At 40.0% G+C, this 106,558-nt stretch overlaps 1 protein-coding gene across 1 annotated transcript; it reads left to right on the forward strand.

Moving 5' to 3' along the window:
- The first annotated feature begins 4,249 nt into the window (after positions 1 to 4,249).
- On the forward strand, positions 4,250 to 89,816 carry LHCGR (luteinizing hormone/choriogonadotropin receptor). The gene is made up of 11 exons (XM_043988152.1): positions 4,250 to 4,416; positions 36,647 to 36,718; positions 39,100 to 39,174; positions 43,866 to 43,940; positions 48,623 to 48,697; positions 48,786 to 48,863; positions 68,482 to 68,550; positions 75,605 to 75,679; positions 79,165 to 79,350; positions 86,368 to 86,448; positions 88,664 to 89,816. Exons 1-11 carry the CDS (start codon positions 4,250 to 4,252, stop codon positions 89,814 to 89,816), a joined length of 2,106 nt encoding a protein of 701 aa, XP_043844087.1.
- Positions 89,817 to 106,558: the final 16,742 nt, after the last annotated feature.

Raw genomic sequence — 106,558 nt, forward strand, 5'->3', positions numbered from 1 at the left:
GGGTGCACTCTGATTCTCATAGTTTATATCCCAAAGACATCCCTAAAAAGAGAAAAAGACCTACTTTTACAAAAATATTTCTAGCAGCTCTTTTTGTGGTGGCTAAGAATTGGAAACCAGAGGAATGCCCATCAAATGGGGAATGACTAAATAAGCTGTGGTATATGATGGTGATGGAGTACCATTGTCCTATAAGAAATGATGAGCAGGGTGACTTCAGAAAGGCCTGGAAAGACATGTATGAATTGATGTATAGTGGAGTGAGCAGAACCAAGAGAACATTGTGCACAGAGACAGCAATATTGTTTGATGAAGAACTGTGAATGACTTAACTATTCTCAACAATACAATGATACAAAATAATCCCAGAGGATTATTGATGAAACACATTATCCACCTCCAAAGAAAGAACTGATATTGATGGAACACAGACTGAAACATACTATTTTTCACTTTCTTTCATTTGGGGAGGGGGACAGGGCAATGAGGGTTAAGTGACTTGCCCAAGGTCACATAGCTAGTAAGTGTCAAGTGTCTGAGGCTGGATTTGAATTGAGGTCCTCCTGAATCCAGTGCTAGTGCTTTATCCACTGTGCCACCTAGCTGCCTCCCATTTTTTTCTTTTAATTAAGTTTTCTTTTACAAAATGACAAATACCGTAATACTTTGCATAATCATATATGTATAACCCATATCTTATTGCTTGCTTTCTCAGGGAGAGGAGAGGGGAGGGAGGGGAGGAGAGATAAAAATTGGAACCCAAAACTATAAATAAAAATGTTTACTACAGGGGCAGCTAGGTGGCGCAGTGGATAGAGCACCGGCCCTGGAGTCAGGAGTACCTGAGTTCAAATCCAGCCTCAGACACTTAACACTTTACTAGCTGTGTGACCCTGGGCAAGTCACTTAACCCCAATTGCCTCACTAAAAAAAAAAAAAAAAAAAAAAAAAAAATGTTTATTACCTAAAAAAAAAAAATAACAAGGATATGGCCATGGTGCTGGCAGAATCAGAAATGAGGGGCTTCAGTCTGATGTGAAGAAGCAAAGGACCTGCTCTTTAAGCTCCACAATGAAAATGGGTCATTCAAACTGTGAGTCGGGTATGAAAATAGTATTATCTATATAGCAGCCAATGGGCTCACAAAGAGAGCCTAATTCCTTGGAAAGCTTTTGTGTAATTGAAGAGAAGATTCACTAGAATACGGGCATGTTACCTGTCTTGAAGACCTAAGTTCAATTTCTTACCACGAAAACACAGAACACAGGGTGTCACTAAGCATGGAGGACTTTAGGACTTTGTAGGCCTCAGCAAAGGAAAAGTAAAATGATGTTGCCTGTTTTGTAGGGGACAGACTTACATATGAGCTATATGCTGATTATCCAGAGCAAACTCTGGTAGGGACATTACAAATGAAAGAGAGAATAAAATTTGTGGGTGGCCCCTCAGATTAAACCTCATCCATAAAAACCCACAGCCTGGGGGGGGGGGGCGGGGCAGCTAGATGGCGCAGTGGTTAAAGCACCAGCCCTAAATTCAGGAGTACCTGAATTCAAATCCGGCCTCAGACACTTGACACTTACTAGCTGTGTGACCCTGGGCAAGTCGCTTAACCCCCATTGCCTGCAAAAAAAACCAAAAAACCCACAGCCTGGAGGCCCTAGGTCATGGTCATACTATTCTTTAACCAATCAATCAACTAGCATTTATTAAGCACTTATCATGTGTCAGGAACCTTGTTCAGCAAAAAACTTCCCTCAAAGAGCTTACTTAATGAGAAAGACAAAAATGTAAATAATAGATATCTTCAACATATACACATAGAAGGCAAAAAGTAGTCTTTTGGGGGGGGGGGGTTGGTGGGATAATTGGGGTTAAGTGACTTGCCCAGGGTCACACAGCTAGTAAGTTTCAAATGTCTGAGGCTGGATTTGAACTCAGGTCCTCCTGAATCCAGGGCCGGTGCCTTATCCACTGCGCCATCTAGCTGCCCCAAAAAGTAGTCTTAAAAGGTTCTTATTAGAAGCTAAGGGAACCAAGAAATGCCTACTGAAGATAGTAGTGTCTGAGTTGAGTCTTAAGAACAGGATGAAGAAATGTGGATCCATTAATATTCCATAAAGGGTATTGAGAACTTTTAAGTGTTCTAATCCGAAGAGTAGTCACTTAAAGGTTCCATGTCAGCTTGAAAAAAGGTCTCTAGTAGGGTTCACCAGGTACCTGTGGTTGACTTTATACCATTATCATTTTTATCAATGACTCAGATCAAGGCTCCGGAGTCATGCTTGTCAAATTTGCAGATGACACAAAACTAATTCTTTAGATGACAGTAAGAATTCAAAAATGTCTTGGTAGAGTAGAACCTCAGGTCAAATGTAACAAGATGAAATTTTATAGAGATTAATGTCAAGTCTTACACTTGGGTTCAAAAAAGTTAATTTCACAAATACAAAATGAGAGAGATAGGGTCATTGGCTAGAAATAAATTCCTCTGAAAAGGATCTTGGGACTTTAGCTTCATATGAATTCAAAGTAATATCACAGACCAAAAAGCTAAGGCAATTTTATGCAGCATTAAGAGAATCATAGAACTTTATCTAAGAGATTGATAACGATGTAAAATAGCACAACCCCAAGCATAGATCCCTGATGCACTGCATTGTAGACCTCCTTTGAAGCTAACATTAAACCATTTGTTTCTATTCTTGGGTCTGGCCATTATCACAATTCCAAATCCATTGGCTTATACTTTTATCTATTGTGCTTTTATCAAATGCTTTGCAAAAATCTTGGTAGACAACTGCAGAATTCCTCTCATCTCCAGTAACATGATCAACAATCAATGAATAAAAAAAAAAAAAGATTATTCCAAGAAACCAGGCACAGAATGGCAGGGGAGAGGAGCATAGTCACATGGATAAAACCACAGTCAGATCCATGTATAAGCATGTATATACTTACATACTAAAGGACTACGTGGTCCAGCATACACAGTACAAATGAACTAAAGTCAAAATCCCTTTGCATTGGAGAAAGAGGTCTGCTGTGGCATAATGTCCAAAGTACTGGGGTAGGAATTAAGAGTTTTGTGATTCAGGGGGCAGCTAGGTGTCGCAGTGGATAAAGCACCGGCCCTGGATTCAGGAGTACCTGAGTTCAAATCCGGCCTCAGACACTTGACACTTACTAGCTGTGTGACCCTGAGCAAGTCACTTAACCCCCATTGCCCCACCCCCCCCAAAAAAAAGTTTTGTGGTTCTCTCATTTACTAGATCCATAACCATGGGATTCAAATATCCAAGTCTCAGTTTCTGCATCTATAAAATGGGGGCACCTATCTCGACTACCATTTATCGTGAGAATCAAGTGAAAACTATAAAGTGTCAAAGAAATAGAAAACATTGTTATCTCCCTCCTAAAGTTTCTTACACCAAGATACCTGACTCTCCACCCTTCACCAGTAGACTGTGCCTTGCACATCATAAAACATATTAAAATGCCTCTCTAGTCCCCTGGCCTCCAAGGCTGCCTCTTTTTCCCAACCTTCCGGGATTCCCAGGGGTCCCTTCACTTGCAAGCCTGGAAAGCAACTCTTTTCTTTGAGAAAAGGAAGGGGAAGAGCAGCTATATTCAAGATAAGAGAGAGGGCTATCTCTTAGTCCCTGGGAGATCTTGCTCCCATTCAAGGTTCCCGGGGCATTTTTAAAGTGCTTTCAAATTCATAACCGTCCTTACTCTTCACAATAATCCTCAGGGCTGGAGGGTGTTACTACCCCTATTCCCCTGATAAGGAAACAGAGGTTCAGAGGAGGGTAGCGGAACTTTCTACTGTTTCTCAAGAACATAAAAACAGCAAGTGCCAGGGCAGGAACAAGAAAGCGGGGTTCCAGACTTACTGCAGTTCTCATTCCATGACCCTGGGCTGCTTCCCATGATTGGGACCACCCGGGGCTGCCCAGGAACCTGCTCCGAGGAGAGGTGGAGCGAAGTGGGGCGGGGCTGAGAAGAATGAAGCTGGGACAGCGGCAAGGTCCCAGTCCGGGGCAGAATCTAGTAATCCCTCGGATTGGAGGGTGGAGGGAGGCCGGCCTGCGGATTGACACACCGGGACAAGAGAAGCTCGGAGCTCAGGAAGCAAGAGAGGAGTTGCCTCCCCTCCCCCGACCCACCAAAGGAGTGCGGGAAGGTCCCAGGCTGGAGGCGCTGTTCACTTAGCCCAGGCCATGGGTGAGAGGCGCTGAGTCAGACAATGGGGCGGCCGCTGACCGTGCCAGGGCTGCGGGAGCTGCTCTCCGTGCTCCTGCTGCTACTGCTGCTGTGGCCTTCTCCTACGAGAACCCGCTGTCCCGACTTCTGCAGCTGCAGCCCCGACGGCGCCCTGCGCTGCCCAGACGTGAGCCCGGGCTTCACCCGGCTGTGAGTAATGTCAGCCCTAAGGCAGCCCTAGCTAGGGAGGGGAGGTAAAGGAAAGGGGTGAGGGGAGATGAGGACGCGCCATGAGGATCTGACTTCTGAGGACTTGGGTCTGCCGCTTGCCCCCTGGGTGACTTTGGGCAAGAAAGTCACTTAGCCTCCGTGGGCCTCCATTTCCTCCTCTGTAAAATGAGGACTACATGAAGACCAGATGACCTCCTAAATCTAATCCCTGATTCACTCTAGACCACAACTTTCAACTCTTTGGGAGAGACCAACCCCAATCTAAGTCATGTGATATCCTCCCAATTCATCCCATCCCCTTTACTTGCTCAGCCTCTATCTTTTGAGGAGAGAATCTAGCTTCACCACAACCTCCTCCAATTTTGTATGCCAGGATATCAGTTAGTGGGGGGTGGTTGTTGTGAGTACTAACTCTGCTGCACAGGACACCAGGTTCAATCTTTCCTCTTAGTTGGAAAAGAAATAGCGGGGCTAGGGGGTTGAAGGGGGAGATAGACTGGGGAGGATATTATTGATTGAAAAAAATCAGAGAAAGCTGAATACATTCACCATCTACTTTCTCCAAGGCCAGATGTTACCATAATCTGTCCTGAACTCCCTCCTGCTTCAATCCAAGTTCCCCTTAATTCACCCTTTCCCTATGGGACCCCTTTCTTCAGTGTCTTCGTGATTTCTTTTCCATCTCCCTATTCAAGGCTACTCTCTGAAAACTATTTTTATAGCATTCATTCACCCTTTTAGAGTGGATTTAAGTCACTAGAAGGTAACTTTTCCCAGAGATTTCTTATGGCTTAGTCTAAACTATCAGCACAGAAAGACTTTGTCCCTATTGAGGGACTGTTGGACATATGTGTAGAGGCATTTTTAGAGGAGTGGAGGCACAATTGTATTAAATGCAACACCAGATCTCTGTTCCATTTCCTCCCCCCAAAAATGGAGGGGGAAAAGGAGAGTGTGTGTGTGTTTTAAGTTTAATTTTTAAATAAATGGCATTCTCCTCAGATAGGGTAAGGGAGAAATACAGTCAGTACCCAGCAAATGCCCTTTGGAAGACCTCATCTCATCTCTTCTAGTTCATATATCATAAATATAGTCTAAGGCTCAAAGGGGCCTCAGGATTCACCTTGGTCAAGACAAACCTGAAAAAAGAAATGTCTTCTTCAACATAGCTAACAAGCACCTACCCCCTCCACAGGCAATCCATCCTACTCTGAGTTAACTAATTGTCTCAAAGATGTTTTTTCCCCTAATCTCACACCTAAGTCTGCCCGTCTGCAATTTTCAAACTTTGCAAGTAATTGTGCCCTCTAGGGCCAAACAGAACAAGTCTAATCCATTTTTCCAGGTGACAACCCTTCAAATCCTCCAGGACTGCTAACATCTCTTCCCCTAAGACTTCTCCAGGCTAAACATCTCTTGTTCTTTCAACTGATTCTCTTTCACATGGCATTAACTCAAGGACCTTAGACCTACAATTTATGCCCACTCTGGACAATTTCCCAGTTATCAATCAATTTGATTGATAGGAGCATTTATAAAGTGACTACTATGTGTGTATCAGGAATTGTGTCAGGAGCTGGCAACATAAAAGACAAAAAATAAAATGAGTAGTAGCCTAGAGGAATTTACATTGAATTTACATTAAATGAGGCAATAGGATATGGGGGGAGAGAGAGAGAGAGAGAGAGAGAGAGAGAGAGAGAGAGAGAGAGAGAGAGAGAGAGAGAGAATAAATACACATATATAGGGGTGGGAGCTATATATATAGATATATGGGGATAGGACCTAGACCTGTGATTTCATCAGAATAGGGAACTCCCTAAAAGAAAAAACTTCCTTGCCCAGTGTACCTGTTCTGATGGATCATCTTAGAGATCATTGCCTAGAGCCTAGCTTCTTAAACTGTGTGTTGAGACTCCATGTGGGGTCCAATAATTGAATGTGGGAGTTATAAAAAAAATGGCAACAGTAAAAAGTTATATATACCTATTTTATATACCTATATACTTGGGGTCACATAAAAATTTCTTGGGCAAAGAGTGGTCACAAGTAGAAAAAGTTTAAGAAGTGCCTAGAGCACTGAGAAGTTAAGTGACTTGCTCAGGGTCACACATCTATTCTATGTCTGAGGGGAGACTTGAAATAAGGTTTTCCTGGTTATCAGGCCAGTTTTCTATCCACTAGACTACACTGCCATTTATATAATTGATACATACTGTAAAGACTAAAATTCTAGCTAGTCTGTCTAAAATATCTAATGAGTGGTCACCAATAAGTTAAAAGCTTTAGCAAGAGTTAGCTTTTAAGCATTTATTAAGGAGAATAAGAATTTGGTGAAGAGAAAAAGAAAGGCCTAGATTCATCTATCTATTAAAGTGAGAGCACATTTCTCGCTCCCTTCTCCACCGGAGTCCTGAGGAAAGAGAGAGTCAGAGCACCAGGCTCCCCCTTCTTCCTCCCACCAGCAAACCACTTCCTGATGCCAAAGAAAAGACGCATGGTCTTGCCCTCAGAGACCTTCACCTCATGGCAGAGCTTTTCTACAGTAAGTCTCCAGCAGGTGGCGTCATTCCAATCATTACAATACTATGCTGCCATTTATATACATTTATATATACAAGGTAATTGATGGGGAGTAGGGAGGACAGTGGATAGAACCCTGGAGTCAGGAGGACTTGAGTTCAAATGTGACCTCAGACACTTAGTAGCTGTGTGACCCTGGGCAAGTCACTTAACCCCAATTGCCTTAAACATCCAGGGTCATCTCCAGTTGTCCTGATTTATATCTTGCAACTAGATCCATATACCTCTGGAGGAGAGAAAGCAGTTTGTGACTGCACACAGCCCTACCTCACTTAAATCCAATTCACTGTAAGTTATGACATCACCTCGCTGTCATGGTGCTCTTTGAGAAAAAAGGACAAACAACTACAACAATTGATGGGGGAGAGAGGTGGCAAGGAAATACTTGATGTAAGAGGTGGCATTTGAGCTGCTTTATCAGTTTCCTTTGAATCTCTGCTTACTAGCTATGGGAGTGAGCAGCTTCCTCAAAACCTTTAAACTTCCTTTTTCCCACTTGCAAAATGAAGGTAATAACACTTGGCACAGTTGTGAACAAAGCCCTTTATAAACTTTAAAGTGATATAGGTATAGATACCTAGATAAATCTATCAATAGAGATAGGCATCTATATCAACTAATCTATCTACAGGCAGATTTCATCTGTATAGGAATTTGAGAGGCCCTAGGGCTGCCCCTGGGAAAACTAAATCCAGTGGGCAAAAAAAGCAGGAATGCCACATTGTGGGCAGGGATGGAAGTGTATACAAAGGCTGCAGAAGATTTGGGGGCAGCTGGATGAAGTGGAACCAATCAGTCCTTTCTCCTTTGAGCCTATATCTGGCTTTGCCCTTGGGAAGGACTTCTGGATGGTGATAGTTCCCATTCAGACTGTCAATCCTCTATTCCATCCCACTCCTCCATGCTCTCAGTGGGTCATTCATTCTCATTCTGTTACCAGTTCAGGAATTCTGCTTTTTAATGTCCTGTGGACTTCGTTTTCTCTGTGGCATCACTGGGGCTGCTGAATTTCTCACAGTGACAAAATGTACTTCAAAGTTTACAATGTGACTAGATGAACCACTTTTATTGTTATCCAAGTTCATAAAATAAGCAGCATGGCCCAGGTCTCCTGATTCCCAAACCAAGGTTCTTTGTATTATACTCATTATTTGGACAGAACAATTATTGGGTTGAAGGATATTGGGAGGGAGGGGGAAGTCCCCTTAGATGGTTTATGTAGTAGAGAAAATAGTCAAATAACAATTTCTCAAGAAAATTCTAAGTGTCTTAATCACTTCAGACCTTACTAGAATCAAAGGACCCCAAAAGTTAACAACAATGGGGTGCTAAAATGTATTCAGATCAGAATTGCGTATCATCGCTGAGATAAGCTTACTGCTTACAAATATTTTAAATGGTAGCTTTCAAATCTTTGCTTCCCTTTTCATATTTTATTTAAGTTCTAGGTATTTGAAATACAAAAATAGAGTTTAGAGATTCCTCCAGTGTGATACCAAGTAATGGCCTCCCACATTCTAGTTCATTTTAATTAGGGGGGGAAAATGAACTTGTAGCTCATAAGAGGTTTGATTTAAAATTTTTTCCTTCTTTTCTCATTAGTTCCAGGCAACTAGAGGGAAAGAAAAAAAAAACTCTCACCTTACCCATAGTTATATAAAGATCTTTGTCTCTATGACAACAGAAAGGTTGATCTACTTGATATGGAAACAGCTTCTAAAATCTGTTAGTAGGAAAATGCTAATAATGATGATGCACTTTATTCTTTGCATGTTGTGCCTATTGAAAGGAGATTAAACTCTTGACTTTATTGGAAGACAATATGATGAATTTTTAGAAGGGTAAAAGGTTCCCTGCATGCACTGCTCCATAGTAATAGAATGATGTCAGCCTCCTGACATTGTTACTGAATTCTCTTCCCTTCTTTTACCTTCGTTTCATTAACTGAGCACCTTCTCTGTACCTAGTCGTGTGCTGGGTACTATTGGTAAGGCCCAACGGAGCTTATTTTGGACATCATGAATACAAAAAAGGGAAACTCATTTTTCTTTTGGGGGACTTGTGAAACATTTAAAGAAGAGTTACATAGACAATGAGGTTGGTGTATTAGAGCCAGCCTGTGTCAGGAAGAACTTGCTTCCATTTTGGCCTCTGATATATATTGGCTATGTGACACTGAGCAAATCAAAAACTTCAGTGCCCCCAGGAGGCTTGCTAGGACAATAAGCTGCAAAACAGTTGCTAACCTGGCAGCTAGTTGGCACAGGCCACTGGGCTTGGAGTCAGGAAGTTTGGGTTCAAATTCAGGCTGAGACACTTGCTACCTGTGTGACTTTGAGTTAGTCACGTAACTTCTGTTTGACTCAGTTTCTTCAACCATAAAATTGGGATAATAATAGCAACTACCTCCCAGCGATGTTGTGAGGATCAAGTGAGATCGCTGTAAAGCACTTAGCACAGTGCCTGGCACAGAGTAGCTGCTATAGCTGTGATAGCTATTGTTATTCATCTGAATCAGTGGAAGGAGTATCCCCTCCAGGAGTCTCCTGCACCAATGAAAGCACAAGTCTGGACCCCCCCCCCAAAAAAAAAAAAGTAGTACAGAACCAAGGTAGATAGTGCTAACCCTAAGCAACAAATGAATCTGGAGAAAGGAAAGATCATCTTGGCCTAGAGGAATGGGGAAGGCTTCAGAGTAGGAAGTTAACTTGAAAAGATGAGCAGGCTCCTGACAAGCTGAGAGGATGGAAGGGGGCGTTTCAAGAGGTGGAACTGCAGGACTTGTGGAGATGGGAATGAGAATGCTACATTCAGACAGACCATCACAGCTGCCTCAGAGGGTCTCTGTAACACAAGCACCTTGTGTACACATAGTAGGTGCTCAATTATTGTTGGGAAGAAAGAGGGAAAAGGGAAGAAAGTAGATTAAATGTTATTCTAGCCCCCCAAAAGTTATTTCCTCAAGCTCATGATCAAAAAGCATTAAGTACTTAATAACCCAGAGGAGTATACTAAAGAATGTCATGGCTATAGTCTCTACCTAACAGAGGTTTTTGAAAAAAGATAGAAATACAGGTACTAGAGAATTGTGGGAAGATGAAAGAATGTTAAGACCTAGAGAAGCCCAGATCGCTGCCCAAAACACCCTAATAAAGCTCTAAAGGTGGGCAACTAGGTGGCACAGTGGGATAGAGCACTAAATCTGGAGTCAGGAAGACTCATCTTCCTGAATTAAAATCCAGCCCCAGATACTAGCTGTGTGACCCTGGGCAAGTCCCTTAACCCTGCTTGCCTCAGTTTCCTCATCTGTTAAATGAGTTAAAGAAGGAAATGGCAAACCATTGCTGTATCTTTGCCAAGAAAACCCCAAAAAATGGGGTCACAAAGAGTCAGTCACAACTGAACAACAAAGCTCTAAAAATACACCAAAATGAACAATGAAAGAAAACCAAAGAGAAATAGCTAAAAGTTTCTCCAGCCAATCAGTCAGTCCATCAATAAGAATTTATTAAGTGCTTAGGATGTGCCAAGACACCTGGGTTCAAGTCCTGCATCTAGTCTAGCACATATTAGCTGTGTGATCATGGGCAAGTCGCATAAATTCTCAGTTCCCTCAGGTAACTTCCTAAGAAAAGGAGTTAAGGAGGAATTGACATCTGTAATCTGTGAAATAAGTTTCTATGCTGGGAGTTCACATACACAGATGCAAACACAAGATGAAAAAAAATATTAACATGTATATGCTTAATCAAAGTGCTAAAAGACCTCCCTCTTCTTTATCTCCCACATCACACCAATCCTATTCAATCTTAGCATCTGTACCTCCCTTTCAACCCATAATGCCACCACCACTCTAAGACTTCAATATATTTAGCATATCACAAAAAACTCCTACCTAATCACTCTTCCTACTTTCCTTACTCTTCTAATTAGATCCTATTTTCTACTGCCATATTAATCTTTCCATAATATAGATCTGATCATTTTACACCATTGATCAAAAACTTTCAATGGCTCCCCATTATCTTCTGGGTAAAATCCAAACTCCTTAGCTTGGCACTCAAAGCTCTCAAGGCTTGGCACCAATTTTCCAGCCCTATCTCCCAACACTCTTCTTTACATTTCTTAGTTACATATGCTCCAGGCAAACTGACAATGGGGTTATCTATCAAAGGGTCCTGGGGTAAAGAAGGGAGGAGGAGGAAAGAAACCAAATAGAGTCACTTTTTGGATAGAAAGCTGGTCTGGGAGTCAGGAAGACTTAAGTTAAGGCCTTCCTCTACTAGCAAGAAAAAAAAATTACAGTTGTCCAAAAGGTGACTGCCTCAGGAGGTAGTGGGAATCTCTCTCCCACCACCACCACCCCCCACCCCAACCACAGAAAGACACACAAAGACACACACACAGAAGATGCTGTAGAAGGGATGTCCAAGGACAGGCTGTACTTGATGAACTCTTGCTTCTCTAAGATTCTGAGATTCCATACTGTGGCCCATTAAGGGGATACTTTAAAACACTAGGCAGACTTCCTAAAAAATCTCACAGAAAATGCAATCACTATAAAGCCACATGATTACTTTCCAGCTTTAGACACTGTCAACCCAGAGGGATGTCAGTGATGGCTGTGCACAGAGTCAGAAGACCAAGGCTGTAGAGTCACCTCTGACCCTTTTGGGGCAGTGTGACCTTGAAACAAGTCACTAAACAATTCTGGGCCTCAGATACCCAAGTAGAGTGAGGCTTCAACTGTAAAATAAGGGAGTCGTATTATCTATCATCTCTAAGGTCCTTCCTGGATCTAACATTCTGGCGATCATGTGTCTCCTCTTTTCTTTCCTGGTTTTTCCTGAATCCCAAAGAAGAAAAGCCAGATTTGTTAAGTCCGTGTCCCTACCCACACTTTTATCTCTTTAGACTCCATCCCCTCCTTGAAAAGAGACAAATGATAACCTTCAAAAACTAATCTACCAGGGTAACTGCACAAGGATTCTTGTTCCATTGTATTTCATACTTATCTCAAAATTAGGATTTCTTCCACGAGGATCCAAAAACAAACCAACACAGCCACCTTGACATCTGGGGAGTGGTTGACTCTTAGACCTGCAAGGCGTAACCATATTGGGGCATAGCATTGTTGTTTTGAGTAGGCTTTGGTCATACATGACTCACTTTTAATAGAGCCTTTTCAGAAATAATAACTGACATTTTTATAGCAGTTAAAGCTTTACCAAGTCCTTTCCTCACAACAGGCCTGTGAATTGAGTGCAGCTATTGCTATGTACAAACACATTGTTAAGGATGATAGAGAAAGAAACCAGTTCAGTGACTTGTCCAAAACCATCATGGAGCCAGCCCCACCTAGGGTCTCTTGACTCCATGTCCAGCTATACCATGCTGCCTCTCAAAGTAATTTGTGTTAAGCATCATATGAATGGGACAAGTAATAATAACTCTTGATATTTGTATGGTACTTAGGGCATTACAAAATGCTTTACATAGGGGGCAGCTAAGTGGTAGCTAGGTGACACAGTGGATAAAGCACCAGCCCTGGATTCAGAAGGACCTGAGTTCAAATCCAGCCTCAAACACTTGACACTTACTAGCTGTGTGACCCTGGGCAAGTCACTTAACCCTCATTGCCCTGCCCCCCAAAAAATGCTTTACATATAAAGTACTATAGATGTTCACAAAAAAGAGAGGTTAGCAGCTGGACAGAAGCAAAAGAGCTGGGCTTTCAAGGATGAAGTCACAAAGTGACATCCTGATAACACAGTTATCTGATAAGATTAGTATTAGTCTTGATTCTAAAAACCTGTTTTCTAAGACTGTAAGCTCCCTAAGGGTGAGGACCATGTCTTATTCATCATTATAGGTTCATCACTGCCTACCCCACTGTCTTGCATATTATAGGAGCTCAGCAAATATTTCTGGATGAATTAAAATATAATTTTATATAAAATATAACACTTATTTTATATAAAATGTAAAATGAAATATATAGCAGGAGTATTGAATGACACTCCCTGAAAAGTTCAAAAGTAAACCAGCTTCTGACTCCATTATCTCCATTTTTTTTCATTAGCCAGTGATATATTGGATAACATTGACCCAGAAAACATAGAAAACATAGAGATATTCTGCTAACGATTCAATTTTAAAAAGGTAATCATCTTCAAGTACCGGATGCGTGATCGTAATTTCTCTCCAAATTCGTCTTCAAACTCATTAATAACTTGTGATGCACTAAGTTGGAGCTAACTTTCATAAAATACAACTCTCCAAAAGTTTAAAGTGCCTGGAAACAGAGGCATGTAATGAAAGAGAGTCCTGAAGCATATCTGCAGTGTCACTGACGTGACAACATAATGATATTCTCTGCTCCTGAAAAATACTTTTGAGAAATCATTACAGTTGATGCAGATGTTCCCCAGGGAGAATTCAACATATAGTTCTATTTACCAGAGTTATTCTTGTCATGTCATATTATTGCAGGAAGAGTTCTGGTTTGCAGAAGAGAAGGGTTGGAATGGTTGTTTTGTTTCTTTAAAAATTAGACTTTAAATGGCTCCTTTGGAATGTGCTTGGATGTATCTACCATTTTTCTCTCAGACTTTTTTTTTAATTTAGATATTGCATAAATGACTTGGAAAAGCTGTTATGCAAGAGATCTTGATAGAATGTCTTTGTTCACATTATAATAGGAGAATTATCTATACTTTCTTAGGTACTCTAGAAAGACTTTCATGATTGACAGTCAACCCAATCAACCAAAAACAAAAGCCAATGAAAGGATTCTGATTGGCTGTGTTCTTTTTAAACAGGGGGCTTACATGAGTCCCTGCTGCCTCATTGCCTCCCCAGAGGTGAAGCATCAGCTCTGCTGACTATCCTCTTTTGAAAGTGCCAAGGGGGGTATTTAAGGAGTTGTTCTTTGGTGAACTGTGAGGAAGTGGGCAGGAGTGGGGTGGACTGTTCTAGATCTGACATTGAAATTTCTAGGTAATGTGTGATTAGCCCAATTTTACAACTGAGGAAACAGTCTTAGAGAGGTCCCACTAGTGAATTGCTCAAGGTTACACAGGCAGAGAGCTTAGACTCAAAACCGGGGTTCTTTCCCACTCTACCAAGGTGACTTCCCAGTTACTTTCAGGAAAGACTAAGAGTAGAAAGTTTTTTCTTGACTTTATATTTCTTCCTGTTTCACAGGGATTAGTGAGAGATTGTTACTTAGCTACCCAGGGAAGGCTCAGGAAGGAAGAGGAAAAAGAAGGTCTTCTTCCAACTCTTGACAGCTTTACTAACGACTAAGAGTTTGTGCCTGTCACAGAGAATAGAGTTAATGGTTAATTATGTGGCCACAACAGCTGTTAGTAGTGCTGTGCCTTATGTATAGAAACAGGGAACATGCCCAGAGGGGACATTCATCCCCAAGCAATGGGGTTTGTACTCCAGAAGTAACCCTGCTAAGGTTGCCCTTTCTTGGGAAGAGGGAGAGGCAGGAGAGAGGAAGGAAGGCTGTGGATATAGGTAGGCTGGACAGCCTGAGAGTAAACTGACCCATCTCTAATTCAATTCCCTACAATTCAACAAGTTTTCATTTGAACACCTTCTCTATGTGCCAGTCCCATTGACTGGGTGCTGAGGGGAGAAGGAAAGGTGCAAAAGAAATAAAACCTGTCATTAATTTAATTCGATTTAACAAGCATTTATTCAACTCCTACTATGTGCTGATAACTGTGTTAAGTGCTAAAGATACAATGAGGTAATTTCCTACAGGCAGAGCACAGGCAGGCATACTAAGAAGGCCAGGGTTTTTTTATAAAGTCTTTCTAAAAACCTGAAAATACTCATCCCAACTCACACACTGACATGGCATGTCACTGAGCATGGCTCTCTCCCCTTCAAAGTTCTTGGAAAACTGAGAGATTGCAGGTGTTCTCTTCTCTGATGCCATTGGCTCCAGCCCCCATTCCCGGGTGTTCTCATCAATGTTTTTTTTGTTTGTTTGTTTGTTTGTTTGTTTGTTTTGGATTTTTGGGTGTGTTGTTTTGGCTGGGCAATGAGTGACTAGCCCATGGTCACACAGCTAGTACATATCAAGTGTCTGAGGCTGGATTTGAACTCAGGTCTTCCTGAATCCAGGGCCGGAGCTTTGTCCACTGCACCAGCTAACTGCCCCCATTCTCATCAATGTTTAATGCCAGTGATTAGTTTTCCAGTTTCATTTTAACCAACTCATTTCAATTATCTTTTATAATGGATATTCACTGCAAATATATAGCAAGAACAGAAATCCCCCCAATACCTTGGGGCACATTTACCCTTATACCATCTCTATCCATGGGAATAGTGGGTTTCAACTCAAAGTGGTTGCCACAAGACATCAGTCCCATCAGTTCACTTCTAAATGCAGCATGGCCAATGGATGAATAGCTATTGCGCTCTCGGGACTGCCTTCAATCTACGCTACATCAAACAAGTCCCTCAAGACATTTTTCCTCACTGTCTCAGCTAGCCATGAAATCTGGCACAGACTCTGGCTCCCAGACCTCTTGTGGCTCACTATTCTGATCTTTGAAATTTCTCTAGGCCATAGCATCTCCAATACTCTTTCATCTGAAATTAAGAAAGAGCAAATACAAAGAGGCAAAGAAAAGAGGCCTATATTCATGGGCAATATCTTAGTCCCCAGAGGGCCCAAAGCCTCTCCTCATTTAGAGGTAAAGTCTGTCTCTCTGTCTCTCTCACTCTCTCTCTGTCTCTCTCCTCTCCTCCTCCTCCTCCTCTTCCTCCCCCTCCTTCTTTCTCCTTCTCTTCCTCCTCCTCCCTCCTCCTCCTCTTCTTCTTCTTTTCTCTCTCTGTGTCTCTCTGTCTCTGTCTCTGTCTCTTTCACTATCTCTGCCTCTCTCCTTTCCTCCTCCTCTTCTTCTTTTCTCTCTCTCTCTCTGTGTTTCTCTCTGTATCTCTCTGTGTCTCTCCATCTCTCTCTCTCTCCCTGTCTGTGTGTGTGTCTGTCTGTCTGTCTATCTCTTCACTATCTAGTTAGTGCCTTTGGGGTGCATCCCACTTCAGGCTTGGTAGCCAATCAAAAGTCTGAATCTTCACCACATGGTGAGAAAACTGAAACCACTTATAGAATGTCTACACATGCTACAAATTGGAAAGCAGGGCACTTCTGTTACATGCCATTATGCCTTTCTGAAAGCAGGCTCCCCAGTGACCTAGCCAGGTAAGTTGATCACACTGCCCATGCTCTGCAGGTGGAGCTCTCATTGGTTAGTCCCCTGCTACATTAACAAAAGGACAGGAGTTCAAGGAAGCATGATAGAAAGAATGAGATATCAATACAAGAAGGAAGGGTCTACTATGGAGGGGTAGAAGGGAACAGAGAGTGGTGATCAGAGAAAGGAGCAGCCCATGACTCAGAATCACAGGGATTCTGAAATGAATCATAGGGCATGTGAAGGTCATGCCCTTCACTGTGGCAAAGGTAATGTTAATTAGAGTATCAATTCCTGAGAAAGAGGTAGAAGAAGGAGGAAGTTGGTTGGGAGGCAGCCAGGTGGCACAATAGATAGAATGCTGGACTCAAGTGAGAAGGATCTGAGTTCAAATTTGACCTCAGACACTTACTAGCTGTGTGACCCTGATCAAGTAATTTAAATTCCGTCTGCCTCAGTTTCCTCATGTGTAAAATGGGGATAATATTAGTTCCTACTTCCCAGAGTTATGAAGATAAAATGATGACATTTGTAAATCCTTTGCAAATCCTAAAATACTATATAAATTATCATTCCTAATGTTATAACTTATTAAGTTATTAATCAACACATATATGCTGAGTGCCTACCACAGGTAACAGTGCTATGGTGGGAGGACATAAAGCAATCATTGTAGGGGCTTAACAAATGCTTGTTGATTAATTGATTGATCAATCTGTGCCTCATGAATTTTACAATTTAGTTAAGGAGATGGAATATGAATATGTGAAATGTTATGTAATTACACAAGTGATAAATAAGAGGTCAATACAGAAATGGAAGAAGTGTCTCCAGACAGTACATGATTAATCACCCAATGAATATGCTTGAAGAATGAATTTATTGACACCCAATTCCCTAAGTTATCATCATAACTTCTCACTCTCGATATTTATAAAGCACTACAAGATTCACCAAATACTTTCCCTCATAATAACCTATAAAGTACACGGCACATATCTTATTGCCCCCCTTTTGCAGACAAAGAAACAGGCTCAGAAAGGTTAAGTAACTTCCTTAAAATTTAAATTGAGGGCTCTGACACAGAGAAAAAGTCAAGACCATAGATATTTACAATGTTAAATAAGAGAAGAGATCGCCAAGGGGTAGAGTAAGCAGAAAAAGTTCCTTGGAGGAGGAGTAATACAAGATCTCTTGAAAAATAGAACAGTCTCTGCCCTCTGGAAGGGCCAAGATGTACACATGTGAAACAACTGGAGAATGTTCCATGACAACATGCAAACAGTTGATAAATTGGATGGTCCAGACTGACTCAATCTTGATGAAGCCATGTTGCCCCTTGATGGTCATCATATCTTCTTTTAGGTTTTCCCTAACTATCCCTTTAAGTGATAGGTTCTCAAGTTTTACCAGGAATTAAAATTAAGCAAAGAGCCTAGAGTTTGCAGATTCTATTCTTTTCCCATTAGTCCCACTCAAATCATCAATAAGTTTCTATTAAGCACTTACTATGTGTCAGACATGATGCTGACAGCTAGGGCTATAAAGAAAGGTAAAAAAGAGTTCTTGCCTTCAGAGTTCAAAATCAAATAAAGGAGACAACAAGTGATATATACAGGAAAAATTGGAGGTCATCTCAGTGGAAGCCATTAACCTTGAGGGGACCAGGAAAGGATTCTTGCAGAATGTGCATTTTGACCTTGAAAGAAGTCAGGGAAACTAGGAGGCAGAGATGAGGGGGGAGAGCATTTCAGGCATGGGGGGCAGCCAATGAAAAGCCTGCAGAAAAAGGTGGGGAGTCAGGGGATGAAGTGTTGTATTCAAGAAACTGCAAATTCTTTCATCTTGGGATGTGGTGCCAGGAGATTTGAACTTACCAGCAGAAGTTAACTTCTCTCTTACAGTCTTATTGTTATCTTAGGTTTCAGCTCTCTATTAGCCATTTTTGTTCTGTCTTTTCCAGTGCAAAGAGAATATGTTGGCAGAAAAAAAAATCCAGAACCAAAATGAAAGTTGAGTTGTTCAGGCTTCTCATGATCAAAAGTAATTGTTGTCCCATTAACCCTGAATAAAAAGCAACGTTATTGGCATTTTGATTCTCTTCTTTTCTATAATATAGGAAGAAAAAATCTTTTTGTTGTCCTTAGCATTCTTTCCCAGCCTCAGTTCATTCCGAGCTTAAGTGATCCTGACACTATTCTTAGAGGACCATGTGACTGTTATGTATTCATCCCATTCCCTACTCTTCAATATACCTTCCACATGTCTTCAAAATCTAAATTCTCTGTGCATGTACACGAGACAATCCTCTAGACAGTCCTCTTTTTTCTCTTCATTGGAATTGTTTTTCTGTGTCTTTGAGATCTTATTCTTTGTTAAATTTATTTTTAATTTATATATTTTTAAAAGTTTGAGTTCCAAATTCTCTCTTGCTCTCCCACCCCTCCCCTACCCATTGAGAAGGCAAGCAACATGATAACAATTATACATGTGAAGTCATGCAAAACATATTTCCATATTATCTGTGTTTCAAAAAATCAAAAACAAGAAAAATAAAATGGTAAAAGTATGTTTCCATCTGTACTCAGAGTTCATCATTAGATCTATCTCTAGAAGTATACAGTATTTTTCATCACAGGTCCTTTGGAATTAACTTGGATCATTGTTTTGATCAGAGTAACTAAGTTTTATACAATCAGTCATTATCACAACATTGCTGTTATTGTGTATAGTGTTCTCATGGTTCTACTTATTTCACTTTGCATCAGTTCATATGAACATTTCTAGGTTTTTCTTAAATCATTCTGTTTGTCATTTATTTTCCCTCAAATCTTAATGATTCTTATGAAGCCAAATTTGTCTCTTATATTAGTAGTTGTATTTCATATCTCTTATTTCCCATATTTTATGTATTTATCAGGGCAGCTATGTGAGGCAGTGAATAAAGGGCTATACTTATAGTCAGGAAGACCTGTGTCATCTTGGGCAAATCATTTAACCTCTATCTGACTCAATTTCTGTTTATATAAAATGGAAATAACACCCACCTCCCAGGGCTATTGTGAAGATCAAAGGAGATAATATTTTTAAAGTACTTTGAAAAGGTGGGTTTATATAACTGACCCCTAGGCAAACTGACACCTAAGCAGCCAGATGGTATAGTGGATAGAGGACTAGGCCTGGAGTCAGGAAGACCTGAGTTCAAATCTAGCCTCCAAAACTTAGTAGCTATATGATCCTGGGCAAGTCATTTAACCCTCTTTGCCTCAGTTTCCTCATCTGTAAAATGAGCTGAAGAAGGGAATAGAAAATTAGTACCTTTGCCAAGAACACCCCAAATGGGGTCACAAAGAGTCAGACATGAATGAACAACAAGGCAAACTGTAGCCTGAGAGACAAATCTGGCTCACTGCCTGTTTCTGTATGGTCTATGAGCTAATAATGGTTTTTATATTTTTAAATAAAACAAAATTTTATTTTATGTATACCTGCAGTATAGGCATTCATTGAGTGAGAGGGTGACCTGTACTTTAAGAAAATCATTTTGGATGCTGTGTGAAGGGTAGATTGCAATGGGGAGAGACTTGAAGCAAGGCAAGAGGCTACTGCAGTTGTCTAAGTGATAAGAGCCTGAACTAGGGTAGTGGCTATGTGAATAGAGAGATGTGGTAAAGGTAGAAATGACAGGATTTGACAGCAGATTTGATAAGTGAGAACAGCATGAAGAATTGAAGATGACAAAGATAAACCTAGGTGATTGGGAAGAAGATGGTGCTCTCAATAGTAATAGAGAAATCTGGAAGAGGGGAGGGGAGAATAATGAATTTTATTTTGGACATGTTGAGTTTGAGATGCCTACGGGGCATTCAACTTGAAATGTCCAATGGACAGTTAGAGATACCAGATTGGAGCTCCAGAGAGAGAGGTGAGAATTTATAGATCTGTGAGTCATCTCCATAGAGATAATAATTGAACTCATAAGAGCTGATGATATCACCAAGTGAGAGAATATGGAGGAAAAAAAGAGGGCCTAGGACAGAATCTTGAACCTAAAGTTAGTTGGTGTGGGGAGGGGTGTAATATGGATTTAGATCCAGATTGAGGAAAATGTAATCTGGTAACCAGGAGGAGAACCAGGAGAGAGAAGTACAATGAAAACACCAAATGGGGGGAGTTTCCAGGAGAAGAGGGTGATTAATAGTGTCATATGCTACAGAGACATTAAGAATGATGAGGCCTTAGGAAAGGCCATTAGATTCATCAATTAGATCATTGGTAACTCTGGAGAGAGCAGTTTCAAATACTCCAAGTATCAAATTTTTTTATTTTATTTTTACCACTTCCTTTGAATTAAAACCACAATCTGAAAGCCTTCCTAGACAGTTTTTTAACTTCTTTCTGAGAAAGGGGAACAGAGACTCTCTAAAAAAGGGGTTACCCACCTTGCTTACTCTCTAAGGAAGAAGGATATGGATCTATAGATGCTATCAGGTGAAATATCATCTCAACATAGGAAGAAGGAGGAGAAGGAGAAGGAGAAGGAGGAGAAGGAGAAGGAGGAGGAGAAGGAGAAGGAGAAGGAGAAGGAGAAGGAGAAGGAGAAGGAGAAGGAGAAGGAGAAGGAGAAGGAGAAGGAGAAGGAGAAGGAGAAGGAGAAGGAGAAGGAGAAGGAGAAGGAGAAGGAGAAGAAGAAGGAAGAAGGAAGAAGGAAGAAGGAAGAAGGAAGAAGAAGAGGTTTCCATGTGTTACATGGACCCTTTTGTCAATCTGGTAAAGCCTGTGCACTCTTTTTTTTGTTTGTTTTTGTTTCTTTGTTTGTTTTTGCAGGGCAATGGGGGTTAAGTGACTTGCCCACGGTCACATCGCTAGTAAGTGTCAAGGGTCTGAGGCCGGATTTGAACTCAGGTACTCCTGAATCCAGGGTCAGTGCTTTATCCACTGCACCACCTGGCTGTCCCCTGTGCACTCTTTAGAGTAATGTTTTTCAATAATTTCAGGAATGTCAAGAGGCTTGTGAACCTCAGATTAAAAATCTCTTTCCTAAAATATGCATCTAGGACAAAGATAGATTCTCCAGAGACTTGTCAAACATGACAATTAACATGACAACTACTACTCACTTCTGGTGATTAACTTGGGCACAAATGATGGTGCTAAAAGGAAACTATTGAATATCCCTGAGGATTATAAAGCCTTGGGCAAGAAACTCAAGTCCTTAGGGTCATGAGTGCTATTTTCACCACTGCTGCTGATGAATGGCAAGGACTTTAGGACATTTGGGAATTGAACAGCTGGTTGGGAAATTCACAGGATCAATGGATTGCAGAGGGAATAGAGACCATAAAGATCTTTTAGTTCAACTCTTTAATTTTACAGAAGATAAAACTGAGGCCTTGAAAGGTCAAGTCATCTATTAATAAATAGCAACACTGTGATTTGAACCCATGTACTTTGATTCCAACCAAGATGGTAACTGAGAGCTTGACTTTGACATCTGGAATAACATGCGAAAAACAGGAATGATAGGCTCTTGGACAAGGATGGAGTCCACATAATAATGACCAGTAAAAATATACTTTTATAGAGTCATAAAAATCTAATCAAGAACATTTATTAATAATAAACATTTTTATTTAAAGTTTTGAGTTCCAAATTTTATCCCTCCTTCCTTCCCTCCCTTCCCCCCTCCCTGAGGTGGTAAGCAAATATAGGTTGTACATGTGCAATCATGTAAAACATTACCATATTAGTCATTTTGTACCAAAAAAAAAACTTAGATAAAAGAAAAAATGAAAGAAAATTTAAAATAGTATGCTTCAGTCTGTGTTCAATCAACATCAGTTCTTTCTTTGGAGGTGGATAATATGCTTTATCATTAATCTCTTGGGATTGTCTTGGATCATTGTACTGCTGAGAATAGCTAAGTCCTTCATGTTCATCAAATAATATTGCTGTCACTGTTCACAACATTCTCTTGGTTCTGCTCACTTCATTATACATCAGTTCATATAAGTCTTTCCAGGCCTTTCTGAAATCATCCTGCTTGTCATTTCTTATAGCACAATAATATTCTATTACCCTCATATACCACAGCCATTGTTTAGCCATTCCCCAATTGATGGGCATTCCTTTGATTTCCAATTATCAAGAACACTTTAAATTGAAAAGGAAGGGTTTGGTGAATCAAAGTTGGTTACACATATCCACCAAGAGAGATACTATAGAAAATAATAGTTACATTTTAGGAAAAAGGATTGCAAAAATTTCTATCAAACAAAATCTGAGGTGAGAATTAGCAATAAAACCCAAGACTTCCTATAGATGTCTATTTACCTATTCATAAATAACAATAGATAGCAATTTTTGTTGTTCAGTCATTTCAGTCATGTCTGACTCTTCATGATTGCATTTGAGGTTTTCTTGGCAATGATACTGGAGTGGTTTGCCATTTCCTTCTCTGGATCATTTTACAAATGAGGAAACTGAGGCAAACAGGGTTAAATTGCTTGTCCAGGATCACACAGCTAGTAAGTATCTGAGGCCAAATTTGAACTCAGGTATTCCTGACTCCAGGCCTAGTACTCTATCCACTGCACCACCTGGCTACCTAGGTTTCCATTTGCCCAGATTATTGGATCAGATATAAACTTGTCTGTCATTTAAAGCTCTTCACAATCAAGTCCTTTCCTTTCCCATATTTTTACATATTATACCCCTCCACATTATCTACCCAAACTGGCCTACTTGCTAATTCTCATACCTAATGCTCCATCTCCTTTCTCCAGGTCTTTACCCCATGCCTGAAATGCTCCCTCTTCTCATCTCTCCTCCTTAGAATCCCTGGTTTCCTTCAAGATTCAGCTCAAACACCATTTTTGACAGAAGGTCTTTATATCTTGTACATGCCTATCAAATATTCTTTTTTCCCCATCAGATCATCTCCTTGAGGACTGGTTCTTTTGGGGTTTTTGCTTTTTCTCTATATCCTCCATGCTTTTTACAGTGTCTGGCACCTAGTGAATGCTTTATTAACACTGACTAATTGATTAGCACTAATGCCTCAACTCTACTATAGGTAGCTAAAGGCCAGCAAGTGAGGACATTCATCTTGATAGCAGTTGGCATGTGCTTAATGGGTCTCTCCTATTTGAAAGCATGGAGATTTCACATAATTGGGAAAGTGGGAAGTCATTTTCTGGCTAAGTTCTAAGATATGAGCAGTATTGAAAAAAAGAGCACAGAAATTCTTGAGTAACGATAAATATAGAACAAGGTCTTAAACAATAAACAAGACAATCTTATTCTTGTGAATTAAAAGAAGGGAGGGTTGCCTCCCTCCCATATCACCATGTTCATTAAACAAAAATGCTTTGCCCATACCTGATCCTTTCTCTGCTTCTTCTTTTTTCTCATTTTAGGAGTACTTTTTAAAATGCAGGGTTTGTAACTATAGCAATAAACTAATTGCCTGTGAAAGATGGATGAATCTTTTTTAGCTTCCTTAAATCGATAATATAGATGGCTTTTTAAAACAATTACAATATGGTGAATAAAAATACTTCACTGTTGCTGTGTGCTGGACAGGTCTTACGTGTGAGGTGGGGGTGGGTGAATGCTTGTTGAGATTCTTCTTCAAGGAGCATGTTGTTCAGGCTCAGGTCATACTGGATGGATTTTAAGTTCCCCTCCAAACTGAGGCTTGGTGATTCTTTGCTTCTGGAGTAGAAATCAAGACCACAACTGGAGTTTAAAAGGTGGCAGTTGGGACTTGACCATCTCTGCCACTGACAAACAATGATTTTATAACTGCTGAATCCAATAGCTTTTTCTCAGCTCCTCATGCTTCTTGACTTCCCTGCGGTATCCAGTACCATTGACTGTCTTATCTGACTGGATACTGTCCTGTCTGGGTTCTCATGGCATTGTTTTCTCTTGCTTCTTTTCCTTACTATTTGATTGCTCCTTTCCTGGATTAGCATTCATACCACAGTCCCTAAGTGTATAAGAACACTACAATTCTGTCCTGGGTCTTCTCTCTGTATGCTCTTTTGGCAATCATATCTGCTCCCTAGGTGCAATGATTACTTGTATGCAAATGACCATGCAGATTCATATATCATGCCCTAAATCTCTCTCCTGAGCAGGTAGGTGGCACAATAGATAGAGTGAGGAGCCTGGAGTCAGGAAGACTCATCTTTCTGAGTTCAAATATGGTCTCAGATACTTACTAGCTTTGTGACCCTGGGCAAGTCACTTAACCTTGTTGCCTCAGTTTCCTCATCTATAAAATGAGCTAGAGAAAGAAATATCAAACCATTCCAGTATCTTTGCTAAGAAAACCCCAAATGGGGTCACAAAGAGTTATAAAATGACTGAACAGTAACAAGTCTCTCTTCTGAGTCCTATATCATCAATGACCAAATGAACATTTCATACTGTCTAACCCAGAGACATCTCAAGTTCAGCATATCCAAAACAGAACTCATCTTTCCCCCAAAACCCACCTTCTTCTGAATTTCCCTATTTCTTTCATGGGTATCACCATCCTTTCAGTCACCTGAGTTTCCAACCTCATTACCCTAGACTCCCCCCTTGCCCACAAACCACACATACACTCAGTTCCCAAATTTTCTCATTCCCATTATCTTCAAGATTTCTTACATCAGTCCTCTATTAACATGGCTACCACACTACATCAGCTTGTTTTCCCCTTTCTTGTCTGAACTATAGCAGTCTCCTCTTAATTGGTCCCCTGGCTTAAATATCTCTCATCTCTACTCCATTGTCCACACAGCTGTCAAAGTGATTTTCCTAAAGTATAGATCTGACCATGTCCCTCTTCTATGCAATAAACTCCAGCTGTTCACTATTATGTCTAGGATAAAATTAAAACTCTTCGGTTTAGTATTTAAAGTCCTTCACAACTTAGTTCCAACTTACCTTTCCAGCTTTGTATATCACATCCCTTCCATCACTATAAGGACCAACCAAACAGCCCTCTGGTTCTTTCGCATGTATGATATTCCAAATTCCATCTCTAGGCTTTTTGCACCGACTATTTTCTATGTTTGTACCATTCTCCTTCCTCACCATTGCTTCTTGAAATCTCTAGTTTCATTCAAGGTTCATCTAAAGAGACACCTTCTATATGGAGGCTTTATCAATCCCCCCAAGCCCTAATGCTTTTCTCCCAAAAATTACATCACATTCATTTAGCGTATACTTTTACATAAATTGTTGTGTATAGAGGCAGCTAGGTGGTGCAGTGGATATAGCACCAGCCCTGGATTCAGGAGGACCTGAGTTCAAATCCGGCCTCAAACACTTGACACTTACTACCTGTGTGACCCTGGTCAAGTCACTTAACCCCAATTGCCTCACCAAAAAAAAGAATTGCTGTATACCCCAATTAAATGTACATTTCTTGATGTCAGGGACTTTTATTTTTGTCTTCATGTCCCCAACACTTTGCACAAAGCCTGTTGGCTCTTAAAAATCCATGTTGATTGATTGATTGACTAGCTGTGTGACCTTGAGCAAATTGCCTCAAACCTGTAAGCATTTGTTTCCTCATATGTAATAATAATGATAGCTAACACTTATGTAGCACATACTATGTGTCAAGCACTGTGCCAAGTGCTTTACAATTATTATATCATCTGGTCCTCAAAACAACCTTGGAGGTAGGTGGTTTTATTGTCCTCATTTTACATATGAGGAAATTGAGGCAAAGAGAGGTGAAGTGACCGGCCTAAGGTCATACAGCTAGTGAGCATCTCAGCCCAAATCTGAGCCCAGGTCTTCCTGATTCCAGACCCAGCATTCTATCTGCCATGCTACCTAGCTGCTCCCAAAATAGGAGAGAAATCTTAGATGATCTCCCAGTACCTCCCAGCACCTCAGATCTACATTTCTATTCTTTTTTCCCCAGTTATTTACAGCACTTTTATTTTTCCTTATACAATGATAAGTTGGGCATGACAATTCTCAACGTTTAGAATGACTTACAGTTTTGGTATTTTACTGTCATATGAGAACATGAAGACAATATTAAATAATAATAAATTAACTAGATGCACAAATTTATAGGCATGTAAAAGCAACCTTCTTTGCAATTCAACATTGAGTAACTGAGCCTCTTGACAATGGAGAAAACCAGTGGATTCAGGAAAAAAATGGCTCCTAAGGCTTGGATTCATTGTGATTCCTACTAGAATAGCAGCAAGATGTAACATTCATTTAATAAACTCCTTCTTGCCAGCCTTAGGAGAGGAATTCTGGAAGTCATATCTTTTATATGCTGGAAATCTGACCTTTAAATACCCTATACAGATCTGATGCTTTAATAGAACTAAACTGCACAGCTGATGAGTATCAACCAGCCAGACATTATATTGCCAAATTATCAGGTCATTTCTCTATAGAAGTAAACTCTTAGCCTTGTCTTTCACATGAAGTGACCCATATCAGGATTTAGATCAAATATATATAGAAGATGTGCTAAGATATACACTGAAGGGATAACATTTATCTTGAAAATGAGGTCAGGGGGCAGCTAGGTGGTGCAGTGGATAAAGCATCAGCCTTTGATTCAGGAGGACCTGAGTTCAAATCTGACCTCAGACACTTAACACTTACTAGGTGTGTGACCTGGGCAAGTCATTTAACCCTCATTGCCCTGCAAAAAAAAAAATGAGGTCAAATAAATCACAGTTCGACAACTTTAAAAGTGCTAATATTTATCCAATATCAAATGCAAATTGACCCTTGAACAAGTTTCTTTTCCTTTCTTTCTTTCTTTTTTTTTGCAGGGCAATGAGGGTTAAGTGACTTGCCTAGGGTCACACAGCTAGTAAGTGTCAAGTGTCTGAATCAGGATTTGAACTCAGGGCCTCCTGAATCCAGGGCTGGTGCTTTATCCACTGTGCCACCTAGCTGCCCTGAACAAATTTCTTTTCAAAGAAGGCTTACTCTATCATTAGGCTAACATGAGTAAATAAGTTAATAAACATTTATTAAGCACCTACTATGTGCCAGGCACCACAATAAGCACTAGGAATACAAATACAAAGAAAAATAAAAATAGTCCCTATCCTCAAGGAGCTTACAATCTAACGTGGGAAGACAACACAGAAAAGGAAGCTGAAAAGTGGAAGGTTGCAGGGAGGGCTAGAGAGACAACACTAAGAAAGGTACCCAGAATAGGCCATAATGAAGATGTCCAAAGAAGTCCCAAAGCAGTATAGCTGGTGGAAAATGGGGGGAAGACTATATTAGGTACCCTCCTTAAATGAAGACCCTGGGGACCCCATTTCCACCTTCCACCTTCAAGTCAGAGGATTGAGTCAGAGGGTCAGAGGGTGCTGATGAGATGTCAGTACTAAGGCTGATTCAATCTTTCAGGATACTGAGAATTCCCAGGGATGAGTAAATATCCCAATGATATAAAGATGAAGGGGATATTTGTCAGGATAGAATTAGACTTTGTAAACATTCAGCAAATCTACACATCTGCTTGCAGTCCATTTAGAAGCATTTGCAGTGGACAATGAGTAGGCCAGATTCATCATATTCCTGCTTGCTCAGCCACATCTGCCAAGTCTAGACAAAGGATGGCCTTGAAGACAATATAACCCTCATAGATGGGCATAGTGTGGGTGGCACCATCACCACTTTCCATAACAGTGCCAGTGGTACTCTCAGAGACATACAGAGATAATCCAACCTGAAAAGAAACATATATGAATGGGGTATTGACAGTATCAAACATGATCTGTGTCATCTTCTCCGTTAGCCTTGGGGTTTAAGAGAATTTCTGTAAGCAGAACAAGGTCTTCCTCAGGGGCTACCAGCAGCTCTTTGTAGAAGAGATGATGTCAGATTTTCTTCATTCCATTCAAGTTAGTAACAATGCCATGTTTAATGGGCTACTTCTGTCAGAATACTCTCTCTTGCCCTAGGCTTCATCACCAACAAAACTGTCCTCCCAGCCCATCCTCACCATGGCATCCTGGTGTTTTGAGCATCCAACAATGGAGAGGGGAACTCTGCTCAAGAAGTCAGCTTTGCACATGCCAGATCTCTTGTTGATGATAAGAGGAGCCATTTTGTATAATTCTTCTACCATTTTCATATAGTCTGAAGTTGGTCATCATCCTCATCTAAGAAGCTAGAACTGGGAGGGAAAGGAGAGGAACAAAAAAAGAAAAAATATCCAAAGTAGTTGATAAGTTCTGCCATCTCCCAGTAAGTGGGCCAGTTCTATCCTTCCCCTTCATTCCTCTCTGCATGACCCTTCTCCTTTTCTCTCATTCTGGATTTATGGTACACAGGCTATTTCACAATGTGGTAGACAACAAAGAATACCAAATATGGAAGCCCAGAGATCTGGGTTTGAACCCCAACTTTGCCCCTCACTACTTGGGTTAATAAAACTTCCCTCTCTGAGCTTCCCTTTCCTTGTCTACAAAATCAAAGGGTTTGAACTAAATGAAGCACTCTTCTGGTTGTCTTCTCATTTCTGATGTCATATGCAGAGAGCCTACCTGAAAGGTAGATTTCTCCAACAAGGAAGATTCCATATATAGGAAATTTCAAAGTGGGCAGAGGGGGAATGTCCCCAAAGAGACAGCCCGTCCAAGTCCAGAGAGGTTTTCTGGACTGCTAGAGAGAGAATTGTTGGCAAACTTCAGTGAAAGCAAGTAGGGATGTTTACTCTGGAGGAAAAAAAGAACTTGGAGGAGATACATTAATTCTCTCCAAGCATTTAAGGACTGTTACATATAAGAGGAATCATACTTGTTCTCTTTACTCCTGGTGGCATTCCTAATACAATGAATGGGTGGATATCTCTGAGAGATATATTTAGGCTTGCTGTAGATAACAACTCAGCAATTAAAACTGTCTTAAGGTAGAAAGGGCTGCCTTTGTTAATGACAGGCTCTTCCTCATCATAAGGAGCATCATGATATTGAACAGACAGAGCCAGCTAAGAGACAGGAAGAGCTGGGTTCAAGTTCTGGCTAACACATACTACTTGAGTATAAATGGAAAGGCTACTTGATTCTCAGTACCCACAGAAAACCCCATAAGTACAGAATTGGCAAGTTCCCCCTACCATGACCACCAGCAGCAATGGAACTAAAAATTCAGAATCCCACTATTTATTTAGGTACTATTTTATGGCTTGCAAAGCACTTTCCTCACAAGAGTCTGAGGAAGAAGTATGTTACATTGAAAAGAGCACTGAATTTAGAGGCAGAGGCCATGTATTTGAATGTAGGTACTACTACCTACTACTGTTGTTGTTGGTCCTTCATTCTCAAAAAGGACCATGATATGGGGGTGATGTCATGACTTGTACTAAATTGGATTTAAATGAGGGAGGGCTATGCAAGGTCACCAACCTCATTCTCTCCTCCAGAGCCATCTGGGTCCAGTGGCAAGATATATATCAGGACGACTGAAGATGGCCCCAGATGTTTAAGGAGATTGGGGTTAAGTGACTTGCCCAGGGTCACATAGCTAGTAAGTGTCTGAGGTGAGATTTGAACTCAGATCCTCCCAACTTCAGGGCCAGTGCTCTGTCTACTGAGCCACCCACCTGCCCACTACTACTACCTAGTGACCTGAGGAAAGATACTTCTGACCACTAGGTGGGGCATTGGATAAGATCTGAGTTCAAATTTGACCTCAGACATTTACTATTTGTGTGACCTTAGGTTTATCATTTAACATCTGCCTGCCCCAATTTCCTCAAATATAAAATGGCACATATATAAATATAAAATACCTACCAGTATTGTTGTGAGAATCAAATGAAATAATATTTGTATTTAGCATAATGCATGGAACAGAGTAGATGCTTAATAAATGCTTGTCTCCTTTTTTCCTCCTCTGGGCTTGTGAAAAGCAAGGAGGCTGGACTAAGGTCCTTTCTAAGTTCTGAGTCTATGATCCTATCTCTGAGATTCCTTCCAGCTATAAATTCTAGGAAACCTATTTTCTTGACAGTCTATTTGTGTGGTATGTCTTTGAGCAGCAGGGAGCAAGCACAAGAGAGGAAGCATGCTATATTGCCAAAAGAACGGAGAACTGGGGTTTAAATTTCCGGCTTTAATAGGACATGCACAACATGAACAATTTTCTTTACCTCTATGGGCCTTATTTTCCTCACCTGTAAAAAAGAAGGTATCAGACTCATTGAGGAGAATACTAAGATCCCTCCTAGCTCCCAACCCACAGTTATAACTTGCATTATTTAATGGCCACCTTCCTAAAAAAGTTAGTGTGAGACAGATTTTGGAAGTTGAGCCATATCTTCAAGTGAAGAGCTTCCTATTTTTAAAAAAGTCTGTAATAAATCTTTGTTTTACAAAAGATTACTTTCTAAATACAGATGAACTCTCCTTAATTTATTGAGTTGATCTGTAAGTATTTTTCATAGCTCAGGTTTTCTTGGAGAGGCTCGTGGAAGCTTTATCTGTTCTGAAGATGTATCACTGTGAGTCTAGCATGAAACAGTATTTTTTTTAAAAGTCAGTGAATAGATGCTCAAAGAATGTGTGTCTGTATGGGCAGGAAGTGTGTGTGTGTGTGTGTGTGTGTGTGTGTGTGTTTGTGTGTGGAGAGAGAAAGAGAGAGAGAGAGAGAGAGAGAGAGAGAGAGAGAGAGAGAGAGAGAGAAAGGAAAATGCAAATATGACAGACCTTTGGGAAAATTCTAATTTCCCAACTTTCATTAACATTGGCAGGCTGGGTCCCCAGAAAGTAGAAAACTGCTTTTCTCCTCAGGGTTCTTCCTAAGAGTTAGTTTTACACAGCGGTGAGGGGGGGGGGCGGGGGCGGGGTTCTAGTACTGTATCCACAAACCCCCATTCGTTGTATTTCTCATTAATTATTGAGTCAGTATCTTCAAAAAGCTTTTAGGAAAAGAATATTTACTGACATGATATTCTAAGAAAAAATATATAAAAGGCAATCTCCCAAAGTTTGGGGCAAACTCTCCTACAAATAAATACTCAGAGTTCGTTAGGAAAGTGGGCACAAGCTTAAAGTACAAAGGTGGTCAAACACACATGTGATACCAAAGAACTATTGGTGCAGTTGTGAACAGATCCAACCTTTGTGGAGAACAATTTGGAACTATGCCCAAAGGGCTATGAAACTGTGCATACCCAGAAATACCACTACTAGGTCTGTATCCCAGATAGACTTAAAAAAAGTACCATGAGGGAAATTGGTTGGTGGGGGTCCTTAGGTATTCCTCTTTAAAAAATTAAACCCTCTCGCACAGAAATCCAATTAGAATAAAATAATCTTTTATTTAAGTGCTATAGAAAGGGGACCTCAAGAGGAGTCTCAAGGGGAGATAACACAGAGATGATTCTCCTCAAACAGGAGAAAGACCATAGCTTTTATAGATGGTCTATGGGGTGACCACCTGAGCCCTTACTAGGGGTGGACTGGGAGAAGTTGGCCCTCCCTTTTCACTTTTCACTTTATTTTTCTTGTTTGTTGCTTTTTGGTCTGTGTTTTCTTTCATAACACGGGTGATATGAAAATGTGTTTTGCACGACTGCACATGGATAACCTATATCAAACTGTTTGCCTTCTCAAGGAAGGGAAAAGGGAGGAAAGGAGAAGGAGAATTTGGAACTCGAATTTTTTTTTAAATAAATGTTTAAAATTATTTTTACATATAATGGGGGAAAATTTTTAAATTTTTTTTAAAGAGAAGACATGTGGTAAAGGGATACTGGTTACTGGAAGTCCTTCTCTGCCATTGTGGAGTCTTCATAGAGTTCCCCTTAGGTAAATATAGCGTTCTGCTGGGCTCTGAGGACTGGTAACCATGTAGAGTCTTAAAGGTGCCTTTCTTCAATGTCCCTAGTCTAGCATCTGTCTTAATTGGGTGTCTCTTAGCAGCCAGTATAGAAGCTTCTATCAACCACTGCCCTCCAAGGACACTGCCCAGCAAAAGTCACTCAATTAGCTGGGGATAGGGAAAGAAGGACATAGAAATCCTTTCCTCCTCTTCCCCCAAATAATTCTTTCTTGGAGGCTTGGCTGAAGCTGCTCCATCACTAGACAGGAATGCCATGTGCCAAACTAGCTTGCTAGGTTATATAAGAACCCAGTGGAGGGACTTCCTATATGATATCATCCATCTTCATCTAGTGATCAACAGTTCTTCCAAGTTGAGTAAGGCCTTCTTTGCATTTGTTTCCACTTTTCATTGATTGGTTCATTCAAGAAATTTTGACCTTCTGTATTTACATTAATTGAGATGAACCCCACCACTACCACCATTACACACACACACACACACACACACACACACACACGCATGCACATGCACATGCACACACACGTAGCCAAAAGGAAAAAGAGAGGAAGGGAAAGAATAGGGGAATAAGGGAATTACAGAGCATTTGAGCTAGAAGAATTAGAGAAATGTTAGTAATCATCAAGTTCAAACAAATCATTTTACAGTTAAGGAAATTGAGAACCATTTTCCCAAGGTCACACAGCTAGCATGAGGCAAAACTGAAGCTCAAACCCTTATCTACTGCCTCCCACAACAGTATCCTCTCCCCTACATTTCTGTTTCCTAAACCACATCCAATTAAGCAATAGAAATAGGTTAAGCAATAGAAATTTTGAAACAATTAGAGGAAACTGTACTGTGATAAGATAAATGATTTTTAAATAATCTAAATTATTAAAATTATTTCATCTGAACTAATCAGGTTTATCTAAAGATTATACTTTTGATCTGCAATGTCCAACCTTGGAATTTTATGCATAAACACTTTTTTGAGGGGCAACTCATCCCTAAAATATACAATCTAAGAGGATCAGGTTTGAAAAAAACATCAGGTTTGAAAGTCCCCTTGGACTTTCTTTGAAAAAGAGGTGTTTATGGGGCAGCTGGGTGGTGCAGTGGACAGAAACTGGCCCTGGAGTCAAGGGGACCTGGGTTAAAATGTGACCTCAGATGCTTGCTAGCTGTGTGCCCCTGAGCAAGTCACTTAACCCTGATTGCCTGCAAATCCCCCTCCCCCCAAAAAAGAAAAATAGTTGTTTAAAAATGTAAAGGGGGACATATGATTCTCTAACTGACAATACTAGGTCCTACATTCCTACTCTTATCAATTTTCACATCCATCTCAATCTTTTTGTGTCAGAGATTGAGAACTTTTTGCTCTGTATGGCCATCACACTATCTGGGCACCAGGCCTGGTTCTTTACTCTGGGTACTAGATGGCATAGAATTGGGAATATCTCCATTTCTGGCCCCAAAACAACCCCTCCAAATTGTTTCTCTCTATTATAAAACTCCTTCATTGTCTTTCTGACCTTTTCCTTACCTTTGTCTTCTTTTCTTTATGCTTTCTTTGATTTCAGTCAGTCAACAAGTATTTACTAAGCACTACATGTCAGGCATTGTGCTAAGATACAAAGAAAGGCAAAAGATAGTGCCTGTCTTCAAGAAGCTTACAATCTAATGATTTTTGTTCTGTACTGAATCTTCTTAAACAGAAGAGCTTTGGTCCAGCCATTCATTTAATTCACAGAAATTTCAAGAACACAATGTAAGCATAGGATTCATTTTGCAAAAATTCACTTTGCACACAGCCTCCTAAGAAACACATGTGCAGAGTCAAGTGGGTGCAGGTGTATCATTATAGCCCTGCTCAAGGATTCTGATACTCAGCTTTCCACTCCTATGGCCCCCAACTCCTTTCAATCACAGTCACCTGCCCAGCTTCATCTGCTGTTAGCTCAGCATCTCTTCCCCTCAGTCTCTTCATCTTTACCTCCATTCCTGCTGCTTTTTCTGCCCCTTGGCATCAACATTACCTGAGGCCAATTTCATTTTGGCACAAGGAAAGCTCTGCAACACAGTTCCTAGTGATCTAGCATTTCTGCCACTTTTTCTGACCTGTGTCCTGCCTCCCAACCCCCTCAGCTTCTATCTATCAACACCTTCCAGAAACCTCCCTGTTCAAACCTGAGCTCTGAAGCCCTCCTGGGAATCACACCCTACACCCACTGCCATCCTTCTCCTGGGCTGCCTGCAGAGAAGCTGGGACTGCTTTGCTCCCGTTTGCATGAATAAACAGCTCTGAAGAGTTTGGCTGAAGCTTTTATGTAAACTCTCTCCAAAATATGTTCTGTTCTGCATTATCCCTTAGTAATAAAGATTCTGGGATCAGAACTTGGCTGTCAATTTTATTGATGTTGCAGGGGGTACAGTAGAATACAGCTTTCTCTTCTGGAAATTTATTGGCTTGGCAGTGCAGAGAGCAATAAAACCATGTTTTTAATCAGTAAGCCAAGCGGACATGATTCAGAAGAAATATAGGAAGCAAACATGCCATAACAAGAGGACTTTTCTTTCCCGTCGTCCGTGTTCTTACTATAATCCATGTTAAATATTTCCAAGTGTTAAAAGACATATTTAATGGGACCATTTTCGGGAATGAAATTAGAGTACAAAGTCTTGCTTGCCTCTTGTTGGGGGGTCCTGTTACCTGCAAAGCTATTCAATGAAACTACCCACCTGGTACACGCTCACAGGTTTTGTGTTCAGACAGAAGCATCCGATGGGGTGACCTCTAACTGCAAGTAATGGGATGTATTAGGAAGCGCACTGGACAGGAGAATCAGGAGATACAGATTTTTAGTCATGGTTCTTCTGTGAGCAAGACACAATAGATGTATTACCTTGAAAAAGGTACTTAGCCTCTCTGAGACTCCCATTCATGGGATAGGAAAGCATTAAGTGTTTATAATGTGCTCAAAATGGTGCTAAGCACTGGGGATCCAAAAAAAAAAAAAAAGAAAAGCAAGATACTCCCAGCTCTCAAGGAGCTGACATTCTAATTTGAGGATGGGGGGACCAACACATAAAGGAGGGTTCGTGCGTGGGTGACAGAAAATTTTGATATTCTCTCCTTTCAAGAAGCTGACATCTAATGGGGCAAACAACACATTGGAGAGTTTGTGTTTATGTTCACTTCATGGCAAATGGAAAGGTCAAGAAGTATCCAAGCAAGGAAAGTAAAAAAGAAAATAAGACTGGGGGATCTTGGGGAGTAATGGCACAGCAGATGGTCTACCAAGGGGACAGTGGGTTCAACAGTTAGAATGGAGTGGGTAAAAAAATAAAAATAAATAAATAAATAATTTTAAAAAAATTTTTTTTAAAAAGAATGGAGTGGGGATCTCCCAGGGATCTGTGGTGCTGCACTTGATTGTAATTGATCATTGGAGTAATGAGGGTCAATTGTGGAAGGGATAAATAAGTCTGTGGTCCCCCTCACTGGCAGTAGATGTTGCTGGTCTATTTTCTGATAAATGAAGGAGCAGGACTAAATGATATCTAAGGACCCTTTCCACCTGAAATTCTCTGGTTCCTCTGATATGGTCTGAATAGAAAGTTGTGAATGTTACGCTTGACCAAGAGTAAGGGTATAAAATATAACCCTTGCCTCCTCCTTGTGTTAATCTTTTTTTGCATGAGAATCCTGATTTGGAGGATGGGAAAGGTCTGTTCTTTATTAAAGTATAAAGTGATCCTTTTACCATTTCTGTAAGATAGGTGCTTCAGGTATGCTTATTCATGTTTGCAAAGGAAGCAACAGCATCAGAGAAGTTAAATTACTTGCCCAGAGTCACAAAGCTAGTTAACTATCAAATGCAGATTACAAATCTAGTCTCTGCCCCCTGCAAGACTAGCATACTTGTCCCTACAACATGCTGCCTCTTGTCTCTTCTGTCATTCTAGTCCCCTCCCCCACCCCAGAGCAACCACTACAAGACTCTGTATAGACTAGTCAATCTATAAATGTTTATCCAATGAACAATTAGATAGATGAATGAAGTAAATGCATGTGTAAGTTTATCTCTCCATGAAGGTGTTCCAGGGTAAAAATGACCTGAGGGAAGCATCCCTAGTTGAAGATGTGGGTTCCTGGAGATATACAGGAAGTCCCAAAGGTTGGAGAGATTTTGTCAAAAACCCCTGGTTCTTCTGCCATATTACTCCTGTCTACCTTTCTCCAACCTTCCATCTAAGAAATCAAACACCACTACCCCTCTCCCAGTCTCTCTTCCCTACCTGAAGTAACCTGATGTCAGCAACCAATTGTGCTCTTCAAAAGAGACCAATCTAGGCCCGTGACCCTTGCCTTTGATAGAGAGGAATGTCTAAAAAGCAGCCAAGTCCAACAGCTGCACTGCTGGGGGAAGATCAGATTTGTCATGGGGAACTTGAGAACAAGGTGGTCTGATAGGGGGCAATGGGGAGAGGAAGGAAGGTGCACAAGGCCACACATTTATGTAAAAATCTAAAAGCACCCAATCTTGAAATTCCTACTTTTTTTTTTCCTTTTTCAGATCACTTACCTATCTCCCTGTCAAAGTCATCCCATCACAAGCTTTCAGAGGACTTAGTGATGTCTTAATAATGTAAGTTGGTTCCCTTATGCAAAATGACACTCAAAACTGCAATGATTGTTTCTTTTCTTTTAAAGCAATAAGAGAAAGCATGGCTGAAAGGGGATAATTTTTTTTGGGGGGGGGAATGTGTTTAGGAAAGTAAACCCTATTATTTCTGTCTATATCCATACAGCTAGCATCCAGGGACCTTTGAAGGAAAGGTATGATTTTCAGGAGTCATTAAAATCCAGATAATTAACCTCGCTTCAGAGAACTGAATGCATTTTGATAAGTGATGATAAACTTCCCAAGCGGAAAAGGAGATAGATTCCAATCATAAAAACTCTTCTTCTGCAATAGAACAGCTATTCCCCCATGACACATTTTTAGATAACACCCACATCAGAGAAAATGTGTCTGGTATTTTATTGTGCATCTGAGGATAATCTTTGTATCTAAAATATAATAAGTTTATGACAAAAACACAATATTTATAGCCATATTGATGAAAGGAATTTATCAAAAGTGTAATACAGCCTGATAATGCTGTGTTATCTTGTGTCCTCTCAGATCTGACCTTTCTTCCTTTATCCCCAGTGCCTCATCTTTCCAGGCCCAAGCCTCCATCCACACACATAGGCCTTCTAGGATCAAAGTCTCTTCTGGTCGCAATGGCACAGCCAATGGTTTAGAATTCTGAAGAGAGTCAAACTCCATATTTTGGCTTTTTTAGGAAGAAACATTGCAAAAACCAGAAAGGTGCAAACTGACTAGGATAAGTCAAAAGACAAAGACCACAGTTGCTGGGTCTAGGCAGGCACCTTGTTGTACTTTAATATTCACAATAATAATAAACTACATTATGGTGAGTGATTCGAGTAGCCATTGTAGACAGAGCCTTTGGGGGGTTTTTGTTTGTTTTTTTTGTTTTGCCGGCAATGAGGGTTAAGTGACTTGCCTAGGGTCACACAACTAGTAAGTGTCAAGCGGACTCAGGTCCTCCTGAATCCAGGGCCGGTGCTTTATTCACTGTGCCACCCAGCTGCCCCCAACAGAGCCTTCTTGAGGAGTAAGCTTTTCTACCTCCCCTCTTAATGACAGTTTTGGCAGCAGCCCAGAATTCATCTCCAAAAGGCAGGATATAGGATTAGTGCAGTAGAAATGGGGGAGGCACAGTCATAGAACATGATAAGCCCCCATTGGCAGCCCAGGTGGGAGTTTCCAGCTTCCTTTGAGGAGTAGTTTTAAAATATGGAGATCATTAGTAACAATACAAATGGATATAGCTCTTGAAGTTTTACAGTACACTTTCCACTCTGTCTTCTAGAGAACACAAGTATAATTGCTGCCATTTGAAACTGAGTCTTAGAGATTAAGTGACTTGTCTATGATCATACTTAAAAAGTGTTTATGATAGATTCAAACACAGGTCTCCCAACTCTAAATGTTAAGTCTTTATACTTATTATACTAAATGTTAAGTCTTTATACTTATTCCAATGCCACTTAGTTGTTGTTTTTAAATTTCTCCAGAACAAATGCAAACTATTGACAATTTAGCACAAATGAAAAGGAGTCAGAATAGTTATTGACGGTTTATCTCGAAGCAGTCAGAGTGATGTTTGCCCCCAAAGCTTTATCACCCTTTTGGTCAATTAATCAACAAGCATTTATTCAGTGTCTACTATGTGATCTAGGGGCTGAGGATCCAAAGACAAAACTCTTCATTAGGAGAACAGCCATCAGCTCAATAAATAAACCATCAAGCTGACAATAGGTTCAGTGCAGACTCTTGCTCACAACGGACCTTATCTGAGTTCTGTCAAAGCACACACCCTTCTCTGAGCCATTGGCCTTAGGAATACAAAGGTATACAAAAGTACAATTGCATCAATTTGCTATTTTCCCTCTGGCTGTAGATATGATCCTGCATTTGGTCTTTAGTCATAAGACATAGCTAGACACATGCTTTGAGGCACTTTGCCAGTTTGCAGCAATCTCAGTATCTGAGGAGCAACCATCTTAGGTCATCATCTAAATGCATATCAGAACTCCATTTTAGGAGACTCAGTCCTGAGTTGTATCATCATTAATTTGGACAAAATGTTAACGTTCACTCATTTATAGCAAAGCGAGAAACACAGCCGTCTCTAAATCCAGGCCGTCAACAGCTGCAATGGGAGCTGAAAAATGTGCATTTCCACTATACCTGTACTACAGGCGCTCACTCAGCCAGGCTCCTAAAGGGAAGACATTAGCACTTTATGATGCTGCGAATTTTCTGTTCTTTTTTCAAAGAAAACACACAGCGTTTTTGCTTCTTTTAACCCAATTGTTACATGTCACGCACAGCTCATTCTCATGTAGACATGATCATCTGTTTCAAGTTGTATTCTTTGTTTCTCCCCCAAGTGAAATCTCTCAGAGTGACTCGCTGGAAAGGATGGAAGCTAATGCCTTTGACAGCCTCCTCAATTTGTCTGAAATGTAAGTGGTGGCTAACAGATAGTTTATTGCTGTATACGGGTACCCTCGCTAGCCAGAGCCCACTCCATATTTGTATTCAAGCACCTGCTGCAAGGATCCAAGAGGGAAAAAAAAAAACCCAGACTACCACAATTACTGGATTTGGGCAGGCACTAATTTCTCTCACCACAGTGGCCTAGAGGTTGCTATGGTGACAACTGCTTCTCCCTAGGTGCTGTATAAACTCTGAAACATCACGACACAAAGTTGGAAATTAAAATTGGCATGTCAGAGTCGAGCCTGCAGCTTCCATCTCTCTGTTAGGGGAGGTCAGAGGATCATAGATAACAGATTTCAAGCTGGAAGGAGTCTTAGAAACCATCAAGAATAACACCCTCATTTTATACATGAAGAAACAGAGGCATATATAGGTGTAAAATGACTCACTCAGGGTCCCAAAGCTAGTGTCCAAAACTGGATTTGAATCCAGGTCTTCCTAAGTTCAAATCTAGTGCCATATCTAACATACCATGCAGCCTTTCCTTCTAGGTCTGGAGTGCAACAGATAGTGTGGAAATTTTGGTTAAAAGGCACTTTCAGGTTTTCTCCCATCTTTATTGTAAATGTTGAACAAAATCTCTGTCTTCCAAGACTGGACATTCCTTTTGAAACTCAGAGCAAAAAATACCTTAGAGATAATCTCGTTGATATCTTGTGTTTTACAGTTTCAAAAATTAGGGCCCAGAAACCCTAGATCACACAGATAGTTAGTAGAAAAGCCAGGATAAGAATTCAAATCCTCTGACTGCAAGAACTGTGATCTCTCTACTATACTGGGTCAGAAGTTTCTGAGTCCAAACCGTAAACAGCATCTTAGCCCTACCACTTGGGGATATCACTAAAGTCCTTTCCAGCACTCAATCTATGATCCTCCTCTGCTAACACTTGCAAAAAATTAGACATTTATTTTCAAAAAACAATCATATCAGTCATCCAATAAGTGCTTATTAAGTGCCTGTATGTTTGTTGTAAGCACTATGAGAATGGGTCAGTCGGTAGACAGTGCCTGGCGCATAGCAGGTACTTAATAAATGCTTAGTTGACTGGCTGACTGTGAGGGACAGGGGAGAAGGATAAGTTATAATCACAAAATCATAGAATTTCAAGAGTTAGAAGGAAACTCAGTGGCCAACTAGTCCAAGTCATACTTGAAAGTGAATTCCTTCTACAAAACAAAACACACTAGACAAGACATCTTCTAGTACCTGGCTGTCATCATAAACAGAATGCTAGATTTGGAGTCAGAAAGACCTGAATTTGAATGATGCCTTCAAATATTGCCTAGTTATGACACTGGATACTTAACATCTCGGTCAGCCTCATCTGTAAAATGGGGTACGGATAGCAACCACATCCCAGGGTCAATGTGAACAGTAAATGAGACAATATATGTAAAGGACTTTGCAGACCCTAAAGCACTATATAAAGTTGTTTATTATTGTTGTGCTGGTGATAGTGGTTGTTATTTTTGTTGTTGTTAATTCTCCAACCTTTCCTTGAAGATTTCTGAAGAATAGAAAGTCACCATCCCCCCATCTGCTTTGAGATAGTTCTAATTGTAAGGAAGTTTTTCCCTGATATCTTTCCTAAATTAGTCCCTGGCAACTTCCACCCATTGTTCCTACTTCTGTCCGAACAAGTCTATCTTTCCCCTTTTCCATATGACAAGCCTTTCCCCACCCAGCTGCCTCAATTCATCTCTTTCCTGTGCTAAATACCCCGAGGGTTTCCAACCCACAGTCACTGTGGAGCTCACAGATTATGTATTTGGGGAGTTTCGACCTTAGCAGATAAGACTCCATAGATGCTGAACCGTACAGCATGTACAAATAGAGCTTTCTCTTATTTAGGGTCATTTGACTGAACAGAAATATTCTATTTACCCAGTCACCAATCTAACTCAGCCCTTTTTACAACTCAACTAAACTATTCCTCCTAATTGGTCTTCCTGCCTTAGCTCTCTACTAGCCAAACCATCTCCCCCCACCAAAAAAAAAGGACCAAAGTGCTTTTCCTAAAGCACATCTCTAACCATATCATTCTCCTACTCAGAAGACTCCAAGGGTTCCTTACTGACCCTAGGATCAAATATTATTTCATCTTTATTGCATCCTTTTAATATGCCCATTTTTGTGTCAATTGACCAATAAACATTTATTAAGTACCTACTATATGCCAGGGACTGTACTAAGTGGTGGGGATACAAATAGGAAAAAAACAGACAGTCCCAAGCCTCGAGGAGCTTACAATCTAATGGAGTAAGATAAACAGAAAAGGAAACTAAAAGGGAGTGAGGCAAAAATAAATGAAGAAAAAGAAAAAAAAGAAAAAGAAAAATAAAAGGGAGTGAGGAAAGAGGAAAACAAGGTATGGGGGAGGGGTGGTGATGGAGAAGTGATTTTTAAAAGTCCCAAAACAGTACAGTCAGGTAAGAAATATGCCTCATAATGGACCTATTTGTTAGTACAGTAGTATACATGTATATGTATACATACATATAATTTATAAATAAGCTAATATAAGCATAGTAGGGGAGCAGCTAGGTAGTACAGTGGGTAAAGTGCCAGCCCTGGATTCAGGAGGACCTGAGTTCAAATATGACCTCAGACACTTGACACTTACTAGCTGCCTGACCTTGGGCGAGTCACTTAACCCTCATTGCCCTACCAAAAAAAACATATTAGGGATGAACATGCCAATTTTCATATTTTTTACTGATGACCTGTATGATCAGAAAAGCTTGAAGACTAGCAGCCAGTCTAAACTCAGGTCCTCAAGAAAGAATAATGGGAGGTTCAGCAACAGTGAGATCACATGAATCCTGTAGAAGGCCAAGGGCAGAGTAGTTTGGTGGGTGTGGAAATGTAATGGATGTTAGAAAGCCTTCTGTCCAGGGTCACCACTCACACAACAGAGGCTCTATACTAGAGAGAAACCTTAGAGATGTAATGGTTGTAGGAAGACTTTTAGTAATGGCTCCAACCTCATTCAACATCAGAGGATTCACACTAATGAGAAGCCTTAGAAACGTAATTATTTATCTGAAAGATGGCAGAAAGAAATAGAAAGGCCTCATCTGGTGACTACAACTACTTTCCACAGGGAAGAACAACTAGGGAGCAACTGGCTCAGGGTAGGGAGAGTTATCCCAACATCCTACACAGGTGTAATTCTTTTATACTTTCCAAGGCACTTTTTTACAGACATTATAAAAATAGTTGACACTTATATAGTGCTTTAAGGTTCACAAAATGCTTTGTATATATTAGTGCTCCACAAATATAATCTCAGTTGATCCTCACAACAATGCTGTGTTTTGTCGTCTAGTTGTTTCAGTCATGGCGGACTCTTTGTGACCCCCTTTGGGGTTTTCCTGTCACAGACACTGGAGTGATTTGCCATTTCTTTCTCCAGCTCATTTTACAGATGAGGAAATTGAGGCAAGCAGGGCTAAGTGACTTTCCCAGTGTCACACAGCCTTCCTGACTCCAGGCCCCACACTATATATTATGCCACCTAGCTGTCCTTGTGAGACAGCTGCTATAATTACCCTCATCTTACCAATAAGAAAACTGAGACAAACAAAGGTTAAGTGATGTGTCGTACTCTCAGAGCTATTAAGTATCTAAGGCCAAATTTGAACTTCCTGACTCCAGGCCCATTGCCTCTGTGAGACACTCCAGTGGCTGAAGCAGAATGCAAAATCAGGTTTTTCTGACTCCAAGTCCATTATGTCACAGCTGCCTTTGGCTTTTACAACAATTTTTTGAGATAGGAACAACAGTTTGTATCATCTATAGAAAGAATGACTTTACCCTGAGTCACAAAGCTAGTTAATTGCAAAAACACCACTAAGAGCCCAGGCTTCTAGAATATCAAGACAGATTCCTTTCCTCTAACCCAGCCATTCTCAAACTTTTTGGTCTCAGGAACCCTTTATACCGTTAAAAATTACCAAGGAATCCCCTACTACCACCACCAAGAGTTCTTGTTTATGTGGGATATATCTGTGAATATTTACTGGATTCAAAATTAAAATGTCTTAGTATTATTATGACTTTATGGACCCCCTGAAAGGATCTTGGGGCTTCCCAGAGTTCCTTGACCACCAATCTTTGAGAACTGCTGCTGTCGTAGATACATCGTTCCACATAAACCGCTTAAAGTTTAAGTCATGGCACCACATTGGAAGCATCCTGCCTTGAAAAATACAATGGCTAATATATGGGTCTCTCTGGTGCTCACTGAATTTCCCATAACCCTCAGTGTGCAGACTCTACACAATATAAACAACACTCACTCTATTACAGAGCCCTGGAATTACCCCAATCTTAACTAATCCCTGTTGTCCTTTGGGCTGGAACTGCTTCCCACAAAACAAATTTCCTACTGAAATTTTGGGCAATAGTTCGCTCCGAGGCAGAGCAAAACACTAGAGATTCCACCTGCCTTGTAAAGAAAACGGGAGGAGAGTTTACTGGAAATGTGCTAATGAATGCCTTTTGTCATCCCCAGAACCTCCGCACTTCCTCCCAAACATGAAAAAATGCTATATTGGTCCCTGTCCTTTTCAGCCAGCTGCTTTGGGTGCTCTGGAGTCTCAGGTACATGTATCAATTAGATAACTGCTCATTTTCCCTCTCTCTTCACAGATTGATCCAGAATACCAAAAATCTGGTGTACATTGGGCCTGGAGCATTCACAAACCTTCCACGGTTAAAATATCTGTAAGTAATTCTCATTTTCTCAGAAATAGGATTTGGTTTGCTTATCAATAAATGCTAAATCAATTAAAAAGTTGAAAAGAAGCTATTTTACAATGAGAATAATGCACTTAGTATTGCTTGTAAGTTTGGCCTTATTCATAGGCCCTATAGTCATAATATTGTTGGCACAGGAAAAGATCTGAGATTATCAAGTCCCGCTCCCGTAATTAAAGTAAAGAAAACGAGGCCAAGAAATTTAAACGATTTACCAAATAGTCACACAGTTAGTTAGTGGCAGAGCCAAAGTGACCAGAAGCTAGGCCATCTGACTCCCAATTTAGTCCTTTTTCTACTACCCTATAACATTAGACAGGTGTACTGTGAGCCATTCATAGACCTGGTCCTGAAAAGCCGGGTGTCAATTCACAAGCGGAGGCAGCCAGGTAAAAAAAGAGGGGCAGCATTTATAGAGCACCTACTATGTACCAGGAGCTGCGCTAAACCATTTTACAAATAGGCTTTCATTTGATCCTCACAATGGATCCCCATTTACAGCTGAGGAAAAGGAGTAAAAACATCGTATGCTGAATCCTCCAGTTAAGGAGAATAATCTTTTTTGCTTTATGAAAAGTTGCTCCCTATCTTTTTTTGTTCAGTTCAGTTTTTTAATGTTAGGTTTTCTTCATTTCAATTTGAGGAGCATTTACTGAGTGTCTGTTGTGTGCCAGACACTGTACTAAGGCAAAAATGAAGTCCTCCTTGCCCTCAAGAAGCATACTCTCTACTGAAAGGAGACAATAGGCATACCAAGAATTGGGGGTTTAGGGAGCTGGTAAAAGCACTAATAAATAGGTGGGGGAAGCAGGAAAGGCCTCACATGGAGTATAGCACTGGATCTGTGCTTTAAAAGAAAGTAGAGGGGGTGGCTAGGTGGCGCAGTGGATAAAACGCTGGCCCTGGAGTCAGGAGTACCTGAGTTCAAATCCGGCCTCAGACACTTGACACTTACTAGCTGTGTGACCTTGGGCAAGTCACTTAACCCCCATTGCCCCACCAAAAAAAAAAAAGGAAAGTAGAGACTCTACAATGAAATATGCATGCCTGTAGCTCCTGGCACACACTGGGCACTCAACAAATGTTGAGGACCATTTGAGCAAAGGCATGGGAGCAGGAGAAGAAATAAAAAGTAGAGACCGCCTCTCCACTTAGACCCCTTTAGAGCATTGTTAAGTGGTGGTGTTCAGTCATGCCTGACTCTTCACAACCCCATTTAGGGTTTTCTTGGCAGAGATACCGGAGTGGTTTGCCATTTTCTTCTCCAGCTCATTTTAAAGATGAGGAAACTGAGGTGCTGTCTCAGACTGGGAAAGAAGGAGGGCCTGGCTTTCTCAGGGCTTGGTCCAGGCCTAGTTCCATCCTCGCCTCCGTTGTCAATGTCAATATCACAATGCCCTCCTCCATCCGACTGTCCCGCTGATCCTTAGGGCCCTGGGGTGGGGGTGTCTCTGGACCCCCTCTCCTTCCACGGGAGGTGAAGCCCCTGCCTGGAAACCAGGCTCACTCGGGATCCGGAGGCACCGCGACCCGCCTGCCTCGGCCCGGCCGGAGCTCCCGGCGTCGGTCCCGGAGGGCAGCACCGTGAGCTTGGGTCTGTTAAGGGGTAAAATTCTAGCTAAACTGTCTAAAATATCTAATGAGTGGTCGCCAATAAATTATAAGCTTTAGCAAGAGTTAGACTTTTAAGCATTTATTAAGGAGAATAAGAATTTGGTAAAGAGAGAGAAAGGCCTAGATTCCTATCTATTAAAGGGAGAGCACATTTCTAGCTCCGCTCTCCACCAGCGTCCTCAGGAAAGAGCACGAGACTGAGCGCCAGTCTCTTCCTTCCTCCTCCCACTAGCCCGCGTCACTTCCTGACTCCTGGTCTTGCCCTCAAAGACCTTCCCTTCATGGGCAGAACTCTTCTACAGTAAGTATCCAGCAGGTGGCGTTATTCCAATCGTTACAGAGGCAAACAGTGTTAAGTGTCTTGCCCAGGGTCATACACAGCTAGTAAGTATCTATGGCTGGATTTGAACTCGGGAAGATGAGTCTTCCTGACTCCAGGCTTGGCACTCTATGCACTATGGCATCACCTAGTGCACTTAAACTGTGTAAGAGTGTTTTCAATCATATTCAAGAATTCAGCAAACACTTATTAAGTACCTGTTCTAGGCAGCTAGGTGGCGCAGTGGAATAGAGCACTGGTCCTGGAGTCAGGAGGACCTGAGTTCAAATCCAGCCTCAGACACTTAACACTTAGTAGCTGTGTGACCCTAGGCAAGTCACTTAACCCCAATTGCCACACACACACACACACACACACACACACACACACACACACACACACACACAAAAGATTCAAGTACCTGCTCTATACTTGACACAGCCCTAGGTCCTAGGGATACAAATTCAAAAATAAAATCATCCTGGCTCAGAAGGAACTTATATTCTATTTGGGGGGAAGTAACATCTATGCAGAAAAGCTTATATTTATAAGATATACCCATGTATGTAAGGAAGGGAGTAGTAATAACTAGGGACATCAGGGAAGGTCTCATTTATGATATTGTATAAGCTTAGCCTTGAAGGAAGTTGGGATTTCAAGAATTGGAGATGAGGAGGGAATGAATTCTAGACATAGAGGACAGTCTTTGCAAAGGCATGGAATTGGGAAACAATATATGCCAGGAACAGCAACTATGTCTATCTGGCTGGCACAAAGACTGCAAAGGGTATTAAAGAGAAATTAGTCTAGAGAGCCAGGTTGAAGCCAGATTATAAAGTCCTTTAAATTCCAAACACAGAAGTTATCATTTTATCTCAGGGACAATAAGAAGTCACTGAAGCTTCTCAAGTTATGGAGTGACATGTTCAGACGATGTTTCAGAAATCTCTTGTACCTCTATGTGTGGCAGATTGGATAGTTTAAGAGGCTGAAGGCAGGGAAACCAATTAGAAGGCTATGCAATTATCTAGGTGAGAGATGATAATGACCTGAACTGGGATCGTGCTGGCATGAGTGGAGAGAAAGGAATGGATGCAAGAGGTGTTGCAAAGTTAGAATCAACAGGATTTGGCAACTGATTAGATGACAGCAATGGAGAATGAAGAGTCAACCACTATTCCAAGGCTGCAAATCTAGATACCTTTCTAGATAGTGGTTCACTCAACAAAAATAGGGAAGGTTGGAGAAGGGGTGGGTTTGAGGGGGAGATAATGAGTTTGGGATGTCTTTTCGACATCTGTTAGGTAATAGACAATATGGGAACAGAGCTCAGGGGAATGAAGAGGTTTAGAATATCTGGTTTGGAAATCATCTGAACAGGAATGATAATTGAACCTAGTGGAGAGGAAGATAAAATCCCTGAGACAGAGGGTAAAGAGGGAAGAGGGCTTGAGAAAATCTGTTCAAACCCCGACAAAGGGAATAGGATATGGATGACAATCCAGCAAAAGAGAATGAGAAGAACAGTTAAATTATGAGGAAGACAACCAGAAGAAAGAAGTATCATGAAACCACAAGTCAAAGAGAGTACCTAGGTGGAGATAGTGGTTAACGACATCCAATGCTACAATGGGGTCAAGAAGGATAAAGACTAAGAAAAGACCCTTGGAATTAGCAATGAAGAGAGCAAATAAGCAAAAAAGAAAAGAATGGGAATTTGCAGAAATAAGCACAAAAGGGGACAGCTAGGTGGCAAAGTGGATAAAGCACCAGCCCTGGATTCAGGAGGACCTGAGTTCAAATCCAGCCTCAGACACTTGACACTTATTAGCTGTGTGACCCCGGTCAAGTTACTTAACCCTCATTGCCCCACAAACAAAAAAACAAACAAAAAAGAAAGAAAGAAGCACAAAAACAGATTACTAATGGAACCAGAAATTCATCTTTCTTAGGGGAGATTTCTAGTGATTTCTGGAGCCCTCATTTTTCTCATAAATACTCATGAGCTCTATGGGATTATTGACACAGTCCCATGGTATCAGTGACACCTGCTTAATGACTATTGGCTCCAAGAGTGTCAGAGACAAACTAGTTATATAAGAAAACTGGAAATGAAGGAGGACGCTAATAAAGATAGGTGGGGAAAGCCTCGCTAGACATAAATGTATAAAATTATATCTGACCACAATCCCAGTGTGAGTTAAAACCAGCCATGGCACTCACCCTACTGGGTGGGCTAGGGATGAAAAAAGTAATCTCTTAGCTTTACTCCGTACTAAGCAAAGCCTTATTTGAATACTATGTATAGTCTGTGGTCATCACAACAATTATTGTTATCCATAGTAATAGTTCATATTTATATAACATTTGACACTACAATCTGCTTTCCTCTGAGGCAGGCAGGGTAGATATCACTAAACACCCATTTTAGAGATGAAGAAACTAAGGCTCAGACTGCCCAAGGTTCCATGGTTAATAAGTAGAAAATCTGGGATTAGATTCATTTCTGCAATGTCTGTCTGAACTTTACCTTCCCTCATTGCTCTGGTGCTTTTTAGGCTCAGAGAATCTGTGAAACTGAAAGTAGTGTCAAAGTCAAATTCCATAGTCTGGTTTCCCCTTTTACTTCATATGAAGGTGAGTCTTTTGTGGGTTTCCTTTTCATTTTCTCACATCAGTGCCTTAATCCCCCACCCCCTTCACCTTTCTCTTGCAGGAGCATCTGTAACACAGGCATACAAAAGCTCCCAGATGTTACAAAGATTTTCTCAGCTGAATTTAATTTTATTTTGTAAGTACTAGGCTAATTGCTATGCATAACAGTTTCACATTTGTCGTCAAAATTTGGAAAGTAAATATTTCTCATTTCTTTCCTCAAGGGAAATTTGTGATAACTTACACATAACCACCATCCCAGGAAATGCTTTTCAAGGGATGAATAATGAATCTGCAACACTGTAAGTAAACTCCAAGACCCAGGGCCTCATGGGCAACCATAAGTATTTTTCTCACCTCCAGCGCAAGGTTTTCCACTGGTTAGAAGGTTTCTCTTTCTTAACTAAAATTCACTCTCACCACTAACATTGTCCTGTACACGGAGTTAAGAGCAAAAAATAGGGATAATGATTTGTTCAAATTGTGCACAGATCCCAATATAATGAATTGGCTCACTGTGAACTTTGGTAAAGAAGTGATTTGGATAACAGATCTGGCTAAATAACTTTTTATTTCTGTTCAATCGGCAGTGCTTAGACATTAAATAGTCACAGCTTCCGCCTTTTGTATTCATATTCACACTTAACTAGGATGAGGAAACTAATACATGTAGAAGTTAAATGATTTACCCTGGTCACTTAGCTAATAAATGTCGAGGGCAGGATTTGAATTCAGATTTTCCTGACTCCAAGTTCAGCATTTTATGAACTATGCTAGATAATGTATTATTATTATTATTATTATTATTATAAATGATCTACTAAATCATAGATGGGTTGCTATCTCTATCAGTGAAAGGAAGTATGCCACCTAGAATTTCCCCACATGGAAGAAATCACCAATTATCCTTTTCTTTGAATACCATTTTTACCTGAATTCTGTCAGTCTTTTAAATTTTTTTGGCCGGGGGGGGGGGGGGGGGGGGGGGGAATGAGGGTTAAGTGACTTGCCCAGGGTCACACAGCTAGTAAATGTCAAGTGTCTGAGGCTGGATTTGAACCCAGGTCCTCCTGAATCCAGGGACAGTACTTTATCCACTAAACCACCTAGCTGCCCCCTAATTCTGTCAGTCTTAAGACCCATTTCTTCCATGGTTCTCTCAAATGGTTCTCCTACCTATCTGACCACGATTTCTCAGTCTCCTCTACTGGATCATCATCATTCACACACCTACTAAAAAAAAGCATCCCCAAACCTCTGTTCTGGGCCTTCTTACTGATCTCATATACCCAAGGGTTCAATAATGATCTCTTTGCAGATGAGTCACAGATCTATATATTTATTTCCTATCTCTACCCTGAATTCCAATATTCTATCACAAACTGCCTGTTGATCATCTCTACCTGGATGTTCTATAGTAAGCTCAAATGCAATATGCCCAAAACAGAACTCATATTTTCCCCCAAATCTATGATTCCTCCAAACTTCATTATTTCTTTTGCATTTAGTACCATCCTCAGAGTAACACAGCTTCCTAACTTTGTAGTCATCTTTGAAATTCCCTTTTCCCAAGCCCCCCAGCTCCAATCAATTGACAAATCTCTATGATTCGCCATCCTCTACATACCTGACTTTTATGCCCTTCTCTCCTCTCACACAGGACCCTTCTCACCTCTTATCTGGACTTTTGCAATCACCTCCCAATGATCATCCTGCTTTCAGTCTCTCTCTTCCAACTCATTTTCCACAGATTTGCCAAAATGATGTTCCCAAAACACACATCTGACCATCATGTTCCTATTCCCACTCCCCAATCAAATATCTGCAATAGCTCCTTATTACTCTAATCCTCAGCCTGGTATTCAAGCTTCCAACTTGGCTTTCAATCTTATTTCATATTACTTCCCAAAACATACTCTCCACTCCAAGTCAAAATGGGCTTAGAGCAGTTCCCAGTTCACAACATTCTACCTACCACCGCTGGGCCTTTGAATGAGTGGACCGCCATGTCTGGAATGTACTTCTTCCCCTCTACTTCTCAGAATTCTGAACTTCCTTCAAGACACAGCTCAGAGGCCCCCTCCTACAAAAGGCCTTTTCTGACTCCCCCAGCTGATGTTATTCTCTCCCCTTGAAATCACTTTGCATTAGGCAGCATGGTGTAAAGGTTACTAGCCATCTCAGGAATAAGCATGACCTAGGTTTTAGTCTCACTGCAGGAGCTTACTGGCGCACTGTGCCTGGGCAAGACTCAACCTCTAAGGCAACTGGCTAAGACCATAAGTTACAGAATAATTGCAGGTCTTCATTGGTGGAAGAGTTTCCTTCCTGTAAACTGTGCTGATGAAATCACAGATCCAAATTTTTTAATGTGTAGGTATCCATCCTGGCATAGTGGATAGAGCACCAGGAGTGGAGTCATGAAGAACCAAGTTCAAATCCAGCCTCAGACACTTAGCAGTTGTCTGACCCTGGGCAAGTCACTTAACCCAGTTTGCCTCAGTTTCCTCATCTGTAAAATGAACTAGAGAAATAAATGGCAAATCACGCCAGTATCTTTGCTAAGAAAACCAATCCCAGAAGGGATCACAAAGAGTCAGACATGATTGAAACAACAACAAAATATATTTTGTACATCTATGTGTATATATAGGTGTGTATTCTATATTCATGTACATATGAGCACACATATAGAATTCAAGCTTCTTGAGGGCAAGCATCGTTTTGTTTTTGTTTTTGTTGTTGTTGTTGGGTTTTGGGGTTTTTTTTTGCAGGGCAATGAGGGTTAAGTGACTTGCCCAGGGTCACACAGCTAGTAAGTGTTAAGTGTCTGAGGCTGGATTTGAACTCAGGTACTCCTGCATCCAGGGCCAGTGCTCTATCCACTGCACCACCTAGCTGCCCCCTTGTTTTTGTTTTTATGTCCCTAGCATCTAGCACAGTGCTTTCTATACAGAAGGTAGGATCAATGATAGAAAAACAGATAGATAATAGAGCACTTATTAAGCACTTACTATAGCCAGGTGCTATGCTAAAAACTAGGAAAGCAATTACAAGCAAGAAAGACAATATCTATCCTCAAAGGTCTTACATTCTGATGGGGTGGTGTGGGGGCGGGGGAGGAGGGCCCGGCAGGGAACAACACAGAAAGAAGAGCTGGGAGAGGCAGCTGGGTGACACAGTGGATAAAGCACCAGACCTGGATTCAGGAAGACCTGAGTTCAAATCTGGCCTCAGACACTTGACACTTACTAGCTGAGTGACCCTGGGCAAGTCACTTAACCCTCACTGTCCCAGAAAAAAATAGTATATTCATCACAAGCTGGTAAAATAGAGTATTTACTAAGAGATCTCTTAAAATAGGAGAGATAGACTTAGATGCATGCCCCTGGAATGATTTAGAACACACTTGGACTAGGACAAAATGGCCTATCAGTAGAAAAGATAAATATAAGACTTTATAAATAAGTTTATATTTGAAACTAGTGCTGTCTTTGAATATCATATATTTCTTGGCACAGAAATGAAATATTTGCTAACTGAGACAGTTTTGGGGTCCGTTTTGATCTCCTCAGTATGATGATGAGTCATCAATTAAAATTTTTTAGAAAATGATGATAGTATGATTTCATGTCTGTTTTTTTTCCCATCACCTCCCATTTTATGGTATCAAGAGCTTATTCAAATAGGCCAATTTATAGTTCTTTCATTTGTAACCCATATTTTCTTTTAATTTTTAATCATTCTAATTTGGTATTGATTTTTATCTTTTTGCTAATAAGTTGATATCTGATTGTATGCATATTGATTATTCAGAAAATATTCGTACACTGGTAACTAGTAATTTCCTGTCCATTAAGATATAATTAGTTTCATTTTTGTGATGTTATGCCTTTCAAGTCTAGAGACTTCTGACTCTCTTCTGGAAGAAAGCAATTGTGCCAAAATAGGTGTATGAGGCTTCTATATAAGCCTTTGATGTTTTTGTTACTTATTTTGAGCCATATTTTCCAATGTATTTTTCACTATTCTCCTCCATTGCCATTTTTGCATTGAAGTCATTAAATTTTAAAATATGTGGAATTAATTTAGAAGGCCTTATTCACTTGCTCATAGAATTTCTCTACCTCCTCATGATCTACATTAAATGTTGGCACATAAGCTACAATTATCTTCATGGTGGTCTTTTTATAAATGCTCATCATAAAATGATGCCTCTTGTTGTCTTTGGACATATGATATAACTCCTCCAGCTCCTTTATTTGCCTCTCCATGAGAGACCTATGAGTCATCTTTCCATTAAGCTGCATCTTTCCATTATGACTTCTGGTTTCATTTATAGCAAAAATATCAAGATTGATTTGAATAAACTCCTGTAGCAGTATGTCTACTTGTTGGTCTCTAGACAAGTATCTTGTATTTAGGGGACCAATAGTTAGGTTAGTGCCCATGGACAATTTCAAAACTATATCATTCTAAGCTACCTCTGTCTCCTTTTCCACTAAGGACTAGTTTGCATTTTTCTTTGTTTCCTGGATGGTCAGAGCCAAAGAATCCACCACCAAATGGCTGGTTCCCTAGTGATAAACCTTTCATACTTAGGTGAGCTAGTTATAGCTTGAATGGTTCAGTGGAAAGGGCACTGGGGGGCGGGGCCTAGGTTCAAATCCATGACCTTGGGCAACTCATTTAACTTCTATGCACCACAATTTTCTCATCTTTAAAGTAAGAGGATTCAAATATATTCCCTCTAATTCAAAATCTTCGATCGGTAGTTTTCACTGGACCAACATTCAAAGCTTTTCCAGCTCAAACCTCAAAAATGCCTCCTATCCACCTTTTAGCAGGTCCTATAATTTTTGACTGGGGATACCCTAGAGGAGAGGTATTAAACACATGCAAGTCACATGTGACACACAACGCTCCTAAGTGTAACTTGAACCAGATCAAAATGTAATTGGGAGGGGCAACTGGGTGGTGCAGTGGATAAAGCACCAGTCCTGGATTCAGGAGGACCTGAATTCAAATCTGGCCTCAGACACCTGACACTTGCTAGCTGTGTGACCCTGGGCAAGTCACTTAACCCCCATTGCCCCACAAAACAAAAAACAAAAAACAAAATGTAATTGGAAAATATTTAACAAAATAAAGAAAAAATATAATAAAACATAGATAATATGTGCAGAGTGCCAGGCCTAGAGTCAGGAAAATTCATCTTCCTAAGTTTAAATGTGGCATCAGACATTTACTAGCTGTGTGACCCCAGACAAGTCACTTAACCCTCTTTGCCTCAGTTTCTTCATCTGTAAAATAAGCAGCAGGAAATGGTAGGGCAGCTAGGTGGCACAGTGGATAAAGCACCAGCCCTGGATTCAGGAGGACCTGAGTTCAAATCCGACCTCAGATACTTGACACTTACTAGCTGTGTGACCCTAGGCAAGTCATTTAACCCTCATTGCCCTGCAAAAAAAAAAAAAGAAGAAGAAGAAGAAGAAGAAAATGGTAAACCACTCTAGTATCCTTGCCAGGAAAACCCCAAAAGGGTCACAAAGGGTCAAACACAACTGATATGACTGAACAACAAGAAAAATTGTTAATATGTACTCTTCTAAGTCAATATGCAGCCCACCGGGATCTTTATGTATAGTTTAGTGGTTCCTGTTTGTTTCTGTTTGAATTTAACACCACTGCCATAGAGAATAGAGAAAGTCTCAGGAAGTGTGGTCAAGGACTCCGCTGTGACTAAGTTTGTAAGACACTGTCATCATGCACAAAACCTCAGGCAGTTCATAGAACACCCCAGTACACACGTTGTCCCCAGGGACACATATTACTGGACATTAGAGGTTTAAATTGTCTCCCTTGTTCTCTGTCTTTTACCTTTCAAAACACCCAGCTCAATACTCAGAGGTTTTAAGTCAGTTTGGGGACCTTAGACCAAAAGTCTCACCTCTGCTTTTTTTTTAATTGTTTCCACACTAGCTTCCAAGCAGGAAAGAGGTTAATGCTCTCTTCAGTTCTACTGGAAACAACTGCTACCTTCCCGTTTCCCCAGCCAAACTGCCCAGCCCCCACTGATTATGTTAGCCCATCTGATTTTGAATAAAAACAGAAAAATGAAAAGGACATAAAGTATATACAAGGCAATATAGTTTGACCCACCTAAGGAAGTTACTGTTTGATGTAGGGGGTGGGAGAAGAGAGGGAGGAAAGGGAAGGAGAAAAAGGAAAAAACGGGAGAATGATAATAGATTGTCAAAGGATAATTCGATCGGTAAGCATTTGTTAAGTACCTACTATGCGATAGGCAGGTGCTGGGGCTAAAATACAAAAGTAAAATAGTCCCTGCCCTCAAGTAGGTTACAGTACAGATATAGGTATATAACCCAAGTTAATATAGCGAGAAAAGGCATTAGTACAAGTTCAAAAACCCCAGGGGAACTCAATCAGCTCCTCAGAATAGCCAATCGAACAGATCTAAGTGGTAACAGGAAATTCTTTTTACTATAGAATTCCACACCTCCACACAAACGCTGCACAAGATTCTCATTGTAGTGCCATTAATGTATTATTGTTATTATTTTAAGGTTATCTGTGCGCCCTGTAGGATATAATTGCCCTGCCTTAGCAATTAATGAGGATTCCGCCTTATCCATCATGGTCCACAGTGGTTTTGTGACTCCCATTCTCCTGACAGGTTAGCAAATCAATTGGAATGGGAGAGATTAGTCATTTACCCAGCTACTCCTCTTGTTCAAAGCTGAATGGGCCCTTCTGTGAGTGAAGGATCATGCAGTGTACCCCAGTGAAGTAATGGTATTATACTTAAGGAGAAAAGCATCGGTTTCTTAGCTCTAAAGTTCAACTCCATAATTAGAAAATAATAAGAGCAAACCTTCTCTTTTCATTATTAGTGGTATTTGAGATGGTGCACTCTGTGTGGCCCCTCTTCCCCTCTCCTCACCCAAATCCATACCAACTCCAAGCTCATTTGCTAAAAACAAAACATTTCACCAGATGCCTGAGTAGCTCAGTAGGATGAATGCCAGGCCTGTGCAAGTCAATGCTAACACTCCTAAATGGACAGGTTTGCTTTTCATGCAGCCATCTCAAGAGGATGACTTTAAATGATCTCCTAGACTAATTAGGAGTCATGGAACTGCTTCACAGATGAAGTCATCTGCCCTGATCCTGAGCTGCACTAGACTGAGGAGCCAAGAGAGGAAACTGAGTCCTGCCTCTGCACCTGATTGGCTGTGTAATGTTGGGACTCCGGAACTCAGTTTCTTCTTCTGTAAAATGCAGGGGAGGGGCAGCTGGGTGTCGCAGTGGATAGAGCACCGGCCCTGGAGTCAGGAGGACCTGAGTTCAGGTCCGGACTCAGACACTTAACACTTACTGGCTGTGTGACCCTGGGCAAGTCACTTAACCCCAGTTGCCTCTTAAAAAAAAAAAAAGTTAGTTCTTAAAATGCAGGGGAGGGACTAGATAATCTCCAGTCTTGTACAGATCTAACATTCTCTAAGGCTGGGTTACTTAGCGCAGAGTTTGCCACAGTTCATTCTGTACCCCCAGTCTTCTCTCTTGTAAGAAGAGGAGATCACAGCAATTATCTGAGTCTTCTCAGATCTCTTCTCCTTCTCCCTCCCTTTCCATAGTGCTGGGCACTCACCCCTTTTCCCATTCTGTGACACACAGTCCTCCAGGCTCTGTTCTATCTGACCTGGAGACCCTCATAGCTGTAGCCCTCTTTTCTGACCACACCCACCCCACTTAACTCAGCCAGGATCTGCATGAGATCAGTGAGGAAGGTGGCCATGGGAATTCCCTGTCCCAGTAAGCAATTGTAGCCCTACCTAACCCTCCCCAATCCCTGTTTTTCCACACCATCCCTCTCAACTGGCCCCTCGGGTGTCCACTCCAATAGTTTCCTCTTTTATGCTACACCATTTCCTCTCACATCTATTCCCTCCATCTCCTGGTGTTCACTGAAACCTAGCCCTCTCCTAAAATTACTGCAACTCATGGTATGCTCTGGGAAGCTGTATGCCCCTTTTTCCACACAAAGAACTAGAAAAAATAATAATACCTGGCATGTATATAATACCTAGTGAATACCAGTGCTAAACACTTTACAAATATTCTTACTTGATCTTCAGATCAATCTTTGGAGTAATGGGCTATTATTCTCCCCATTTAACATATGAGGAAACTGAGGCAAATAGCAGTTAAGTGGCTTTCCCAAGATGGCACAGCTAGTAAGTGTCTGAAGCCAGACTTGAACTCAGGTTTTCCTAAGTCAAAGTCCACCAACACTTCATTATCAACATACTTTTCATCCCCTACTGCCACTTTTAGATATGCTTTCTTGTGCCACCAGCACTTAGCAATTACTTCCTCTCCTTTTAGGCTCACTTCATCCTCTCCAAAACTTTATTATTGTCATCTATGGACTTCCGGATCATTCTCCCCAAACAAGTCCAGTGCCTGGCTCTATTTTCCTCAATCACTTACCCCTTCAAATACCTTACACTCTCACTTCCTCAGTCTCCCCAACTTCCAGAAGCTCTGTCCCCAGACTACTACTACCACAGAGAAGCCTCTTCACCCTTTCCCCTCAAGAATATCTTCCCCATGTGCAGGAATCCCTAGGTAGGGCTCTGGTTCCAAAAGACTTAACTTGGAGCATCTTAACTAAGAACTCCAGAATTCTGGGTAAAACCTATCATTTTGCAGCACTGTAAGGATCAAATGAGGCTAGGCACAGGGTCAGGAAACCTGGGCTTAATCCTGGATCACAGAATCTCAGAGCAGTAGACCTCGGCTGCCTTCCAGTCCAACCTAGCCCTCTGCTGCAGATCCTTCCAGGGGGAGGGAAACTGCTTTCCAAAGCAGCCCAAGCTTACCTTTGGATGACGAAAATTTTAGACAGTTTTCCCTTCCTTCAAGCCAAGGCTTGAAGTTGTCTCACTCTTTTGTCAGCTGTGTAACTTTGGGCAAGCCACAATAAGAATTTGCCCTTGATCCTCCCAGAGTCATGAAGACCATATGTAATGGCATGGATAAAAGGACTTTAAATGTACAGTCTTTACTACTCAAATATATGGCATTATTATCAATGGCCAGCTGTTCAGAATGGCTCATCTTCTGAATCTCCTTTTTGCTAGCAAGGACAGTCCAATAGCTGAGTTCAATGTGGCACGGGGTGAGAAAGAAAGCACTTACCAAGGGTCAAGAGCAAAGGAGTGGAGAGAAGGACCCTTTGGCATTAGGAGTTTCAAGCAAGCGTTATACCAGAATGCATAGGATATTTTAGTTTCACTTGGGTTAGTTTAACAAAATCCAGTTTTTTATCTCAATATCCCCTAAAAGTGAATGACTGTGAGTCACAGAATTGGTCTTTGCTTTGCTCAGAAGCCCTGTTTATCCCTCCCTTCAATACATATAGATATACTTCACTGGAAGCAACTTGGTATATGAAAAGCTGGATTTGCAAAGTTTAAATCAATTCAACAAACAAATATCAAGCACCTACTATGTGCAAAGCACTATACTAGCCACTGGGTCAGTTGAGCAATAATTGTTCACTTTGCAAGAGTCACAATGGGATTTCCTTAAATTAAGTACCCCTAGGGCATTTAAAATGATATAATAATAATACTGGATATTTCCATAGTCTTTTGTTGTTTGAAAAACTATTTACATTTGTTATTTCATTTGCTCCTCCCAACAACACTGAAATAAGTGCAACAGGTATTATTTTCCCCATTTTACAGATTAAGAAACTGAGACTAAGAAAGATTAAGTAACTTGCCAGGGCTCCCATGGTTAAGAAATTTCAGTGTCAGGATTCTAACTCAGGCCTTCCTAACTTGAAGACCTGTACTCTATCTAGTGTTCCAAACTTATGAAAATATGCTCTACCCACAACTTTTCATGCTCAGTTACTGTAAAAAGCAAGGTCCACTTACATAGACAATTTTTTAAAATTGTCTTTGTAGGGGCTTTCCAAAAGCCATTGGGGGAGAGAGATTAAATAAAACAGAGGTCCTGGAAGTGATTTTGTTATTAAAAGGAGAGGGAAAGGAATACATTCTTGAAGAAAGTGGGGAGCAATGGCGGGAGAACTTATCACAAGCCAGCAGGAAATAATCAGCTTATTTATTTAAGAAAGTGGGTCTCCTAACAGAACACTAATGTGTCGGGAAATTTAAGCAGTGCTTTACATAGGCAAGAAAAGAGTTAATTCCAGATCCTCTTTGTCTATGATGAATGTGCTATTTGTGTGCAAAGTATGAAAATATATTTACAAAAACATAATCTAGGGCCTTAATATCTAAATCAGTGTGTCATGTTACTCCAGCTATAAGGTCACTTTGGGCGGCCCTAGGGATTTGTAAACATGAATCACGGAAGTTTAGAGTTATAAAGAACGTCAGGGGCCATCTAATCCAACAGATATCCGAAAAGGAATCCCTGCTACAATATAGCTGACAAAAAATCATCCAGCCTGTCAATGAAGACTTCCAGGTTGGGGAGCCCACTACTACTTCCTGAGGTGGCCCATCCCCCTTTGGGACAGGACAGCTGTTATTGTTCAGAAGGGTCTTCTGGCATCAAGCCTAAACTCCCATCATTGTATCTTCCACCTATTGCTCCTGGTTCTATCCTCTGGGACTAAACAAGACAAATTTGAGCCTCTTCCACGTGAGATTCCTTCCAGTACTTTAACACAACTATCATGTGTCCCCATGAATCTTCTCCAAGCTAAACATGCCTCATTCCTTAAACTAATCCTCATAGGACATGGACTTGAGGCCCTTCCCCTGTTCGGAATGCTCTGTGGCTTCTCAATATTCCTCTTCAAGTGAGGTACCCAGAACCAAACAAACTATGGATTTGATCCAAAGCAGCCAAGCCTAGCAGCACTGCCACCTCTCTATTCCTGAAAGCTATCCCTCTAACTGCCAAAGAGTGGGCTGCTTTCTTTGGCCACCATATCACCATGCTCATTCCCTGTGATTGAAATCCACTTAAACCCATAGATTTTTTTTTCAGATAAACTGCTGTGCATTTATGCCTTTCCCATCTTATATTTAGGATGTTGATTTTTTTAACCCCTCTAAGGAGTTCTGGATTTATTCCTTTTGAAGTATATCTTATTGGATTTATCCTGATACTAAAGTTTTTGAATCCTAACTGTCTACAAGACACAAAACAAACCCACAAAACCAAAAACATTTTTACATAATAATAACAAAATCAAGAGGAAATAATGGAAAGGGGAGTTCCATTCAAAATAAGTACACAATATATAAAATATTTTAGAGTCAATCTACCAAAGCATACTTAACAGTTGTATAGATTAGATTATAAAATGTTCTTAAGGAAATAAAGAACAATCTAAATTGTTTAGAGCAGGGCTTCTTAAACTTTTTCCAATCACAACCCTTTTTGCCCAAGAAATTTTTACACCACCTGGGTATAAAGGTATATAAAATAGGTATACATAACTTTTTTTTTATTTTATTTTTATTTTTAGTGAGGCAATTGGGGTTAAGTGACTTGCCCAGGGTCACACAGCTAATAAGTGTTAAGTGTCTGAGGCCAGATTTGAACTCAGGTACTCCTGACTCCAGGGCCGGTGCTCTATCCACTGCACCACCTAGCTGTCCCCATAACTTTTTACTGTTGCCAAATTTTTCACAACCACTGCATTCAATTACATGGCAACATATGAGGTCACAACACACAGTTTAAGAAGCTTTGGTTTAGAAGAATATCCAGTGCTCATGGCTGGAACAATATAATACAAATGACAATACTACCAAATTTAATTTACAATTTTAACGCTATGCCAATCAAACTACCAAATGTATACTATAGAACTCAATTCTTAAAAAATTTAATTCATTTAAAGGAGCAAAATATCTAGACCACCACTGGAAATAGTGAAAAGGGTAGGAATTAAGGTGGAAGAGTACTTCCAGACCTCAAAGCAAATTATAAAGTAGCAATAATCAAAACCCTTTGTTATTGGTTAAAAATTAGGAAAGTAGGGGGCGGCTAGGTGGCGCAATGGATAAGCACCGGCCCTGGATTCAGGAGTACCTGAGTTCAAATCCGGCCTCAGACATTTGACACTTACTAGCTATGTGACCCTGGGGCAAGTCACTTAACCCCCATTGCCCCGCAAAGAAAAAAAATTAGGAAAGTGGTGCAATGGAACAGACAAGACAAGGGAGAATAAGAAATCATTGAACTCAATAACCCAATGTTTGATAAACCTGAAACATAAAGAGAAACCTCTATTTGTTAAGAACTTCTGAGCAAATGGGAAATCAGTCTGGCAGAAATTTGGCTTAGACCAATACCTTATACCATATGCTGCAATAAATTCAAAATGGATATGCAACCTGAATATTAAAAGTCACACTATGAAAAAAATTGAAAGAAAAGCAGATCATATTCCTTTCATAGCTATGGAGGACTGAATTCTTAACCATAAAAAGGATAAAACCAATTTTAAAAGGTAAACTAAATTATTTAATTCCATGCATCTAAGATGGGAAAAGAAGCAGTCATATGGACAAAATTTTATCATATTCCTCAGATAAGAGTTTGTACCCAAAATATACAGGCAACCAAGAGAAATATATTAGACAAAAAAGGCACTACCCAATAGATAAGTAGTCAATAGTAGTCAAATAATAGACTATAATAGATAAGTAGTTGAAATATATAAACAATTTTCAAAAGAAGAATTGCCAACTGTAGAACACTATTTGAAAGAATTCTCCAAATCATTAGTAAAAGAAGTTCAATTAAAACAACCCTGAGCTTTCACTCCAAATTAGAAAAAATAACAAAAGATGTGAATAGTCCATATTGGAGAGATTTTGAAAAGATGGGCACATGAATGCATTGTTGGTATAGCCAATGCTGTGTATAACCATTCTGGAAAGCAGTTTGGAAATATGCAAAAAAAGCGACCACCCTTTGATCCAAATATTGAACTGCTAAGAATATACCCCCAAGGAAGTCACTGACAAAAAGAAAGACTCCATATACATCAAAATATGTATAGCAGTACTTTTTGTAGAAGCAAAGAAGTGAAAACAAAGTAAGTTGTACATCAGTTGAGGAAGGGCCAAACAAATTGTGGTAAATTAATATAATATAATGTTACTATGATGTAATGTCTCCCCTGTCTTAAAAAAAAAAAAAAAGATGTCACTTGATCCATCCATGCCTGCCAGCTGTTCTCTCATATTACTCCTCCCTTTTGTGGCTAAACTCTTTAAGAAAGCCAGCTACAATAAATACCTCCACTGCCTTTCCCCTCAGTCTCTTAACTCTCTGAAATCTGTCTTCTGACCTCATCATTCAATTGATACAGCTCTCTCCAAAGTTTCTAACAATCTCTTTTTTTTTTTTGATGAGGCAATTGGCATTAAATGACTTGCCTAGGGTCACACAGCTAGTAATTGTTAAGTGTCTGAGGCCGGATTTGAATTCAGGTCCTCCTGAATCCAGGGCCAATGCTCTATCCACTGCGCCACCTAGCTGCCCCCTAACAATCTCTTAATTGCCAGATCTAATGGCTTTTGTCAATCCTCATCTTTCTTGACCACTCTGAAACCTTTGACACTGTCAATAATCCTAATCTCCTTGATACTCTCATCTTTCTAGATTTTTGTGACTGCTGTCTCACAGTTCTCTTCCTACCTGTCTCACTGTTCCATCTCATTCTCCTTTGTTCAGGTCACACTCACTAACAATGGGTGACCCAGGGCTCTGTCTTGTGCCATCTTCTCTTCTCTCTCTAAACTACTTTACTTGGTGATCTCATTAGCTCCTATGGATTCAATTATTATCTCTATTCAGATGATTTTCAAATCTACTTATCTGGCCCTTACTTCTCTAGTGACCTCCAGTTTTATATCTCCAGTTGCCTATTGGACATATCTAAGATGTCTCTTTGACATCTTAAACTCAATATGCCCAAAACAGAACTCATTATCATTCCCCCAAAATCATCCTCTCTTCCTACCTTCCCTATTACTATTTACTCATCCAAGCTTGCAAACTAGTTATCATCTTTGATTTTTTTTTATCAAATGACACATTTTTTTCTGTTTTGTTCTAATATTGCTTGATATCTCTTGGAGTCATTGAATTCTGTTTGCCCTTTTCTAGTTTTGAGGGAATCTATTCCTTGGTTAAGCTTTACTATTCTTTCTTCTAAGCTATTTGTTCCTCCAATTGTTTCTTCTAGAGCTTTTGTTACATTATTTAATCTCTTGCTTCATTTTTTTCTTCTAAGTATTCATGTAGTCCTTCAGATGATACAAAGTTGGAAGAGAGAGTTATGTTGGATCATGACAAGCCAGAAATGGCAGCCCAAAAACTAAAAATTAAATGTAAACAAATATGAAGGTTAAGTCTTGCATTTAGGTCTCAAAAGTTCAATTCTGCCTTTACAGAAAGGAAAAGATTTAGTTAGACATTCATTTGAGAACAGACTAGGGTTTTATGTACTGAAGACTCCATATGAATCACCTTAGTTTCTCCATCTGTAGATAAATGGGGGTGAGAGGTAGAGTAGATGACCTTTAAGGTCCTCCCATTTCTAAGTCTTTGATCTAATGATCCTGTGAACATGGTGGCATAGCTTATTAAAAAGTTCATGCCAGTAAGTCAGTAGGCAATAAGCATGTAGTAAGTGCCTATTTTGTGCTAAGCACTGTACTAAGTGCTGGATATACAAAGGAAAGCCAAAAACAGTCCCTCCCCTAGAGAAGCCCACAGTCTAATGGGGGAAACGACATGCAAACAAATATGTACAAACAAGCTGTATGCAGGATAAATAGGAAATAATCAACAGAGGGAAGGCACTAGAATTAAGAGGGACTGAGAAAGGCTTCTCCTTGAAGGTGGGATTTTAGCCAGGACTTGAAGGAAGCAAAGAGGCAGAGATGAGAAGGAAGAACATTCCAAGAATAGGGACCAGCTAGTGAAAATGCCTAGAGCAAAGAGGTAAAATATTTTCCTTTGGGAATAGGAAAAAGACCAAATGTCACTAAATTGAAAAGTATGTGAGGGGACTAAGGGTGTAAAGTATAAGAAAACTGGAAGGTGTGTGTATATCAGAGGTGAGGGGGTTGTGAATAGGGTTTGAACACCAACAGATTATTTTGTATTTGATCCTAACGGTAACAGGGAACCACTGGAATTTATTGAATGGACAAGGTGGGGGGGTGTGACATGGTCATACCTGCACTTTAGGAAAATCACTTTGGCAGATGAATGGAGAATGGACTGGAGCAGGAAGAGATTTATGGTGGGCAGACCAATGAGCAAGCTATTGAAATAGTCCAGAAGAATACCTATACCAGGGTGGTGGCAGTAAGAGAGGAGAGAAGGAGGCATATTCAAGATATATTGCCAAGGTAAAAGAGACAAGCCTTGGCAAGAGATTGGATAAGAGGGATAAAAGATAGTAAGGAGTCATGGATAACATCAAAGTTGTAAGCCTTGGGGACTGTGAGGATGGTAATCCCCTTGACAATAAGAGGGAAGTTTGGGAAGGGGAGAGGTTTAGGGGAAGACTATGAGTTCAGTTTTGGATACATTGAGTTTAAGATATCTAATGGATATCCAGTTCTATATGTCTGATTGGCAATTGGAAATGCAAGACTCGAGGTTAACAGAGAGGCTAGAGTTGGATAAGTAGATTTGAGAATCATCAGCATAGAGATGATAACTAAATCCATGCTCACTAATGGAAACCACCAAGAAAAACAGTTAGAGAGAAAAGAAGAAAGGCCAGAACAAATCCCTGTGGGACATCAATGGTTAGTGGGCATGACCTGGATGAAGATCCAGCAAAGGAAACTGAGGAGTAGTCAAATAGGTAGGAGAATCAGGAAAAGAGTGTTATCCTAAAAACCTAGAGAGAGGGAAGAGAGTATCAAGGAGAAGAGGGTCATCAACAGTGTCAAAGGCTGAAGAGAAATAATGGATAAAAATTGAGAAAAAGCCATTGGATTTAGCAATTATGAGATCATTGGGAACTTTGGAAAAAGTGGTTTCTGTGGATTGATAAGGTCAGAAACTAGATTATGGGGAACTGAAAAGAAAGTTTGAGATAAAGAAGTAAAAGCACCTTTTATAGATGAACTTCCCAAGTAATTTAGCCACAAAAAGGCAAGAGAGATATAGGATGGTAGTTAGCAAAATTGAGGATCAAGTGAGGGATTCTTTTGTTTTGTGTTTTTGTTTGTTTGTTTTGGGTGAGGCGATTGGGGTTAAGTGACTTGCCCAGGGTCACACAGCCAGTAAGTGTTAAGTGTCTGAGGCCGGATTTGAACTCAGGTCCTCCTGACTCCAGGGCCGGTGCTCTATCCACTATGCCACCTAGCTGCCCCAAGTGAGGGATTCTTAAGGATGGGTGAGTCTAAGTCATATTTGCAGGCAGTAAAAACACAGTTAGTAGTGACAGAGAAAGCAAAGATAAGTGGGGGAATGGAAATGATAGAAGCAGAAATCTGCTGGAATAGATAGGATGGAATGGGATCACTTGTGCAGGTAGAAGGATTTGCTTTGGCAAATAGTAAGGCTACCTCTTTGAGTGAGACAGGGATGAAGGAGGAGATAATGGCAGAAGGCATCTGAGTCATGAGATGAGGAAAAAGATAGAAGAGAGAGCTCTCATGCAATCCTAGCCTACACTTAAATATATATATATTTATATATACATATATAGAGATATATATGTGTGTAACAGTAATATACTCAAGATAATGTGTGCAATGGATAGAGAGCCAAACTCAGAGTTGGAAACACCTGGGTTCAAGTCCTACCCCTGGCCCTTTCTGACTGTGTAACCCTGGGGAAGTCACTTAACCTCTCAATGACTCAGGTACATCTCTAAGATTATAAATTGCAAAGAAGGTACTGCTATGCCTTGGTATAGGGAGTTTGCTCATTAAAAGTTCCCTATGAAATGACAAACCTAGTCCTATAACATTCAACAATAATCCCATCTATTTCAATAGTGCTTTACAATTTACAAAGTGCTTTCATTTACATTATCTCATTTGAGCTTTCCCATATCCCTGGGAGGAAGGCAATTTAGGTATTATTATATGAATTTTTACATATAAAGAAATGGATTCTCTGAGAAGTTAACTGATTTGTCCAAAGTCAAGCTATTTAGTGATAAAGCATGGACTTGGATCCAGGCCAGCCTTCTGACTTCCAGTGCCCTTTCAAGCCCCCAGAGTGTTCAGATTGTGGAAACATTCTTACTATATGCTCTGTCCTAGGGCAGCTAGGTGTCGCAGTGGATAGAGCACCAGCCCTGGAGTCAGGAGTACCTGAGTTCAAATCTGGCCTCAGACATTTAACACTTACTAGCTGTGTGACCTTGGGCAAGTCACTTAACCCCAATTGCCTCACTAAAAACAACAACAACAACAACAACAACATCAACTATATGCTCTATCCCAATCAGTCTATCTTAAAGAGGGACATTGACAGACTGGGCCATGTCCAGGAAAGGATCCTTCCCGATGGTTAAGGATCTAGTAGTCATCTCACAGGTAAAACAGCACTTTAGCTTTTTTACCTGAAGAAGACATCTTCAAATATTTGGGAGGAGAGTGGGAGATAGGCTCTATGTATGTTCTTCCCACTGTTACAACTTGTATAGCTCTCCTTGAACCTTCCTAATTCTATCTCACAAGACCTCCTTAGAAGCCTTTCCCTAGCTCCTAATCCTTCCCTGTGATGTATGGCCCTGTGCATGGTGGAGTTGTTGGGACCCAACTACTAAAGAAACCTGAAATTTTTATAACCTGTATTTCAATTTTCACACTTCAACTGTCTTCCTATGCTATAAGCCATCCTTTGGATTCTTTGTGTCTAAGCTTAGACTGGTGTGTGCAAAGTGAAGTTTTTGTAAATTAAATAATATTTTCCCATTGATTTACATAATTCTAGAGACGCCACATCTTCATTTCCAAGTAATTCCCAAATGCTCTAAATTTATGTTGCTCCCACAACCTCTTTACTAAGTAATTAATGAGCCTTAAATAAATGTTACCATCTGTCCATACTTAGATACACCTCTGTGATAAGATTCTGTGCCACTCTTATCCATATTCTCCCATAAATCCTCCATAGGACATCCACCCAATCAATCTGTCCAACAACAAGCATTTACAATATTAATATTACAGTATTATGTACCAATCACTATGCTAAGTGATGAGGGCCCAAAAACAAAAATAAAACAGTTCCTGTCTTCAAGGAGAATCTATTCTATTAGAAGAATGTACTACTAGAAAGTCTTTGAAAGTGGTCTCAGGAACAGGCTATTTATGCCTTCCCAGGATCTGCCAAGCTAAAATCACCATGATTCATCACCACCAATAGGCTGGGCATTCAGTGATGAGGTATTTGACCATGGCAACCTGAAGTTAGCAACTTATATTTATTGACCACCAACCATCAGCCTGGCCCTGTGGTGGTCCTTCTAGAGTTATAGATGAAGCACAAGACACAGACCCTTCTCTCTAGGATCCCACAATATAACCGAGGAGAGAAGACTAGCTCAAATAAGCTAATGGGAACCCAAGGCAGAATACTAAGTGGTGTGCTGTAGCCCAGAACATAAGTTCTACAGGAGTTCATAGGAGAGAATCATGGAATGCTAGCATAAGCAGGAGAGACTTCCTAGGGATAATGGGTAAGAACTTGAATTTGAAATAAATAGGGAAGGGGCAGCTAGGTGGCACAGTGGATAGAGCACCAGCCTTGGATTCAGGAGGACCTGAGTTCAAATCCGACCTCAGACACTTAACACTTAATAGCTGTGTGACTCTGGGCAAGTCACTTAACCCCAACGGCCTCACCAAAAAAAAAAAAGAAAGAAATAGGGAAACCACTTGGGTGCTTTAAATATATTTGGTATAGTTGCACTTCTTTCTGAAAGTTAGCTATAATGTTAGCAACCTGTTTCATAACTCCATCTCACAATCATGAATTATTTTGTGATGCAAATAACCCCTCCATAATTAATCTGTTTTGGAATTTTTTTTCAAAAACCTAGCTGTCTCACTTCCTTTCTCTGGACTTCAATTTCCTAATTTGTAAAATAAAGGAATTGTAATAGATCATGAATTCAGGGATGGGGGAAACCTTTGAAATCATCAAGTCCAGCCCTCAAATTTTATAGGCAGAGTTCTTAACCTTTTTTGCATCATGGACGCCTTTGGCAACCTGGTGAGGCCTAGGGACCTCTTCTAAGAATAATATCTTTAAATACTTGAAGGAAATGCAAATTTCAGGTTGTTAAAATAAGGACTTTTTTCCCATCTAAGTTCGTGGACCTTTGAAATCTATCCATGGACCCTTTAGGAAATCTATGCACCTCAGCTCAAGTGCCCTTGTTTTGTAGGTAAAGAAATTGAAGCCTAGTTTAAATGACTTTCCCCAAAATTACAAAGGTAAAAAAACAACAAAGCAAAGATCTGACCATAGATTCTCTGGCTCCACAATCACTACTCTTGCCACTGGGGAACCATGTTGATTTGTAAAATCTCTTTTAGCTCTAAAAGCTTATTTGATTCTATTCCACTGAATTGTCTCAAAATGACTCCCACCTATATCCACATTCCCACAATAATACACACAGAAACTAAACTAAAGCAAAAGATATTCCCTGGCCTCTGGAAGCTGACAATCTTAAAAAATCAATCTTTGTCAGTGAGACATGCAGCTAGATAAGTGTGAATTATAGTAATTTCCTTAGTACCAAATGTCCAAAGGAAGAATCATTTTCCACTCCTTAATCTCATTTCTTTGGGTTCGATTCTGTCCCCGCTCCCCATCTCATCTTCCCCTTTTCTGCAGCAAACTGTATGGAAATGGATTTGAAGAAATACAAAGCCATGCGTTCAATGGGACAACGCTGATTTCACTGTAAGTATTCTCCTTATTCCCGCAGCTCATGAATAAAAATGAAACATTAATCTGGCGACCAGATCAAATTCAATCTTCAGCAACTAACTCTAGGTAAAAATAAACTTTCAAGTGGTTAGTCATCAGCACTTCAATATGTTACCAAGCAACTGACTGGCTGGAAACCCCAAAGCACCCTACTTTCAAAGACAGAGCAGCAGGCTGCCTCCCTACATAGAGGTTGACAGTTTGCTAAATATTCAACAACCCCACTTCATACCTTCTCTGTCTCACAATTTCCCTCTATAGCCCCCTTTTTGGAGAGATGGTATTGGCAACATTTTAGGGGGAAAAAATTCTTTCCAGACCCCACCATAGAGAAATCAAAGCCTGTTTTCCTACTGGCCAAGAGTCCTCATGTTCAATTCCAAGTTATCACCAAAGCACTTTGTTCCTACATCAACCCTTGCTTGGAGAGCTCACTTACCTTTAACTCAGTAGGAGACTTGTGCCCCAACTATGCCTCCTACTTCTCTTTCACTTTTCTCTGGTCCCTTGGCCCCATATCAAATGCAGTGATAGATCTTATGTGCTGCTGATGACCCAGTGATGAAAGCTAGGTTAAACAAAACCTATTTAAAAATAGCAGTGCCATGCTGAAAGTCTACAGGAAGGTATTTTTTAAAACTGTCTTGCAGCTAGTATATCTATATAAGAACTTGACTATTAAAAAAAACAAATTAAGGAATCTACCGATATTACTAAACAAATCATGCAGATCTTGACCTCATGACAAGTTAAAACTTCATAAAAGAAGCAACTTAGTTTGGTTTCAAACATGAACCAAATAACCTTTTTATGTGATTTTCCCATACTTAATGATAACTTTTGCCTCTTTCTATATATAGATGCATCTAGAGATGCTTTGCAAATGTAGATATACACATGGAGCAGTCCAGTTGACATGTTTAATTCATGGTCCTTTTGGGTTCTTTAGATCAGTTTCTGCCATGAATATGCATAGATACTCATGCCCTGTCTAATATTTGGTTCAACAAAATCTCAATTAATCAGAATTCAATTTCCACCTGTATCACACTGTGAAGAGAAAGAAGAAAGTTAGTAGTAAGGATTTTTTTAAAGCAAAAATAAGCCTTCTTGTTAATGCCCCATGCTCATTAGTTATTCAGTCCAGTCTCCAACTATCTAATGATCAGTGCCATTTGGAACCAATGATTCTAAATCTCAGTAAGAGCTGAGATCAGCAAGTATGTGCTCAGTTATGTTCAATGGACTGCATTTAAGTCAGGAAAGAAGATTTTAAGAATGTCTTCACTGAAAAGAGTCAATACAGAAGCATTTTAAATGCTTACTATGTGCTAGGCACTGTGCAGTCTGTTATTATTATTGTTGTTGCTGTAGTTTTTCTGATTTGTTCAGTTATCTGGAGAATTTGGGTAACCAGAATCTACTCTTCCTAGAATTCTGCTGGCTGATGGGACAATCTGACTTTTTTTTTCTTTTAGCTTCTCTCATTGAATTTTTGAAGGTAGTCAAGTGGGTGTGTGCTGGCATACCAAAGGGACTCCCCCCTTCCATTCAGAATAGTTCCCCAAAGCAAAAAGCAGGGAAGTATGATCGATTTATTTGTTTTTTGACTGGATTACAAAATGTGTAGATAAAAAAGATTATGGTAGATGGAAGAGAACTGGGCTTTAATAAACCATGAAAAGCTCTCTCTTGTGAAAATGTGAACAATTAATTTGAACTGGTTGTCACGGGGATTATTTACTCACATAGCCCAATTTGAAAGATTTACGATCATAACTGAACATAATTAAAACAAACTGAAACCCAAGGAAGAACTCTGGCAGCCTGGGAAAGGAAACTCCATTTGATTTAGATTTCAAATAGCAATTGACTCTGACAACCTGATCTCTTTGAAAGTCGAAATATACTCAAGGGATGGGAATGTGCAAAACGTGTGCATTCTGAGATACATAGGAAAGGACTGAAGGTTTCCACAGTAACACACTTAGGAGAAGCATTCCAAAAACAGTCCCTGTGGGAGTGGGCTGCCATGGTATTGATGATTTCTAGATGACAGGAATAATTTGGAGACCATCAGAAGGACAGGGAAGAAGATATAAAGCATCCCACTTTGAAACTAATGGCCAGTTAAATAGACAATCATTACTTACTTCTAAAGGCCCCTGGTTGCCCTGGTGTGGGTCCTCCCTTCAACAATATAGCTCCTGAACCTTCTTCTGCACACTAATAGAGCATCTTTGTGACTTGATTTGACCAAAAAGTCATCACCTGATCAATAACCCAACCTTTGGGGCTTTAACCACATTGGTTCTTAGAGAACAAACACTAGATTCATCATGAGGGGAATTATTTAAAGGTCATTTCAGCTTGGTCCTAGGATCTCTTCCTCCCTCTGCCCTGTACCCTGCCTTGCTACTGTGTCATTTAAAATTATATTGGGGTGGGGACAGCTAGGTGGCACAGTAGATAAAGCACCAACCCTAGATTCAGGAGGACCTGAGTTCAAATCCAGCCTCAGACACTTGACACTTACTAGCTGTGGGACCCTGGGCAAGTCACTTAACCCTGATTGCCCCACCAAAAAAAAAAGGAAATTATATTGGGGTGCCCTCTGCCCCAAGTTTTAGGGCATTTAGCTGGGGTTTCTAATATATTGTTTCTTAGAAATTAGAGGCTATAGCACCAGTTTGGGGCATTAAGCATTTATTAAAGTATATTAAATATTAATAAAAAGAGAGAGCTGCACCCTGAAAGTTCAGAGGGTAGAGAGGGGAAAAAACGCATGTCTACTCCCTTAAGTGTTCCCAAACCAAGAGCTCATGCGAGCGTAAGCTACCTGCAGGTCCCAAGGAGAGGCAGCCCTTCCACACTGCTCAAAGCTAATTGGCTGACATCATTCAAATCTATTGGTTTACTGGACTTGAGGGTGGTCCATGAGCAGTATGTGCTGAGATCAGGGTACAAAGGACAGACCCTCTGAGGGGAAGGCTTTCAGGTAGGTGTGGTTTTCATCTCTAATTGTCTCTATCCACAGTCCAAGGTCCAACTACATTTCCTTTGAAATTCTCCTGACTCTCAGCTGGCCTTAAGAAAGGTCAGGCAAGGCTCTCTGGGTCCCCTAGAACCCCATTATTTTCTCACACTACAATGAGACATCACAGAGGGGCTTTAGTAGAGGGCTGTTTATCACATAGTAATGACTGATTAATGCATTGACTCACTAGAAGAATGTCAATTGTCTTCCTGAGTCACCTGGAATTATATAATCAGGGACCAGCAGACCCTGTTCCCTCTCCTACTCTGGAAGTAGGACATTAACAGGGAGAAGTAGAATAACTAGTTAACATTGATATAGCACTTACCAGCTGCCAGACCCCGTGCTATACATTTTACAAATATTATCTCATTTGATCCTCACAACAAACCTGGGAGGTAGGTGCTACTGAGACAAAGTTAAGTGACTGACCCAGGGTCACAGAGCTAGTAAGTATCTGAAGCCTGATTTAAGTTCAGGTCTTCCTGACTCCAGGCCTGGCACTTCATCCACTGTGCCACCTAGAAGATTGGAGAACCCAGGCTTGAACCACTAGGGCAATCAGATTTCTATTTGCTCATAGAAGAAATGTTTTCTGGGGTGTACACTGACAGTGAGAAGGCCTTTTAAACTCCCAAGGCCAAGTTAAACAAGTCACCACTAAGCAATTAAGACCAAAGGGCTTGGAAAGATTGTATAAACAAAAGTTGAGAACTATCTTTACATGTAACAGGAAAAAATAAAAGACTTTATTAATAAAAAAAAAAGACTAAAGGGCTTGGGGCAGCTAGGTGGCACAATGGATGGAGCATTGGCCCTGGATTCAGAAGGACCTGAGTTCAAATCCAACCTCAGACACTTGACACTTACTAGCTGTGTGACCCTGGGCAAGTCACTTAACCCCAATTGCCTCACCACACACACACACACACACACACACATACACACACACAAAGACTAAAGGGCTCTAGTTTAAAAAGCAACAAAAACCCTCTAGTAGCTACTGCCCTGGATTTCTATTGGCTGTTAACACTCTTCTCTCAGCTCCTGATGCCGTATTCTAGACTTACTGGACACCATCTTGCACCCTCAGAACAGGGATCATAATAGCTCTTCCCTCCTGCCTGGGTGCCTAGTTTCATCATGACCCGTCCAGACCACCTTGCCCAGAGACCTTGAGCTTGGGTAATCCTCAGCCAGCAGCACTGGCCAGCTGGCCCAGGAACAACATAGGAGCTGTGACATAGAACTGCTTTTCAATGCAAAGGCTGGCTTTGATACAAAGGAGAGAATTCTTGCTCATCCAGGCCCACACTCATCTCCCTTGATTTGTGTGTGTTTTTTAAACAACTTTTATCGGCAATCTGGAAAACATAACTGTTGCTTAAGTGAATTTATTCAAAAAATTACCCAGGTTCGATAAAATTGACTAGGCAATCTATGATTTTAAAGAGCTATCTGAATTCACCAGGTGACCCAGGAAGAAAAGGTCAGGGACTTTGACTTTTGCTTCCGGGCCCCCCCCCACACAATATCTCACTTCACAATGAATGCTCCAAGAGACACTCTGTAATCTCATGCTTATGTACTGACCTTAAAGGAATAGAAGTAGCCACTAAGGAATGATGACTTGTGATCTTAAGTCTTCTAATATCACCTCCTGAAAAAATCACTCTCTCCCAACTCCACCTCAATACTAACAGGACGATCACCAGAGCTAGGCTACTTCCCCATCTCCACTCAAGATCCTCAAGGTAACCCCTGAAGGGGAAGTGGGGTTGTCCTAATGCTATCAGTTCATGGCTCCCTCTGACACATTGCCCCCATATCAAAAACCAATGATTTTTACCCCAACACTATTTACCAGTACCAGTTATTATCACCCCAGTATCATCTAAACAATTGATATCTCCTCCACGTCATAAATAAGTAATTAATACCAATTAACTTTTACAAAGGGATATTTACTAAGAAGATAAAGGAAGAAGAGAAATATGAATATGTCCCCCCTGAACCACTCTCTCGCTCTCTCTCTATCACCTTGGACCCTGGAGACCTGGAGGGACCCTGCTCATACTTAATGTGACTGCTACAAATATTCCCCCCATCAATGCCCTTCTCAGTGTATTATGGTTGATGGGTGAGTTGCTCCCTTGCTTGCAGGATATGGTGCCTAGGAAGTGAGGCTGATTCGCTGCTGGGCTGGGTCAGACATATAAGCCTCAGGGCTAGCTCCTCACCAGAAAATGAACTTAGTTTTTTGGCTTCTGCTGGCTATTCTGACCTTTCAAAGCTAATATGGTCATTCCTTGGTTTGTTTGTCTCTTACATTTATTCATTTAAGATTGGGAGGGGATGGGATAGGAGAGGGAAATTGCAAAAAAAGAAAGAAGACATAAAACTACCACGTGCTCAAGGCTACATGGTGGCCAGAATGGGGGAAATAAGGACCACTGAGGCAGAGACTGAGTTTGAATTCTTCTATTGGAACCTTTTGTATGCACTCTCAGTTCCAGGGTAGCAGTCCCAAAAAAAGGCTTTTTTCCCCAACCTTTGGTAAGCAGATAAAAAAGTCACAGAATGCCTGTGTACCTGCTCTAAATTGGGGACATGGTCCCTATGTTATATGCCATTATTCATTTCCAGAAACAAGCTCCCCAGGTCTCCATGTGAGTTGGCACCAGGCAGAGCAGATTATGGATACTTGAAGGACTGGGCCCCTGTTGGCCAACCTCCTATTTACTGGCATAAAAGGCTAAAAGAGGAGTGTCAAGCAAAAATCCAGTTTCCATTATTCCTTTCTTGATCTTTCCCTCATCATTAGCAACTTGAAAACTCTTAGCCAATGATGAAAAGGCAGCTATTTGCATAATATAATTTCAAGGGTTCGGAAAAAAACCCTTTGCCTCAAAAATCTCTCCTTAATGTTTGAAGTCTCTTTAATAGGGGGCTAAGCTTTTAGGTCCCAAAGAGAGATTATATTTATATTGCAAATTTCCTCTTGTCCTGAGAAAGGAAAAACAGTAATAAAATTGCAATGAGGCATATAAACAAAGTGGGAGGGTAGAAGAAAAGGAACTTGGGACCTGACATTGAAGGGTAAGAGATGTTTATCAAGGGGATCAGGAAATAGGAAAGAATGGATGGAAGCTAATAGAGTAGATATACCTTAAAGGACTTTCCAATTTTTCCAAGGATCAGTACTGAATAGTGTTATTAATACTAATAACTTACAGGCAGATAGTGACTTTTATATATTATTATTTGATCTTCACAGTGAGCTAAGGAAAAAGATAATGCAGGTAATATTTTCCCATTTTAGAGATGAGGTAACTGAGTCTCAGAAAGACTAAATGAGCTGCCCAAGTTTTCTCAGATGATCAGTGGGAAAGATGGAACTCAAAGTCAAAGGTTTTGACTTCAGATCTTGTGTTCTTTCCATTATATCATGCTTCCCCCTGGTTAATTCTTGACATGATGAAAAAAAAGACCCCATCCCTTACCATCATCCTATCCCCAGGAGCCAGAAGTCAAGCAGAAGGAGAAAGAAATGAGGAAGGAAGGGGAATGGTCTTGTCTGGTCAAAATAGTTTTTAGTATCTCAGTCTAAGCTCTACCCCCCATTGATTAGCCCAGAATCATCTGCCTTCCAGGGGGTCCTAAAGCACAAATTTCCCAGGCATCTGCTAGCTTATGATGAACCTTAAATCAAACTGTCCCTTGCTGGGAGAATGGAGCAGGCAGAGGAAGAGAGTTATTGGACTGCAATATCTTTCCTCCATCTGGCAGATAGCTTCACCTAATTTCTTTTCTTTCTTTTCCCCCTAGTCTCTTTATGGAGGGATGTGTAAGTGATACATATGCAGAAGCAGGCATAATTTGGGGTATGAGTGCATACATCTATATGCCAATATTGGTACAACACACACCTAGCATTTCTCAGGCATACCAGAAAAGTTTAAGGCCTAAGGAAATAATTCTCTTCCATAGGGACTTAAAGGAGAATAAGAACCTGAGGAAAATGCACAACGATGCCTTGAGAGGAGCCATGGGACCCAATGTTTTGTGAGTATGGTGGAGTATGCCCTCCCACACACTCCCAATCAGGATTCATTTGCTCCCACACCAAGAGAGATCCTACTAAATGCCTCCCCCACCCAATACCCTACCACTTTGCCCTGAAGTTGTTGATGAAGCCATCCTCACAATTCTCAATCAGTCTCCCATCCTTTGTCCCTAGAGATGTAGCTGTTGATAATGTAGACCTATCAGGAATGTGGTCTAGAAGCCTGAGTATACTTCTAGTGTATCATCTAGTACATGTCATCGGAGTAGGCAGAGACGATTTGAGAAAGATTAAGAGAGCCTTCCTGTCCAAAATTATCCCCACACTCAGGACCAGGTATAGCCTCCTCATGATATTTGTTATCACACACAGACACACACAGAATAATAGTCTTATTATTGCTCAAGTTGAAGGACTCCATCATTATGGAGTGGTACTGATGGAATAGTGGTCCAGAGGAGAACATTCAGGAAGGTGAAAGGTAAAAATGGTAAATCTCTCACTAAAATTGTGAGGTTGGAAAATTTGGTCTTTGAAGTCCTTGCCTCTCCTTATGTTATTTTTTCTCCTTCCCATGTTGAGTGTCCTGCCCCCATGAAGTCTTCCAAACCCTACTAGTGCCTTCGGTCTAAGATGACCTTTCCATCAACTCTATATAGCTTTTATGTACATAGCTATCTACATGTTGACTCTCCCGTTAGAATTTAAGTTCCTTGAAGGCAAGGACCAAGCTTTTGTCTTTCTTTACAACCCCACCTCTCGACCTGGCACATACTAAGCACTTCATAAATTCTTGGTGAATGACTGATTCCAGGTTCTCAGGATCTCTGCTCGGTTGCCCAGGAAACCCCATTCCAATGTCTCTCTCGGGTCTGCTCTCCCAAGGAAGTGTCCTGTCTTTAGACCTCCCTCTCCAAACTGCCTCCTCTAATCAGAATTGGTTAAGTTGTAGAAAGGATCTAGGAATGAGGATCTAAAAGGATCTAGGTTCAACTCGGTGAGGCTGACAGCATTTAATAAACTGATCTCCCCCGAAGCCTCATGGCTTCAGATATTACCACCCCCAGAGGTTTCTGTATTTTGACAAAACAGAAGGCCTTACTTAACCCAATGGAATGATCCTATAATAGAGAAATCTTAAGTATGAGTGACACGTCAATGGAGGAAGCCACATCACATGAGCAGCCTCCTCCTCTTCCTGGGTGTAAAGCCAGTATTGGACCTACTTCTCTTCTGCCACTTTTCTCCATATCCTCACCTTCATCACAACCTCCATCCCAGAAGTATATATTGCCCACTGAGACATGGGGAAACCAGGTGCTTGCCAGCCCAGTCCTGACTACTCAGTGACATAGAGTCCCTGTAGATGGTAGATTCTTGTTCCCTGCATCTCTCCCTCACACAAGGAGAAATAAATCTGGGACTAAGTATAACCAGGATTCAGGAAAGTAATGAAGACGCATCCTAACCTGCTCCCGGTGCTCTCTCCTAACGTTCTTAGTTGTGACTGATGAGAACTAGTGAAAAACCTGCAAGTGGGAAATATGTTATCCTCTTTAAAACACAAACAGGTAACTGGGTCCCCAAAGTGTGAACAAAGGCATCAACCAAGGCCCTGCCCAATGAAGACCCTGGAACTGCCCGTTATAATCAGAACACTAAATGTAAAATTTCACTAACCGCTCATGAAGCTTGTGAAAAGTGAGTGGGTTTGTAAGATTTGTTATTTTTGTGAAAATTACAATTATGTTTTTAAGATTTCTGCTTCCAGAGCAGCTAGGTGGTACAGTGGATAGAGGACCGGCTCTGGATTCAGGAGTACCTGAGTTCAAATCCAGCCTCAGACACTTGACACACTACCTGTGTGACCCTGGGCAAGTCACTTAACCCCAATTGCCTCATCAAAAAAAAAAAAGATTTCTGCTTCCAACAATCTAGCACCTTCTCCATGCTTGAACTGCACCTCTTCCCCAATTTAGATCAGTTCAAACTTTTTCTGTTTGAAATGATCTAACTTCACCCCACCCCATTCATTCAAGGTACAGTGGAAAGAATACTTGCTCTGAAGTCAGAGAAGCTGGTTCCAACTCCACCTCTGCCCTGTGCTGCCTGTGTGGGCAAGTCATTTAAACTCCTTAGACCTCAGTTTCCTCCTCTGTAAAACTGAGGAATTGGCCAAATTGTCTCTGAAATTCTCTCAACCATGTCCATAACACTGTAAAAGGGTATCATAAGGGAATATAAATTATAACCATAGTAATACCAACTGACGTTTAACAGTTTAAGACTTAGAAAGTTTTACACACATTATTTCATTAAGGTATGCTGCCCACAAGCAATTGGTTGTCTAGTTGGACATGCAAGGAAAAAGGAAACAAAAATTAAGTACTTACTATGTGTCAGGCACTGTGCTAAGAATTTTGCAAATCCTGTTTTAATCATCACAACAACCTAGAACCCCATTTTACAGTTGAGGAAACTGAGGCAAACAGATTAAGTAATTGACCCAAGGTCACACTGCTACTAAGTTCCTGAGGCTTGATTTGAATTCAGATCTTCCTAGCTCCAGTCCCAGCATTCCATCCATTCCGTCAACTACCGGCTTTTGTTCACACACAAAGCATGTATAAAGCAACCAAACCTAAATAAGCACAGGGGAGTGCGTGATTAAGTGCATACAAATGGTACAGACACTAAGTGCTTTGAGTTCAGATGAGGGAGAGATTCTTCTGTGCTGGTTGGTGAAAACTAAAGGCCATCAATACAGGAGACATGATTTCAATTGTGTTTTGAAGGGTGGGTAGGATTTTGAAATCCCTTTGATTTGGATACCTGAAATTTATCTTTGGTATTTTCACAAGTCTGGCAAATTTTGAGAATCAGAAACCTGCTTATAAACAGCCTAATTTTATTTCCTATTTGGAAACTTTCACATAGCTCTGTTGGGAGGGAAGCATTGGTTGTGAAAGAATTTAGGGGAGCGGTTGCTTTGGAGACTGTATCTTGCTTCCTAGGTAGAAGATGGCTAACGCCACACAATGGTTCTTAATAGAATAACAAACCTGTACTTCATGAAAACCTATCCCACTGAGCTTTATCAATCAGAGAACAAGGCTTCAGAAGCCCTGAATGCTTTCTCCTGGGGTAGCACACAAAAGATGATGTCATTGCATGAACCTGCCATCTCAGAATACAAGTAATTTCACTTCTCCTAAATGCTGAATGTTATGTACAGGCACAGGCAGGTGCTGGGGGCTGAGACAAAAGCTTTAAAGGACAGAATGATGACTCCTTAACAACAATTAAAAATAAGATATCACTGCTTTAAGTTTATACCCAGTGAGATTGAGAAAGACAATATGGAGAACAAACAAAAAGGCAAACACCCAAAAAAAATCAGAATGATTTCATTTGTCCTGTGAAGATGTGAAATATAAGAAAATTTAATGAGATAAACCAAACACTTTATCTTCTTTCTCTACAGGGATATTTCTTCTACCAAACTGGAGGCACTACCTAGCTTTGGGCTGGAGTCCATTCAGGTGTTAATTGCCACATCATCCTATTCCCTAAAGAAATTACCTCCCCGGGAAAAATTTGTCAATCTTCTAGAAGCCACCTTAACTTACCCCAGCCACTGCTGTGCATTTATAAACCTGCCAACAAAGGAGTAAGTTTTTTTAAAAAAGAAGAAAAGAAAAGAAAACCAACCGCAGTTGTTCCAGAAATTCACATTTTCAGACTAGCCAATGTCAACCCCCTAGAGTGTGTGTTAGCCAGCTGCATGTGAGTGGGGTCTCTATCAAAAGAGAAAAGAATAAGAGAGGGAAAAGAACTTGTTCCCTAGGGGAACACTATTGCCAAATAGTTAATTCACCCTACATCAGCAATGCCTCTGTCACCATTCTAGGCTAATTGAATTATAGCCTAATTTAGTCATTGCAAAATTGAGGACATAACTTGGCTCCTTCAAGTCTAATCAGTCCCATGCCTCCTTAGAGTTCACCATTTCCTTGGAGGGGAGGGGAGGGGGATGAGAGGGGGAAGGTTTAAATTAACACAGTGTCTTAATCTTCTAAGTGAAACGGACACAAAATACTGCAAGGGGATTTCCTCAGTTATTCCTCTCCCAGGCATGCTTCTACTTTTTTTCCCTTTAAATCCCAGCACAGGAGCCCAGAGAAGCTCAGATTAATTCTCTTAATAAGTAACAAAACTGATAAGAGACACTGATTTACTTTGTTCCAATTTTGAACCCCTTAATTCCTGGCCTCTCTGGTTTCCCTTGGGGAAGGAAGCTTTCTGTACCTCTTTCCCCATTCTCAGGGACCAAACCTCTCAGGGACTCAAAGCAGCCAAAAGAAAATTGGGCCAGAGAAGGGGGGTGGGGGGGCAGGGAATCCATTATTGCCATCATCCATTCCTCTCTCTCTCTCTCTCTCTCTCTCTCTCTCTCTCTCGTATTGTCCTGTCACTGCTGCCCTATGTGTGACACAATGAGTAAGAAATTCTCCACTATCTTGGGGTGTGTTCATTACCTAGACAAAGGACCTGTTCCTTCTAGACTTTGGAAAATGCTCTGGGCCAGATTGGGAGGGAATCAGGAGCTACACAGAGAATGAAATAGATTTCAGTGGATTCGAATCAACAAATATTCATTAAATACCTACTAAGAATATGGCACAGTGCTAGGTACTGGAAATATAAAGACAAAAATAAAATTACCCTTGACCTAAGGACTTATATTTTGTAGAAGAATACAGAATGTTCCTAAAAAGTACTGAAATCAGGAGTATAAGAAAGGCTCCCCTGAGGAGGTGACACCTGAGCTGAGTCTTGAAGAAAGCTAAGACTTCTTAGAGGCCAAGATGAGGAGGGTGTAGATTCCCCAAATGTTGGATAGCACCAAGGTAGGACATGAAATGTTGTATTCAGGGAACAGCAAGTAAGCTAGTTTGACTGGAACAAAAAAAAAATACATTAGGGGCAGCTAGGTGGAGCAGTGGATAGAGAACCGGCCCTGGATTCAGGAGTACCTGAGTTCAAATCCAGCCTCAGACACTTAACACTTACTAGCTTTGTGCCCCTGGGCAAGTCACTTAACCCCCATTGCCCAGCAAAAAAAAAAAACATTTAAAAAGTGATGTGAAAATAGTCTAGAAATGTGGGCTAGAGACAGACTCAATAGGGCTTTAAATGCCAGGCTGAAGAGTTTGTACTTTGTCCTAGAAGGCCTAAGGAATCAGCAAAATGTCTTTAGTGGGGGTAGGGGGAAATAGCAAGGGGATTAGTCAGATCAGTAACTTAGGAAGATTATTTTGGTATTTGTATAGTGGATGGATTGGTGAGAGAAGGAACTATAATAGTCCAGGCAAAAGGTGATCAGGAATCAAACTAAGGTGGTAGCTGTAAGTAGAAAGAAGGTGGGGAAATACAAGAGATGTTTCAGAGAAAATCAGCAAGAATTGACAACGAATTGAATGAGTGGGGGAAATGAATGAAATTTACTTTTCAGTCATGGATGACTCATACATTGCCAACCTGAGCAATTGGAAAGATACTTGCTCTCTGAACAGAAATAAGGAAGTTTGAAGAAGGGATAGGTTTAGGATGGAAGATAATGAGTTCCATTTTTTATATTCTTTGTTTCAGGTACCTATGGGACATTCATGTAGAAAGTGTCTAATATATAGCTGGTAATGTGGAACTGGAACTAGAGAAATTAGAAATAGTTATATGGATTTAGGAGTCATCTCCATAGAGACAAATGGACACATGGGATCATCATTCAGATTATATAAATAGGTCAGAAAAAAATTTTAGCTACATTAAGGGAAAGGGGAAAATCAGAGAAGGGAGAGGACCATTGGAAAGGGCAAAAATAATTTAATGCAGACAAAAGACAAAGCTGGTCAATTCTCATTTTGCTTCTATATGTTTTGCCAAGAAAGATCTCTGTACTAAAAAGAACTCAACAAAAAATGACTAATATACAATTTATAGTGAAGATAATTATGGAGACACTGAGAGCACCTAGCTGCCTTTGACAGGTTCAAGTTGCCTAGCCCAGATAAACTATATCCCACTTATGGAACCATCTGGTAAAGACTGATTAATGAGGCAATGTCAGTGTTCTTGGAAAGATGGTGGAGAATGAGAAAGGCTAATGGGATTGGAGAAGGGAAGATATTTTCTTGATTAAGAAAAGAAGGAAGGGAGAAAAAAATGGAGCCTGCAAAGTATAGGCCATTGAGAATGACTTTGATTCCTGGCAGGATCTAGAACATAGTATTAAAAAGAGGGTTATATAGAAAAGGAATTGATAGTAGCAAAGAGCCAGCATGGCTTCACCCATAAGAGAACTTCCTTTCCTTTTTTGACAAGGTTATTAAACTGGTAAATTGAAGTGATGCTGCAAATAAAGTCTACCTACCTAGTGAAACATTTAAGAATCTATTGAACTCTCCTTTAGAAAGTTGGAGAGAGGTGTGTGGTGTGTGTGTGTGTGTGTGTGTGTGTGTGTGTGTGTGTGTGTGTGTATTATATAATTGTGTGAAATAGGAGGTGGTTGAAAATTTGGATAGAGTAAGTTCCATATCAACTTGGAAAGAGGTCTCCAGTGGGATGTCTCTAGACTCTGTGTTTGACTCTGGGCTATTTCATACTGCTATCAATGATCTGATGATGCAAACCTAGGAGGGATCCCCAATACATTAGATGGCAGGAAAAGATTCTAAAACATCTGAACTGAATTGAACAATGGGCCAAAGCAAATGATTTAGTAGGTTTAAATGGCAAGTCTCATACTTAGTTCAAAACAGCAATTTCACAAGTTTGTGTTACCAATCGCTTGTTTGTATATGGCTGTTTGCACGATGTCTGGCCATTAGACTATGAGCTCCTTGAGGGCAGGGGCTGACTTTTGCCTTTCTTTGTATCCCCAGTGTTTAGTACAGTGCCTAGTACGTGATAAGTATTTAATAAATGTTTTTGGACTAACAATTATCAGATGAAGAAAGGGCATTTAAATAGTAATTTATTGAAAAATGATCTAGATTCAAGGAAGGGAAGAAAGAAGGGGTTAGATTGGTTGATTGCAACCTCAACAACATAGAAAATGAATGCAATTTTTTTTTAGAATTAAGAGGCACAGTGCACAGGACTAGATAGATGATAGTGCTACTATGCTGTGTCCTGGTCAGATCAAATCAGATTATATTCAGTTTTGAGTGTCACATTTTAGAAAGGATATTAATAAGAATGATTGTTGTAGGAGCAGCTAGGTGGTACAGTGGATAGAGCACCGGCCCTGAAGTCAGGAGGACCTGAGTTCAAATCCAGCCTCAGACACTTAATACTTACTAGCTGTGTGACCCTGGGCAAGTCACTTAAGCCCAATTGCCTCACCAAAAAAAAAAAAAACCACCACACACACACACACAACAACAACAAAAAGAATGTTTGTTGTTATTGTTCAGTAACTGAAATCAGTTACATATGACTTTTTGCAACCCCATTTGAGGTTTTCTTGGCAGAGATACTAGAAGAGTTTGCCGTTTCCTTCTCCAGCTCATTTTACCGATGAGGGAGGAACTAACAGGGTAAAGGGACTTGCCCAGGGTCACATAGCTACTAAGTATCTGTGGCCAGATTTGAACTCGAGAAAATGAGTCTTTCTGACTCCAGGCCTAGCACTCTATCCACTGGACCACCTAGCTGCCCTCCTTAATAAGAGTAGAAGAGGGCAGCTAGGTGGCGCAGTAGATAAAGCACCAACCCTGGATTCAGGAGGACCTGAGTTGAAATCCAGCGTCAGACACTTGACATTTACTAGCTGTATGACCCTGGGCAAGTCACTTAACCCTCATTGCCCCACAAAAAAAAAAATAAAATAAGAGTAGAGGAGGGCAACCAGTACAATGAAGAGTCCTAGAGCCATGAGGATTAGTTGAAGAAAATGAGAATGCTGCAACTGGAGATTATAATGCTATAGTCAAATGTATGAAGTGATGTCATGTGAAAGAAGGATTAGATTTGTTCTTCTGGGTTCTAGAAAGGAACATTTATTTAGTGCCTACTTTGTGCCAGGCACTGCATTAAGTGCTTTAAAAATATTTCCTATTGGCAAAACAAGTAGCAATGTGTGGAAGGTACAAAGAGGACAACTCATGTTTGATATGAGGGAGAACTTCCTAATAAGCATACTTATTCAAAGGTGGAGTGGGCTGCCTTAGGGGGTCATGCATTCCCCCTCACCTGAGGACTTCAAGGAAAAGCTGGATGTATAGGAGACAGGTTTGAAGAGTTTTTTGTACTGGCAACACAAATAAAATGTAAGCTAGAACCTTTCCCCTTACGGAGCTGAGAGAAAAGCAGACAATGCTTGGCCCAGGCCCATATTTGATTAGACAGATACTTTAAAATGGTTTTTTGATGATGACGATTCCCATGATCTTCCACTTCCGAGACTATACTGCCATGGAAGGGACAGAACAAACCTTCTGAGAGCAACAAGGCCCAAAATTCAGTTTAGGAGCTTTTGGTTCCATTTGAAGGGGATGGAAAGCCCCCTCTGGGAGAAATAGGTTAATGTGATACAAATCACCAAGAGTTTCCTTAGAAGCAGCTGGGTGGTGCTGGGAGGCAGCATAGACCTGAGCCCAACACCTGCCTCAGACGCTTATTGGCTATGTGACCCTGTACAAGTCACTTACCCTTGCTATGCCTTAGTTTCCACATGTGTAAAATGCAGATAAGAATAACAGACCTACTTCCTGGGGTTGTTGTGAAGATGAAATGAGATAATATACGCACAACCCTTTGCAAAATTCAAAGCACTGCACAAATGCCAGCTATTGTTACTGTGAGTGTCAGACTGAGAAGGAAATAGCTTCAACCTGAAAGATTCTTTAGGATTCCAAGCTGAAGCTGACTCTCTCTTCCTGAAGCAGCAAACTTTAGATGCTGCTGGGCATTAAAGGGCTGAAGTTGGATGCCAAGGGAATGTTTGTGGAACTTGGTGTCACAACCCTGACCTACAGCTGCAATGTACTAGAAGATAACATACAGCTGTATTGAGCAGATGGTCTGAAAGGCCCCTTGGGATCTTTTATTAAGGTTTTCATGAAGATAAAGAGGGTGGTGCCAAGTGATAGCATCTGAAAGCCAAGAACATTCACCTTTCCTCTCAACAGCAGATCTGCCTCCCGAGAACACAAATACCTGCATAATACAGCATGGGGGTTGGGGGGCGCCGTTTGGAGTACCTCCTCCATAGCCTCATCAGCAAGTTCTTCATTACCCACAGTGCTCTAGAGAAACTTCTTCCCTGGAACTCCAATCTCCTGGTTGGTGACTACTCTCCCAAAATTCTATATCACAAAAGCCTCCATCCTACTATACATCATTCCCTCCTTTAGGTAGGTAGCCTTCTCCACAGCCTTTTAGCCAATCCAATTACTGCTCCACCCCCACCCCCACTACAGTTCTGGAACCAAGAACCATGATCAAATCAACTCAAATCAACATTCCTGGATGGAATGTGTCAGTCTTTTCCCCTATGACCTTACTCATCATTGGTATAATATACTCCCCAATATGTTGTCCCTCTCCACCTCTCCCCACTCTGTTTAAATATGAGCTCCTTGAGAAATTGTTTTTGCTTTTGTATTTGTATCCCCAATGCTTAGCACAGTATTTGGCACAGAGGAAACATTAGATATTTGGAGTTAATTTCATTCCTTTTTTCTCTGGGTTTCAGTGTCCCCGTCCATGAGACAGTTGGATTAGATGATTTTTAAAGTCTCTTTCAATGCTAATATTTTGTGATTCTGCATCTATGAAGTGTAATCTTACAAGTAGACATGGAAAGGCACCCACCCATAGTATTATAAAGAATAATCCATCCCTAACTCTGACACATAACCCACCTTCCCACTTTTCTACAAGAGGGTCTAGTCAACATGGCTGAAAAAGATGTAAAAGTCTCATACTTCTCTCAGGAAATACTGATATTCTCACATCTTCCTATCCTCTTTGCTCTTTTTCTTAATCCATTTGCCCTTTGTACTTAGCCCTAGCTTGTTCTTAGGTGTGCAAATGCTGATATTCTTTTATGTTCTTGCTATTTTTTCAGGTGCTCACTGGCTAATCCATTTAGGTACTTGGGAGATGGAGGGATGGGATGAAAACATTTCAATCCATGAATATAAAAGCATGATATCCAAACTAGAATGTAAGGTCCAAAATCCTCAACTTTTGTTCAGTTTTTGCAAAACAGACCTCAAGATGTGATTCAAAGCCATGAACTTTTACTGGTTACCTACTTACCAAGGCCAAACAAAGTAGAGAGGGTAGTGGTGAACAGCAAGCCTTAATATACTACTAAAGGAAGCTTTTAATGAGCATTGAGAGAGCCATGCTTCATTGTGACAAATATAAGATTTTTTCTCTCTAGAGCCCACACAAAATACTTGGCATTCAGAAGTGTTTTATCTAAGCTGAGAACACTATAATGACAATTCAGAAGCCTTTAGTCTCCCACTAGGAAGCACTTCAGTTAGGACAATGGTGCAGAACATAGATGCTGGTGTAATAGGTAAAAAATTTGGAGGAACAAAGCATAAATAGACATGATCAGATTTCACTTAAAGACCAAAAGCTTAACTCCTTTTTTCTTCTATTTTAGCCAGAATATTTCACTTTTCATTTTTGAAAACTTTTCCAAACAATGTGAAAGCACAGCAAGGAAACCAAATAATGAAACATTGTAAGTATTTGCATGCAAAGAAATACAATTCTGAATGTACTTCATTATTTTCAATACAAAGGGGTTTTTTAAATATCAGATCAATCTTGGAGGGGAAGAATGTTGCAAAGAATGTTTTAATAGCTGTAAAACAGGAATTCCTCCTTTCAAGTGTCACCTGTTTTATTAACTGACACCTCTTTTGGCTAGACGAGACATTCAAAAAATGGCACATTTTGTCCAACAATTGTGTCTAACATATTGCTTAGTTACATATGATTTTTAAAATTAATGAATTCATTCAAACCTAATAGCCAGATGACAGCTTTATTTGTGGTGATTTGACTCAGGAGAGACCTTTCTCTACTTGGTGTATAGAATAGATAACCTACAAGTTGGTTTTGATGTATTCTAGACTGTCATCAATACAAGCACCCTGGATGCATCTTTCTGAATAGGGATTTGGGCTAGCTAAATCACCAACTTCCTTAGTGTAAAGTTATCTCAGTGCCTAAACCTGGGGTCTTAATGTTTTGAAGCAGAGGAAAACAAGCAGAAGAAACAAAAAATGTTTTCCCTGCATTATTTCACGATGAGAGCAAAACCAAATTTCCCCATTCACCAAAGGCCCCTCCCAAGAGTCACTGTTAGCAGTGAGAATGTGGATCAAAATGAGTGAATAAGAGCTATATATAAAGATATTTAGGGAGAAGGGGTATTTGTATATGGAAGTAACATCTTCAATTTACATGGCAAGACACCCATACTTTAATAAAGTATGCCCTTTATCGATCTATATCCTCCAACCTCACCTATACTATGCTGTAACAACATCTGTCCTATGGACATCTGAACGATTCTAACAAACTTACCTTCAAATATAGATGTTACTGCCTCAGGAAAATAATCATTGTTGCTCTATCCTTACATTTCCTGAGGTTCAGAATGACTATTCCATGCAAAACCAAGTGCCCCCAAGATAATTACTATTTGTTCTTCCATATCATTAATTTCCTTCTCTCTCTTTTTATCCTTGTCTCACATCTTTAAAGGCAGGAAACTTATTAAAATTGAAATGAGATGGGAACTGATATATCACACACAGTTAATAAAGAGGCAAAGATTCCTATGTCAAGTTATTTTCATCTCCATAACTGCACTTAGAGAGTAGTATCCCTTTGGTGAGCATCTTCCTTTTCTCATGTGTTAACATATGTTTTCTAAACTGCTCTCTATATTATTATTCACATCAAACACTTCTTTGAAGGCCCAGTTCTTAAGACTTTTTTCCTCCTATCATTTTCTTATTTCATAAGACAGGTTATTGGGTTGGGGCAGGGGAAAGAAGAAAAGTATAAATGATCAACCCTAATTTAAAATATTTGCAAGGATCCTGACAGGATAATATGAGCTTCTATAGCCCCTACTATTTTAATAATAATCTATCCCTCCCCAGCAAAAGGAATATTTATTGGGCTTTTGTATATCATAGTATTACAATCTTGCCCAAACTCTGAGTGTTCTAGCAACTCCTTCAGAGTTAGAGCCATCTTTTTTCCCTCAGGCAATGGAATCATTTTCATGGTCTTCCTTTACTTGGGACACACTCTTCACCATGCCTTTTACTTATCCCTCACCATCATCCATGGCCTTACCCCTTCCCTCAAACCCTAGGCCTATTAAATCTCCCAATCTATCATTGACCCTACTTCTAAATACTATGCTCTTTTTGGTTCAAGAATAAAATCTTAAAGGAAGACAAGTCTACCAGGAGTTGTTGCAAATTTTTCAATGTAAGCTTTGCAAAGAGGCTTGTACTCTACTATAGAATAACAGCTTGATAGTAGTTTGGCTGGCAAATAAATGAGATAAATAGCTAAGAAAATGCCAAGAAAGGATTCTTTCAAGTTTAGCAAGCATATATTGTGTCTCTAAATTTGTTTTCCAAAGAAAATCATCCTCTGTAAACAGCTTCATTAAGTCTTCGCATCAATGTGCACAATCTATAAAAAAAAAGTCTAAATGGTGTTTTATTTCTTTCTTAAAGAACTCCTACATCAATTCAGAGTTCTGAGATAATTTAACAAATAAATGTTAGACTAGGGTTTGTTGTGGTTTTACTTCCTTTTGTTTCTTTGGCTTAAAAAAAAACAATACTAAAGATAATTCATTTTTTGTAGTCAGAATGAAAGAAAATTTCTTCAGTTTACAACCAATTAAGATATTCTTCTTACAGCTATTCTGCCATCTTTGCGGAGAGTGAACTAAGTGTCTGGGATTATGACTATGGCTTCTGCTCACCTAAAATACTTCGATGTGCTCCTGAACCAGATGCCTTTAATCCTTGTGAAGATATCATGGGCTATGACTTCCTTCGAGTCCTGATTTGGCTGATAAATCTCCTAGCAATCATGGGAAACTTCACTGTCCTCTTTGTTCTGCTGACCAGTCATTATAAAATGACAGTACCCCGCTTTCTCATGTGCAATCTCTCCTTTGCAGATTTTTGCATGGGGCTCTATCTGCTGCTTATTGCCTCAGTTGATTCTAAAACCAAAGGTCAATACCATAACCACGCCATCGATTGGCAAACAGGAAGTGGTTGCAGTGCCGCTGGTTTTTTCACTGTTTTTGCGAGTGAACTTTCTGTCTACACACTCACTGTAATCACTCTAGAAAGGTGGCACACCATTACATATGCCATGCAGCTAGACCGAAAGCTACAACTGAGACATGCAGTGCTGATTATGCTTGGAGGCTGGCTATTTTCCACGATATTTGCTGTGTTGCCCCTTGTAGGTATTAGCAATTACATGAAGGTCAGCATTTGTCTCCCCATGGATATTGAGACCACTCTCTCCCAAGCATACATATTGATCATCTTGGTAATCAATGTGGCTGCCTTCATCATCATTTGTGCTTGTTATATTAAAATTTACTTTGCAGTCCAGAATCCAGAGCTTGTAGCAGCCAACAAGGATACAAAGATCGCCAAGAAAATGGCAATACTAATATTCACTGATTTCACCTGCATGGCACCTATCTCATTTTTTGCCATCTCAGCTGCATTCAAAGCACCCCTCATCACAGTGACCAACTCCAAAATTTTACTGGTGTTATTTTATCCAGTTAACTCCTGTGCAAATCCATTTCTGTATGCAATTTTCACAAAGGCCTTCCGAAGGGATTTTTTTCTCTTACTCAGCAAGTTTGGCTACTGTAAAAACCGAGCAGAACTTTATAGAATGGAGAATTTTTCAGCTTATACCTCCAACTGCAAAAATGGCTCCCATGGAGCAAATAAGGCCCCTCAAAACACAATGAAGTTGTCCACTTTCAAATGCCAGTATACCACAGTCTTGGAAGAGACTTGTAGCAAAGGATGCTAGCTATAATGTAACTGTAGCACTGTAGGATTACAGCTGTATTACTACTACTGAAATTAAAGTATGCTTCTACAATTTTACTTGTTAGCGATCAGTGATGTTTACACAAAATATCTGTTTTGTATAATCATTTGCTCGTAAGAGTGGTCATGTGGAGTACTGGATAAAGAGCTGGTTCTAAAGCCAGGAAAACCTGGGCTCAAGTCTCTCCTCTGATATACTTCGGCTGTGTCAGCCTGGGCAAATCTTTTAACCTCTCAATGCAATGGATGGGTTGGATAAAGAGCTGGTTCTAAAGCCAGGAAAACCTGGGCTCAAGTCTCTCCTCTGATATACTTCGGCTGTGTCAGCCTGGGCAAATCTTTTAACCTCTCAATGCAATGGATGGGTTTCTAAGACTAAAAGGCTGACAACCTGCATTGGTGAAGGGAATTTTCTCACCTGAGAGATCTCTATACTATTGAAATTACAGGTCCAGTCCCTATTCCTGTCTTACTTGTTCTTAAGACTCATAGAGCTGACCTAGACATCTAGAACCACATATCCATTCTCCTTCCATAGAGTGTTATATTTCTAAGATGTTCATAACAATGTGAGCATCTAACATCTCTTACCTTGTGCAGCTCTTAAGCACCCTGAGGATATCAAAATGTTATTTCATTGTTTAGTAAATGACAAGAACCAGGGAAAATAGATCTTTAGAGGCACCATCTTTTTATTTTACTCAGAAGAAAACTTTGATATACTGTATTTTTATACATTTTAGTGGTAAACCAATACAAATATGTTAAATATCTGGTAGACAAGGGCTTTATTTGGTAGTATCTTTATTACCTGTGACACAGTGGTTTTCATTTGAAGTGAGAATTTTTTGTAGACTTGACTTTTCATTAACTACATTATAGTCATCACTATTTAGATATTTCTCAACACTTCTATTCTACACACACACACACACACACAATCTTATTTGATAGCATAACAAAAACTATCTCTTTATATACATAATATGCTTATTAAAAATCTCTCTTCTTGACATGAGAAGACCTTTCTCCACCCCAAATCTTTGCAGAGCTGGGGATCACAGGTGTGCAACACCAGACAGAATGTTAGACTTGTTTGATGTATTGATTACTTTTGTTGAACTTGTTCTTCCTCTTTTTTTATTCTTTGTTATAGGGAATGGCCCTCTGGGTGGGGAGACTGTGGGACATTTGATGGTACAAAAACAAAAGATACCAATAAAAATTATTTTTTTAAATGATAAATGTGGTGAATTCTTAGAAAATTGGGAAGGTTTGTAGGAACTAAGAAAGGATTAAGTTAACCTGACCAGAACAATTTGAATGATGACCACAATAATGTAAAGGAAAATAACATTGAGCAACTTCAGAGCTCTGGATGATGCAGTGATCAATCCTGCTTTCAGAGGTCTGAGAGTGAAACACAACAGCTGCTCCTCAGCTAAGGTGTTGGGGGTGGGATATGTAAAGGATTTCTTTTACTTAACTACAGTCCTTTCTTATGAGAGAAGCTTCTGTTGTAGAGGGGAGAAAGGGGTTGATAGGAATCTTTTTAAAAAAAAAATCAATAAAGAGATTTAAAAATCTCCCTTCTGTGACCATTCTTTTTTCCTATTTTCATATATTCTGCTTCTTCACCAGTCTATTGTCTTTATCCAAAATACATTCCTCTATAAGTCTGCCTCCCTTATGAGCTGTCATTCATGAGTTTTTCCCCTGAAATAATATGAAAATCAAATGCTAATTTCTCAGGCCTTTATAACCATATACTATAAACTTTTTGATTCATATATAAATTCAAGACCCAAAACAACAAAGTAAGCAAGAAAGTAAAATGAGTAATAACATCTATTCTTCTCTAGGTATTTCATCTAAAATAAGTCTCAGTTCACTCTAAATTGAACATATGTAGATTTAGGCAAAAGTCTGTATGTCTACACTAAAAAATACTTAGATGACTTTTGAAACATATTAATCTTGATTATCTATATCATGCCATATTATAACAAGTCTAAGAAATATACCATCAATTTCTCCAATACAGGTTTGAAAAGTCATCTATGACTCATCACCACCCCATATTTCCCTCTCTCATCACCAAGTCTTACCATTCTTCCTTTGTACTATTTGGAATTAATTTCTTCCTCTCTTCCCTACTAATTCCACCCTTATTCACTCCATCACCTCACATCTGGATTTTTGTTATCAAAAACTTCCTAAGTAGTCTCATTGCCTCCAGTCTCTACCCTCAACCTATCTCATACACTGCTACCAGAATCTCAGTAAAATTCCACTTTCAATTAAACTCAGCAGACGTTTATTAAGCATCTGCTATATGCAAGATTCTGAGCTAGATACCAAAGAGAATATAGAAATGCCTAAGACATGTCTTCTGAGCTCAAAGGACTGATCATATCCTTTTGGAAAGTTAACAATACACAAATATACTTTCCTATCTCAATTTGTACATATCATAAAGAAAAAGTACAGGTTCAAAAGAGGAAAGGACCACTTCTGACTGAGGGTACAAGGAAGGCTTTATTGAGGAAGTTGCATTTAAGTTGAGCCTTGAAGGATAAGTAAGACTTCAATCCATGAGGATGTTGGGGACAATCTTCTGGGAATAAGTGATGACATAATAACAAAATTAATTATGATAATGATAACAACTAACATTAAAGTAGAACTTGAATGTTTGCAAAGTGCTTTACACATATTGTCTTATCTGATGCTTACAATTCTGAGAATGGTGGTATCATTATCCCTGTTTTATACTTGAGGAAACTAATGCTGAGGGAGGTTGACTTGCTCAGAGGTACACAGCTTATAAGTGTCTGAGGCAGCATTTGAACCCAGGTCTTTCTGTCTCATGGTACAGGATTCTATCCTCTGAATCATCAAGGTGCCACAAAGAGAAGCATAGTTGCAAATCAAGGCAATATTTATCAGGTGCTTACTATGCCATGCACTGTACCAAGTTCTGGGAATGCAAACACAAGCAGAAAGAAAGGCAGTCAGTTCCTGACTTCAAGGAGCCTATATTCAAATGAGAAAAGTCAACACATAAAAAGAAGTTGAAAAATGCTGAGGTAGGAAAGAGAAAATCCTCTCACAGGGCACAGGACTAAAGTCCAGAGAGTAAGGAATGGAATCTGGAGAGAAATGGATGTGGGGAGACTTGAGCTATGCTTAAGGAAGAGTATTCCACTTTGGCTCATATCTATTATGGGTAAGAGAATACACTGGAGTAAAGCTGGATCAGGAGACTAGAATCAGCACATGGAGTATCTAGCATGCAAAGCTAAGGAGCTAGCATTTCATTTGGTAGGCAGTGGGGAGCCATGAAATGTTTCTGAACAAGGACTAACAAAATTAGACATATGCATTACAAAGAGCAACCCTGCAGGGCTGTGTAGGATGGATTGCAGGGTGGTACTGTGGGAAGAGTACCAGCCCCAGCCTGGTGATCAGAGAATAGCAGCTCAAATCCTGACTCTGCCACTGTGTGACCTTGGTCAAGACAGATCCTCTCTCTCAGCTTCAGTTTACTACTTTGTAAAATGAAAGGGCTAGGGGCAGCTAGGTGGCGCAGTGGATAGAGCACTGGCCTTGGAGTCAGGAGGACCTGAGTTCAGATCCAGCCTCAGACACTTGACACTTACTAGCTGTGTGACCCTGGGCAAGTCACTTAACCCCAGTTGCCTCACTAAAAAAAAAAAAAAAAAAAAATGAAAGGGCTGGACTAGCTGGCCTCTGAGATCCCATCTAACTCTAGATTGATGATCCTATGATCCTGTGGTTGGAAGAGAAATTGCTTGGGAATGGTTGCAATAGGCAATCAGGGCCTGACGTAGAGTAGAGATAGAGGCGTCAGCAATGGAAAGAAGATGCTGTAGGAGAAACTGTGGAAAAATTCAGCAACTAATTAGATTTGGGAGCAGGGCAGAATCAAGGATGACTGAGATTTCCATCGAAGCAGAGAATGGTGGTGTGAGTAAACAGAAAGGACAATTGAGAGGAAGAATGAGATTTTTGTGGAGGTGGCAGAGATAGAGGAACAGAGACAGAGACAGAGAGACAGAGATAGAGAGAGAGTCTTCTTGAGTTTGAGATGCCTATGGTGTATATTTAGATATGTCACAGTTATGCTATAGTTATGAAGTATCAGTTATGAAGCTACAGTTATGAAGTTGGGATCCACAGTGACATCACACCACAGCAGAGCAAGGGAGGGGTATGGATGGGTAGTGTGATTCTACAATTAAAGAACTCCATCTCATTTTGTGAGATAAAATGTTATTTCCCCAGTGCTTACTGCTCTCTCCATAGTGTCTTTTTTTCCCCTGACCTTCTCTGCAATTTCCATCTTTGGACTGCTGCTACAAACTCCTCTGTCACCCCTGCCTAGTAGGGTAGTGTGGTGATTGATGTGGTGATTACCTCACAACACAACATTCTCTGAAAATGACTTGGGCCATACCCTCTTTTTGACAAGGTGGGAAAAGGGGGAGGCATGAATAAAATGGGCTAGAGATATAAATTTGAGGGTCATCCCCATAGGACTGAAAGTTGAACTGGGTGAATGAGAGCACCAGGAAAGAAATTGTAGAGAGGAGAAAGGGTCACCACAAAAGCCCACAGCCAGAGGTAGGGAGGAAGAATAAAAGCCATTGAAAGGGCCATCAGAGGGAGAAAAAGAGCCAGAATGGTGTCATGAAAGCCATGAGAGGCATCCATATTCATTATAAAGCGGTGACCAACAGTGTCCTATGATGAAGAAGCTCCACGGCCAACTAGTCCAATTCATATCCGAAGAATTCCCACCACAACATTACAAGGAAATGTTCATCCCACCCCTGCTTGGATACTTCCAATTAGGAAAAACACACTAGTTCCAGAGGCAATCATTCCACTTTTGGATAGCTATAATTATTTAGGAAACTTCTATTGTGTATTTGTGTGTGTGTGTTGGGGGGGGGGGTTATCAATGCTAGATTTGCCTCTCTGCAGCTTCCAACCCTTGCTTATAGTTTGTCCTCTGGGGGAAAAAAATAGAACAAGTCATATCTTTCTTCTATACGAGAACCTTCAAATGTTTGAAGCCACCATTACCCCTCCCCTATGCCTTCTCTTCTCCAGCCTAAAAACTTTCATTTCCCTAAGTCAGTTCTTATCTGGCATAGACTTATGGTTGTCCTATTCTACAGGATGAAGACAGACAAGAATTCACTGTCTTACTATCTGTGATGAGAAGTCACTGGTAACCTCTGAGAGTAGAGTCAGTAAAATATTTGGCACAGACATCATATTGTAAAGGATTGAGGAGTAGGAGATGAAGTAGGGGCTGTGACTTACTTCAGTGTATGCTTTCTAGAAGTTAGTTTATAAGATATTGGCAGTGAAATGCCCAGCAGAAGATAGGAATTAAAAGTAAGGATTAATGTGTATTTGTTTGTTTGTTTGGTTGGTTGGTTGGATGGTTGGATGGTTGGTTGGTTGGTTTTTTAGGAAAGGGAAGACCTGAACATGTTTTTAAAAAGAGCAGAAAAGGGCTGCTAGGTGGCGCAGTGGATAGAGCACCGGCCCTGGAGTCAGGAGTACCTGAGTTCAAATCCGGCCTCAGACACTTAACACACACTTACTAGCTGTGTGACCCTGGGCAAGTCACTTAACCCCAATTGCCTCACTAAAAAAGAAAAAAAAAAAAAGAGCAGAAAGCCAGGAAAGGAGAGACTGCAGTTACAAGAGAGGGAATGATCGGCTCCCTGAAAAGGGGATAGGGGGTAGCGAGGTGGCGCAGTGGATAAAGCACTGGCCCTGGATTCAGGAGGACTTGAGTTCAAATTCTACCTCAGATACTTGACACTTACTAGCTGTGTGACCTTGGGCAAGTCACTTAACCCTCATTGCCCTGAAAAAGGAAAAAAAAAAAAGAAAAAAAGGGGGTATAGGACTGGGAACACAAAAAGGAAGGTTAGTTTTCATAAGGTCATGTTGTTCAGTCATTTCAGTCCTGTCCAACTCTGTGACCCCACTGGGAGTTTTCTTGGCAAAAATAACTGGAGTTGGGGGCAGCTAGGTGGTACAGTGGATAAAACACCAGCCCTGGATTCAGGAGGACCTGAGTTCAAATCCAGACTCAGACACTTGACACTTACTAGCTGTGTGACTCTGAGCAAGTCACTTAACCCTCACTGCCCCACAAAAATAAATAAATAAATGAATGAATGAATGAATAAATAAATAAATAAATAAATGATTGGAATCGTTTGCATTTCCCTCTTCAGCTCATTTTGCAGATGAGGAAACTGAGGCAAAGAGGGTTATGCAACTTGTCCAGGGTCATACAGCTAGTATGTGAGGTGTTCCTGACTCCAAGCCTGGCACTGTATCCACTGGACCACCTAGCTGCCCAAACTCTTTATGCTAGCTTTCAAAATACTTCCCGACATTAGCTTTCACCATTCCCCTAAATAAAGCTTCCACTCCAGTCAGACAGGCCCACCTTCTGGGTGCTAAATATTCCTTGCCGTTTAGTTTTTATCATTCCATTCCCCTCACCTGGCACATGATTCCCTTCTTCTCTACATATGAATGCCACTTCCCAAAAAGTTCAAGGGTGAAACAAGGATGTCCATTATCACCACTATTATTCAATATTGTACTAGAAATGTTAGCCTTAGCAATAAGAGAAAAAAAGAAATTGAAGGAATTAGAATAGGCAAGGAAGAAACAAAACTATCACTCTTTGCAGTTATGATGGTATACTTAGAGAATCCTAAAGAATCAACTAAAAAGCTACTTGAGATAATTAACAACTTCAGCAAAGTTGCATGATATAAAATAAACTCACACAAAACATCAGCATTTCTACATATGACCAGAAAAGTCCAGCAGCAAGAGATAGAAAGAGAAATTACACTTAAAATAACCAGACAATATAAAATACTTGGGAGTCTACCTGCCAAAGCAAACACTGGAACTATATGAACACAATTACAAAACACTTTTCACACAAATAGAACTAGATCTAAACAAATGGAAAAATAAAAATTGCTCATGGCTAGAACATGCTAATATAATAAAAATGACAATTCTACCCAATTTAATTTACTTATTCAGTGCCATACCAAACTACCAAAACATTATTTCACAGAGCCAGAAAAAATAATAACAAAATTCATATGGAAGAACAAAAGGTCAAGAATATCAAGGGAATTACTGAAAAAAATGTAAGGAAGGTAGCGTAGCTATACCAGATCTAAAACTATATCATAAAGCTGCAATCATCAAAACTATTTGGTACTGGCTAAGAAATAAAGGGGAGAATCAGTGGAATAGGTTAAGCATGCAAAACACAGCAGTAAATGAATATAGCAATCTCCTGTTTGATAAACCCAAAGACTCTAGCTTCCAGAATAAGAACTCACTATTTGACAAAAACTGCTGGGAAAACTGGAAAATAGTATGGCAGAAACTAGGCACAGACCAATATCTTACACCATATACCAAAGTAAAGTAAAAATGGGTACAAGATCTAGACATAGGGGCCAGCTAGGTGGCAAAGTGAATAGAGCACCGGCCCTGGATTCAGGTGGACCTGAATTCAAATCTGACCTCAGACACTTGACACGTATTAGCTGTGTGACCCTAGGCAAGTCACTTAACCATCATTGCCCTATAAAAATTAATTAATTAATTATTTTAAAAATCTAGACATAAAGGGTGATACCATAGGCAAATTAGAAAAGGAAGGAATACTTTACCTGTCTGTGGAAAGGGGAAGAATTTATGACCAAAGATGAGATAGAGAACATTATAAAATGCAGAGTGGATCATTTTGACTACATTAAATTAAGAAGTTTTTGCACAAACAAAACCAATACAAACAAGATTAGAAGGAAAGCAGAAAGCTAGGAAACAATTTAACAGTGTTTCTGATGAAGGCTTCATATCTAAAATATATAGAGAACTGAATCAAATATACAAGAATACAAGTCATTCCCCAAATGAGAAATGATCAAAGAATATGAACAGGCAGTTTTCAGATAATGAAATTAAAACTATCTACAGCCATATGAAAAAATGCTCTCAATGACTACTGAATAGGGAAATGCAAATTAAACTACTCTGAGGTACCACCTCAAACCTATTCTGGCTATTATGACAAAAAAGGAAAATGATAAATGTTGGAGATGTGGGAAAATCAGAACACTGATGAAAGGTTGGTGGAATTGTGAACTGATCCAACCATTCTGGAGAGCAATTTGGAACCATGCCCAAAAGGCTTTAAAACTGTGCATCCCCTTTGACCCAGAAATACCACTACTAGGTCTATATCTCAAGGAGATCATAAAAAGGGAAAATGACCCACATGTGCAAAATTTCATAGCTGCTCTTTTTGTGGTAGCAAAGAATTGGAAAGTGAGGGGATGCCCATCAATTGGAAAATGGCTAAACAATTTGTGGTATATGAATATAATGGAATAATATTGTACTATAAGAAATCACAAGCAGATGGATTAAAAAAAAACCTCGAAAGACTTACATGAATTGATGGTGAGTGAAATGAGCAGAACCAAGAGAACATTGTACACAGTATCAACAACATTTTGTGATGATCAACTGTGATAGACTTAACTCTTCTCAGCAATACAATGATCCAAGACGGTGCCAAAAGACTTATGGTGGAAAATGCTCTCAGAAAAAGAACTAGAGTCTGAATGCAGACTGAAGCATACTATTTTCACTTTTGTCTTTGCTTTTTTGTAATTATTCTTATTCTTTCTTATGTTTTTTCCTTGTGTTCTGATTAATATGAAAATATTTTAACATTATTGTAATGTATAACCTGTATCAAATTGCTTTCTGGCCTCGGGGAAGGTGGGAGAAAAATTTGGAATTCAAAAAATATCTTTACATGTAATTGAGAAAACTTAAAAATAAAATATCAAAAAATATATATGAATGCCACTCATCTTTCAAAGCCCAGCTCAAGTCCAATTAAAAACTTCTCTAAGCACTCCCGGACATAGTAATCTCTCCTCTAAAATCCTTCAAAATTAACTTATACCACCAATTGGCATTTGTCATATATTGCCTTGTATTTAATTATTTTTTCACATGTGTCTGCTTCCCTGAATAGAGGATAAACTTTCAGTGTGGGTATCATATATTTTTTGTATCTACCACAGTGCCTTGTACAAAGTTGATGCTTAATATCTGTCAATTGGGTGAGTTTAAATTACTGAAGTACCAAAAAAGAAACCTTATTAAAAGATGTCCCTGTGATACTCAACAAATACCTCATCCTCACCACCACCACCACCACCAGGGTTGGGATTAAAACAAGTAGAATGAATTTTCTCAACCAATATAATTTCTACAAAATGGTAGTTCCTACATATAAAATTTTTTAAATGTTTTGTGTACAAGAATGTTCATATTACCATTTGGCCACATATAATATTAACCTGGCTTTTGCCAGAAATAGTATTAACCCTGGCTAGATGTGATGTAGTTCAAAAGGGCTTATAAATCAGGACTAAGTGCTATAGAAATTAAATATCAGATATATTACATTCCTCCATTCAACACTTGTAAGACACTTTGGAAAACTTGTTTTAGTTCCTGTAGATATCTATCATTAAGTTCACATATAAATTAAGAATCTTTAAACCATAACATTTCCAAGATCACAGTGTTCATAAACACTTCAATTAGAAATTCATATTGTTGTATTCAAGGCATACAACATTTATACTGTATTTCCATTCTTTCAGTAAAGGTAGCACCACCATGGGCACCTTACTTATAATTTAGCTTTCCAATTATAAATCACTCTTCCCACCTGCTTTAGAGTGTGTTTACATGAAAAACAGCATAAAATTAACCTGCTGACATGATAGTCAAAATAAAATCCCCCTCTAAATTTCCCACCTCACCACCCCAATTAACTGATGCTGTTTACTTCAAAGTTATTAGTTTTCTACATAGCTTAAACCTCTGAAAGTGAGTGTATCAACTGGAATTTGAGTCTTATTACCCTGTGAAGGCTGTTTGAGCTGCATACATAATTACGTGTAAATATTACAGCTGCAGTCTGAGTTATTCTGCATATTAAAATAGGCAAAGCAGGTGTTAGTCCTAGGTAGCTGACCCAGTCCAAAAGAGGAGGGTATAAAGAGAAGGGATAATTCAAATAAAATTCAGGACATTTGCCATGTTGTCTCGCACTGAGAAAAATGTACTCTTCATAGGCCTCACTTAACCCATCTCTAAAATGGGGATATAGGTTTGCTACCAATGTGACACTTGGACGTCGATGATCTCTCTTTGCTAGATTACCATGGCACTGCTCTCTCCTGGTTCTCCTTCAATCTGACTGCTCCTTTTGTGTTTCCTTTGTGGGGTCTCCATCCATGCTATAACCAGTAACCATGGGAATTCTTGCCCAGGCTCTGTCCTAGGCCCTCTTCTCTTTTTCCTCGATACAATCATACTTGGTGATCCCATCAGCTACCATGGCATTCAAGTACCATCTCTATGCAGATGATTCCCAGATCTCTATATAGATCCAGCCCTAGTCCCTCTCCTAAGATGCCTTTTGGACATATCAAACTAGAATTCCCATTGGAATATCAAAGTCAACATGTCCAAAATAGAACTTATACCTTCCCCACAACCATCCCTTCTTCCCAGCTTCCCTATTTCAGTCAAGGGCACTACCATCATCCTTCTAGTCATCCTTGATCATATGGAAGAGGCATGAGACAGGTACAGTTTGGATCTAGAGAGCAAAAGCACAATCGATTAGGGGAATGTGAAAAGGGCTTCTTTTTAGGCTGGATGTCAGGAAGGATATTCTAACAATTAGAGCTACCCAAAAGTGAAACAGGCTACTGGGAGGGTTAGTGAGATCCCCTCTGTATAAGTCTTCAGTCAGAAACTATATGACCATTCGCTGGGTACGTTGTAGTGGGGATTTCTTTTATGTGTATATTCGAGGCAGCAAGGCAGTATAGTGGGTGAGTGGAGCTTAGAATCAAGAAGACTTGAGTTAGAAGTCTACCTCAGACACTAGCTATGTTATCATGGGCAAGTCACTTAACTGTCTGCTTGGTTTTCTCATCTGCAAAAGGGATGATAATAGCATCTAGCTTCCAGGTAGGGAAGATCAAATGAGTTAATATGTGTAAAGTACTTTGCAAACCTTAAAGCGACCTATATGTATAAATGCTAGCTCCTAAATATATAAATGCTAGCTGGACTAGATGGAGACCAAGTTTTCTTCCAAACTCTCAGTGTCTGTGACTCAGTAACTTCTTCCCCCAGCCTTTTTATTTGATAGTTATTACTTAAGTGCTAAGTAGAGGCATAGAGGCACAGAGTTTGGGGAATCCTCTTGGGGGAGTTATTAAATCTTTGCAGCTACCCCTGCTTTTAAGGGAGATAGAATATGAAATAATTATATGAAATAAATTTCAAAAATGATGAAGTACTGTTCAGATGCAAGGAACAATCACAACTATTATGTTGTTGTCATTGTACCCAGCAAAGCAAACTACTATAGCAAAGCTGACAATTTTTGCCATTTGAGTTGGTGAGTAGAGGAAGAAGTCTGGAAACAATAAAGTACCTGGGCAGGGACTTGATGTTTGGGGAGAAGTGAAAGTGAAAAATGACTCTGAAATTGTGTATTATGTTATTATATAATAGTACATTTTCCCTCCACAGGAGACAATGTCAGAAGTTCAAGAAGAAAGTCGCTGCAACACAGGTATCCAAGACTATTGATGGTGATAACTGAGGTATCCTGTCAAGGAAAATAAGAGCTTTTGAAAAAGTCCACATGAAAGGGACTAGGAAGCTAGTCTTAGCAAAAACAAGAGTACAGGATTCTAGTCCAAGTGCAAGCTTCTATTAGTACAAGCTTTTTACAGGAGATAAACTTGAGAAAGATATGTTGGATGCATGTATGATATAAGCTATGCAGTAACATTATGCTAAAAATGTCTATATCATTCAGATTAATGTCTTCACAATGGTTATTCTCTAAATGCATTTTAATGACAATTCTCTAAAATTAAAACTTGTTAAAAGAGAGAAAAGTGGATGAGGAGTCAAAAATATTTTGTACTTACGAAGCAGTTTCCATTAGATGATTTCAATGTATTGAAGGTAAGCCCTAGCAGGATTCTGAGAAAGTGGTGTTAGGAGGAAGAGGAGCCCCAAACACCAACAAAAATTCCAGTAAAGCTCTAAAAATGTACCCAAAAGAACAATGATAAAGAAAACCAAAGAGAATCAGCTATTAATTCCAGCATTCAGTCAAGGACTACACAAAAAAAGAATGCTGGAATACTGAAGTACAGAGCAGAGGCAGGCTAGGTAGGCAAAGAGCAGTCTGGTCCCACAGCAGGAAAGGTCAGATCAGTGCCCATCATTAGTTGATTCACTGAATCCAATTTCAGCAGGAGATAGAGCCAGACCAGTATCCAGGAAGCTTGTGCATCAATCTAGCATCCAGGCTGCTTGGGCCTGAATCATAGCAAGAAGCAAGGCCAGACAATTTCTTCAGAAAGCGGGACTTTATTTTAGCAATGAACTTGGAATCAAACAGGGGCCAGATTCACACCAATTAAAGATATAGGAGAAAAGTTTGACCCAAGCACAAGCCCCCAATGCAGAAATCAAAGTTAGAGATATTAATAAAAAGGAAAAAACACCAAATACAACAAAGAAATAAATACTTTGGACTAAGATAAATCCAAGGGGTAAACCCAGAAGAAGTGAGTAACTCTACAACAAATCCAAGAAAAGAATTTCTTAGCCACATAGGCTATAACAGTACCTGAAAGAAATAAGAGATACAAAATGGAATATTTAGGGAAGAGATAATAGGCAAGAAGAAATAACAGCTTATAACAGATGAAAGCAAACCTTATCAAAGAACTGAATTTTATGAAAATTAGAAAAGGCCAAACAAAAAGCAACTACATAAGACCAAAAAACAGAAATATTAAAACAAAATTAAAAGATCTTTCAAAGCAGAAAATTATGCAATGGATATTTATTAAAAACAACTGACATGGGAAATAGGCCAAAGAGAAACAATATAAGAATCAGACTACCTTAAAATTATGACTAAACAGGGGGCAGCTAGGTGGCACAGTGGATAAAGCACCGGCCCTGGATTCAGGAGTACCTGAGTTCAAATCTGGCCTCAGACACTTGACACTTACTAGCTATGTGGCCCTGGGCAAGTCACTTAACCCTCATTGCCTCACAGAAAAAAAGAAAGAAAAATTATGACTAAACAAAGAAGTTTAATAACCATATTTCAAGAAATCACAAGTGAAAAGTGCCCTGATCGCTTAGAACCAAAGGATAAGGTGAAAGCAGGAAGAATTCACTGGTTGCTTCCTATAAGAAACTCCAAGATGAAAATTCCCGGGAATATCACAGGCATCCATAGCTTTTGGAAAAATATGCAGAGCTTTCAGAACAATGAAAAACAATGAAAGCTGCCCAAAAGAGTTTAAGTAACAAGAGATAGAGTAGGACTCACACAAGACTTGGCAGTTGTCACTATAAAGAGAAAGGAAAACTTGGAATACAATATTCCAAAAGGTAAGAGATAAAGGCTTACAACCAAGAATCACCTATCTGGCAAAATTAAGCATAATTCTACAGTGGAAAAATGCACTTCTAATGAAATGGAGGATTTCTAAGAAATCTTGATGAAAAGGCCAGAAGTAAGTAGATGCTCTGAAATGTAACTACAGAGATAAGAGAGGCATGGAAGGTTACACACATTTGATCAGTTCAAAGAAACTATGGGAGGATGGATTGTTTACACACTAATAGCAGAAGAAACAAGTGTCTTCTCAAAATCCTACAGTTTTCATGGTCACAGAGGAAGTTAAATAACAAAGGCAGAGAACCTGGGGATATTCTGATGTATCTTGGGAGAAGAAGGAAATCACAGGATTACTCAACTAGACCAGGGAGGAAAAGAAGAAAAAAAGGAGATGATCCATGATTCAAAATAACAGGAGTATATTATATGAAGAACCCACAAATATGGCCAAAGGTGTAGAGGAAATAGGTATCCCATGAACTTAATTTTCATCTGAACCAGAAAAAGGAAGGTTAAACATGCATGCACACATACATACAGAGAGAGCATGGGGTAGAAATGCATTAATGCAACATGGAAATATGCAGGCAAGGGGGAAAGCAGTGGTAAAAGAAGGTGCAGGATAAGTGAGGGAGTAGGCATAAGCAAAAACTCTAACATCAGAGTGGGGACTTTGAAGGGGGAATTTAAAGAGAAGAAAGAAAAGTAAAAATTTGTGATTGGGGAAACATAAGAGAAAGAAAAGAGGAAAATAGGATAGAAATATATCATTTATGTATCATAAATGTTGAGCAAACTTCTTTTTTACCATGTTCTTCTAACAGTGTCCAGCAAATAATAAGTACTTAATTACTGCTTGTTGAACTGAATTTGACTTTATAAAGTAAAGGAATAAGAGAGAGAAGAAAAAGTATAAGAAGAGAAGGCAGAGAAAAATTCACAATTGATAATCATAACCTTTTTGGGGGAAGCCAGGTGGCGCAGTGGATAAAGCACCGGCCCTGGATTCAGGAAGAACTGAGTTCAAATCCAGACTCAGACACTTGACACTTACTAGCTGTGTGACCCGGGGCAAGTCACTTAACCCCCATTGGCCCACACACACACACACAAAAAAAATAATCATAATCTTGAATGTGAATTTGGTAAACTAATAAAATGGAAAAAGCAGAATAGATTAGAAAAAAGAATCCAATAACAGGTGGTTTATAAAACACAAACTTGAAAGATATTCACAATGAAATAAAATGAAGAGCTGAATTAGGATTTAATATACTTCAGGTGAATTCAAAAACATGTGTATCTATCATGACTTCAGACAGGGCTACAATAAACATAGGTAATGATAAAGAAAAGAAATTAGCAGGGAAATGACATTACTCTTAATGGCAGTATAGATAACAATTACTCAATACTTACTATATAAATGAACCAAACTACAGAGCAACTAAATGCTTAAAGAAAAAAAACTAAATTGTAGGAATAAATAAAGTTAAAATTCAGATAGAGGACTTCAATTCAACACTTTCAAACTTAGTTAAATCTAACAAAAAGTGAAACACCTAAGAAGTACCTGATGAAAACTTTAGAAAAATTATAAAAGACAGATCTCTGGTGATTGTTGATTGGGAACAGAAAGAAGTTTACATATTTTCAACTATGTATGGCATTTTTACAGAAATTGATTGTATATTGGGACATAAAAACCTCACTCACAAATGTGAAAAAGCAGAAATACTAACTACATCTTCACTGACCAAAATGTAATAAAAATATATTCACTAAAGGGCCTTTGAAGGAAAAAAAATCAAAAATTAATTAAAGACTAAATAACTTAATCCTAAAGAAATGATGAGTCAAAGAACAAATCACAGAAACAATAGAAAATGTTACCAAAGAAGAGTATAAAAATGAAACAAACAAAAAAAGCCTAGGATCTGGGGTTTGTTTGTTTTTAAGCTAATGGCTAGTCTGACTTTAGATGGAATCAAAAATGAAAAATGTGCATTCGCAACTATTGAAAAGGGAATAAAGACACTTATCAAAAACTGTTTTAATCAATTAAATGTCAAAAAGTCAAGAATTCAATAAAATGGCTACTTAAAAATATAAAACATGTAAATTTAATAGATTAATAGATTATTTAACTAATCCAGTATTAAACAACTTAACAAGACATAAATGAATTCGCAAAAGAAAAAACTTGAGGTCAGATGGATTTTTCAAATGAATTCTATCATTCAAAGAACAATTCCAATATTATGTAAAGAGTTTGCAAAAACTGAAAAGTGACCATGACAAACTCTTTTTTGGATGTAGTTTTGTTTTGTTTTTGTTTTTTGTGAGGCAATTGGGGTTAAGTGACTTGCCCAGGGTCACACAGCTAGTAAGTGTCAAGTGTCTGAGGCCAGGTTTGAACTCAGGTCCTCCTGACTCCAGGGTCAGTGCTCTATCTTCTGCGCCACCTAGCTGCCCCTGGATGTAGTTTTGATAGCTAAAACAGGGAGAGACAAAACAAAGATCCCTCCTTCCAGGAAGTCTTCTCACTCTGAAAGATCCCTTCCAACTCAGTGGCCCACTCCTCCTGTTGATGAGTTCCTCCCAGAGCCCTCATTTTGAAGATTCCTTCGCCTAGGGTAACTATGTTTACTCTTTTCCTGGATCCATTCCTTTGTGGATATCTTCCTCCCCCTCTTTTTCAGGGCTGGCTTACCCTATCAGAATGTCAACTCCTTGAGGGAAAAGAGTGTTTTTTGTTGTATTTATATTTCCGGTGCTTAAGCACAGTGCCTGACACAATATAATGCTCATCAAATATTTGCTGACTTGTTGAGAAAGAAAACTACAAATCAATATCTTAATGAATATTGGCCAAAAAAACTTTAATAAAATATCAAATATGGCTACAACATATTTAAAAATATTATCCAGTGTGACTATGTTGGACTTATACCAGAAATGCAAGTTTGGTTCAATACCAAAAAAACAAACCTATAAACATAAGATTATATTAATGACCAAAATAATAAAAAAACACACATGATTTTATCTATAGATGCTGAAAAGGCTTTAATCAAATT

This window comes from Dromiciops gliroides, chromosome 2, assembly GCF_019393635.1.
Source record: "Dromiciops gliroides isolate mDroGli1 chromosome 2, mDroGli1.pri, whole genome shotgun sequence".
Lineage (NCBI taxonomy): Eukaryota > Metazoa > Chordata > Mammalia > Microbiotheria > Microbiotheriidae > Dromiciops > Dromiciops gliroides.

Coding starts and splice junctions, on each gene's coding strand:
- LHCGR (XM_043988152.1), top strand. CDS start 4,250: ATGGGGCGGCCGCTGACCGTGCCAGGGCTGCGGGAGCTGCTCTCCGTG. Junction 68,551..75,604: donor GGGACAACGCTGATTTCACT/GTAAGTATTCTC, acceptor TCTCTTCCATAG/GGACTTAAAGGAGAATAAGA. Junction 79,351..86,367: donor ATAAACCTGCCAACAAAGGA/GTAAGTTTTTTT, acceptor CTTCTATTTTAG/CCAGAATATTTCACTTTTCA.